The sequence below is a fragment of the Hypanus sabinus genome, chromosome 11, assembly GCF_030144855.1.
Source record: "Hypanus sabinus isolate sHypSab1 chromosome 11, sHypSab1.hap1, whole genome shotgun sequence".
Taxonomy (NCBI): Eukaryota; Metazoa; Chordata; class Chondrichthyes; order Myliobatiformes; family Dasyatidae; genus Hypanus; species Hypanus sabinus.
This window is the reverse complement of record NC_082716.1, coordinates 95,460,291-95,604,469: the sequence shown is the minus strand read 5'-3', so window position 1 is coordinate 95,604,469 and position 144,179 is coordinate 95,460,291. Positions and strand designations below refer to the sequence as shown.

Below are 144,179 nucleotides of genomic sequence, written 5' to 3'. Positions count from 1 at the left end.
ACCTTGCCCCGATGAAAGCTACAATTATTACTAAGCAATGCAGTGGTTCAATTATTGAAACACGTATGTTTCTTAAGTGTTTTATATGCATAGAAAGATAAAATATGTACTATATACTAAGAAAAACGTTTGACTAACTGACTCTAAATAATACCGGATGTACCTGTTCCAACTTCAAAATGGACTCAAGAACGGAACTCATTCATAACCCGGGGACTGCCTGTACTTTTAAGTCATTTCTAGATTACATAGCATTTACATTGTATTAGCTATTATAAGTAAATAGTTGTTATACTGTATTGTTTAGGGAATAACGACAAGAAAAAATAGACTGTACATGCTCAAGCAACAAGTGCTGGAGAGAGAACTTCCAGGTTTTCCTGATCCGCGGTTGGTTGAACCTGTGCCTATGGAATCCGCGGATAAGGAGGGCTGATTGTAAATCTTTGAGCTTGCTAAGATTTAATTTACTCCAACATCATAGGGTAATACAAAATGCTGGAGGAGCTCAACAGATCAGGCAGTATCTCTGGAGGGAAGTGGGGGCCTCTCCTCTCTACTCTCCTTCTCCTTTTGTCTTCCCTTATTTCACCAGCCCTGCACTTTGCCCTCCCCTGCCCTCTCACTTAGCCCAGGACTCATACATTCTTCCCTCCAGCTCTTCTCCTCCCCATTATTCTATGGTCCACTATTCTCTCCTACCAAATTCCATCTTCTTCAGTCTTTTGTTACTTTCACCTATCATCTCCCAGCTTCTTGTATCGTACCCACTCTCATTCTCCACCATGCACCAATCTTTCCACTCACCTGGATTTTATAAAACCCACCAGATCTTGCTCCACCACCTAACCCATCCTTTTATACTGGCAATCTATCCTCACTGGTACCTGGCAAGGCTCTGAAAACCTGTGCCAACTAACTAGCAGGAGAATTCAAGGTCATTTTCAACCTCTCACTGCTACAACCTCTCACTTGCTTCAAAAAGGCAACAATTATACCAGTGCCCAAGAAAAATAATGTGAGCTGCCTCAATGACTATAGCCCAGTAGCACTCACATCGACAGTGATTAAATGCTTTGAGGGGTTGATCATAACTAGTCTGAACTCCTGCCTCAGCAAGGACCTGGACCCTTTGCAATTTGCCTATTGCCACAACAATGGCTCTCCACACAGTTTTAGTCTATCTTTGGACGCTACCATTTTTAAAAAAAAAGATACAGTATTTGTTTTTGCACTTTTTAAAATCTATTCAATATATGTATACCGTAATGATTTACTTATTATTATTTTATTTATTGTTTCACTGCTAGATTATGTATTGCATTGAACTGCTGCTGCTAAGTTAACAAATTTCATGTGCACATGCCGGTGATAATAAGCCTGATTCTGATTCAGATTCATTCTTTTCATCTGAGTGCAATGGTACCCCTGAATTTCCTCCCAGAACTTGTATGACTAACAGTAATGAAACCCGAGAGGAAGTTACTGACATAATGAAGGAAGCCCTGAACAGTGCCAGAGATGGAGGACCTTCATTGCTGCCCTAAAAGCTAATGGCATAACAGGTAAACTGTAAGGAGTTTGTACATTCAATCCATAGAATGTGTGCGTTTCATCTAGGTGCTCCAGTTTCTTCCCACAGTCCAAAGATATACCGGTGGTAGGTTAACTGGTCATTGTAAATTGTCCTGTGACTAGGATAATGGCTGATTTATACTTGTGCGTCGCATCGACTCTGTAGGTATCGCATACCCTACGCCGTACCCTACATTGTTGGGTGACGTGCACCTCTCCAGAAAAGTTACTCATGCGTTGCGGCGACACAGACCGCAACAACTGTGATTGGTCCGCTTGGCAGCATCACATTTCCTCCTACGCATTTCTCCGCCATGTCTGTAGGCTGTGCGTACACCAATGCGAAATAGATGAATCAAATTGTCAAATCTACCTGCCGACATGTGAAAATGTTTGAAATGCATTTCCTCATCCATGTCTCTCACGAAGAAACTCAACACAGTAGCATAGAAATCCCACTGCCATCTAGCATTTTGGCGCACACTAACGCATGCTCGCTACAGCGTAGCCCGTATATGAAGAGCATTTGATGGCTCTGGGCCTGTATTCATTCGAATTCAAAAGAATGAGGGGGTGACCTAATCGAAACCTATCGAATGTTGAAAGACCTTGTTAGAATGGATGAAGAGAGGGTGTTTCCTATAGATCGGAGACTCTAGGACCAGAGGAAACAGCTTTAGAATAGAGGGGCATCCTTTTAGAACTGAGATGATGAGCTATTTCTTTAACCAGAGGGCGGCGAATGTGTAGAATTCTTTGCCACTTGTGGCTGTAGAGGTCAAGTCTTTACATATACCTAATGCAGTACTTAATAGATTCTTGATTGGTCAGGGCATGAAGGGATATGGGGAGAAGGCAGGTTATCAGGGCTGAGAAGGAAAATGGATCAGCCATGATGAAATGGCGGAGCAGACTCAATGGACTGAATGACCTAATTCTGCTCCTATGCATCTTATGTCTTATTTGAGACTAGCTAATATATTGTTCTAGTCGCAACTTCTGAAGATGGTGGTTCAAAATCAGGAGGGGAAAACCTTGAGCCCAATTCATCTTTAAGAACATTAAGAGCATATTACTGAGCTTACATGGAGGACAGCAACGATTCAAATGCAATTAACTATGCAGAAAAACCACAAAGGTGACAACATTGGGAAAAGATTTTTTTTAAGCCTGCGTGGAATCAATGTCTTTGATTTTGGGAATTCTATATTGGACATGTGGATGATATGGTTCACAGAACAGAGTTGCTGTGAATAATTGGTGATGGAGATATTGTCCTGGGGAAGTCTCTGATGTTGTTTTGGAAGATTTTGCTGACAGTACTGGTGGTACCCCTCAGTTCCTTTGAGGTGACCACTATTGGTTATGTCACTCAATAGACAGTGATGTAGCATTAAAGCTGCTGTCTCACAGCACCACCATAAAGAAGTCTGGCTGTATTATTGAGTAGTCTGTCTGTTCTCCAAAATACTTACTATTATTGGTGTAAAATTATATGGGTAGAAAGAAGCTAGTCTCTAACCCTGCAAATAAAGGTGTTGGCATTCTACTTGTGTATCAACCATTCTGAAATTCTAAAACTTGCTGGAGGGGAATTTTCCCCCCACAGATTTATAACCTCCATTCCCTTGTATAGGAAAGGTAGAATTTGTCAGAGAACCTCAGAGATACTGCAATCTCCACAGATGGAGATAAATCCAAAGGCAACCAGCCATGTGGAATTAATTAAAAAGCTCATCCTCAAAACTGTTCTTCCACTGGCCAAGCAGCATTGATCAGAATGCTGCCCCAGTCCAACAAGACATCATCTGGACCCACTGCAATCTGCCTATCGCCACAATAAGTCAATAGCAGGTACAATCTCAATGGCTCTTTGCATGGTCTTAGACCACCTGGACAATACAAACACCCAAATCAGGATGCTGTTCAACAACTATAGCTCAGAATTCAACATCATCATTCCCACAATCTTGATTAAGAAATTATAGAACCTGGGCCTCTGTACCTCCCTCTGCAATTGGATCCATGACTTCCTATATGGAGGACCACAATCTGTGCGGATTGGTGATAACATATCCTTCTCACTGACGTTCAACACTGGCGCATCTCAGGAGTGTGTCCTTAGCCCACTGCTCTACTCTCAATATACACATGACTGTGTGTCTAGGTATAGCTCAAATACCATCTATAAATGTGCTGACGATACAACAATTGTTCATAGAATCTCAGGTGGTGACGAGAGGGTGTACAGGAGTGAGGTATGCCAACTAGTGGAGTGGTTCACAGCAACAACCTGGCACTCAACACCAGTAAGACAAAAGAGCTAATTATGGACTTCAGGAAGGGCAAGACAAAGGAACACATTCCATCCTCATGGAGGAATCAGAGGTGGAGAAAAAGAGCAGTTTCAAGTTCCTGGGTGTCAAGATCTCTGAGGATCTAACCTGGTCCAAACATACCAATATAGTTATAAAGAAGGCAACACAGCAGCTATAATTTATTAGGAGTTTGAAGAGATTTGGCATGTCAACAAATACACTCAAAAACCTCTATAGTTGTACTGTGGAGAGCATTCTGACAGACTGCATCACAGTCTGGTATGAAGGGGTTGCTGCGCAGGACTGAAGGAAGCTGCAGAAGGTTGTAAATCTAGTCAGCTCCATCTTGGGTACTAGCCTACAAAGTACACAGGACATCTTCAAGTAGCAGTGTTTCAGAAAGGCAGCATCCATTATTAGGGACCTTCAGCACCCAGAACATGCCCTTTTCTCACTGTTACCATCAGGTAGGAGATACAGAAGTCTGAAGGCACACAGTCAGCAATTCAGGAACAGCATCTTCTCCTCTGCCATCTGATTCCTAATTGGACATTGATGGATGAGAATTTCCTTACACTTCTCAGCATTGAGGATTACATCAATTCTGATTTTGACCAGATCACCAACTCCATTTGCAGGAATGCAGCACCAAACCTTCAGGAAACTTCCTCTGTGCTTCACTGTTTGTTACATGGACGAATGTCTGCAGCCCTCTCCAGATGTTCTATGGACAAACTGCCTCCTATTTGAGCCAAAAAATTCAAATTTTGACTTGTCAATCCAGAACACTTGTTTCCATTGTTCAGCACCTCAGTCCTTGAATTTTTTTTTGAGCCTCTTGACTTTGTTTCCACTTCAGAGGAATGGGTTTTTGGTGGCAACTCTTCCATGAAGACCTCTTCTGACAAGACTGCTCCAAATTGTAGAAGGCTGTATTTCAGTCCAGTGGTTTCCATGAGTTCAGAGCTGATGGCAGTGCTGGACTTGTGATTTAGAAGGGACAGTTTGATGCAGCTTTCATCTGTACTCAAGCTTATATTTGAAAAGTAGTCTATTACCTAACATATTACTTTCTTTAAAGAAATACAAAAAAATCATCTGTAACATTTAATTTTTTGGGAAAATGAATGTTTGGAAATATATAAAGGGTTCCTTTCTACTGACACACTAATACAGAGGATAAAAATAAATATCTAGAATAACTTATATAAAAATCTAAGGTGCCTAACACTATTTCATAGTACTATGTATACTTTGATAATAAATGTATTCTGAATCTTTGAATCTTGATCATTTAGAGAAGCAAAGATACTTGGAGAGATTTTGGGAAAATTTGGGGAATTTATAGCTCTGTCCACTGAATGCTTGCTCAACAAAAATGAACAGTTAAAATCAGTCCAGTTATCAGTATAAATATCTGAGATTTTGGGGTGAAGATTTCAGAGAAAGGAATGAGGTGAGTACAATGAGAGATGAAGCAATTGAGGGGCTTGAACTAAAGTGTGAAAACTTCAACAAGAAAACACTGCTCAAATCAGGAACTAAAGTAATTTAGGCAAGCATAGAATGATGGAAGAGAGCCTCAAAACAGAAGAATGCTAACATACACACAAAAAATTCTGCAGATGCAAGAAATCTAAAACAACACACGAAAATGCTGGAGGAGCTCAGTGGGTCAGGCAGCATCTATGGAAATTAATAAACAGTTGATGTTCAGGGTCGAGACCTTTCTTCAGGACTGGAAAGGATGTGGGAAGATGCCAGAACATTGTATTTTCTTAAAAAAGTAACAGATAATAGACTACTTTTTAAATAATAAAAAGTGCAGAAGAGATACATCAATTAACCATTTCATTAAAAAGCTATAATATTAGATTCAAGTCCAAAACACAAGTTAATCATCAGAACATGTCTTTCACCACAGTTCATCTTCAAAATAAGGGGAGATTACTTCACATCAAAGAGTACTTTTCGACAGAGGAAGCTGAAAATCTAGAATCGTATCCAAAGGCTGTGCATGCTGCAGTTGGTAAGTTTGATTTTCCTTGGGTACAGATAATAAAGAATATAATATAATGAATAGAGATGCAAAGCCACCAGGATCTTAAAAATAGTGGATCAGAGTCAAGAGGGGAAAAAAACAGTTCCCTCACATACTGCAATATTCCTAATCTGAGAAGGTTTCTTACCTGCCAACTGGAACGTGAAGTCCCGGTATAGATCCTTGCTAATATTGTGTATTTCATCTTCACACCAAACTTTGCCATCAGGAGTCCGAACTTTGGTCTCTGTAGGATTGAAACCTGTAATGAAAGTAAAAGTTAAGATATACTGAATATGAGACATTATCATTCTACAACAATAAAACTCATTCACAAGCCAGGCTTGGAACATCATAAAAAGCAAAGGAATCTGCAGATGCTGAAAATAAGTTAAAAGTGAAAGCACTAAAAATAGTCAGGTGAGATGGCATCTGTGGAGAAAGGAATACTGATTAAATATATATCATAACCAAGAAAATAATTTAATTAAGATTAGACTGCAGATAAGGATATGCCTCTGATAAAATGCTGACCAAGTGAATCCAGGTGACAATGACTGACCACAGTGGTGTTGGATCACCACAATAGGTGACAATGGGTTACCATAAACCAGATGGGAGTTGCAAACAGATGGGCATGATTTACAAGAGGACAAAACAAAAACACTAGAACTCAGCCAGTCAAGCAGCATCTAGAGAAAATGAAACCAGTTCACATTTCTGCAGAATGCCCCTGACTGGCTTTAACTGGTTCCTCTTCCCATAGATATTATTTAAATGGATGTTATTGTTTCAGATTCCAGCTTCTGCAGTGTTATTTGTATATTGGAAAAAAACATTGAATGAACTGACAGATCTGGAACAGTTAATGGAAATATGAAATGCTGGGAATAGTTCAGGTGGAACCTGTGAGAGAAAATTGAGTTAATGTTACAGATTAATAACCAGCTACTACTAAAAAATGATTTATCTGATGAAAGGCACTTTTTACTAATTATATTCCCCATTATCATGGAATCATTACTCATTTGCAGTTGATCAATGCAAAGCTCTCGCTTACTCAGCCAGTATTACAACTACATTAACATACTTTAAAAATAATCCATATAATCATTATAACTTTTTCTTTTACTGACAATAAAGTAAGGACATCACATTTAGACTTCAAAATTAAAACACTACTACCACCCAGGTTAAGTCTATATGTCACAAAAGTCAGCTAAATGTTGCATCAGTTTTACAAAAATGGTCCCTCAGATGCTGGGGTAATTAGGGTAAACATTAATTTGCTATTACTTCAATAAACTTGTTTCCCTTTCCAGTTTTTGCTTACTAAAAGTTAGCATTTTCTTGAAACTCAAGTTTCAAACATCAGTGTGATTAAATCTCATTACTTTTTACAGTTACCCTAAATTAGTTACAGGTACAAAATCACATTTGTACTCCAATTTGGCAAATATACTATGATAGCAGAATGCAAATTGATACACATCATTGCCAATGCATGGCAAAGATTCTGCTGAGAGGAAGTTACAGAATTTACTGCTGACACCTGTGGCTTAGTGGCGCTCAAGTTAGAGAAAAGCAGGTTCCAATCCAAATTAAGAGAATTTCACATATTCGGCGATCATTTGGACAATCCAGTCCATGCTGGTTTTTAAAATGCATCCAAAATATCCATCTTCTTCAGATACCCACCTACACAAGGGACAAGTTAGTTATCGATTAACATACTAACTTGCACATCTACATATGTGGGAGAAAATTGAAGATTACTAAGGGAAACTCACAGTTACAGGGACAAAATGAAAACACATTGATAGCATTCTAGATGAAGACTGAATGCAGGTTGATAGAATGCTAAATACCACACCAAAATATTGGCTCTGCCATTATTCAACGAACTTCCACAGAAGTATAAAGGCACAAATTTCTCTCATGAAGGCATCATCTTATAAAGAAGAGGTTATCTGCTACTCTCTCAAGTGGTGCAAAATATTCCATTACTCTAAGAGTGAGTAGGTTCTCTTGTAACTTGGGCAATATTTATCCCTCAACAAAAATCCCTACTTTTGCCATTCAGAATCATAATACTGTTTGAGAGAGATCGCAACTTGGCTATCACAGTACAAAAATGATTACTTTGCAAATTCACATCAACAGGATCCAGGAGGCCAAAGCTGTCTTCTTCATATACGTACACAAGGTTTTCTTGTATCCTACCACAACCATGAAACAAAAAGAGATATGAATATAAACTGTGTAGGAATGTCAGTCATACCTTTGTATGATGGAGCAGGTGGTGCCAGAGCAACCTTTCTAACTTTGGTGGTAGGAACTGCAGTACCTACACTAGGCACAACAGGGAATTCATAGAGGTTTAGCTGCCGGTCCCTTTCAACTGGCTCCTCTGAATGTTCTCGTTGCTTTCTAATTCGCTCCTTCAGTTTCTCAAGTTTGTCATCATGTTGCTTCCTGCGCATGATCTCTAGTCTCTGCATCACCGAGTCAGAAGTGGAACTCGGGGAGGACAGCTGAGAATGCTCAGATGGCCGTTCACTCTTTGCATCCACATCATTACTCAGTGCCTTAGTGTGGAAGCCTTTGATGCCTTCACCCTTTTGTCCTAGTGTATCTCGGCTCAAAGTTTTATAAAGTGCAGAATTGTGCAGGGCATCAAGTGCTAATTGGTCATTGAGAAATTTCACCACAGTTTCATCCACTGCAGTTGATTGCGTGCTGTCATTATCCAAACTGTGGTAACTCCGGTTGTCTCGTTCATATATCATGTGATGACTTTCACTCTCTTTCCCTTGGGATTCATTCGAGGTCAAATTGGAAAGGAGGTGCTGAGCTTCCAGTTGGCTAGCAGTCAGACAGGGTTGAATAGTGCCATCTAATTCCCTGGTAACATGAAACAGATTAAAGTAATTGATCTTTTGCGGTACTTTTTACATAATGCAGAAAAGATTACGTAAATCGTTTTGGAGAAGCACTGATACTTAACAAGTAAAACAGTATTTGACCACTATCTTCATTGTTGGAAAGCACATGGATATTCAGAAAAGTGCAAAATATTTTTAGAGATACAACACAAGAACAGGCCCTTCTGACCCATAAGCCCACAGCACCCAATTGCACCTGTGACCAATTAACCTCCACAAGATTTAGAGTAACAAATTTATAGAGATCGCAGACTGTAGCAAAAAACATAAGATTGTGATAGTAGGTGACAGTAACTTTCCACATATTGACCGGGACACTCATCCTGTAAAAGAGCTGGACAGGGAAGTTTCTTTAATCAGTACATAGAAGTCCCAATGAGAAAGAGTGCAATACAAGTTCTTCTATTAGACAATGAGACAGGACAGCTGACAGAAGTTTGTGTAGAGGAACACTTTGCATTTAGTGATCACAGTGCCATTAGCTTCCAAGTAATTATGGGAAAGGATAGGTGTGGTTCTCAGGTTGAGATTCTAAATTGGACAAAGGCCAATTTTGATGGTATCAGAATGCATCTGGCAAGTGTAGATTGGGACAGGTTGCTTTCTGGCAAAGGTGTACTTGGTAGGTGGAAGGCCTTCAAAAGTGAAATTTTGAAAGAGTTTGTACGTTCCTGTCAGACTAAAAGGCAAAAGGTAACATGCTTAGGAAACCTTAGTTTTCAAGAGATATTAAGGCCCTGATTATGAAGAAGGATGTGCATAGCAGGTAGGAACAAATGAAATACTTATGGAGTACAAGAAATGAAAGAGAACACTTAAGAAAAATAAAAATCAGGAGGTCTAAAAGAAGGCATGAGATTGCTGCAGCAGACCAGGTGAAGGAGAATCCAAGGGCTTCTACAGATACATTAAGAGCAAAAGAATAGCAAGAGGCAAAATTGGTTCTCTGGAAGATCAGGATAGTAATCTATGCATGGAACTGAAAGAGATGGAGGAGATCTTAAATGGATTTTTTTGCATCTGTACTTACTTGGGAGACAGACAAAGGGTCTATAGAAGACAGAAAAAGCAGCAGCAAGGTCATGAACCCAATACAAATAATAAGAGGAAGTGTTGGTTGTCTTGAATCAATTTAGGATGGATAAATCCCTAGGGCCTGGCAAGGTGTTTCCTCAGACCCTGTAGAAAGTTAGTGCAGAAATCGCAAGGGCCCCAACAAAAATATTTAAAACCTCCTTGGCTATGAGTGAGGTGCCAGAGGATTGAAGGATAGCTGACATTGTTGAATTGTCCAAGAATAAACCAGGAATTATAGACCAGTGAGCCTGACATCAGTAGCAGGAAAGTTACTGGAAAGGTATATGTAGGGATAGATTAGGGATATTCAAAATGGCTTTGTGAGGGGTAGGTTGTGTCTAACTAATCTTAAGGAGTTTTTAGACGAAGTTGCCAGGAGAGTTGATGAAGGCAAGATAGTGGACGTTGTCCACATGGTCCTCAGCAAGCGTTTGACAATGTCCTGCAAAGGAGGTTGGTCAAGAAGGTTCAGTCACCTGGCATTCAAGATGACATAGTAAACTGGATTAGACATTGGCTTTGTGGGAGAAGACAAAGAGTGGGAGTAGATGATTACTTATCAGCCTGAAGGCCTGTGACTAGTGGTGTACCAGAGAGATTGGTGCAGGATCCATTGTTGTTTGTTATCTATATCAACGATCTTGATGATAATGTGGTAAGATGGATCAGCAAATTTGCCGATGACGCCAAGACTGGGGGTGTCGTGGACAGCAAGGAAGGCTATCAAAGCTTGCAGTGGGATCTGTAGCAGCTGTAAAGTGTGCTGAAAAATGACAGATGCAGTTTAATGCAGGCAAGTGTAACATGGTACACATTGGGAGGAACAACCAATGTAGGTCTTACACAGTGAGCGGTAGAGCACTGAGCAGTGTAATAGAACAGAGGGATCTGGGAATACAGATCCATAATTCCTAGAAAGTGACATTCACAGGTAGATAGGGTTATTAAGAATGCTTTTGATACACTGGCCCTCAAAGATCAATGCACTGAGTACAGGAGTTGAGATATTATGTTGAAGTTGTACAAAATGTTGGTGAGGCATAATTTAGAGTATTGTGTGCAGTTTTGGTCATCACCTATAGGAAAGATGTAAATAAGACTGAAAGAATGCAAAGAAAATTTACAAGGATGCTGCCTATAATTTATTCCCTTCAATTTTTAAAAGATTGAGCGGAGATTTGCTAACAGGCATACACTTGATTGAGGAATTTAATTGAGGGGAGATTTGATAGAAGATTATGGTCTGAATGCAGGCAGATTAATGGTTTAGCATAGACTAGATGGTCTAAAAGCCTGTTTCTGTGCTGCAGTGTTCTACTAACTTAAACTTCTTTGGAATGTGAGGCAAACCTGAAGCAGCCAGGGAAATGTACAGGGTCACAGGGAGACCCTTCTTACAGACAACAGTGGAAATGAAGCCAAGTTGGCGGTGCTATGATGTTATTATGCTGCTATGCTACCTTGCTAAATAAATTAATGAAATTAATGAAATGACAAAGACTTGATAGAAGAGGGAAAAATCCGTAGAAACAATAATCTTCCTATGCAAATTAATACTTTAGTCCGACATTGCAGCATTCAGGCAGACATTGTAAGTATGAAATTTCTGGAAAATGTATTACAGAGTTGTAAAATCAATTCACTTGACTCTGAAGGAAACTCTCATATGTCCGTTCCCCAACTTTTCTGTATCGCCTTTAATAATGTCTTTTTTCAAATAGTTATCTAATTGTTTTTCAAAGAGTGGTTAGAGATGCTGCTGCCATTGTTACAGGTACATACACCAGCCGGTCGCGTATGCGTTACATATGCTCATATCATTCTGAAGATGCGCAGTAGAACGCATCTTAACAAGCTAAGTCACTGCACGGTACAGAAAACACACTGCAGCCTACAGGAAGGCTCTACAACCTTTCTACCTGTTGCAGAAAGAAAATGTTCTTGCTTTATCACCTTTGCTTCTGTAGATGATTAATTCAGGTTAAATTTGTTCAACACTGAAGTCAAGCAGTGAAAATAGTCCTCCCCAACTGATGTCGTCAAAACCCTGTGTAGTTCTAAGCAACAAAGGCCTGAGGTTCAACAGTCTTTCCCCACAACCTTAGACCTATTTTGTTGGTATTATCTGAAGGATTATTCACACCAACCTCAAAAACCTCAACAATCTAGCATTCCCAAACTCACCGTTGGGAATTTGAACTGCAGATTCAAAGATATGTAAATGTTTTTGTAATTAATGCCAGAGCATGAAATGTTGATCCATCAAATATATTGAACCTCAGCATTACCATTTTATACAGCAACAATTTCCCAAAATTTGGAGAATGAGAGCCAAAGGTTAGATGTAAAAATAAAACAGGTTTAAGTGGCCTAGTATAACTAGTGGTACAATCATCTCTTTTTCATACTTGAATCATTTTGATGCCCATTCTTGGAATGAAATACAATATGCAAACTCATCATTGTGTATTCATCAACAGTAATGATGATATTGCATTGACTTCCCAATCTACTAAGGGACAAGTTCATAAAAACAGTTCCTATTGTCGTCAGTTAGTTTCTCATATCTATAAGGACATACCTATATGATGATAAAGCATCTCTCAATTCTACTTGACTGCTCTTCTTAATGTTGTTTTCCAGGGTAGTAGATCTCAAGGGGCTCCGGGAAATTTTGCCCTTTCGTGATTTGCTACAAATGTTGGACTTGCCAGCTGAAGCATTGCCCACAGTATCCTCCACATACCTTCCATCTGATAGGGATAAAACAAAGAGGCATTAAAAACTGCATACACCTTTACTCCTCTCAAGCCATTACTGGACAGACAGCATTTGTATTTTCACTTAACTGCAATTTTCATATGCAAGTAAGAATACACAAATCAAAGTTTTGGGGCATTTTGCTAAATTCAAATACAAACTACAGTCCATGAATCTCATACATTAAGGCAAAAACAGTTAAACCCCACCTGGGAGGTCATAGAAAAGCATTAGAGATGGCTAGGATCAAGGTCATGAAGGATTTTAAAACTGCGAAGTTGCAAGTACCCCAGGTTCCTAAGCATTATGGCGAAGGTTCATTTGGGCCCGTTTTAAGACCATTTCAATTTAAGTCAGTGGCAAAAGGATTTTGGAGGAAACAGAGTTACTTATGGAAAGCTATTGAATGGAGGATTTGACATCTTGGAAGATATTGAATGGAGGATTTGACATCTTGGAAGATGAATTTGCACACCTTCCATCAAAATTCTACATATAGCAAAACAGCAATGGCAAAATGATTAACAGATAATTCACACAAACATACTGACACAAACTATTTGCAGAAACATGTCCTATCAAAACAATTATCACATGAACCACAACAAGTCAGACTGTAATTATAACAAGTTAAAAGCTTTGCTAATATTTCATTTTAAACCAAACACCACATACATTTTCAGTTTACTGGAAGGGAAAAGGGCTTTAGAGATGCACTCTGCTATATACATGATGCAGTTCAGTGAATTTTACGTTCAAGAGTTGGGTCTATAACCGGAATTTGTATTATACAAGTTATACAAGTTGCTCCATGACTGGTTTCTGACACTTGGATCACCCCGTGGTAAGAAAAATGGGCTTGTGCTTCTTTCTACATTAAGCTTACTAAAGCCTTGCAAATATTAAATCATTTACCCATGGCAACCATGAATACAAAATGTAAAATACAAAACCACAAACTAGCAATCTTTCACCATATTTGATTCAGATCCAGCAAAAATGTTATTCAAAAAGCTTCAGAGTTTCAAAACAATTTTCAAGTTTACCTCAACCACTACAAGGGCAAGCATTTGGAAATATATCATAAAAAATACTTTGGAAATATATCAACTTAAATGATAATCCCAATTCTGAATTCGTGTACATTAGTTTATTATTGCTTGGTGTCTACAATTACTCTTACAGATAGGTCATTTAGGTGACCAATTTCATGTCTCATGCCAGTGATAATAAACCTGATTCTGAATGACCAGAAGGCTGATGCAGCCTGATGGAGAAGATCCTGAGAGGCAGGACTTATGAACATTTGAAAAAGTATAATATGATTAGGAATAGTCAGCACAGCTTTGTCAAGGGCAGGTCACCTTACGAGCCTGACTGAATTTTTTGAGGATGTGACTAAACACATTGATGAAGGTAGAGCAGTAGATGTAGTGTATATGGATATCAGCAAGGCATTTGATAAGATACCCCATGCACGACTTATTGAGAAAGTACGGAGGCACAGGATCCAAGGGGAAAATGCTTTGTGGATCAAGAACTGGCTTGCCCATAGAAGGCAAAGAATGGTTGTAGACAGGTCATATTCTGCACGGAGGTCGATCACCAGTGGAGTGCCTGAGGAATTTGTACTGGGACCCATGATTTTTATAAATGACCTGGATGAGGACGTGTAGGGATGGGATAGGAAGTTTGCTGATGACACTAAGGTTGCAGGTGTTGTGGATAGTGTGGAGGGCTGTCAGAGGTTACAGCGGGACATTGATAGGATGCAAAACTGGGCTGAGAAGTGGCAGATGGAGTTCAACCCAGATAAGTGATGGAATATTCCCCAGGCTGCTCCACGAGGCAAGGGAAGAGATTGCTGTGCCTCTGGCTAGGATCTCAATGTCCTCGTTGTCCACGGGAATGGTACTGGAGGGTTAGAGGGAGGCAAATATTGTCCCTTTGTTCAAAAAAGGTAGTAGGGATAGTCCAGGTAATTATAGACCAGTGACCCTTCCGTCTGTGGTGGGAAAGCTGTTGGAAAACATTCTTAGAGATAGAATCTATGGGCATTTAGAGAATCATGGTCTGATCAGGAACAGTCAGCATGGCTTTGTGAAAGGCAGATCGTGTCTAACAAGCCTGATAGAGTTCTTTGAGGAGGTGACCAGGCATATAGATGAGGGTAGTGCAGTGGATGTGATCTACATGGATTTTAGTAAGGCACTTGACAAGGTACCACACGGTTGGCTTATTCAGAAAGTCAGAAGGCATGGGATCCAGGGAAGTTTGGCCAGGTGGATTCAGAATTGGCTTGCATGCAGAAAGCAGAGGGTCGTGGTGGAGGGAGTAGAATCAGATTGGAGGGTTGTGACTACTGGTGTCTCACAAGGATCGGTTCTGGGACCTCTACTTTTTGAGATTTTTATTAACGACCTGGATGTGGCGGTAGAAGGGTGGGTTGGCAAGTTTGCAGACGACACAAAGGTTATGCTGTGGATAGTGTAGAGGATTGTCGAAGATTGCAGAGAAACACTTATAGGTTGCAGAAGTGGGCTGAGAAGTGGCAGATGGAGTTCAACCCAGAGAAGTGTGAGGTGGTATACTTTGAAAGGACAAACTCCAAGGCTGAGTACAAAGTAAATGGCAGGACACTTGGAAGTGTGGAGGAACAGAGGGATCTGGGGGTACATATCCACAGATCCCTGAAAGTTGCCTCACAGGTAGATAGGGTAGTTAAGAAAGCTTATGGAGTGTTAGCTTTCATAAATTGAGGGATAGAGTTTAAGATTTGCGGGGTAATGATGCAGCTTTATAAAACTCTGGTTAGGCCACACTTGGAGTACTGTGTCCAGTTCTGGTCGCCTCACGACACGAAGGATGTGGAAGCATTGGAAAGGGTACAGAGGAGTTTTACCAGGATGCTGCCTGGTTTAGAGAGTATGGATTATGATCAGAGATTAAGGGAGTTAGGGTTTTACTCTCTGGAGAGGATGAGAGGAGACATGATAGAGGTATACAAGATATTAAGAGGAATAGACAGAGTGGACAGCCAGTGCCTCTTCCCCAGGGCACCAATGCTCAATACAAGAGGGCATGGCTTTAAGGTAAGGGGTGGAAAGTTCAAGGGGTATATCAGAGGAAGGTTTTTTACTCAGAGAGTGGTCGGAGCGTGGAATGCACTGCCTGAGTCAGTGGTGGAGGCAGATATACGAGTGAAATTTAAGAGACTACTAGACAGGTATATGGAGGAATTTAAGGTTTGGGGGCTATATGGGAGGCAGGGTTTAAGGGTTGGCACAACATTGTGGGCTGAAGGGCCTGTACTGTGCTGTACTGTTCTATGTTCTAAGTGTGAAGTGGTTCATTTTGATAGGTCAAATATGATGGCAGAATATAGTATGAACGGTAAGACTCTTGGCAGTGTGAAGGATCAGAGGGATCTTGGGGTCTGAGTCCATAAGGCACTCAAAGTAGCTGCGCAGATCAAGTCAAGTCACTTTTACTGTCATTTCGACCATAACTGCTGGTACAGTACGCAGTAAAAACAAGACAATGTTTTTCAGGGCCATGGTGCTACATGAAACAGTATAAAAACTACACTGAACTACATAAAAACAACATTTGGAAAAAAAACACTAGACTACAAACCTACCCAGGACTGCATAAAGTGCACAAAACAGTGCAGGTATTACAATAGGCACAGTAGAGGGCAGTAAGTTGATGTCAGTCCAGGCTCTGGGTATTGAGGAGTCTGATGGCTTGGGGGTAAAAACTCCTCCATAGTGTAGTTGTAAGAGCCCGATTGCTTCGGTGCCTTTTCCCAGATGACAGGAGGGAGAAGAGTTTGTATGAGGGATGCATGGGGTCCTTCCTAATGCTGTTTGCTTTGCCAGTGCAGCTTGTAGTGTATATGCCTGTAAAGGCGGGAAGAAAGACCCCGATGATCATCTCAGCTGACCTCACTATCCGCTGCAGGGTTTTGCGATCCGAGACGGTGCAACTTCCAATCCAGGTAATGACGCAGCTGCTCAGGATGCTCTCAATACAACCTCTTGTAGAATGTGATGAGGATGGACTTTCCTCAGCCTCCACAGAAAGTAGAGACGCTGCTGGGCTTTCTTTGCTATGGAGCTGGTGTTGAGGGACCAGTAAGATTCTCCGCAAGGTGAACACCAAGAAATTTTGTGCTCTTAACGATCTCTACTGAGGGGCCGTCCTGAAGTCAACATCCATATCTGAATGTGAACAAACCAAAAGATATGGTTGTTGACTTCAGGACGGCACGAAGCAACCACTCTCCGCTGAACATCGACGGCCCCTCTGCATCAGTCCATTAGCCGCTGCACCTCCTCTCTGTATGCTGACTCTTCATTCTTGCTGAGACCTGGGGGCCCCCATGCTCAGTGTGATGGTGTTGGAGATGCTGCTCCCAATCCAGACTGACTGGGGTCTCCCAGTCAGGAAGTCTCATATCCAGTTGCAGAGGGAGGTGTTCAGGCCCAGTAGGCTCAGCTTTCCAATCAGTTTTTGAGGACTGTTGAATGCTGAACTGAAGTCTATGAACAGCATTCTAATGTACATCTTTTTTGTCCAGGTGGGTTAGGGCCAGGTGGAGGGTGATGGCAAAGGTGTCGTCTGTTCAACGGTTGGGACAGTACGCGAACGGTTGGGAGTCCAGTGAGGGGGGCAGCAGGGCCTTGAGGTGCCTCATGACAAGCCTCTTGAAACACTTCATGATGATGGATGTGAGTACAATGGGACGGTACTCATTGAGGCAGGACACTGAAGATTTCCTTGGCATGGGGATGACAGTGGTGGCCTTAAAGCACATTGGACTGCTCAGAGAGATGTTGAAAATGTCAGTGAGAACATCTGTTAGATGGTCTGCACATCCTCTAAGCACTCTGCCAGGAATATTATCAGGTCCAGCAGCCTTCCGTGGGATGACCCTGCACAGGGTTCTCCTCATATCAGCTACAATGAGACACAGCACCTGGTCCTTTGGAGGGTTAAGAAGGCTTACGGTGTATTGGCCTTCATAAATCGTGGAATTGAATTTAGGAGTCAAGAGGTAATGTTGCAGCTATATAGGACCCTGGTCAGACCCCACTTGGGAGTACTGTGCTCAGTTTTGGTTGCCTCACTACAGGAAGGATGTGGAAGCCATAGAAAGGGTGCAGAGGAGATTTACAAGGATGTTTCCTGGATTGGGGAGCATGTCTTATGAGGATAGGTTGAGTGAACTCTGCCTTTTCTCCTTAGAGCGAAGGAGGATGACAGGTGACCTGATAGAGGTGTACAAGATGATGAGAGGCAGTGATCGTGTGGATTGTCACAGGCTTTTTCCCAGGGCTGAAATTGTTGCCACAAGAGGACACAGGTTTAAGGTGCTGGGGAGTAGGTACAGAAAAGATGTCAGGGGTGTTTTTTTTACTCAGAGAGTGGTGAGTGCGTGGAATGGGCCGCTGGCAAAGGTGGTGGAGGCAGATATGATAGGATTTTTTAAGAGACTTTTGGATAGGTACATGGAGTTTAGAAAAATAGAGGGTTATAGGTGAGCCTAGTAATTTCCAGGGTAGGGACATGTTCGGCACAACCTTGTGGGCCGAAGGGCCTGTATTGTGCTGTAGGTTTCTATTCTAGTCCATGCAAAGAACATTGGCTCAAGGTGGATATGAAATTTATGGGGAGAATCACAGGTGGAGTGGAGTCAGGATCATAACTGAAGATTCAATAGCTTCAATATGTTTCTTAAATTATTCTGAAATATTACAAAATAATATTACGTATAGTTCCACTGATTCAGCGGAACTGCAATAATCTGGTTAACCACTAGGATTTCTGAATAGTCAGAGAGAGAATTATTGGACTTTTATTATAACTGTTAAAGATTACAAGTCTACAAGACTTTTTTTCTTTAACCTCATGATCAATTTTAGTGTTTTCACTGAAGCAAACAGTTGGCCACGCATGATAAAATGGTTACCACTACTCTATACAGGTGTCCCCCGTTTTTCGAACATTCGCTTTACGACAGCTTGCTGTTACAAAAGACCTACATTAGTATCTGTTTTCGCTAACCAAAGAGGATTTTCACTTTTATGAAAAAAAGACACCCACTTTATACGTGTTTACCCTGAGAAAGACTGTGAAGCCTTGTGCAGGCAGTTGTTTGCGCATGCGTGTATGTACGTACGTATGCGTGTATGTGCCATTTTTTCCCCCAAAATTGATTTTGGCTCGCTGTCTTCCTGAGTTTGATAAGTGAAACTACACTGTACAAACAATATTTGTACTTTACATAGGGTGTAAATTTATCATATCATTCCTGCTTTTACTATATGTTGGTGTTATTTTAGGGTTTATGTGTTATTTGGTTTGATTTAGTAGGTTATTTTTTGGTTCTGGGAACGCTCAAAAATTTTTCCAACATAAATTAATGGTAATTGCTTCGATTTACGACATTTTGGTTTACAAACAGTTTCACAGGAACGCTCTACCTTCGGATAGTGGGGGAAACCTGTATACTACTAATAATACTGTTATTTTTCTCTGTGCTTTCTTTCCACTTACCTTTCCTACTGACTTTCCTGGAAGCACTTCCCAGGGACTTCTTGTTGTCCATCACAGTGTCTAAGACAGCAGTACTAGTAGGAACAGCTTCCAGCCTGTTCTCTATGTGTCGCAACTTCAGAAAAAAGTGAGAAATCAAAAGAAATCAATTACGATTGAACAGTATCATCTCACAGCAAAAGATGCTCAAACTCTTCACAGGTCTCTTTTTATTTACTATTTCCATGTAATTGTATTTTTGATGACCGTCTACAATTCATCAAGCCACTGTCACTAGAGGTTAAGTAGTTTATCTTCAAGCTTGGGCCATTATCTAGAATTAACTTACAAGGAGCAGATAAAAAATATCAAGGAAATGAAGCATGGGGTTACAGGAAGGTTTTTTTTGAGGAAGGTCAAAATGGGTGTCAAAGGTCAGTGACACAGAGTAATGTTTAACAAGTATGTTTGTGACCGGAAAACTTATCATAAGGTTTATCAACAGGTCTCTCACTGGTTGCAGCACTCATTTATGATTTAAGCAAAAATGATGGATGGATGGATGGATGAACCTGAGCTAGATGACAAGGAGGAAGTCTTCAGACTGGGGTAAGATATCAATGAACAGATCTGGTAGGCAGGAAATGCTAAACAGAATCGAACTCAGCTAAATCTGACATAAAGCATGTAGAAAGTCAGTGGAAAGCCAAGAGGTGTAAAAGAATAAATGGACCTTAGGTAATATTTATTCACAGCTCCTTAAAGGTTGCAAGGTATGCCAATAAGATGTATAAAAGACATTTCATAAGCATTCCTTTATTATTAGAAACACAGAGTACAGGCAAGGAAGTTAATCCAGAACTATATACATCAATAGTTGGACCCAAGAGTTTGTGTTCTCCACATTTCCAATCAGAACAGATGTCACTGCACGAAAAACTATGCAGAGGAGATTGAAGACACAGGAGACTGCAAATGCTGGAAGCTGGAGCAACACAAAAAGCACTGGAGGAACTCGGCTCTTCAGGCAGATAGACATTGCCAGGGCTGGAAAATAGTGCTAAGAGGAAAAACTAGATGTAATAGGATTGATTTCTTAGAACAAAGGCAACTAAAGGGGTCAGCATCTGCCAGACGATGCTGAGGATGTTCTATGAGGCTGTGGTGGCCAGTGCTATCATGTTTGCTGATGTGTGCTGAGGCAGCAGGCTGAGGGTAGCAGACACCAACAGAATCAACAAACTCATTCGTAAGGCCAGTGATGTTGTGGGGGTGGAACTGGACTCTCTGACGGTGGTGTCTGAAAAGAGGATGCTGTCCAAGTTGCATGCCATCTTGGACAATGTCTCCCATTCACTCCATGATGTACTGGTTAGGCACAGGAGTACATTCAGCCAGAGACTCATTCCACCGATATGTAACACTGACCATCATTCCTGCCTGTGGCCATCAAACTTTACAACTCCTCCCTCAGAGTGTCAGACACCCTGAGCCAATAGGCTGGTCCTGGACTAACTTCCACTTGGCATTATTTAATTATTATTATTTAATTATTTATGGTTTTATATTGCTATATTTCTACACTATTCTTGGTTGGTGCGACTGTAACGAAACCCAATTTCCCTCGGGATCAATACAGTAAGTCTATCTGTCTGTTAAATGAAGTATATAAAAGTATACTTCAGCAGAGCAGAAGGAAAATCACATTTGGTAACAGAGAGGTTAAAAGACTATGTAATTAAAAGAAGGACTGGTAAATGAGGGAGCATAATATTGTGACTAACTAGGGATCATGCTAATTAAAAGACTTCTTGTTTGAAGATCAATTAAGTTAGATGTAAGAGTTTGATGCGTGCTGAATGAGTGTACACTGTCATAGGGAGGTCTGATACAGAACGAGATAGTAAGGTCATAGCATCCATATCTGCTGCACAAAAAATGGACTGTCAGTTAGCTGAGTTAGTTGTTATACATCTTCAACTTCACTAACACATTGCTCCAATGATTTTAAGGGCATTTATTCTGCTAATATGTTGTTGTTGCAGGAAATACTTGATGTCAAAGTCCCAGTTGTAAATTTAGAACTGATACAGGAATGATCAAGCTAACATTGCTATTAAACCAGCAAATTTTCACATACAACTAATAAGTGAAAGTACTGTAAGTGAAGTAGGTGGAAACTCAAAAGTGGAAGACTTGGGGTCACTAGAAGTCCTGGGAGCATGAAAGAAGCTAATGTTGGAGATATACTACTTCACTTAAGACAATGCAATAAAACAAAAAAGGAAGTGTGGCAACACTTGAAGAACCATCATGAAAAAGCAGTGGATTCTGGGTGCAGTCAAATGCACTTATGTCCATCCAGCACAACTGTACAAGATATTAATTAAAATCGGCATCCAGATTTTTCAAAGTACACATGATCTCAGTGCCCAGGGTAATAAAAGGGAATGATGGGAATAAAGAATTAAATCACGCCATATACAATGACTATCTTCAGATTCTTGAAGACGCAGTCCAATATGAGATTTGACTCTCAAAGTGATGGGCTCAATGACAAGAGTTTTAATTGAGTTTAATTAAAGACATTGCTGATGTAAAAGAGGCACTGAAGAAATAAGATATGTTATAGCAAATGGTAATCTCCTGATTAGGAAGACAAAGACCAGTTGCAGAGGGAGATAAAGGCACCCAGGTTTTTAAAGTTTGTTTTACGGTAATGAGAAATGACAATGTTGAACACCAAATTGTAATTGGTAAACAGTAGACTGACTTTTGTATTGCTGTGGTCCAGGTGCTCAAAAGCTGAGAGGAGAATCCATGAGACTGCATCCACTGCAAACATGTTGTGACTGTAGGCAAAACTCAGCAAGTCCACTTCCTTGTTCAGGCAGAAGTTAATTCTAGCCATGACCAACCTCTCAAAGTACTTCATCATAGTAGATGTAAATGCTACCTGGTAAAAGTCATTGAGGCAGCTCACCTGGTCCTTCTTGGGTGTCAGAATGATTGATGCCTTGTTGAAGTAGCTTGGATCCCATGCTGACCTACAAGAAAGAGGTCACAGGTCGCCAGACTCTTTGAAGATATGCACAGGTGTAGTGATCTTCGTTTAAAGAGGTTAAAGGATCACTGCCATCATGCTGTTAGGTTTTCTCTTAGAGAAAGTAATGGCATATAAACTCTGCCACAGATGTTCTACATCCAATTGCGTCTCTAACTTCACACAAAATTGACTTTTCACACTCTCATGATGGCTGTAGCAAGACTTTATATTTTATTTAGAGATACATCACAGTAACAGGCTGCATCTCTAATCAGTACCAATTGACTTAATAACCTGTACATCTTTGGAATATAGGAGGAAATCAGAGCACCCAGAGGAAACCCATGTGATTACAGGGAGAACTCCTCAAAGACAGCAGCAGAATTGATGTTCAGTTGCTAGCGCTGTAATAGTTACGCTAAATGCAACCTACTGACAACTTCTTGTAAGATTTCTAGATCGTCATTCTTGAATGCTACAGGTCTAGCTCTCAGCATACTAAATATTCTGGTTCATCCAGGACTTCTAATTTGAGTATGTTCAGCATGTTCCTGAAGGCAGACATTTATTCATACAGACCTTGATGAAGTTGGTGGTGACAGTGGCATAGTCATTCAAATTCAAAACAGTCCTATAAGCTCTTCTCTACTTCCCTTGACCATAATTGTGGTCTTTAACATTGGTGCTGCAGTCCTTAGTCTTTGCCTATTTGTCTGAAGTAGGAGTCCAGCTAGGTCGGGGGTCGGCAACCCGTGGCTCTTTTATGTCTGTGCTGCGGCTCCCTGTTGCTTTGGGAAGTAATTGGTTGTGGCGACCCTTTTCCTGGCACATCCGAACCGACTCACAATTAGATAGCCTACGGGGGTTTGCGAGCACAGAGCTTTGGAGCCTCTGCGCCATGGGGGGCAGGTTGAGGGAGGCTTAAAAGTGAGGCTGAAGATTTCGAATAAAGTTTTTTCCTTCGACTGCAGTTACCGACTCCGTGTTGTAATTTTAGCGCTGCGTGTAGCACACCGCTACATGGTCAGTATTTAATTAAAATGTATTTTATGTTAGTTTGTTAGTTTTTGAAATGTAAATCTAAATTTGAAGATTATGGTGATCTTGTACAATCTAAATAAGACGTTGTGGCGACCCATTTCCTGACACATCCGAACCGGCTCACAATTAGCCAGCGTTCAGGCTAAGGGAGATAGTCTACGGGGGTTTGTGAGTACGTGTCTTTTGCAGCATCCGCGCCCATAGGGGGCGGGTTGAGGGAGGCTTAAAAGCAAGGCTGTTTAGTTCGAATAAAGCTATCTTTGACTGCAGTTTACTGACTGCGTGTAGCAACCGCTACAACGTGTTTTTATCGCTGGCTGTCCAGAGGGGAGGTGCTGAAACGCTTTGTCGCGTGTCTGGAAGAAGTGAAAACTTTCCTGGGCAGCAAAGTGCTCACCTTTCCTGAGCTGGAACAGCCAGAGTGGCTGGAAAAGCTACACTTCATGGTAGACATGACAGCGCACCTGAACACGCTGAACACAGCTCTTCAACGGGGTAAGGACGTACAGCCCTGCACATGTTGGAGGATGTTTTGGCATTCGAGCGCAAGTTGACGTTGCTTGCCAGAGATTTACAGAAAGGCACATTGTCTCACTTCCCCAATTTGAGAGAGTTCAAACAATGTCACGACATGATAAATTCGGAGTATTTACATTCTGCAATCATCGCAATGCAAACATCGTTTGGGAAACGCTTCTGTGAGTTCAGAGAGGAAAAAAACACATTATCCTTCCCGGTCACTCCCCTAAGCATCAATCCATCCCTACTGAATACGACTGTATTGTCAGGTGAGAGTCAACCTGAACAAGTATGATAAATATTTTAATTGCCTATTATTTTACGTATATTCATATGTTTTCATTGTTCAGTGAAATAGTCCTTTTATTTTTCAGGTTGACAGCTGGCTGACGTTATTTTTGGTTTGCTGCTGGCGGCAAATTTAAGTTTGGCGTTTTTCATAAATACAAGAAGGACTCAAATAGACGTTGAGTATTTTACTTAAAAGTAACCTTCAACCCAACGTCTTTTTTTCGGAATTCAGAATGTTTTTGTTGCATGCAGAAATGTAATTTTGTTTTCTCTGCAGGAGTTCATCAATTTCATAAATGCAACACATTATAGTTTGTTTATACATAGCATAAAGGCAAAACAAAACGTTGTATGCAGTGTTATTTCATTTTAAATGTCAAACGGGTTTTGCGGCTCCCAGTGTTTTCTTTTCTGTGGGAAACGGGTCCAAGTGGCTCTTTCAGTGGTAAAGGTTGCTGACCCCTGAGCTAGGTGATCAGACTTGCCAAAGGACAGGTGTGAAATGACAAGCTAAATGCTCTTGATGGTGATGCAACAGTGATCGAATATCTTTATTGATTCCAGTTCCAAAGGCACTGTTGATAGTTTGTCAGAGACATCCATCAAGTTAGTCTGGTTGAAGTCCCTTGCAATGATCTGGAAATTATCAGAGTATGCTGACTGATGATTATTGATCAGGTGCTCAGCTCCTCCAGTCCCAGTCACATTTGCCAGTGATGGAACCACTGTAATCAGGATGAACTCCCTTGAAAGAATGAACAGACCGCCAAATGTGCCAAGTTTGGGAAGCAGGACTGAAACAGAACAGCCACATCCATGCATGACTGGGATGCCAAACCACTGGAATTTCCAAAGCGTCAGATAGCATATCAGAATTTTACTGTACAAAGTGTTATGAATGTACCACAGCTCTGAGGGGCCGAAGGGTGCGGGGTAGCCCCCTCCTTTGTGAGAATCGCAAGATCACTATTGATTTGGGTCAGGAGACCCAGGAAATGAGAGAGAGACGTGCGGAATGTCTTGTTCCCCCGGCGATATAAAGCTACGGAAAACGGCCATTGTCTCTTGGAGCCCAACTTGTGTATTACAATACTGTGCTACGTGGAAGCCCTCAGGCAAAGTGGGCTGGTTGAGGGAGGGATTGCATCACCCCCAACCTGATTGATATCTGAGACCCTGTGAGTCAGGATAAAAGAGGGTCTGTGGGAACAGCCCCTCAGGCGCACCAGAAGAAACGCTAGCGATCCCGTAATAGCGGATGCCAGTGGGAGGCCACGTGCATTCGGTTCCATTTGCCCCGGAACCAGTGGCTTTTACCACAGGAGACTGGCTTTTAGCTAACAACGGGGAAACCAACTCCCAAAAGACTCGAAGGATTGGCATCATAAAAGAACTGGGCAAGTTTAACCCATCTTTCTCTCAAACCCAAAACGCTGCAGCTTGAACGAACTAACAGTGACTTTTATATTTCCATCGGACAACACATTATCCAATAAACAACGATAGAGCTATTTCTTATTGATTATTATTATTATACCCGCGCTTTTAGATTTAGTATTGATGACGTATATTATCTGTATGTTTGCATTGATCTTATTTTTTGCACATTTATCAATAAATACTGTTAAAAATAGTACCATCAGACTTCCACGGACCTCTCTATCTTTGCTGGTAAGTGACCCAGTTACGGGGTACGTAACAAAAGACTGTTGCATAAAGACAACTTATAAAGAAATCTTTATGTACAATGCAGAATAAGAGGATATCTATATTGACCTAGAAAAGGTGGACATACCATCTTCCTCCTCCAGAATGCATGTCCATTTGAGAATATTTAATCACAATAAAATTGTTTGAGATGCTTACCGCAGCTTTTGTCTGGTTGACCGTATCCCATGCTGAGGCCACGTCTAAAACAAAACCAAATTACATTAGTTACTTCTTCAAAATATTTCCCAAGTCCTGGTTTTACAATATATACATTAACTTTAAATTTACTCCACTCTTGCCTATTTTAATTTACAGGACGGGCTGTATTTGTACATTGTAAAATTGCATTACTTGAGACTTTTACCTGGAGTTTCATTTATTGTGTTTAAATAGGATTCTGATGAATAGACCAAATGCAATAGCAGCACTTGCCCTAAGGAGATAGAGGTGTCATAGCACGTCAGGGTATCTACAGGGTACCTGATTGTGTTTGTTGCCACAGCTATCAAAATGATAAATAGCTCTGCATTTTATCAAGAGTTGAATATAACTGAAAATTCAGCAAAAAAATTTGTAGATAGTAGAAATCAAACAAGAAACAGAAAATGCTTTAAAACATGCAGCAGGATTGGCAATATCTGGAAAAAGTGAAAGAATTCACTTTTCAAGCAAGTTCTTTCATCAGATCCAGGAAAGCAGAAAAAATGTTTTAGTTTCAGAGACTTGGTGAGGAATGGATAAGACAAAGGGAATATTGCTGATAGAACAAGGCCAGGGTTGCCATATTGAAGCTACTTGGTAGATAAATTAATTCAAGGCAGTTTTAAAAGAAGAGAAAGCAAAGAAACATGGAAGATCTGTGAAATACAGACCTGTGTAAAAAAAAAATGAGAAGACAGTTTTCATGGAGAGAGAAATTGGATATTATAAAAGGATAGCCAACACCAGAAGAGGAAGATTTTAAAAACTTACTCCCACAGCAATCCTACCCTCACCCCGAGATACATGCCTGTCCTACCCATACCTTCCCCATCTCGTACTAAAAACAATCTTCCTCTCTTTCCAATTTGCTGCTTAACTGGCGAAGTGTTTTCACCATTTTGGTTCACTGCCCAATTCATTACCTGCCATCAAGGACATATATACAGAAAGGAGCCAGGAAAAAGCCAGTAACATCATGAAGAATCTCACCCACCCTGCTCATGGATTGCTTGTCCCACTCCCATCAAGGAAACTATGTAGCATCCACTGGATTGAAGAGAATGCACTGCCAGGACCAACAGACTCAAAAGCAATTACTTTCCCCAAGAAGTAAAGCTGATCAACACCTCCATCCACTAACTCCATCACTACTTTATTATTTTCTGCCAGTCACCTTATGTACATCCCAGTGTCATTTTATGAATCAAACTATGTATATAAGCTATCTCGTGTACTTTTCCACCACACTGCACACAGTTCTCTCTCACCTGGACAATAAAGACACTTATGCCAGAATCCTGTACATTTATTTCAGTTCAGCATTCAATACCATCATCCCACAGAAACTAGTGGAAAAACTGTCGCTGCTTGGCCTTAACACTGCCATGTGTCGCTGGATTCTGGATTTCTTGACAGAGATACCACAGTCAGTCTGTGTTGGCAGGAACATCTCTGACTCCATCACACTGAGCACTGGATCCCCACAAGGTTGTGTGCTCAGCTCACTGCTGTTTACACTGCTAACACATGACTGTGCAGCCAGATTCAAGGGGAACCTGATCATTAAATTTGCTGATGATACCACAGTGTTGGGGCTCATCAACAAAAATGATGAAACAATGTACAGGGAGGAGGTCAAACACCTAGAGAGCTGGTGCAGTGACAACTTGATGCTTAATGTCACCAAAACCAAGGATATGATCATCGATTTTAGACGGTCTCAGCCTGAGCACACACCCCTCAGCATCAGTGGCTCCACAGTGGAGAGAGTGGAAAACATCAAGTTCCTTGGGGTGCAGATCTCGGACAATCTCACCTGGTCCAGGAACACCACTGGGATTGTGAAGCTGCACTTTCTGAGGAAACTTAAACAAGCATCACAACCCACTAACATCTTAACTACAATCTACAGAGGCGTGGTTGAGAGGGTGCTGACCTTTTGCATCACAACCTGGTACTCCAGCTGCAGTGCTGCCGACAAAAAAGCCTTGCAGACGGTGGGTAGGGGAGCAGAGAAGGTTACAGGGGTCTCCTTACCTTCTCTCCAAGACCTCTTTCAGAGTCGATGCCTCCAGAAGACACGGTACATCATTAAAGACCCCTCACACCCTCTCCATAAACTGTTTGTTCTTCTGCCATCAGGCAAACGTTACAGGAGCATCAAAACAAAAACCACAAGGCTACTAAACAGCTTCCTCACACAGGCAGTCAGACTGCTAAATAGCTGCTCTACCTGACTCTGCTTTGGACACTTTTAACTTGCACTGGACACTTATAACTTGATTTTAATCGACATGTGGCTGTTGTGTTTTACTATTTATTGTTGTGTTTACTATTTGTTGCATTTGTTACGTTATGATTGCACTTGCCCCTGGGAAATGCTGTCTCATTCTGCCCTGTAGAGCTGATGTATGGTTGGAATGACAATAAAGTTTTTGAATCTTGAATCTTATTTTTTTATTATTGTTGTGTTCTTTATCTTTTGTGTTTTGTTTGTGCATCATCAGATCAAGAGTAACAATTATTTCATTCTCCTTTACACTTGTGTACTGGAAATGATGTTAAACAATCTTAAATTTACAATGCATCTTCACCATTCACTTAATATGCTTTTGAAAAAATCTTTGAAATGATTATTCACTGATTTAGTATTTCCATGGACGTGACAATAAAACTACGCTAAATCACAATGATTGTCGCTATTATATGGCCTCTGGACATTTCCATTTTCTTTTTCTTTTTTAATATCTTTTTATTAATTTTAAACAAACATAAGAAAAACATAGATACAGAGTTTGCAAATACATAATTAATAGGTTAAAGTATAAATACAAATAGATGATAATCCATATATAACCTCCCAAACTCATAGTGATTACGAAAAAATGAGTAAATAAGAAAAAAAAACCCTCCAAAAAAAAAACCTAACCAACATGGGCCATTGCATTATGTCAAATATACACAGCAGCGTCAATAACCCCGTACCTCCATCCAAATAGTTAAGGATAATAAAAGTAAGGTTTAGGAAAAGTCAGTTTAGCTCATATGAAAATGTTGAATAAATGGTCTCTAAGTTTCTTCAAATTTAACTGAAGGGTCAAAAACAACACTTCTAATTTTTTCTAAACTCAAATAAGAAATAGGTTGAGAAAACCACTGAAATATGGTTGGAGGATTAATTTCTTTCCAATTCAATAGGATAGATCTTCTAGCCATTAATGTAACAAATGCAATCATCCGCCGAGCTGAGGGGGATAAACAACTATTATCCACCACTGGTAAACCGAAAGTTGCAGTAATAGGATGCGGTTGCAATTTAATATTCAGAACTTTTGAAATAATACCGAAAATATCTTTCCAATAATTTTGCAAGCAGGGGCAAGACCAAAACATGTGGGTCAATGAAGCAACTTCAGAATGACATCTGTCACAGGTTGGATTAACACAAGAATAAAATCAAGCAAGTTTATCCTTAGACATATGAGCCCTATGTACAACCTTAAATTGTATTAAGGCATGTTTAGCACAAATAGAAGAAGAATTGACTAATTGTAAAATTTTCTCCCACTGCTCAGTGGGTATAAGACAATGAAGTTCTTTTTCCCATTCCTTCTTAATTTTTCCTGATACTTCTGCATGTATTTTCATGATCATTTTATAAATGATGGCTACTAAACCCTTCTGGCAAGGATTCAGAGCTAAAATTTTTTCCGTAATGTCCACTGCACTTAATTTCGGAAAAAACTGTAAAATGTTAATCAAGAAATTTCTAACTTGCAAGTATCTAAAAAAATGAGTTTTAGGCAAATTATATTTATTAGATAGCTCTTCAAAGGACATATAACTATTGTCTAAAAAAAATCACGAGAAAATGTTATACCTTTCGTTTTCCATAATACAAAGGCGTGATCCATAAAAGAGAGCAAAAAAAAAGTTAAATAGGGCTTGATAAGATAAACTTATTCAAGCCAAAGAATTTATGAAACTGAAACCATATTCATAATATATGTTTAACTATAGGATTGGTTATTTGTTTATTCAATTTAGATAAAGCAAAAGGAAGCAAAGATCCTAAAATAGAAAACAATGAGGAGTCTTGTACAGATTTACACTCCAAATTTACCCATTGTGGGCAAGATGCTATAATCGATTCTTGTATCCAAAATATTAAATATCGAATATTAACTGCCCAATAGTAAAATCTCAGGTTTAGCAAACCACCCTCCTTCTTAGGCTTCTGTAAATATTTTTTACTTAATCTAGGATTTTTATTCTGCTATACATACAAGGATATTTTGGAGACAATAATATCAAAAAAAAAGATTTAGGAATAAAAATTGGTAACTCTTGGAATAAATATAAAAATATGGGTAACACTATCATCTTAATAGCATTAATTTGACCAACCAATGACAAAGATAATGGGGACAACCTGGTAACAAGTTGCTTGATCTGGTCAATTAAAGGTAAAAAAAATTAACTTTAAATAAATCCTTATGTTTCTTGATAATTTTAATACCCAAATAAGTAAAATGATCTGTAACAAGTTTAAATGGTAAGTGTTTATAAATTGGAACTTGATGCAAATTTTATAAATTGCATAAATTGGAAATTGGAACTTTAATGGAAATAATTCACTCTTATTAAAATTCAGTTTGTAACCAGAAAAGCTACTAAACTGAGTAAGCAAGGATGAAATAGCAGGAATAGATCTCTCAGGGTCAGATATGTATAGTAACAAATCATCAGCATATAATGATAACTTATGTCCCTTCCCCACGAGTAATACCAAAAATATTAGGTGATTCATGAATGGCATTGGCTAAAGGTTCCAAAACAATGTCAAATAATAAAGGACTTAAAGGACAGCCTTGCCTCGTACCACGGGATAACTGAAAAAAAGGAGATCTCTGATTATTGGTAAGAACCGAAGCCAAAGGTTTATAATATATTAATTTAATTCATGATGTAAATTTTAAACTAAAATTAAAATTCTGCAACGTATTAAATAAATACGGCCATTCAACTCTATCGAACGCTTTTTCAGCATCTAAGGAAATAACACATTCTGGTATTTTAGATGAAGGAGTATAAATTATATTAATTAATTTTCTGATGTTAAAAGATGAATAACGGTTTTTAATAAATCCGGTCTGATCTTCAGAAATAATTTTAGGTAATGTATTTTCTAATCTAGTGAGTGGCCAAAATTTTGGTAAAAATCTTAAGAATCTGTATTCAGCAAGGACATAGGCCGATAGGATGCACATTCAGTGGGGTATTTATCTTTTTTAAGAATTAGAGAAATGGAGGCATCATAAAAAGATTGTGGTAATTTACCAACAGTTAACGCATCTTTAAAAATTTTACAAAGCCAAGGAGAGAGTATAGAAGAAAAGGATTTTAAAAATTCCACAGTATAACCATCCTGACCAGGGGCTTTACCTGAATTCATTGAAAAAATAGCCTCTTTTATTTTGGTTTCTGTAATAGGTGCGTCTAGAAATACACCGTCTTCTGTTGTTAATTTCGGGATATTCAATTTTCTTAAAAATTCAACCATTATGGAAGAATCCTCAACAAATTCTGATTGATATAAAGAATTATAAAAATCTTGAAAGGCTTTATCTATCTCTTTATGATCAATCGCCCAAGTGCCATCTCGTTTACCAATCTTGGTGATTTGTCGTTTAACAGAAGCAATTTTCAATTGATTAGCCAATAGTTTGCCAGATTTATCTCCATGTACATAAAAATGGGTTCTAGATTTAATTAACTGATTTTCAATCGAAGAGGATAATAAACTATGTTCCAAAACTCTTTTTTTTTAAAGAAGTTCTTTACTGGGGGTCACTGAATAAATCTTATCAATTTCTTTAATTTTATCAACCAATATTAGTATTTCAGAATTAGTTCGTTTCCTAACTCCAGCAGAGTATGAAATAATCTGTCCGCAAATAAGTGCTTTAAAAGTGTCCCATAATATTCCAGTAGAGATCTCTGCTGTAGAACTTGTTGAAAAAAAATCAATTTGTTTAATAAAGTTAAGCAAGTCTGAGTCCTGCAGTAAAATAGAGTTGAACCTCCAAGATTTAGCATTAGAAGATGAATCCATTGTCTTAATAGATAACTTCAAAGGTGCATGGTCAGAAATGGCAATGGAATCATATTTACAATCGATAACATCTGTGAGTAAACGATGATCAATAAAGAAGTAGTCAATTCTTGAGTAATTATGATAAACATGAGGAAAGTATGAAAATTCTTTATCGTTGGGGTGTAAAAATCGCCAAATTTCAGAAATTCCAGAATCAACCATAAAGGAATTAATAAGAGAGGCCGATTTATTCGGAAGAACCTGGATGGGCTTAGATCTATCCATTGAAGGATTTAAGCAACAGTTAAAATCCCCACCCATTATCAACATGGATTCATTTAAATTAGGAAAGGATGTAAATAGACATTTAAAAAATTCAGGACAGTCAGTATTTGGAGCATGAACATCAACTAAAACAACTTTTTGATTGAAAAGTGAACCAGTGACAAGCAAAAATCTACCTTGTGGGTCCGAAATTGTTTCATAGTGTATAAAAGAGGATGAAGAATCTATAAAAATAGAAACGCCTCTTACTTTGTCTTGGGAATTCGAGTGACACTGTTGGTCTTCCCAAAACCTAAAAAAACGTTGACTATCCACCTTCCTCACATGAGTCTCTTGTACAAAGATAATATTAGCATTCATTCTGTGGAATACTTCAAATATTTTTTTCCATTTGATCAGATGATTTAAAAAATTAGTATTCCAAGAAACAAAATTAATAACCTTATCCATATTGCCAATATTTATCGCAGTTAACAGATAAGGTTAAAAAAAAAGATGAACTCATGAATCCGAAACAGGGAAGTAAGTTCAAGGAGGAACCGGAAGTTATGACACTCCAACCATTTTTGTAGTTTCAAGTCAGCCCATGAAGTAGAACTAAGCAAAAAGCAAGCAAAAAAAAGAATCCCCCACCCTCGAAACCCCAGAAAAATAGCCAAAAAGAGGCAAGCAGGCAAACTAATACTAACTTTACCCTCATGTTTCAAGACGGCAACTCAAATGAAAAAGTTAAAAAAAAGACTGAAACCACCCATATTTTAAAAAGGGTTAGTATAAAAAAGATTAAACTATAAAATTATTTTATAAAATAAAAGAAAAAAAGGATTAAAAGAAAAAACTAAAATGTTAAAAACCAAGAATGGATAATATTGTATTAGTATTTTAAAAGAAAGTCCTTAATCTCGTTCAGACACATCCAAACAGATGTGATGTATCCAAGCACCAAGGTCTTTTGGGAAAAAGAAACAACATCTTAGGAAAAAGTTTTTTTAAAAAACCTTAATATTTAAACGTTAGGGATATAAAAAAGTGTATATAAACTTTAAAAAAATCTAATGAGTTATTTTTAAAACGAACAGAATAATATAAAAAGAACGAACTCAGAATAAACCAAAAAAAAACAGACCTTTACTTAAGTGTTTAAAAAATACACCATCAACCATCACGTAAGAATCATCAAATTATAAAAGGTCTGAATCTATAGACTAATTATTAGCATAAAGAAAAAAGTTAAAACAAATAGTAAAAATACAATACACTAGTCAACTCATAATGAAAAAAGTACTATTCTTCAAGGAATCTTTGAGCATCCGCTGGAGATTTGAACAACCGACATGTCACATCTTTGAGAGTAACTCTCAATTGTGCTGGAAATAGCAGCGCTTGTTTGTAGCCTTTCTGATGAATTTCCAACATAACCGATTTAAAAGCCATTCTTGCCCTCAAAACTTCGGGACTGTAGTCTTCCAGAATACAAAATTGGAAATTTTGAAAGCTGATCATACCCTTTTTCTGGGCAGCCCGAATCAGACATTCTTTAGTACGAGGATAAAGAATCCGGAGAATCACTGGTCGTGGTTTCGTACCTGGAGCTGGTTGAAAACAAGAAATGCGATGTGCACAGTCGATTATTGGAAGGGTATCCAGAACTTCTGAGCCGAATACGTCCATTAAAAATTTAGAGAAAAATACAGTCAGATCACCATTCTCAAAATTTTCCGGAATCCCAATTAGCCAAAGATTTTGTCTTCGAGACCAGTTTTCAAGATCAGTAATTTTAGATTTATAACGATCCAGCAGTTGAGAAGTCGAACATAAGAACATAAGAGATAGGAGCAGGAGTAGGCCAATCAGCCCCTCAAGCCTGCTCCGCCATTCAACAAGATCATGGCTGATCCAATCTTAACTCTAGTTTTCACCGAATCCCACAAGGCAACAGTGCCAACCAACAGGGCACCATGCTGCCCATTTTATTTTATTATTCATCCCGCCCAAACCCACGTGATCACCCGGGGGAAAAAAAAACGATTTGCCAATTGAGGAGAAAAAATCTGGAAAATTCCTCTCCGACCCATCCAGGCTATCGAAAACTGGTCCAGATCAGTTGTTGCTGTTGTTCCAAAGTTTCAATTTTGCGATCTCTCTGGCGAGCGGCATCTTCGAGAGCTGAAATTCTTGCTTCTTTTTGTTCAGAATCCATTGTAAGTGACTGAAATTTTACATTGACTGTCTTTAAAATTTCATCTAGCATAGAAAGTTTTGGGGTTAGTTTATTCTCTAGTTTTTCAAGTCTCTCGTCCATAAGTTTCACAATTGCTTCCAAAGTTAACGGTTCTTTCACCTGTTTCGATTCCTTAGGTTCTCGTTTAGACATTTTAACGAGTTGAAAAATAATTCAAACAGTTGAAAAAAATTTCATATCAACCCCTTCAGAATAGGTATAAACAGGTCAATTAGGGGGTGATTGTAGGTAGAAAAAAGTAAAAGGATTGGAGTGAAGCCTAAAAGTCTCACTCCATAAGCGCCATCTTGAGACTTGCTGGACATTTCTTGCATAGGCTCACACATGAAGAATATTCGTCTTAAGAGGTAATGACACTGAAGTAAACAGTGTCAACCATTTGCAACTGAGTTGAAGAGAACACACTGCCATCTGTTAAATTCTCACTCTAATTACAATGTTCTTTCAATTAAATTATTTGAAAGGGAATTTTAGAGTTCACTGTATCAAACATATGATCAACAGGATCTTTATTTTATCATAATGCATTAATGATCTGACTTCCAGATAAGTGAACAGTAGGCAGTGCATCAAATCAAATACATCTGTAAATTACCACTATACCTCGCCTTGTATCCCTGGTCTGCATTTCTTCTTGGTGTAGTGGAGATGCCTCATCAGATTTGGTGCTCCACATCATATTAGCTCACCTAAAACAAAAAATGAAGTGATATTTATTCAGTTATTGTTATGAGTTTTGGTCAAAATGACAAAATGTAAACATTTGAAATCTAGTCCTCCAATAAAGGTGCAATATCAAAGTCAGCCCTTTCCAAATCTACAAGCACTATCAAGAAACTAAGTAATACAAGAGCTTAGCTTTTGAAGGCAAACTGACAGGTCTTAGGAAATTATGGCTTTTCAGGGCCACAGTTTGACTATTTTCTTGAACTTGGGCTCAACTTCACTTGATGACAATATTTGGTTTACTGGTTGCAACAATCAACATCCTCAGGCCTCAGATTACAAATTGTAGCAGACTCAATGGGCCATATTTTTTGGTCTCCAAATTTTAAAAAAATCTGTCATGTGGTGTTTGAGATGAGGGGCACTTCACCAGAGCAGAGTAGGGAAAAGGTGTTCTGCTCTGTGTGCAACTCATACAATACACCTGAGCAAGTTTTTAAGAGCAGCAGCATCAACATCACTGAATAGCTCAGGACTTCAAAAGATGCCCAGAGTACATACATATTGTAGGGGCATTTAGTAAGCAATTCACAGATCTTCAGTACATAACCATGAAAAGTGGCCACACATTGACCAATATCTGGTAGCTGAAGCAAGTTTATTTTTAATCCCTCTGGATGGAGCTGACTACATTACTTCTAACATTTTTTAAAGTTCTATTATATTTCTCTTCCCCCCCCGCCCCGCCCCACAGAATACACGTGGACAAAAGTAGTAATACAGGTATAAATGAGTGCTCAATCACCTCCCAGGAAGATTTGATTACATATTCCCCTCTCAATTTCAAAACAAATAAAATATTTTACAAAGCTGTCAATTCAATATTTAAGTACTGTCCAATTTATCCCACTCACAATTGTCATTTCATTTTTCAATCTTTTTATTTCTTTTCAAATAAAGAATATAAAAATCAGAGGAGGTGTTTAGTAAACAGATAATATAAAAGACATATAAACAGCAATAATAAAAACAGAAAGTATATAATGTCAAAATCAAATAGGTAAAATACTACGCTGTTATACATACACAATGGTAAAAAAAAACTACAACTCCTCATAGCAATCATAAAAAAAATTGGAAATTTTATTTGATAAAGGGAAAAAAAACCCACTAACTAAACTGAAACAAAAAAGAGAAAGAGAAAGGAAAGAAAAAGAAAGATTGGGCACTCCAACTGAGGATAAAAAATTTTTTAAAGAGAAAAAAAAACATCTTTCCAGTCATCTCCGAACATTCACAGGTAAGGATTTTCCCTAAAGAGAATATAGAAAAAATAATTAATTAATTAACTCATATGAAATCATTGAATAAAGGGTCGCCAGACTTGTTCAAAATTAAAGGATGTATTAAATCTCCGGCTTCTAATTTCCTCCAAGCTTAGAAATGACATAATGGAGGAGAGCCAATAAAAAAAAACAGTAGGTGGATTAGATTCTTTCCAGTGTAGCAAAATAGCTCTCCTAGCCAGTAAAGTTGAAAAAGCTATCACATGTTGAGCAGAAGCAGACACTTTGCTTGCTTCCTCTGGAATAATCCCAAAAATTGCTATAAGTGAATTGGGTTGAACATCCACATCTATAACTTTAGATGATATTCCAAACACATCCCTCCAAAGATTGTTTAAACTTACACATGACCAAAACATATGAGTTAGAGTAGCCACATCTGTGTTACATCTGTCACAAATAGGGCTTATATTAGGAAAAATATGCGTCAATTTATCTTTGGACAGATGAATCCTGTGTACTATCTTAAACTGAATTAAGATATGGCGTGTGAGAATAGATGAATTATTGACTAAATAATCAATTTTACTCCATTGATTGTCTGAAAGTGAATGTTGAAGTTCTACTTCCCAGATATGTTGAACCCTATCATTAGGTGACATGCGAGCATTCATTAACTGTTTATAAATGATAGTTATTAATCGTTTTTGAAAAGGTTTAAACTGAAAAATAGCATAAGCCAAATTTAAAGAGCAGGCCGGGGGGTAATTCGGTAAAAACTCATGTAAAAAATTCCTAACCTGTAAATATCTGAAAAAATGTGTATTAGAGATATCATATTTATCCATCAACTGTGAAAAGGACATTAAACAGTCTTATAAAAACAAATCTAAAAAAGTTTTTATTCCCTTAATTTTACATGTTAAAAAAGCCTTATCCACAGTTGATGGTTTAAAAAAGAAATTAGAATAAATATTACTAGAAAGTAGAAAATCATTTCATTCAAAAAATCTACGAAACTGAAACCAGATTTTTAAAGCATGTTTAACAATAGGGTTGAGAGCTTGTCTATCTATTCTGGAGAGCAAAAATGGAAGGGGAGCTCCTAATAAAGAAGCTAACTAAAACCCCATTACTGAATTTTCCTCCAACTGTAACCATGAAGGGCGATCTTGGTTGTCTATATCATAAATCCAAAAAGTAATATAATGAATATTAATTGCCCAATAATAAAATCTAAAGTTTGGTAAAGCCAGTCCTCCATCTTTTTTTGATTTTTACAATAAAAGTTTATTCACTCTAGAGCTTTTATTATTCCAAACATAAGACAAAATCAGAGAATTTATTTTATCAAAAAATGTTTTTGGAACAAAAGGAACTGCTTGAAATATATATAAAAATTTCGGTAGAATAACCATTTTTATAGCATTTATTCGACCTATCAATGACATCGACATGGGTGACCATTTAGAAAGCGCCTGTTGAGTATATTCAACGAAAGGAGAGAAATTATACCTATATAGATCTTTTAAATTTTTTGCCATTTTGATACCAAGGTAGGTAAAATGGTTTTTGGCAATATTAAAAGATATTTGATCATAATAATCAGAATAATTATTTATAGGAAATAATTCACTTTTATGTAAATTAAGGTTATATCCAGAAAAAATACTAAATTCCATAAACATAGATAACATTAGAGGAATAGATTTCCTAGGATTTGAAATGTAAACTAATAAATCATCCACGTATAACGAAACCTAATGTAATTTATCCCCTCTCTTAATACCCTGCACAGAATTAGAATCCCTAAGAGCAAGTGGTTCTAAAGCCAAATTAAATAATAAAGGACTGAGGGGACAACCTCTATATAATCTAAGGAGACTTTTGATTATTAGTTAGAACCACAGCTACTGGGGCATGATAAATCAATTTAATCCAGGAAATAAATCCTGGACCAAAATTAAACCTTTTCAAAACCTGAAATAGATAAGGCCACTCCACCCTATCAAAGGCTTTCTCTGCATCCAAAGATACAATACATTCAGATTCTTTGGCTGAGGGGGAATAAATGATATTTAACAATCTTCGAATATTAAAATGTGAGTACCTATTTGTTTATAAATCCTGTTTGATCGTTTGAGATAACATTAGGTAAGATATTCTCAAGCCTATTTGCTAGAATCTTAGAGAGGATTTTAAAATCTACATTCAGTAAAGAAATAGGTCTATAGGATACACATTCCAGTGGTTCTTTTCCTTTTTTTGGAACCAATGAAATTAGTGCCTCATAAAAAGTTTTAGGAAGGTTTCCAGAGGATGTAGAATCAGTAAACGTTTGATGAAGATGTGGTACAAGCATTTCATGAAAAGTCTTATAAAATTTTACCGTATAACTATCAGGTCCTGGAGCTTTACCTACCTGCATAGAGGATATAGCCTTGGCTACCTCCTCTTGTTTAATAGGTGCATCTAACATATCAACATCTTGAATCGAAATTTGAGGTATGTTTAACCTTTGCAAAAACCTATTCATAATAATACTGCTATCAGAGAATTCAGATTTATAAAGGTTAGAATAGAAGTCCATAAATATCTTATTAATTTCATAAGGATCTAAAGTTTCTGTTCTATCTGGTCAACGAATTTTTAAAATGTCTTCTGACCATCCCAGCCTTTAACTGACCCACTAAAAGCTCACAATTCTATATCTTATTATATTCCAGAGGTAACCCCATGGCCTCATTTTTCTTTATTTCCTCATCAAATCCTAAGAACTTTCTACAGGGGCACAATTGAGAGCATTTTGACTGGCTGTATCGCTGTCTGGTATGGGAACTGTACCTCTCTTAATCACAGGACTCTGCAGAGAGTGGTGCCGACAGCCCAGCACATCTGTAGTTGTGAACTTGCCATGATTCAGGATATTTACAAGGACAGGTGTGTAAAAAGGGGATGTAGGATCATTGGGGACCCAAACCACAATCTATTCTGGCTGCTAGGACAAACAGGCTCCAGACAGCTTCACGAGGAAATCTGCAGATGCTGGAAATTCAAACAACAACACACACAAAATGCTGGTGGAACACAGCAGGCCAGGCAGCATCCATAAGGAGAAGGACTGTCAACGTTTTGGGCCGAGACCCTTCGTCAGGACTAACCGAAAGGAAAGATAGCAAGAGATTTGAAAGTAGTTGGGGGGGAGGGGGGATTTCCGTTAATGTCCCTCCTCCCCTTCTTACCCCATCCCTGACATATTTAGTTGTTTGCCTGTTCTCCATCTCCCTCTGGTGCTCCCCTCCCCCTTTCTTTCTCCTGAGGCCTCCCGTCCCATTATCCTTTCCCTTCTCCAGATTGGTATCACTTTCACCAATCACCTTTCCAGCTCTTCGCTTCATCCCACCCCCTCCAGTCTTCTCCTATCATTTCGCATTCTCCCCCCCCCCCGACTACTTTCAAATCTCTATCTTTCCTGATTTGAGTGTACTCTATATTACATTGACAATATAAATTATAATAAATTACTATGATTGCACATTGCACATTTAGATGGAGATGTAATGTAAAGATTTTTACTCCTAATGTATGTGAAGGATGCAAGAAATAAAGTCAATTCAGATTGTATTCAAACTTTTACCTGCGTAGTAATACATACTCTACAAGACAAGTTACACATAGTACATTAGTGATATACTCTAAACTCACAACTTATCACTAATGTCCAAATGACTTGATGCAAAGTTGTGTGACATCACAATGATACAATGATATACAGGTAGTCCCTGAGTTATGAACGTCGGACTTACGGACAACTCGTACTTGCAAACCGAGGAAGGAGAATGCCATCCGCCATTTTAAGTCGCTGCCTTTGACACTGTGTTGAGTGTTTAATTTTGTATTTGGCTTAAATTTTTCTTTGTAAGATTCACCCTGACCCCCCCCCCCCCCCACCCCGTTCCGGTTGGATGGTAGCGCAGTGAGATCATTGCGGGGTTCAAGAATGGAGGAGGTTCGATCCAGTGACAGTCTGCTCCCGTGCTGGGTTGATGTCGATCCAGTGACTCCCTTACCATCCATGCCGAGTTGATGTTGAGCTCACATCTCGACCTCATTAAAAAAAAACCCCGGCCACCTCCAGTTTAAATACCCATGCGGAATATTGTGGAGGATCAAATGCCTAAACCCAGCACAGCCCCCACTTGTCCCATTTAGCATGACCAGTGCGGTGGTCCTTAGGACCCAGCAGACCTAGGGAGCTGGTACAGCTCGGGACCTTCCACCCGCGGTGTTTCTGTTCCATTGATGGGATGCGATCGCGATTGAAAATAAAGTGGAAATAATAAAGCATTTGGAAAGAGGTGAAATGCCATCCGTCATTGGAAAAGCGTTAGGTTACAGTCAGTCAATGACTGGAACAATTTTAAAGGATAACAGATAAAGTGAGAATAATGAAGCATGTGAAATACCCTGCCCCGATGAAAGCTACAATTATTACTAAGCAACACAGTGGTTTAATTATTGGAATACATACGTTTTATATGCATGGAAAGGTAAAATATATACTATATATTAAAACAAACGTTTGACGAACTGACACTGAATAATACCAGATGTATTTGCTCCAACTTACGTACAAATCCGACTTAAAGACGGACTCAGGAACGGAACTTGTACGTAACCCAGGGACTGCCTGTACAACATCAAGCTGTGATTAAGATCAAAACAAAATGTTAACTGTGTCACTACAAATACTGACACAATTGGATGTTTGTGTTTTTTTTAAATTTCAGATTCTTTTTCAAATGCCCAAAATACACAAAAGGTATGATGTCGGCTTTAACAAATACACAGACTAAGATGTAGGCCAATGTTTCTTAGCAAGTACTTGCTTACTCCTGCTGCATTTCTAAATACACAAATTAAACATGCTTGCATTTGTTGTTTTGAAAATAAAGTTTCACATTTTCTCAAAAAACTACTTCAACATTATGTTACTTCCAAAAATTCCAGTAAAAGAGGAGACCCTATACAGCCTAATCATCTTGCGACTGAGACTAACTTTTGGGTTAATACATTACCACACTTCATGAAAGTAGGTTTTTTATGTTCTAGATTAGATGTTTATAGATATGATTGTAGCATTCCAAAGCCAAAATCATGACAGAGAAATCAAAGTGGTAAATGCATATGCCGGCATTATACTCTTCGATCTGAACTATATTAGGTGACAACATCTCCAAGTACATTAGTTGTAATGTGCTGTTAATCAGATTGTGTATGAAATCCAATTTATGAAATGCATAAAACTTCACTTGAAGTTTTGAAATGAAACAGAAAATGAGGATCAATGTCCTGAAAGTTTGTCAGTCTGCAAGCACTATTTGACCTGTTGAGTATTTCCAACACTTCCTTAAAAGCAACTTATTATCTTCTTTACAAAACCACTAACTAAAATAAAGCCAGCATCAATGTTACATATTCGGTTAATTTTCACTGAATACTTCTTTGATCAACATCATGACTACATATCCCACTCACAGCTATACTGTTAAAAGTTTCTCCCCAGCCACAAGTTGTGGTCTAGTCGCTACTCAAACTTGAATCAAGCCACCACAATCAAACGAGACCAGGAAAGGTTAAATATTCACTGATTAGAAGAAATATAATCCAGAGACAGTTTTCTCGCCTGACATTTACAAATGTGATGAAAGATAAATACTGGTAATACAATAATAGTAAAACCAAAAAGTTTATGATTTTCAGAATGATCAAACTGCAAACGCTGGTAAGGAAAAAGTTGGCGTCGTGTGCTTTTTAGTCAATTCTTGTTGGTGAATGGACGTTGGAGGTATGTTGATTCTTGTTCGAATGACTAACGATTAAGTGTGGACTAGTGGTCACCAACCCGTCGAGTGCGATCAACTGGTTGATCTTTGAGACTTTCTCAGTAGATCCCGAAAAAAAAAGAAAAATACTGTTCAGAGATTGCTTCTGGGATGCGGGGTTTTAGTTCCGTTCTTTCTGCCCAGCGCGCATGTGTGTTGCTCCCCTGCACTACACAGTGTAATTCAGTGGTCCCCAACCACCGGGCCATGAGGAAACAATACGAGTCAGCTGCACCTTTCCTCATTCCCTGTCATGCCACCATTGAACTTCAACACACGTGAGGTTATCAGTCGCCTAAACGCAGTGACACCCTCGCACCAGGGATCACTGGTTGGCCTCATGCAGCTGGCGGGAAGTGCCATTGCTACCAGCCTGGAGCGTGGACAGATCGGTGCCACCTTTAAACCTGTTTACCACACCGAATGTTCGTGGGGAACCCAGTGCTAAAATATTCGCAGACGACGTAATTCGGGCTCAGGGTTTCCTAAGTATCAAAGCAGCTAGCGCGCTGCGATCTACTGAAATAAACTTTTGTCAGCCGATAGATCTTACGGGGGGGGGGGGGGGGGGGGCGGGAGCGCGCCCTGTCACACTCCTCGCTTTGTCACTCGCTCGCTCTGGACTGCGAGCGCTGCGGCCCTGGCACAGGGACTTTAGGCCCACCCATGACCAGCCGCACCTGGCCAAGGAGGCTGTCTAATGAGGCAATGAAGCCCTCAAAACTGCTTCGGTACCTTGAGTCCAAGCACCTTGCACTTAAAGACAAACGCGGTGAGATTCTTCCAGCGGAAAAAAACATAAGCAAGCAGGACAGAAGCTAAGTGCCGAGAGCTGCGAAAACTAAGTTGCGGAATAGACTGGACATAAGGAAGCTGCTTCAAGTATGGCTGTATTCCGGTCGTGTTTAACACCCCCCACCGTCGGCCGGTCCACAAGAATACTGTCAATATTAAACTGGTCCGTGGTGCGAAAAAGGGTGGGTACCCCTGGTGTTTATACATTACTTCTACTTCTGGGCAGCGGGGTTTTACTTCTGGTCTTTCCTGCCCTGGTGTGCATGCATGTAGCTAATTGATCTGGGGTCAATCTCACCTTTCACTAAGGCCGAGGTAGGGGATCTTGGGCTTAACAAGGTTGGTGACCACTAGTATAGACCATTCTATTTGCCTTGGGAGTTTTCATCCTTGATCCTGACCACAGTTTATGTAACACTAGCAGATAAGTATAAGCAAGCACTCGTGAAACTGCACAATGTTGCTTGAAAGCAAGAAACAGCTCACCCCAATGCATTTCAAATTATAGTTGGCAACTTTAAGTAGCCCTGTTTGGAAAAAAACCTGCCCAATCATCACCAGCACATAATCTATTACACCAGAGACCCCAACACACTAGACTACGGCCACACTACAATAAGAAACACCTATCGTTTTTCCCTAGACTGCATTTTGGCAAGTTGGATCATTTGGCTGTACTCCTACTACCTGCAGACAGAGGATTTTCAGCCTGGCATAACGGATTCTGGATTTAAATTTTGGATTTCCTAGGGTATTTTCCATCTAGGAGATTTGTTTAATGAAGGAACGATGATGTCTTTTTGTCAAATAGTACAGTAGTTTAACATACCCAACAAGGATCTTTTTTGTTTCTTTCAAAGAGACTATATACAGGAAAAAAAAATCATTGTTAACTGATTCTATAGTTCTGACATAGAAAAGAGGGTGCTTTGTTCTAAAGGTGAAGTCTCCAAGGGTGAAGGGAGTCTCTAAGGGTGAAGTACTTTTTACAACACCCTGAGCGAATGTTCTTGTGGAGAGGCTGAGCAGTTGGGAAGGGTCTGGGAGGAAGAGCTGGGAGTAGAAATTACAGCTGAAACATGGGAAGACATCTGTGATAATGTAAGGAAAATTTCAGTTTGTAATAGAACTAAAGCATTGCAACTGAAAATTCTGCATAGAGCCCATCTGACTCCAGATCGTCTCTCAAAATTGTGAAGATGGAGCTTGAAGTGGACCCAGTGTCTTTTCTCTTAGCGGTCAGTATTACTAATGCACATCAGAAAAAACCATTTAACATCCTGACTTCTTGTGCGAGGAAGAATATTTTACCTTGTTGGATATCCGATAAGGCCCCTGGACTTTATGGTTGGCATAAATTAATCATGGAATACATTCCTTTGGACTTTTTGACATGTATGGTACTCAAAAACAAATAACTTTAATAAAACATGGCAACCTTTTCTGCAGTATGTAGATGTAAACCTGTCTACTATACTAATAAGGGCTTTTGTATAGGATGTTGTGATGTCTATATTTTGATGGAAGTGTTCTGATAGCCGATATCTGTGAGGGGAAGAAATGTAAATATATCTGGAAATTGAAAGTTTTGTTATGCTGAGCAAAAAAAAAAATTTAAAAAAAGCAAAGGCTCCATAGATCAAGAAGCAGGAAGCAGAGGAACTGTTACAGAACTGCCTCAAGTCAGTAGACTGGGCTGTGTTCAAGAACTCATCTGAAGTCCTGAATGAATATACCAGGGTCATTGCAGATTTTATTAAAACAGCAGTGGATGAGTGTGTCCCCACAAAATCGTTCAGGGTTTTCCCCAATCTGAAGCCCTGGATGAAGAATGAAATCTGGAGTCTGTTGAGAGCCAGATCACAGGTACTGAAGTCTGGAGATCAAGAATGCTACGAGGTGCAGGTATGATCTCCAGAAAGCCATTCTCGGCAAAGTGGAGGTTCTGGACTCGACAAGGGATGATCAACAGTTTTGGCAGGATTTGAATGTCATAACCTCTTGCAAAGTTAAATCTTGCAACATAGGGGACAGCAGAGCCTTGCTTCCGGATGGGCTCAATTCCTTCTCTGCTCACTTTGATCGCCAGAACAGTGAGGAACCACAGCACACCCTCTTGTCTCCCGATGATCCTTTGGTCTCAGTATCTGAAGGTGACATGTGTGCTGCCTTCAAGAGAGTGAATTCAAGGAAAGCATCCTGTCCAGGTAAAGTACCTGGCCAAGAACTGATGACCCGTGCTGACCAAAAGGCTGCTATATTCATGATGAAGTGATGAAGTGTTTTGAGAGGCTGGTGTTGAAGCATTTCAGTTCCTATCTGAGTGGCGAATTGGATCTGCTCCAATTCGCCTACCAAAGCAACGGGTCTGCAGCAGATACTCTTGCATTGGCTCTTCACACAACCATAGAACATCTGAACAGCAAAGACAGATACATCAGGATTTCCTTTATTGATTACTGTTCAGCACATTGCCCACCTCAAAACTGATCAGTAAACTCCAAGCCTTGGGCCTTAATATGCCCTTGTGCAATTGGATCCTGGATTTCCTCACTTGTAGACCCTAGTCAGTTTGGATTGGCAAAAACATCTCTTCCACAATCTCCATTGGCACAGGAGCACCACAGGAATGTGTACTTAGCCCCCTGCTCTACTCATTTTACACCTATGACTACATAGCTAAGTACAGCTTCAACACAATATACAAATTTGTTGATAACACCACTGTTGTGGGCTGTATCAAAGGTGATGAATCAGCATACGGGAGGGAAATTGAAAATTTGGCTGAGTGGTGTAATAACAACCACCTTTCACTCAATGTCAATAAGACCAAGGAACTGATTGTTGGCTTCAGAAAAGGAAAACCAGAGATCCATGAACTAGCAAATCATCAGATCAGAGATGGACAGGGTCAGTAACTTTAAATTCCTGGGTGTCACTATCTCAGAGGGCCTGCCCTGGACTCAAAAATATAATGGCGAAGAATGACAGTGCCTCTACTTCCTCAGGAGTCTACTGAAATTCGGCATGTCATCAAAAACCTCGACAAACTTCTATAGATGTGTGGTTGAAAGTATGCTGACTGGCTGCATTATGGCCTGGTATGGGAATACCAATGTCTTCAAGTGGAAAATCCCACTGAAAACAGTGGATTTGGCCCAGTACTAAACAGGTGAAACCCTTCCAACCACTGAGCACATCTACATGAATTGTATTGTAGAAAAGAGCATCAAAGACACTCACCACCCAGCCCATGCTCTTTTCTCATTGCTGCCATCAGGTAGAAGGTAAAAATACCTCAGGACTCACCACCAGGTTCAAGAAGAGTTATTACTCATAAGACCATAGGAGCAGAATTAGGCCATCTGGCCCATTGATTCTGCTCTGTCATTCAATCGCGACTGATCCTTTTTTTTCTATCTCCTCCTCAACCCATGTTCCTGGCCTTCTCCCTGCACCCCTTCACCATCAGGCTTTTGTACACTAATTTAAGGACTCATACCTTGTTATTTATTGCTATTTATTTCTATTTGCATTTGCATCATTTGTTGTCCATTGATCCTGCTTACAGTTACTGTTCTATAGATTTACTAAGTGTGCCCACGGAAAACATTTCAGGGTTTATGTGGTGGCATGCATGTACTCTTTTGAACTTTAATACTCAAGTGATCACACAGACTGCAAGGAAAATAACGAAGGCAACATTGCAAAGACAGGTTTCCCCCACAATCTGAAGGTAGAGCGTTCCTATGAAACCGATTGTAATCCCAAATGTCGTAAAGCGATGAAGCAATTACCATTAATTTATAATCGGAAAAATTTTTGAGTGTTCCCAGACCCAAAAAATAACCTACTAAATCAAACCAAATAACACATAAAACCTAAAAATAACACTAACATATAGTAAAAGCAGGAATGATATGATAAATTTACACCCTATATAAAGTAGAAATATTGTAGGTACAGTGTAGTTTCATTCAGGAAGGCAGCCAGCCAAAATTGAATCGGAGAAAAAAAAAATCAGCATGTACACACATACGCACATGCACGCATGCGCAAACAACTGCCCGCACAAGACTTCACGGTCATTGTAGTTTTTCTCGGGGTAAACACACGTATAAAGCGGGCATCTTTTTTTCGTAAAAGCAAAAATACTGCTTGGTTAGCGAAAACAGGTACTAATGTAGGTCTTTCATAACAGCGAGTTGTCATAAAGCGAACTTTTGAAAAGCGGGGGCCACCTGTAAACAAACTTTTGAGAGAGAAAAGGAGAAAGAAAAACCAAAGGAATATTCTGTGATTGGGTGCAAATCAAGGAGAAATTAAAGAATATGTAAAAACATTGGGAAAGGAACAATCTGGATGAGATGCAAATATGGAATAAGTATCCAAAATTACAATACAAGTGAATGCCGAAATCTGAAGACAGTCAAAGGTCTGCTCCAGTAGTAGCTACCTAATTAGCAGGTTCTAGTCCTATTGCAGGGACTTCAAAGTGCAAATAAATGTATTATCAAAGTACATAAGTGTCACTATATACAACCCCGAGATTTGTTTTCTTGCAGGCATACACAGTAAACCCAAGAAACATAATAGAAACAATGAAATAACAGATGCAACAGGACAAACAAGCAATGTACAAAACACAAACTGCAAATATAAAAAGAAAAAATAATAATAAACAATAAATCTCAAGAACATGAGGGAGAGTCATTGAAAGTAAGTCTGTCTATTGTGGGAACACTTCAATAATAAGGCAAGTAAAGGTGAGTGAGGTTATCCCCTCTGGTTCAAATGTCTGATGGTTGAGTGGCAATAACTGTCCCTAAACCTGATGGTGCAAGTCCTGAGGCTCTGCTACCTTCTTCCTGATGCAGCAGCGAGAAGAATGCCTGGCCTGGGTGATGGGATTCCCTGATGATGGATGCTGCTTTCTTGCAACAGTACTCCATGTAGATGTGCTCAATGATGGGGAGTGCTTCACCCATGATGGGTTGGGCAGTATCCATCATATCCACTACTTTTTGTAGGCTTTTCTGTTCAAAGGCATTGGTGTTTCCATACCAGGTAGTCATGTAACCAGTCAATATACTCTCCACCACACCTTTAGAGAGGCTTGTCAAAGTTTTAGATATCATGCCAAATCTTCGTAAACTTCTAAGGAATTAAAGGTACTGTCGTGCTTTCTTCATAATTGCACATCTCTGAGATTATGACCCCGAGGGACAATGACCAAAGGCAGGATGAAGATACAATGGAGTATTAATGCTAGACGAATGCAGAATTTGCCAACAATTGTAAAGGTGAAAATGGTTACAGAATTGAAGCTATCCACATGGGTAATTTAAGAGAAATTTGAACACAAGTGAAAAAACCCAAAATTTGAAGCACTGCTGAGCAATGATCAGTCCACATGGGTGCAAGGTGAAAAGATACTTGAGAATATTCTGCCAGTCAACGTTGGTGGAAAATGACCAGTCAAGAGAACATTAACATAGCTGAATCTGATGGCAGTCAACATCTGACCACAAGACCACATGATCTTAAGACACAGAAGCAGAATTAGGCCTTTCAGCCCATCAAGTCTGCTCCACCATCATGGCTGATCCTGGATCCCACTCAACCCCATACACCTGCTTTCTCACCACATCCTTTGATGCCCTGACCGATCATGAAACTATCAATCTCTGCCATAAATATACCCATGGACTTGGCCTCCACCGCAGTCTGGCAGAGCATTCCACAGATTCACTACTCTCTGGGTAAAAAAAATCCTCCTTACCTCCATTCTAAAGGGTTGCCCCTCAATTTTGAGGCCCAAAGCCGCCAAACACTCCTCATATGGAGGAAGCTCTGAGCAGTCCAGGTGCAATGTTATAAAGATAATAAGATATCCCCTATGACAGCAAAAGCCTGAAATAAGCAAAACACCTGGATATATTAAGTTAGCATAAAAGTAGACATAGTTAGGAAAAAAGGCAAAATACATAGGAAAATTTTGCTTATTTAGTAAAATAACCAGCTCAGCATCTCATTTCATTTCTCTGGGAACAACTCGTACCTTTTGTATTCTCTGGTTTAATGAAAGGTAGCTTTTAAAGTGAATTTTAGTATGATTGTGTCAATAAAACTGGGCAAATAATTAATAAAATCCATCTTAAAAGGGAACCCAAATGCTTTGGCCAGTTAGGAAAGTAATTGACACTCAAGTGGTTAGGAGTGGAGTTTCATAACTGACCTATCTTTTTGGTACTATGAAATACAACACAAATTTAGCTACAAGATATTTAGACAGTTTAGTCGTAACTTCCCTGAGCATTATTACAGAGTACAGGTAGTCCCCGAGTTACGAACATCCAACTTACTTACTTAGCAACTCGTACTTACGAACCGAGGAAGGAGAACGCCGGCCGCCAATTTAAGTCAGATTTCGACACCGTCCGCCATTTTAAGTCATTGCCAATGGCAGTGTGGTTTGTATTTGGCTTAAATTTTTCTTAGCAAGATTCAACCTGACCACACCCCCCTTCCCAGTCAGCTGGTGGCGCAGGCTCGAGAACGGAGGTTCCCGAGTTCGATCCTGTGACAGACCACCCCTGTGCAAGGTTGATGTCGATCCAGTAACTCCTGTACCATCCGTGCCAGGTTGATGTCAAGCTCGCAACTCGACCTCGTAAAAAACACTGCCGTCTCCAGTTTAAATTCTCATGCAGAATATTGAGGAGGATCAAATACCCAAACCCAGCACAGCCCCCACTTGTCCCATTTAACCTGTCTCTGTGGTGGACTTTAGGACCCGGGGAATTCAGTGCGGAGGTCCTTAGGACCCAGCGGACCTTGGGAGCCGGCGGAGCTCGGGACCCACCACCCGCAGTGTTTCTGTTCCATTGATGGGAAGCGATCACGATTGAAAATAAAAATAAAGTGGAAATAATAAAGCATTTGGAAAGAGGTGAAACATCATCGGTCATTGGAAAAGCGTTAGGCTACAGTTGGTCAACCATCAGAACAACTTTAAAGGATAAAGGGAGAATAATGGAGCATGTGAAAGGCCCTGCCCCGATGAAAGCTACAATTATTACTAAGCAACGCAGTGGTTTAATTATTGGAATAGATACATTTCTTAAGTGTTTTATATGCATAGAAAGATAAAATATATACTATATACTAAGACAAGCATTTGACTAACTGACGCTAAATAATACCGGATGTACTTGTTCTAACTTACGTAAATCTGACTTAAAGACGGACGCAGGAATGGAACTCGTACGTAACCCGGGGACTGCTTGTACTTCACACTTCATTAAAAAAAAGTATGCAGAAAAAAGCAAATTCACTCTGCTTGGATTGGATACAACAGAACTACACTATCAAGAATTTGCAGAGATTCTTCATCACCCTGGGCTTCTTCAAATCTATTGGGAATCAATACAAATGTTTATCATGACTTTGCAAGTAATTTTTAGGAGAGTGCAAGCTGAGCTCTCTCTGTGAAGGAGACATAATTTCCTAACAATATTAGTGCCATTAACGGCTGAAATAGGTTTACAGGGAATTGGTGGAATGGCGTCACTCAAATTCTGCAAATACTTGTCTCAACAGCTGCAAAATAAATGTATCAACAAGCACTGCAGCAGAGCTCAATTTTAGGAGTAGATGGGTTTCATCAACTGCAACATTTGTCCTTGCTCTGCTCTTCAGTATTTTTCATGGTCACATACACACCAGCTAGAGACTGGAGCAAGGAACTGCAAAACAATTTCTTAAATTTAGTTCTACACTACAACATCAATGTCTTTTTTAACTCAAAGCTGATAGAACTAAAATATTACTACATTCACTACATCTACTCTAGAGCATGCCCCAGGGAAATCATTTAATAATTTGCACAAACATACCTCTGCATATCAGCTTTCCAAATTGGTAGCAACTTAGCCAAGTTCAAACCCTATTTCAAAGATGAGACACATAATCCAGACAAGATTTCACTGATGAATGTTAAGATAACACTATTAAGTTGAGGTTCAATCTACTTTTCGTAATGGGTGCAGTCAAATGTTAAAGATCATCTATGATCATTTGAACATTAGGGTGTTCCCTGTGTTCTGGCTGACATTTCTACTTCAACCTACTACATAATCAAATTGTAGATCGCACTATAGAGGTGAGATTTTCCAAGGCTGCTCTTTGCATTTAAAAAGCGACATTTATGTGAGAGGTAAAGCATTTCAAAATTCATACATCTTGTGTACTCACTTAGCTAAGATTGGCAAAACAATTATTTCAACTGATCATTCTGTGGTATGGCTTGAATAGCTATGCATCCCAAAGAAAAGCTAAAATGTGTTCTATCCCTTTCCACTTACCATATCTGATACATTCTGCAGCATGATTCTTCTCCTAAATTGCACAAACTTCATTTTCAACCCAAGTAACTCATCATTTGTAAAATGACTGCTGTTAACATGACAATGGTTTGTTGCTTTTATGATCTCTTGAGATCTTTAAAATAACTTTCTAATCTTGGAAATAAAATTCAAATTCTCCAAAACAACAACTTTCAAGTTTGAAAGCTCTACTGTGTAACTTCAAAGCTACAGTTTGGACCTTGCCTTGCACACCACTTTTGTACAGCACTGTCATCTCATTTTTCATCGTCCAGGTAATCAAGATTCAGCAGTATGGCCACAATTAACAAATCATGGTGTCAAATAATTAGCAGAGAGTAAAAACACATAAATAGTTGAAGTGTGTTCTTTGTAATTTTAACAATTTTATGCAACTTGTATATAGCTGTATGAACTATTGGAACAACAAATATGACCAAATGATCATTGATACAACTAAGAGTGTTACTTGAGAACAATTTCTAAAAATATCAAGCTATTCTCAGTTATCTGCTTAACTTCCCTGCTGACTGATCTGAGCAAGACACTGGACAGTTTTCTCTCTTAAGTCCACTATTTCTTAAACTATCATTCTTCTTAAACTATCCCCATTCAATAATTTAGCAGCAGAGACACTAATAATCAAGTTTGGGTCTAGTCTAAGAAAAGTTCTCCCATTCTTAAAAGTGTATGCGCACTACCCTGAGTCAGTGAGAAAAAGAATGTGCAATCTTTTCATATCTTAAAAAACACTAGTTGACCTGTTGAGTATTTCCACTTCTTTTTGCTCTAATAATACTGTCTGTCTAATAATACAGCTGTCTTAAGTGAACAGAGCTGATATTTTTCACATTCTAGCTTGTTTAGATTTGCTGCACTTCAAAAGGTTTGTAAATCCATAGTTCTTAAAACAAAAAAAGTAATTTTATTTTGATATTAAACACAAATGAATTTGTAGATGTATATTGTATATATTTCTGACAATAAATGTACCTATTAACCTATTGAATAAAATATTGCCAAATAATTACTGGGAAAAATGATAAACAAACACTGAAAACTAAAGTAGGTATATCCCTTCTTCAATTTGCCTTAAATTAGTTTACCAGGTTCATCATACAAGCAGCGTTATGAACTATCTGAGAATTAATTTAGTTCCATTTTGTACTATCCTGTCTGAAGATGAAAGTGTAAAATAAGGATGATCATGTTGTATTTAGAGAAGTTGAAACAAATCTGTCAGGATTCCAATTAGGCAGTCTACTGGCCATTTTAAATGCTTTTGCTTTTAAAATAGGCACATTTAAGGCATTTCTGCAACACATTCAAAACTTTATACTTGAGAATATAATAGCTGAACATTTCTCAAAAGTTCAAGGTATTGAACTCAACAAATCTCTTAATAGTTCAGTATACTCAAAGTTGAAATGTCAAAGGTTAGCAAAATGTAGGTGACACAGGATTGGCAATGATCTTATAAGTCTGATCAAACTCAAGAGGAAGATGCTACCCCTGCTTGTGATATTCTTGCATTTACTGTTCTGGGACTCCTGCTCTTTATGATTTGTATAAATGACCTGGATGAGGAAGTGGAAGCAGAGGAAAATTTGCAGACAACATAAAAGTCAGTTCTGTGGATAGTATAGTTGTAGTTGCAGCAGGACATTAACTGGACGAAGAGCTGTGCTGAGAAATGGCAGATGGAGTTCAACCCAGAGAGCGTGAGGTGAATCACCTTGAAATGAAAAATTTGAAGGCAGAATACAGGGTTAATAGCTGCATGGAGTCCACATCCATAGATCCCTTAAAGCTGTTGCACATGTTGATAGGGTTGTTAAGAAGATGTGTTTGTTTTTATTAGTTAGGGCAGGGGTCAGCAACCTTTACCACTGAAAGAGCCACTTGGACCCGTTTCCCACAGAAAAGAAAACACTGGGAGCCACAAAACCCGTTTGACATTTAAAATGAAATAACACTGCATACAACGGTTTTTTTTGCCTTTATGCTATGTATAAACAAACTATAATGTGTTGCATTTATGAAATTGATGAACTCCTGCAGAGAAAACAAAATTACATTTCTGCATGCAACAAAAACATTTTGAACTCTGAAAAAAAGACGTTGGGTTGAAGGTTACTTTTAAGTAAAATACTCAATGTCTATTTGAGTCCTTCTTGTATTTATGAAAAACGCCAAACTTAAATTTTCCGCCAGCAGCAAACCAAAAATAACGTCAGCCAGCCGTCAACCTGAAAAATAAAAGGACTATTACACTGAACAATGAAAAAATATGAATATACGTAAAATAATAGGCAATTAAAATATTTATCATACTTGGTTAATGGGATTTCTGCTCCTGGACCTCAGCGCACAGCATCTGCACATCAGGGCTGTATGACATCACCTTCATCTTTACACAGGATCGCAAGCTGTCATCTGTGAGGCGTGCACGATGTTTGTTTCTAATAAAGTTCATGTTGGAGAACACCTGCTCACATACAAAGATCGACAGGACTCCAAGCACATACTTTTTAATGTTTACATAAATATCGGGGATAGCATTCCATGTTTCGAACACAAGTTTGTCCGGTATTGGGAGGTTTTCAATATCACTCCATTTGTGATTCTGAGCAAGAACGGCCTTCTGACGGGCAACATCTTCAAGGTCTGCTGTCAAGCATCTAAACTTGGACACCCATATGTCTTTGTCGGGTATGTTGGCCAGTTCCATCTCAAGACCAGGTTTACTCACACCTGCCAATGCAGTCGTATTCAGTAGGGAAGGATCGATGCTTAGGGGAGTGACCGGGAAGGATAATGTGTTTTTTTCCTCTCTGAACTCACAGAAGCGTTTCCCAAACGATGTTTGCATTGCGATGATTGCAGAATGTAAATACTCCGAATTTATCATGTCGTGACATTGTTTGAACTCTCTCAAATTGGGGAAGTGAGACAATGTGCCTTTCTGTAAATCTCTGGCAAGCAACGTCAACTTGCGCTCGAATGCCAAAACATCCTCCAACATGTGTAAGGCTGTATGTCCTTTCCCCTGAAGAGCTGTGTTCAGCGTGTTCAGGTGCGCTGTCATGTCTACCATGAAGTGTAGCTTTTCCAGCCACTCTGGCCGTTCCAGCTCAGGAAAGGTGAGCACTTTGCTGCCCAGGAAAGTTTTCACTTCTTCCAGGCACGCGACAAAGCGTTTCAGCACCTCCCCTCTGGACAGGCACCGGACTTTGTTGTGCAGCAGGAGATCAGAATATGCGCTTTCCAGCTCGTCCAGTAACAAACGGAATTGACGGTGATTTAAACTTTTTGCCATTATTTTATTGACAATCTGAATGACAACATCCATTACTTCTGTGCATTCCGGAGGAAATGTTTGAGCGCACAGTGCCTCTTGGTGCAAGATGCAGTGAAAAGTCAGCAGCTTTCTGCCCAGCGACTTCTGCAGTAAAGCCACAAATCCCTTGTGCATTCCCGTCATATTCGGTGCCCCATCAGTAGCTACTGACACCAGGTGGGTGGTCTTTATTCTTTTGGCTCTTAAACAATTCAAGACAGCCTCACAGATGTCCTCCCCCCCCCGTGTTTGGTCTTTTAGAGGTATCAACTCAATCAGTTCTTCCTGTGGCCCGGCAGAGTTTACATACCGGCAGAACAGCGCTATTTGTTCAATATCACCTTTGTCTTTAGACTCGTCACAGGCAATAGAGTAGGCCACAGCTGAATTGATGTCTTTAATTTGCTGTCTTGTGATGTCTTCTGCCATTTTTATGGTTCTGTCTTTGACAGTCTTTGCAGAGAGGGGCATATCCCTGATTTTCTGCACAATTTCACTCTTGTTTTTAAAGTCCGTGAATAGATGTTCTGAAATCTTAATGAAAGATTCTTTCATATATTCACCATCTGTAAACTGCTTCCCGTGCCTGACTATTTCCTGAGCAGCAATATAACTAGCGTATGTCATTGGTTTTCCAGACTTCATCCATTTCTTGAAATGATTTTTGCTCAGATCAACCTTCCGCATCAGTTCCGAAACGGCTTTTTTTCTCTCATCTCCATCCGGATATTTTTGAGCAAAGGCTGCGTGTTTATTCTGGAAATGCCTTGCGACATTTGACTTTTTGTTGTTTGCTAGTTTCTCATTGCATATTAAGCATAACGGTAAACCAGTCTTGTCAACAGTGAAAGCAAATGAATCTGTCCACGTATCATTAAACGTTCTGTTTTCTTCAGTCACTTTTCTTTTTTTAGAATTCTCCATAGTTGGCCTACCTTGGATCGAAAAATTAAAGAAATCGCGCACTGGCGGGTGTCAGGTATTGGCAGTGGTGACGTATATTAATAGCAATAAAAACACGTTGTAGCGGTGTGCTCACACAGTCAGTAAACTGCAGTCGAATAACTTTATTCGAACTAAACAGCCTTGCTTTTAAGCCTCCCTCAACCTGGCCCCCATGGGCGCGGATGCTGCAAAAGACACGTACTCACAAACCCCCGTAGGCTATCTCCCTTAGCCTGAACGCTGGCTAATTGTGAGCCGGTTCCAATGTGCCAGGAAATGGGTTGCCACAACGTCTTATTTAGATTGTACAAGATCACCATAATCTTCAAATTTAGAATTACATTTCAAAAACTAATAAACTAACATAAAATACATTTTAATGAAATACTGACTAATTATTTCCCAAAGCCACAGGGAGCCGCAGCACAGAGGTGAAAGAGCCGCGGGTTGCCGACCCCCGAGTTAGGGGATTGAATTCCAGAGCGTGTTGCAGCCCATGGTTAGATCACACTCGGAATATCGTGTTCAGTTCTGGTCGACTCATCGTGGAAATGATGTGGAAGTTTGAGAGAGGCTGCAGAGGGAGAGTTACCAGGATGTTGCCTGGACTAGAGACATGTCTTATGAAGACATGTTTAATAAGTTAGGGCTTTTCTCTTAGAAGTGAAGGAGCATAAGACTTGTACACGATAAGAGGCATAGCCAGGGATTTGATTTTTTTTTGATTTTTTTTTACACACAGTAAAAATAGCTAATACAAGGGGATGCAATTTTAAGGTGATTGGAGGAAACTACAAGGGTGATATCAGATGCAAATTCTTCACTTACAGTGGTGGGTGCATGAAACACCCAGCCAGGGGTGATAATAGAGGTAGATACATTAAGGACATTTAAGAATCTCTTAGACACATGGATGGGCTAAATGGAGGGCTATGCAGGCAGGAAGGGTTAGATTAATTTTAGAGGAGGTTAAAAGGTCAGCACAACATCACGGGCCAAAGGGCTTGGACCTTACTGTTACTTTCCATGTTCTACGTATTCCATTTTTGAAAAGTGGCCTTTGGAGTTAGATGTATCACTGGAAGCATCAGCATTTACTGTAGGTCCTCAGGTGATTTAGCATTACAGTACACCTTGAATGTGTTAATACAGGTTGAGTACTCCTTATCTAAAATTCAAAAATTAGACAACCTCCTAAATATGAAAATTTTTTGAACACTGACGTGACTTCACAAGTGGAAAATTCCACAAGGTGCTAGGAAGGTTTCCAGGCAATGCACAGGACTCTACGCATCAGACAGTTCTGAGAAGTGACCTCACACATGCAATGAACAGAAGCTAATGAAAAACAGAAAAGCACTACATAAAGTGAAAAATGAAGATCACAATTGTGCATTGAAAGAGTGGATTTATCAGCAGAGTGAACATCGGCCATTTAGCATTATGCTGATCATGAAATAAGCTAAGATCTATCACAACAAAATGAAAGTTGAAGGTAATTGTGAATATTCAGCAGGCTGGTTACAGAAATTTAAGAAAATGCACAGCATTAAATTTCTAAAGATTTAAAAATATTAAAAGTAAAACATCTGTTGAACACAAATCAGCAGAGAAATTCATTGATGAGTTTGCGAAGATCGTAGCTGATGAAAATCTGACACCAGAATAAGTCCACAATGCTGATTGTTTTTATACCTTACATAAAACCCTAAAACAAATAAACTGTACTGTAACTTTTTAATCAAAACACATCATAGGTGGAGACTGTAAGCCTGCCATTGCTTGTTGCTGTTCAATAACTGATTCAAGTATTTTCCCGATGCTGCTGTGTTGTTTTTGCCCACATTTTAGTTTCATTATATTAATGGTATGTAATAACTTATACAGTACTGTTAAGTATGTATGTATGACGAACAAATGTAAGCTTACTGGCAGCAAAAAATTCAGAGTCAGATATGACGGTAATCCCACACTAACCATTATATACTCCAAAATCCAAAAGAATCTGAAATCCGAAACACTTCCAGTCCCAAGACTGTGAACATATTTACTGGATGTGACCCATGGATGTTATCACAATTCTATTTTTTTTGACCACATGTAGGCTTTTTTAATAGCTCTCTTTCTCACATAACCTGCTCAACTAAACCAGAGTACTATCCAATCCTATTCATTATTTCATTTGTCAATGCACCAAAACCTCGCTGGCATCTCTAACATGCCAGTTATGAAATTATTATTCTTGCCTTCAGAGCTTCTCTCCTTTGAAACTGCCACCAGCTCCATGTACTCCTCTTCCGTACACTATAAACCTCCAAATATTCTGCAGCAGTGCACATTGTTACTGCTACCACCCATATTGCAACTCTTTGTTAAGTGGTTTTATCCCACCTTTAACCTTTCCCTTCAAGGTTTAATATAGTGGCTTTACAGGTAGTCCCCGAGTTAGGAACATCCCACTCGAGACCCACTGAATTAAGAGGAAATAATAAAGCATTAGGAAAGAGGTGAAACGTCATTGGAAAACTACAGTCAGTCAACGATCAGAACAATTTTAAAGGATAAAGTGAGAAAGGCCCTGCCCCGATGAAAGCTACAATTATTACTAAGCAATGCAGTGGCTTAATTATTGGAATGAATATGTTTCTTAAGTGTTTTATATGCATAGAAAGATAAAATATATACTATATTCTAAGACGAATGTTTAACTAACTGACACTAAATAATACCGGATGTACTTGTTCCGACTACAGACGGATTCAGGAACGGAACTCGTGCGTAACCCGGGGACTGCCTGAATAAACGCAAACAGCTGACCTGCTGATTAGAATGTACTTTGGGATAATAATATTGTTACTGATGTAAGAAGCCAGCAAGGTTTTAGGGGTGGGTGGGGATGAGTGAAATTGTAAAGTTGAAATTCCCTTCAATCAAAGAGTGTGAACAATAGGAAAATTGAGGGCTTTTTAATGGGTCACAGTTATGATCAACATCAGATGAAAAGAATTAAAACAGAAAATTTGTAAATCCTCTACAAACCAGGCAGCAAACAGTGCCTTGAAAAAGTACTCAACCCCCACAAACATTTTCACATTTTACTGTCCCACTTTCTAAATTTAAACTGTATTGAAGTAGGATTTTTGAGTTAATCCACAAAACATTGTGCATCATGTCAAACCAAAAAAAATATTCCAAAACCTGTCACAATTTACTCAAAATTAAAAAACATAATTGAGAAGCTGAAAAAGTATTCATCCCTCTGTAATTACTAGGGTAACTTTCTTCAGGTGAAATACTGCCTATTACCTTACCAACTAACCCAAATTGTTGATGTAGAAAATTTAAGGGTTACCTGAATAAATACCCCTTCCCTCCGTAATCTCCAACTGTATGGTAAATTTTCAGCAGACCAAACCAAACAGAAGACAAAAGGGTATTCAAGGACAAATCAGGGAAATGATAATAGAGCAGCACAAATCTAGGAAAGGGTACAAAACTATCTCAAAGGCACAAAACATATCTCGGAGCTCAGTATAGTCTGTCGTGAAAAAGCGGAAAAAACATGAAACCACTGCCACAGTGCCTAGGTCAGGCTGCCTTCTAAACTTAGTCATTGGAGAAAAATGGCACTTGTAAGAAAGGCTACTATGACGCCAACAGTCACTGAGAAAGCTGCAGAAGTCAGTGCAGCAACTGGGGATGAAGTTCATGGCTCCACAATCTCTAAGGCCTTGCCCAAAAAGGGTATTTATGGAAGAGTGGCAAGGAAGAAGCCCTCACTAAAAAAATTGCATATTCTTGCCTGTGAAGACTCTGCAAAACATTACTTAGACAATAAAAATGTTGGATGAGGTCTTGTGGTTGGATGAGGCTAAAGTGGAACATTTTGACCTCAACACTAAGTGGTATATGTGGTGTAAATCTAATATTGCTCATCAGCCAGGCAATCATCCCTATGGTAAAGTATGGTGGAAGTAACATCATGCTACGAGAATGCTTTTCAGAAGCAGTGACTAGGAATCTGGTCAGGATTGATGGCAAGAGGAATACTGCTAAACATGGAGATCCTGGATAAAAGCCTACTACCCTCTGCCAGAAAGCTTAAACTAGGAGGAAGTTTGTCTTTCAGCAGACCAATCACCCAAAGCACACTACCAGAGCAACTATGGGATGGCTTCCAAATGAAGAAAATTGATGTCCTTGAATGGCCCAGTCAAAATCCTGACCTCAACCCAATGAAACATCTCTGGGAAGACCTCTGTCCACTGCCACCCAACTAACCCAGCACAGCTTGAGCAACTTTACAAGCAGGAATGGAGAAATCTTGTTCCATCTCATCATGCACGTGATTCACAAATTTAAAAAAATCTGTTAAATTGATCGAAATCCCTGGTTGTAATACTCATTTATGTGAGCAAAGAGTTGGGGGCTGAATACTTTTGTAAGGCACTATATATAGCAAGAGAAACAGCAAATACTTCAGTCGCAACAGAAAGCCCAGCAAAAAGAACGATAATTCCTCAAGGCAATAATTCCTGAAAACATAGCAGCGAATTAAGCAGTACGAAATAGGTGACCATCAAGCTTGGGAAAGGAGACAGGTAGGTAATCAGGGACTCAATCCATTCCAAAATTGCTTGTTTGTTGGAAAATAACATGAGTGAATGTTGAATCCAACTAGAGCCAAGATCACAACATCTGTGTGGCTCAGCTCCACAGGGGGAAAGAGGAGGAGCACGAGTCCAAGATATATAGTGTCAAGAGAAATGATAACGAAGGAGACAGGCATTTTTGCATCAGGGATGGTGTCTTGACTCACTGGTGCCAAGGTCCAGGATGTTGCAAACTGGTTACAAGGTAACCTAAAGAGGAAGTACTAAAACAATAGGTAAAAAGAGATTAAATCCTGTAATATAACTCTAGGCAACAGTGTAAAGAGCAGGCCTCATATTAAGATCTTTAGATTACTTCCAATGCCACTCGCAAACAAGAGTATAGGAATTAGAGCAAAGAACAAACTGTTGGACACAGCAGGTCAGGTAAAGGGAAATGGGCAGTCAAACCCTTGCAACTGATCTGAGTGTGTATAGGGCAGGCATGGGCAAACTACGGCCCGGGGGCCATATGCGGCCCGTTAAGCTTTTTAATCCAGCCCGCAGAACTTTATGAAATTATATTAATAAACCTTGTTAACGTTTTTTCCCCGCAATTCTGGCGTTATCCCAATAGATGACGCACTCTATATACATTTGTGGCGACCCATTTCCTGGCACATCCGAACCGGCTCACAATTAGCCAGCGTTCCGGCTAAGGGAGATAGCCTGCGGGGATTTGCGAGCACAGAACTTTGGAGCCTCTGCGCCACGGGGGGCCGGTTGAGGGAGGCTTAAAAGTGAGGCTGGGGATTTCGAATAAAGTTTTTTTCTTTGACTGCAGTTACCGACTCCGTGTCGTAATTTTAGCGCTGCATGTAGCACACCGCTACACATTGACCTTTGTTGAGGTGCAGCGTATTACTCCACATTTGCGCTTTACTTTGTTCGGCTCGACCTATTTGTGTGAACAGGCGTTCAGCGTCATGAACATCAACAAAGCCAGCCACAAATGCAAGTTAACTGACCAACACCTCAGATCCATCCTGAGAATCGCCACAACAAAACTAAATCCAGACTTTGATGTGCTGGCTAAAAAGGGAGACCAACAACACTGTTACCACTGAAATTAAAAATAAGTTTCTTCATTGTGTTATGTAAAAAATGCATTTGAAAATATTTTTTTCAATAAGCCTTACATGTTACATGTCATTTCTGTTAAGTGATGGACATGAGTAGTGCGCAGGTGCACGTACGTTCTCAAAATAAAAAATGCGCTCCAGATCAAATAACGCGCTCCACATACTGGCGCGCTGTCACTGTTCTGTCCTTGTGCTGGTCGTTGTTGAGTTTTGGCACAGGGGACAATTGAATAAGAAGGAGCAGGACAAGTAGACCTGCATCTCCTACCGTTTTTGAAATAAAGACAGTCAGGAGGAGAGTGATGATGATAATATCTTGAAGGATAACAGAATTTTCAGTGCTTTAAAATAATAACTGTTACTATTAAAAAAAGCTGTATTTTATTCATTTAATTTTCAGTGTTTTAAAAGTCATTTCAATAAATAGCTAAATACCATGGGACTTCAAAGACAGATATTTTGTTGTAATGCATTTGTTCATTTTCAATTGAAATTAAAGCACATGTTTTCTACATATCCCATGATATTTTATTTTCTCTTATGAGGTGTATTACCAAAACACTCCGTCCATCTGCTCCTGGTCCGGCCCCTCTGTCAAATTTTAGAACCCTTTGTGGCCCACAAGTCAAAAAGTTTGCCCACCCCTGGTATAGGGAGATAAGCCGCACAAAGAGATGAGAGGAAAGAGTGGGGCAAGAGCAAGCAAGGAATACACGATCCATGTGAGGAAGATAGTTCAGAAGAATGTGTGGCTAAAAAGATGGCAGAAAGGCAAGAGGACAAGGTTTCTATTTTCTTGATTACTGGAGTAGACGCTGGGAAAGCTAGACAAATTGCACCTTAAATTCTCCACAATGCTTGCAGGAAGGTTTGCAACTTCATTTGGCAGAGTTTAAAATACATTCACAGAGGAATGGGTCACAGAATAAATGTACAGCTTGGGAGCTGCAAAATCACCATTACCTGAAATTACACTGGAATATAACACATGGTTGACAGAAAGGAAGGACAAGGTGACTTATCATTCCAGGATGCAGAATACCCAAGCATGATAGGGAGTGATTTACAGCCAATTAACCTAGCAACACGTCTTTGGGACAAAAAGGGAAACTGAGGCACCAGAGGAAACTCATGCAGGCGCAATGCAAGTTCCATACAGACAGCACAGGAAGCCAAATTACTGAACTGGGACATTACAGTGGACCTAAAGCCTCAACAGCTGTAATGACCATTTTATTTCAGACTTTCAGCAACTACAGCTTACTCTTGCTTTTCAGCAACATGAAGTTACTGTCCACATCTTATTCAACTGAATGATAGGAAAGGTTGAGTATGCCACAGCCAACTCTTTTCACTGTGTCCCATCAAACTAGTTGGATCTTCTAAACTGTTAGCTTTTTTTGGTATTAAGCTGCTTCAGCCAAAATTCACACAAGCTCCACCAAGAAACAAGAAACATTTAATATAATTTAGTCACAGTCTGTGCCAATCAAAAAAAGAAACTGAAGGTTAAATGCTAATAAAATACCAAGAAAGAAAATCTTGTCACTGCATAGCAAGTATTTGGATAGTGGCATAAACCAATAATATGATTTAAATTCATATGTCAGTCACAAAAATTCAACCAAATAAACTTAGCCCAATTCTTTAGTGCTTCCAGGAACCTATGACAATGCACAGGAATTGAAACACTCTTGGCATATAACCAAGTTTCTCTTTAAAATGCATAGTAGGATAGAGCTGGATGCAAAGTATTTGCAACTTTCAGAATTCACAGATGATACTCACAAGCTAATACATTGTAGTCAATGTGGAACATTCTCTTCCTGAACATCAAATCAGGCTTTTCCTCAATTATTTCATAACCAGCAGCACTAAATTGCTATTTCCTGCTACAGATCCTCAAAATGAAAAATATGCAAGATGGAACATGTAGTGCAGAGTAACAAAGGTAAGAAAAACAAGTGGAGAAATTCAGAGTGCCACTACTGAGTGACAGTGACAAACTTTAGTTCAGAGCCTGCTAAAAATACATAGCGGATGAAAGAGGAGCTCAATTTGACTTGAGTAATATTATAATTTTAGGAAATATAGATTTGATTGCATAAGCAGTGACAAACCACATATCCAGGAAGTGATGTCAAGAGTTGTTTTACCAAAAGTGAAAGAGGTAGTGAAATCCAGAATACCAATGGATGAAGAACAACCAGGATTAAGGCCAAGAAATGAAGGCAAGTTGGAGTGACATGAGAAATGAAACCTTCCAAGATTTAAACAAGATTACTTCATTGCCCAAAATGACAAAAATCTAGATGCAATGATTATACCACTGCACTACAAGAGGTAGTACACAATGTTAAAGATTGATAGATAAATGACAAATAAAGCCGCTGATTTTTACAAGTATGTCATTCATATGAAGAATCAGCATGTGAAGTATGTCAGTATCCCTAGGCACAGGCAACTGATGACAACCATGGGAACTATTAACCGTAGTAAACTACAGACATACTCAGCACCAAATAATACAAGACTCTCTGGTGCAACAATATGATAGTCATATCTTCTAAAATGCAAAGAAAAAAAGCATAGCAGCACTAAAGATTTTTAAGGTAGTAGTAAGAGTCTGGCAAAAAAAAACCAAGAAACAATTCTGAGGTGGAAGGCTGGTATTTTAGTCAGAAGCCCATGGCCAGTGATGTTCTGCAAGGATCAGTGCTAGAACCTGTGCTACAGATCAATGATTTGGATAAAAATAGAGACGAGTGGATTAACAAGTTTGTCTATTAATGACACCAAGATTGGTACTATCATGAAGAACAAAAATTGCAGTGGGATATAGATCAGTTACTGATGGGCTTAGAAATAGAAGACAGGGTTTCATCCAGACAAGTGCAAGGTGTTGCACTTTGGGAGGTCAAATGAAAGAAGAAAGTACAGAGTTAATGGTTGGCCTCTACATAGCATTGAGAACAGAGGAATCTTGAGATCAAGATCCTTTGTCACTGAAAGTAGCTATGCAGGTGGAAAATGCATGGAATGCTTGCTTTCCCTACCAGAGGTGTTGAGTATTAGAGTAAGGAAGTCACACTGCAGCTACTGTACTGGGCAAAAATGAGACAGAGCAACAGAGATGCAAAGTACTGAGTAATTTTATTTATTGTGCTGTACCGCCTGTGCAAAGACTATCACGTATGTGGGTGATGATAAACTTGATTTCTTATATGGGCATCTATTGCGGACTGAGAGTGGGAAGAGGGCAGGGAGAGGGAAAAAGAGGAAGGGAGAGCAGGAAGCACCAAAGAGACATTCTGCAATGATCAATAAACATATTGTTTAGAATCAATTGACCTTGCCTGGTGTCTCAGGGCTTGATGTGTGTGTCTACACTTCTACCAACCCTCGCCACAGGCACTCCTTCTCTGCTACTTGTCCCAAAACCCTCATACAGCGCTCAAACTTTGCCATTCCCAAAATTCTTTGCTCCCGCCAGATTTACAGGATTGCTCTTCACTCCGTGTTGACAAATACAGTACAGTGCAAAGGTTTTAGGTATGCTCCTGCCAGATTTACAGGATTGCTCTCCACTCCACGTTGACAGATACAGTACAGTGCAAAGGTTTTAGATACCCTAACTATACACCTATATATATCTGTCAGACTTGTGCATAGTATTGTATCCAAAACTAGTCAGACCACAGTTTGAGTATTGTGCGCAGTTCTGGGTCACCCTATTAAAAGAAGGATGTAGAAATTGAGGAAAAGCTGCAGAGGTTTATCAGGATGGTGCCTAAATTAGAGTGTATAAGCTATCAGGGCAGATCGGAAAAACTTGGGTTATTTTCCTTGGAGCATCAAAAGCTGTGGGGGGACCAAATAGAGGTTTTTAAAATTGAAAGGCATAGATAGAGTAGACAGTCAGAATCAGTTCCCCAGTATAGAAATATCAATAATCAGAGCACTTACTTTTAAGATTGGGGAAATTAAAGGTGGTGGGAAAGGCAAGGTTTTTTTTAAATATGCAGAGAATGATCATTGCCTGGATGGGATTCTGGGGCAGTACTGGAATCAGGCAATTTGGTTGAGTTTAAGAGGCTTTTAGATAGACACATGAATAATGTGCCATACTATTCTGTGTACAAAGATAAGAATAAAACATCATTGTAAAGAAGAGGAGAAATGGGCCATATGGCTTATCTGTTTCACTATTCAACAAAATCATGACTAATCTTCGGCCTCAACACTATCTACTATTGATTCCTCCAATATCCAAAAATCCAATCACTCAGATTTAAATGTAATCAATGATCGAGTCCCCACAGTCAAATTAAAGAGATTTCAAATATTCCCCCATTCTGAATAAGAAATGCCTCAGTCACACATTTGAGGCATTTAGTTTAAGTTTCCTCATCCAGGATAAACATTCTCCCCATATCTACCTTGTCAAGCCCTAAGAGCCTTATATTTCAATGATGTAAAAATCAGGTGAAGAATAATCAACCAATGTTTCTGCTTCCATCACACGTTGGACATCACAAGGATTTACACCACCGTCATGATAATTCATACACATGCATGTAAAATCACGAAGGGTGACGAAGGGTCTCGGCCAGAAACGTCGACAGCGCTTCTCCCTATAGATGCTGCCTAGCCTGCTGTGTTCTACCAGCATTTGTTGTTGTTGTTGTTGTTTGAATTTCCAGCATCTGCAGATTTCCTCGTGTTTGCACCTACATCCGTACCCGTTCTCGTTAACCGAAGTAAATGCGAAGAGGATTTTTGCTTTTACGAAGAAAGGCGAAAGGCGAAACCGAAAATAGCGTGCAGCGTTGCAGCGAGCCGTCATAGAGATATCAAATTTAAAATCCGTTCTTTATTCCTCACCATTTCTGTACGGGTTTTTTTTCAACCAAACATTGCTCATCCAGAGCACACTGCTGGCTCATCATGGCAGATATCTTTCAGATACCCAAATATGTACATAAGGTTAGTATAAATTACAAATAGGCAGTGCAAAAAAAAGGAAAAGCCTAACCTTTGGATGAAAGAAAAAGATTAACTTTCAGATGGATTCGATCAAAATAAACCAAGAGTCCCCTAATAATAATCGCTCAAGCAATATAATAAAAACTGCTTATATAGAGGACAACGTTCATCTAGTTTTCCTATTATTGCAGTAACAAAATTGACTGTTTACACATTCAATTCCTGCTAATTCATCAAAATTAAAAATCAAGACACAACGACAAAGCTTCGGCGCAAGAAAGCTTTGAGAAGCTTGGGTCCAAAAATCATTTCCCAGCAACTAAAGTACCTACTCGGATTGGACACTGATCTTATTACAGGCACAGAGACCCAGTTATCAGCCAATTAGCGCAATGCTGCTGTAGATTAAATTAGAGCTTAAACTCTCATGTTTCTCCCACCTTACCCCAATAACTCTTAAAAACGGCTCCGCCGCCCGTTAAGAGAATGCGAAGGGAGCTCCAGAAAAGCTTCCTTCTCCACTTGGTCTAAACGACCGGCAAGGCCGGTCTCCGGTGTAAATAGAAACACAAGGGCTTTGGCACCGGACAGCTGCCCGCGCCCCTAGAACAGGAGCTGAGCCTGGCCCGGCCACTCCCCTACCAACAGCGGTTCCCGACTGCACCGCAGCTCAACTTCCTGGACCTTGGCCCGCCCGGCCGCAACTCTCCTGTTCAATGTTCGGCCTCCCAAAGGCCACGTCGAAGCCCGGAGCTCAGTTTGTCGAAGGCTAGCTACTCACCGGTCGGCTGTGGACACACATGACGCACACCGGTGCCTCTGCCGGGAGCTAGGCGCCCGTGCGCCTCCCTCCGACTGACCGTTAGCAGCGCTTGCCCCCGACGCTGACTGACGCCGCCATTAGCCGCTCCTACGCGCCTGCGGTCGTCAAACTCTCGCAAGAACAGCTCTTCTCCCTCCCGCTGCGGCGACCGGGCTTATTCCAATGACGTCACTATCAAATTGGTGCAGGAGTTGGAGATCGAAAAAAACGTCAGCAAGCCCGAATTTCCCACCGCAAACACCGGCGTAATATTGACACCGAGTTGTCTGTTTGCTTATAGAAAACATTAATACAAATACAAAGCAATGATAAAATAAATAACGCAAACACGAGGAAATCTGCAGATGCTGGAAAATTCAAGCAATACATACAAAATGCTGGTGGTGGCCAGGCAGCATCTATAGGAAGTACAGTCGACGTTTCGAGTCAGGACTAATTGAAAGAAGAGATACTAAGAGCTCTAGTAGGGCATTTGACAAGGTTCCACACGGTAGGCTGATTCAGAAAGTCAGAAGGCATGGGATCCAGGGAAGTTTGGCCAGGTGGATTCAGAATTGGCTTGCCTGCAGAAAGCAGAGGGTCGTGGTGGAGGGAGTACATTCGGATTGGAGGGTTGTGACTAATGGTGTCCCACAAGGATCAGTTCTAGGACCTCTACTTTTTGTGATTTTTATTAATGACCTGGATGTGGGGTAGAAGGGTGGGTTGGCAAGTTTGCAGACGACACAAAGGTTGGTGGATAGTGTTGATGATTGTCAAAGATTGCAGACAGACATTGATAGGATGCAGAAGTGGGCTGAGAAGTGGCAGATAGAGTTCAACCCGGAGAAGTGTGAGGTGGTACACTTTGGAAGGGCAAACTCCAAGGCAGAGCACAAAGTAAATGGCAGGTTACTTGGGAGTATGGAGGAGCAGAGGGATCTGGGGGTACATGTCCACAGATCCCTGAAAGTTGCCTCACAGGTAGATAGGGTAATTAAGAAAGCTTATGGGATGTTAACTTTCATAAGTCAAGGGACATAGTTTAAGATGCGAGGTAATGATGCAGCTCTATAAAACTCTGGTTAGGCCACACTTGGAGCACTGTGTCCAGTTCTGGTCACCTCACTACAGGAAGGATATTGAAGCATTAGAAAGGGTACAGAGGAGATTTACTGGTTTAGAGAATATGCATAATGATCAGAGATTAAGGGAGCTAGGGCTTTACTCTTTGGAGAGAAGGAGGATGAGAGGACAGCCAGCGCCTCTTCCCCAGGGCACCACTGCTCAATACAAGAGGATAAGGGGTAGGAAGTTCAAGGGGGATATTAGAGGAAGGTTTTTTACTCAGAGAGTGGTTGGTGCGTGGAATGAGTCAGTGGTGGAGGCAGATACACTGATGAAATTTAAGAGACTACTAGACTACTAGGTATATGGAGGAATTTAAGGTGGGGGGGTATATGGGAGGCAGGGTTTAAGGGTCAACACAACATTGTGGGCCAAAGGGCCTGTTCTGTGCTGGACTATTATATGTTCTATGTAGCATATTTTAATGTTTCATTTTTCAGCACCAACATCTATCTGTACCCAAAGATGTCCTAACCACAAAAGGATAATTCAATCTGCCTAAAGTTACTACCTTGTCAGTCTACTCCCAATGATTGCAAATTGTAATGGAAAAATACTGTCAACAGTGGTATTTAAACATTATTTGGTGATACCTAAGCAGTTTCCCATTTTATCAGATTGATAACAGTATCAGAGCTGACAAAAAGAGATGAAAGAAACAGATTCAATAACAACTTTCAAAGAAGAATGAGACAAAATCTTAAAGACAGGGTTATGAATTTGGATTTCCAACAAGTTTCTGCCTGTCAAATGCTGTATTCTCTGTTGATTCAATATTTGATCAAATCAACCTTAAAATTATGACAAAACCATTCAGAGGTTAAACCAGGAACTATCTTACATGCACAGCATCAAAGATCAAAGGTAAAGTATACTATTGAAGTACAGTAATCTTTGTATGAAACTTTGAGCCAAAGATTGTGTGAATGGCTGTCATATAGAAAGCAAACAGTTGGAATAAGTGAGTCATTTTCAGACTCAAGGGATTGGAATGTCACTATTGGAATGCCCCAGAGATTGTTTCCTGGACTTCAACCGTTTACCTGTATTAATTAGCTGTAGGAGAGAACAAATTGCAAGATTTCAATGATTGCTGATGATACAAAAGCAGGTGCAATGCCATATTGAGATGAGGACCTTGTGATTCGGCAACAGGCTGATTGAGTGAAGACCTGGTAATTAGAATTAAAAATGGGGGAGTGTGAGGTTATGCACTTTGGTAAGAGGAATCAAAGGCAAAATTATTAACTAAATGGAGAGTTATTACAAATGAGTGAAGTTCAAATGTACCTTGGTGTTCCGGTGTATGAATCACAAAAAAAATGGTTTGCAGGCAGATCCAACAAATGATCAAGAAAGGAAACAGCATGGTATGGAAATGTACATGACAGAAACAGGCTCTTTTGACTGTCCTCGTCCATGGCGGCCATTGATACCTATCTATGCTAACTCCATTTGCCCAAATTAGGCTCTTATTCCTATAGCCTTTCTTATCTAATAACCAAAGCCTTTTAAAGGTGTAATTATGTCTACCTCTATCTCCTTTTCTGGGAGCTCCAGTTATTCACCATCTCTGTGTGTAATACTTAACCCTTAGATCTCCCTCGAATTTTGTCCCTCTCCTTAAAGCTGCGTCCCTAATTCTAGATTCCCATTTCCTATTTCTGCCTCTCACAATTTTATAAACAACTACAAAGTCATCCTTATTCTCCTATGTTCGACTGAGACTAACCATTGCCTATCTAAACTTTATCACTACAGTCCTGTATTTCAGGAACATCTTCCGCACCCTCTCTATTGCTTCCACTATGCATAATACTTGATGTGCAATCTATCCAATGTTTTATACAACTGCAACATAACATCCCAGCTCTTATACTCAGTGCCTTGGCCTACTGCATGAACAGGAAATGCCTTTTTCACTCATTATCCACCTGTGTGTCACATGGGAGTATTAGACTGGCACCACACTCCTAAAGTTCCTCCCATTACTCACTCAGGTGTAATACCCTAACTGTCCCAGCGCAACATCTGTTAAATGGTTTTTCCTGCACTTCTTGTTCTGTTCATACTTTCACTTCTATTTAAGTTTGATTATCAGCATTTCTGCCTGTGACCGCTAATAATTGTCTGCTAATGTGTCTGCTAATTATTGATAGCTGTTTACACTATTGCCTTGTAAACTGATGGTTGCTATTGTGTTGTCTGTTATGGTGTTGTCCTGTGTTTTATGCTTGGCACCGAACCACAATCAATTCTGGTATGTTTCACGTACTGGCAAAAAAGTAGATTCTGATTCCGATTTACTACCAGAATTTGACCTCCCAAATTGTATTACATCACATTTATCTGGACTAATTTACCTGCCACCCAACTTTTCAGCTAGTCCATATCCTGCCGATCATTAGACATCCTTCTTCTCTTTAGTAACAAACCATGTGGTAGAGAAACTGTGAGGTTAGCAGAATTTGTGGGAAGGAAGAGGATAACTGCTATTTGGTGTTGAAATCCTGCTGAGTGCCTCAGCAGATTGTTGTTGTCCCAGATACTAGAATCTGCAGTCTCAAGTATCTCCTTCTTCACTAAATATGCCATCAATTTTTGTGTGTTCTGCAAACTTAATTATCATACCCCCTTCATTCTCATCCATGTCATTTCTGTATATTACGAACAACAAAAATTCCAGCATTCAATCCTCTGGTACACCATGTGTTATATATTTTCAGTCAGAAAAGTACTCAGCTACTACTGCCCTCTGCATCCTATCACCCATACATTTTTGGATCCACTTTACCAGTGCAACTCAGATCCCTTGTTGGCCTCTATGTGAAGGAGTTGCAGCTTTAGAATAGTGAGGTTCTGTTATAGTGAGGTCACCTGGAATACTGTGCATGGTTTTGGTCCTAAAAATGGAATTTAGTAGCATTGGAGGCAGTCTAAAGGAGATTGGAAAGGCTAATTCCTGAGATGAGAGAGCTGTCTTATCAAGAGAGGCTTCAAAATTTGCGACCTGATCCAGGGTTTTGACCTTTCCTCCCACAGATTTTGCTCGACCCGCTGAGTTCCTTCAGATATAGTATGTTGGGTCTGTTTATCTTTGAGTTTAGAAGAATCAGGAGTGACATTATTTAAATATATAAGATCCTAAGAGGGCTTAGAACATAAGACATAGGAGCAGAATTAGGCCATTCAGCCCATCAAGTCTGCTCCACCATTTCATCAAGGCTGATCCCGGATCCCACTCAACCCCATACACCTGTTTTTCACCATAACCTTTGATGCCCTGACCAGGAAACTATCAATTTTTGCTTTAAATGTACCCGTGATCTTGGCCTCCATAGCTGTCAATGACAGAGCATTCCACAGATTCATTACTCTCTGGTTAAAATATCTTCCTCCTTACCTATGTTCTGAAGGGTTGCCCCTCAGTTTTGAGGCTGTACCCGCTAATTCTGGACACCTCCACCATAAGGAACATCCTCTCTATATCCACCTTATTGAGTCATTTCAACATTTGGTAGTTTTCAATGATATCCCTATCCCCCAGCATTCTTCTAAGTTCCAGTGAGTACAGGCCAAAGCTGCCAAACACTCCTCATATGTTAACTCCTTCATTCCAGGAACCATCCTCATAAAACTCCCCTGGACTCTCTCGAATGACAACACATCTTTTCTGAGATATGGGGCCCAAAACTGTTAACAATATTGCAAGTGCAGCTGACTAGTGTCTTATAAAGCCTCAGCATTACCTCCTTGTTTTTATATTCTCTTCCTTGAAATGAATGACAACCTTCCATTTTTCTACTTTACCACAGGTTTAACTTGTAAAGTAACCTTTTGGGAGTCTTGCACAAAGACTCTTAAGTCCCTTTGCACCTCCAATGCTTGAATTTTCTCCCCATTTAAATAATTGTCTGCGCTATTGTTCCTTTTACCAAGATGCATTATCATATGTCTGCCAACACTATATTCCATCTGCCACTTTTTTGCTCATTCTTCCAATTTATCTAAGTCCTGCTGCAATCGCATCGCTTCTTCAGTACTACTTACCCCTCCACTTATCTTCATATTATTTGCAAACTTTGCCACAAAGCCATCAATTCCATTATCTAAATTACTGACAACGTGAAAAGTAGCAGTCCTGATAATGAACCCTGAAGAACATTACCAGTTAGCAGCCAAGCAGAGAAGGCCCCCTTTATTCCCATTCGCTGCCTCCTGCCTGCCAGTCATTCCTCTGAACATATTAGTATGTTTCCTGTAATATTATGGGATTTTATCTTGTTAAGCAGCCTCATGTGTAACACCTCATCAAATGCCTTCTGAAAATCCAAGTAAATAACATCCACTCCCTCTCCTTTGTCCACCCTGCTTGTTACTTCCTCAAAGAACTGATTAGTCAGGCAAGATTTCCTTTTACAGAAACCATACTGACTTTGTCTTATTTTATTGTTAGTTTCCAAGTAGCCCAAAACCTCATCATTAATAATGGACTCCAACACTTTCCTAACCACTGAAGTTAGGCTAACTGGCCTATAATTTCCTTTCTTTTACCTTCCTTCCTTCTTAAAGAGTGGAGTGATATATGCAAATTTCCAGTCCTCCAGGGCTTGACAGGGTAAATGTTGGGATGTTTTCACTAGAAAAGTTACAAACAAGTGGACATAATTACAAAATAAGTGGGCTAGTCAGTTAAAACTGAGGTGCATAGAAATTTCTCTGAGAGTGGTACATTCCTGGAACTCTCTTCCCAAGGTTGGTGGATGCCATGTAATTAGGTGGAGATAGTTAAATATTTGAAAGTTCAAGGGATTGAGGAATATAGGGAACTGGCACGGAAGAGGTGTTGAGGCAGCATAGGTGAGGTAAGGTCACATTGAATTGTAGGTTAAGCTTAAAAAGCCTGCTGGCCTACTCCTGCTCCTGATGTAGTAATCTCAATTGCTCGATGGCTTAACTTTCCTGTTCCTGCCCCTTGAAAACAAAGAAAGAAAGATTAGCTTTATTTGTCACACGTGCATTGAAATATACAGTGAAATGCTTTGCGTCAAACCAAATCAATGAGGTTTGTTCTGGGCAGCCCACAAGTGTCCCTATGCATCCAGTGCCAACTTAGTATGCCCACAACTCACCTACCCTAATCAACTGCCTTTGGAATGTGGGAAAAAACTGGAATTGAAACCCTGATCAATGTTCACTAGCACTGTAAAATGATGTGCTAACTTCTATGCTATCCAACAGAACCTCATGCAACTAAGTAGTTAAAAGCTCAATGCTCCATAAATCCTCTCAGACATTGCCGAAGGTAACTTAATCTGGCATCTAAAGTTTGAATCACTAAATATAAAACATTCTATCTTGTTCAGCTATGCACATGTTCCATGTTGAGTCAGCTGCTACCAGTTGCTGCATGGCCCTTCTTTCTTCCTCCTCCCTAGATTCCACAGAAGCATTTCACAATTGTAGATCAGCCAAATGTAATCTATTCAACGGGAATGCTTACTTTTGTATGATAGAATTATATATTAGATGGGCTAAACCAGATTTAAATCCAAGCTGTTAAACAAAGGGTTTAAATTTGGCTTTAAAATTTACTCACCAACTTCAACTTTAAAAAAAAATCCTACTGAGCACTATAAACCCTACAGCTTTAACTCAAAGCAGAATAGTTTTGTACAACTTCTGAGTTTCAGAGTTTGTTGAGAAAACTAACCTCTGACATTGTGGAATTTATGTTCACCAAATCATCTCCATCTAAATGCCATCAAGTTACGGAAATGAAAAATATAGTTCCAGTAATATATTCAGCTTCACAGGTTTGAAAAACAGTAACCACGTTTTATTCCCCCAAGACCATGCTAAAGAGAGGCAACACTAAAACTCTATTTTTTATGCACATTCAGATCTATGAGTTCTTGCAACCTCAGGCTCCACATGTGTTTGGACTGCTTTGCCCACTGATGTTACTCTCAACTTCTTAGTCTTAGGATCTTTCCAGCCTATTGTTGCTACTGATTACTGTAGACCTCACAACTTGCTACATACTGTTGCACTAGAGTGATCATTTAAGTTCTACATTTGAGATTCCTTCAGTCCACAGGAGCAGACTGACCAATAAGGGGACTTGCTTATATGCAAACATAAGGAAACCTGCAGATGCTGGAAATTCAAGCAACACACACAATATGCTGGTGGAACGCAGCAGCCCTGACGAAGGGTATCAGCCTAAAATGTCGCTTCTTCCTATAGATGCTGCCTGACTTGCTTATATTATAGGTTTCCCCAAACCACGGGTTTTCATGGATGGCATTCATCTGCTCACAAAGGTCTTCCTGATAACCTCCTGCCAGGAGCACCTGGTCAAAAATCTGAAAGTCTCTGTGAAAAATAAAAATACGCTTCCTACAGGCACTGTTCTTGAACAGCCCATTCACGTACTTCTAATCCAATGAGATCATTCTCCCATCTCCACCCCTTGATGAAACATCCTTTATTCAAAAACTAACCTTGAGCTCCTGCTTTTTCAGCTTCCTACCTAGCTCACTATATCATCTCTTCAGGACTTCATACTTTTTCCTTACTATGCCATTGGTACTAATATGCACCATGACTAATGACTACTCATTCTCCCCCAGAGAATGCCGTGGATCTGATCTGAGACGTCCCTGACCCTGGCACCTGGGAGGCAATATACCATCTGGGGTCTTTTCAAGTCTACATAATCTCTTGTCTACTCCTCTAACTATTGAATCCCCTATCACCATCACAGCCTTCTTCTCCTCTCTTCCCTTCTGAGCCACAGAGCCAGTGTGTGCTAAGGCAAGGAAAGGGTAGGGATATGCAGAATAACAGGGAAGGAAATTGGAAGATTTATGCCTTGGGCATTGTAAGGATTTGAATGAAAGTTATACTTTCTCAGCCTGAAACATCTACTGTGCTCTTGTCTATCGATGTTGCCTGGCTTGCTGAGTTCCTCCAGCAATTTGTGTGTGTTGTTTGGATTGCCAGCATCTGTAGATTTTCTCTTGTTTGGAAGTCGGAATTTTCGGAGAGGGGGAGGGTTTACGAGTTTCTGCATTCACTGTAACAATGTAAACTCATAATTCATTCTCAGATGCAAACTATCATGCAATCTTTTGTGATTTCAGTGATTAAAATGGTACGAACATTAATACTACCTCATCTGCCTCATTAAAAAAATAGAAACGTTTAACAAATTTCACTGGAACATTTTACACTTTGCTTAGGAGTCTCCAATGTTAACAACATAAGACTGCAAAATCGGGGTTCATTTACTACTTTGGAAATATCTGAAGGTTAGTTGGGGGCGATGTGTTTTCTGGAAGGTTAATAAATGATGTGAATGAAGAAAGACTGTTGGGAGGCAAGATGCATCAGGCAAGGGTAGAGCAGAGTCGTTGCCCAGCAGTCGTCTGTACCACCAGTGAGCTTCCCGCCATCTCGCCCTAGAAGACGATCGCTGAGCTGCATCTGCGGAAGACCCTGCTTAGCCATGGCCCCACCTCCCTCCGTACGCCGTCGATCCTTTGCCATCTTGTTTAACATGGGCATCAAAAGAAGGCGACAAACCTGCCAGTCCATCCTAGACAGCTGCTGAGCATGCGCCGGACGCCACAGGGGCCACCGGGAGCTGTAGTTTCACCGCGGATGAAGGCAGTAGGAAGATCGAGTTGTTGGACTACGAATCCCGGCGGCCCCAGCGGCAGGCCCAAATGTTCGTCCTCCACTACCAGCCGCCCCCCTCCTTATCTTCTCTCACCGAGGCATCTGCAACGATGAGAGAGTGAAGGCAGGAAATAAGGAGCGGAGCTCGAGCAGGAAGGAAAGAAAGGAAAGGCAGGGAGCTTACACGGTTGGGTAAGTCCAAATAGGCAGCTCTTCCCTAGGCGGAGCGGATTGGTGAGAGGAGGCCGGGAAACTGGCAGGGTGTGGGTACAGGTGCCAGTTGTGCTACTTATATTGTCACACTTGTCGGGAACATTTTCAGCACCTTCAGCCACCCCAGAAACACCGTGTTCCCTGCACATACTAATAATGTGGTACGGACTGAGTGGGCGAGATGTTACAGAACCTGGACAAAACTTTACAACTTGTCAAACAAAATTCATTCTGTTGTTCACTTGCTTAAAGACAGGCCCAGTTGAATTTTCCTCGAATTTGCCCTAACCACTTGTGTCCTTGTGTGCATAACATAACTAAGTACAATATACTTGAACTTTGGTACAGATTTCCTTCAAGTGATGAGACATTTTATTAACTGTACTTCACCTGTGCCATTCCGTTTACCCTTGTGGTGTCTAATGATTTATTCTGGCTCAGTAGATTATTTTAAGCCAAAATATATAGTGGATTCTGGTTAATTGAGACCAGTACATTTTGGCCCAAATAGTTGACATATTGTATAAATAGATAACATAGTTAAAAAGACAAACTGAGTAACAAATTATGTATTTAAATGAAATACATTAATAAATAAATTAATTAGACCACTACAATACTATGTGTTAGTTACTAATAATTATCAATGGAGGAATTCATCCAGTGTACACAATGAACAAACTCAGTGCAGATTTCTAGTGCAGATAGTGGACTGGCTTCATACAATGCTATCCATTATTGCATTTTCCTATTTTTATTTTTCATTTTAACATTCAAAATGTTTTTCAGTACCTTCAAATTCTTCGCAGATCCTAACTTACTGAGATAGTGAAATCATTTAATTTTCACTCCTGGCTTGAGTGCTTGAAACCACTGTGAGCAAAGGTTTGGAATTGCCTTATACTTTTTTCTCACCAACTATCAATGACAAAAATCACTTTTTTGAACACAAGCACATGCAACTGATGCTATTTAGAAACTTTTCACTCTACACACATTGTAGCATCTACAAGTGCGCATGACTGATGCTAGCGCGAAACTGCTTGGCAACAATTTCCTGCTCCAATTAAGCGGCATAATGACCCAAATAAACTAAGGGAATCCCAGCAAGTTTCTCAATTAGTGTGTGTAAAGCATCTATCATATAAATGTCTCTTGGAATCCTGTATTCTAAAATTCAGAGAGAATATGTGCAACATATTCAGTAGCTTCTTTTTGATTTGAGGATTTAGTCTTGTGAATCTATCATTTTTATCATTCTGAGGCACAAGATTTTTCCTGCAGTGGAAGGCCAAAGTTCTGAACAGGTTTAATCTTGCCAGAGCTCTGCGCAGTTAAAGAGTCATAGAGACATACAGCACAGAAACAGGGCCTTTGGCCCAAAGAGTCCACATACACATTTACACTAATCTTATATTGGAATTGGTTTATTACTGTCACATGTACCAAAGTACAGTGAAAAGCTTGTCTTGCATACTGTTTGTACATATCAAAACAAAACAATAACAGAATGCAGAATGAAGTGCAACAGCTACAGAGAAAGTGCAGTTCAGGTAAACGGTACAGTGCAAGATTATAATGAGGTAGATTGTGAGGTCAGGAGTCCATTTCATCATACTAGGGAATAATAGTCTTGTATCAGTGGGGTGGAAAGTGTCGGTGAGCCTGGTGCTAATGCTTTCAGATTTTTGTGTCCTCTGTCCAATGGGATGGGGGAGAATTCTAATTTATTCTCTCCCCCCCCACCGTTTGTTAGTTTTCCCCAGAGTCTACTGTTCACTACATGAGGCAATTTACAGTCACCTGCCAACCTACTAATTATTGTAGCAAGACTCTTGTGTTTCATGTCCCTTGTATTAAAAGCTAATGGTTCACTTATATAAAATGTGAACGTTGAAGGTTGTAGTACTGATCTCTGCAGCTACATGAAAATGATCTGTATATTCCTTCTTCTGGTTTTCTTTCCATATGCCATATTCCATGTTAGTACGTTGCTACCAAGCTATTGAGTTCTTGTTTTATGTAATTATTTTTGCTCGTTTTAAAAAAAAGGAATTGAAAAGCTATGGGGGAGATGGTAGAGAAATATACTTTCCAGAGAACCAGTGTTACCTTGAGGCTTTACCCAGATCTCATAAGACTATCAGAAACAAGAGAAAATCTGCAGATCCTGGAAATCCGAGCAATACACACAAAATGCTGGAGGAGCTCAGCAGGCTGGCACCATCTACGGAGAAAGTACAGTCAATGTTTCGGGCTGAAATCCAGTCCTGCCAAAGGGTTTTGGGTCGAAACATCGATTGTACTTTTTTTCCAAAGGTGCTGCCTGGCCTGTTGAGTTCCTCCAGCATTTTGTGTGTGTTGCTGTCATAAGACAATGCTTTGTAATACAAGTCTTCTATGTGGAAGAGAATTTAAAACTTTGTTGGAATTGCTGTGTTTGTGACCCAGCCCATTGACACTGATACGAACTTATGAAGCAGTGCACTGTAATATAGAATGAATGTTTAGGAATTTATACCGCTTAACTGATGTGTCATTTAGTACTAACCACAGAGCTGTAGTGATATCTTTATTGGGAGCTATTCACCATGGAAAATTGTTAACTGGTTTATTTACTGAGTCGTACATATGTATTTACAAAGGAAAAAGTAGAGATGCTGGAATGATTTACAAAAATGAGGTATTTAAAATATTTTCCTGCCCAATCGTTGCAACTTGCTTTTCATCCACATTGAGTAATTTGTGGTTGGGCTTAAAATGATTTGCCATTGTTGTGGGCCACCAGCCATAGATACAAGAGGGACTGCAGATGCTGGAGGTCTTGAGTAACACACAGTCTGAAATGTTAATTGTTTATTTCCCTCCAGAGATGTTGCCTGACCTGTTGAATTTTCCCAGAATTTTGTGTGGGCGCCTACCAGTGCTTATTTTCACTCTATCTCCATCCAGTGCTGAGAATGAGAACTACAGCAGCATTGTAATCAGGATTTCTTCTCAATACAGTGGATTCTGGTATTTAGGACAACTCTTAAAAAAACAAAAACTAATTGAGCAAATAGCCGAGATTTTCTTCATTTATTTGGGACACTATTTTGCTTAACTGAGACAAGAGACTATTGCTGAACAGTTTGAAAGGTTCAAAGTAAGTTTTATTAACTGTTATGTACCCTGTAACTGGGTGTCAGACCAGCAGAGAAAGAAGAATCCGTTGGAGTCTAGTGGTACCAAAAATAAAGGTGTTTAATAGTAAACTACACAATACAGTATCAAAAATGCAAATATACATATAAAACAAGTTAGCAATAATAAACCTAAAAGTGTAGGAATAATAATAAGCAATAATAAACAAGCTCTATCGATGTCTAGGGGTAAATGAATTGTCATAGAAAAGTATAAAGCTCAGTCCAGTTCATACATGTTGAGGTAGTTATGGTTGTTGTGTTGTAATCGTTGGAGAGAGAGAGAGCGAGAGATTAGGCAGCTGCAGCAGGCAAACCTTCTGTGGCTTTCTTAACCCGTTGTGTCGTTGTGGCCATTCAGTTATGACCCCCTCCGTCCTTCAGCTAGACCGTTCTTCTGTGGTGGACTCATCACTCTGGCATGAGTGGACACACACGCAAATCCCCACAGTCCTTGCTGTCACACTATGAGCTTTATTGGCCGATCTCCTAATTCGGTCTCCGAAACCCCCACCTTTCTGTGGGTTCACAACACTCAGTCAGTGTCCATTGGTGTGTCTGAAGGGTGTCTCTCCAGACCTGACTTTTATCCCTACTAACGGGGTCTCAGCAATCCATCAACTCTGAATGACTGTGTCCATCAAATCAGGCCACTCCTGCTGTCTCCTGAGGAATGTTAATGAGCAAAGTAAAGTCCTTGTAGTGGAAGGTAAATAATCCAGGAAGAGTCAAAATACAATAGATCAACAGTCTAATTCTCCCTCTTATCTGCAGCAGATGTTCTTGCCTGGGCTTTATCTCTCTCTCTCAGTAACAGCATAGCAACAGCAATAGTTCATAGTTCTCGGGGGGGGGGGTGGGAAATGGTTAACTCTGCACCCCATTTCCATCAGGTCTGTTCATTACTCATAACACCCCCATTCTTCCAGGAATTTTCACCAGGGTGAAAATTAACTAATAAAGCATATTACTGAATTACAGAGTTTAACAAAATACAGAAGTGGTCTTAACTACAAGAATAATACAGATACTCCTTCAAATTAACATCTGGATAAACAATCAGCAATTACATTATCACTCCCCTTTACATGTTGTATTTTAATATTGAATTCCTGTAACAACAGACTCCAACTTAATAACCTCCTATTTTTATTTTTCATGTTAGCCAAGAATACCAAGGGATTGTGATCTTAGCTTAGATGTATTGTTACGTATTCAGGCAACAATAAATATATGAGTTCAGCAAGGGTTTTTTATAACAAACAACACGTTTATTAAACACAGAAAACAAACCCCCCCCCAAAAGTAAACAAACACTAACGTAACCGGAAACAGCTGCTGTGCGGCAGCCCAAACAGTTCTTAAAGCGATATTGCAAAAACAGCTCTTTAAAGTGGTATTGCCAAAAGTTCGATATGCTCACAGTCCATTTAAAAGGAGAGACTTTATAAGACGATTTATTTTCTCTTTCACGTCGCTTGGCTTTGATACCCGGCGTTGAACTTCCCACGAAGAATTTACGAAACGAAACGGCTTAAAGGCACTGACCTTTCCTTCCTCACTATCCTCAATCCTTTCTGGTAAAACCAGGGATTAACGCGAAGATAGTCAACGAAATCCTTCCAAATAAGGATCAAACAAAGGTCGAAACCCGTTTCACCATAGAAAGCGATTCTCCTCGATCTTTAACTCCCGAACTTCGATCTTCACTCTCTACTGATTTCTTGAACTAGCAGAATCGTAAAGAACCTGCTGGCAATGACCTTTTAAACTTTAGGCATTAGATAAACTTCATCTTTCAACTAAACTGCGTCATCACATTAAATCACGTAGAGGCATGAAGTCAACTGGGCAAATCCAGCCACGAACTGCCCCCTCACAGGGTGGGGTCTTCCTTTTATAACCTGAAAAAAAAACCTGTCACATGATCTCTACTAACGTGAAAATGACGTCACTTCACCATCACAAGACCATTACCTCAAGTCCAGTATAGCTTCAACCCCAGTCACGTGACAAGGGTACCACTGTCATGTGTCACGAGTACGTAACACCACCCTCCAAAAAAAACATTTTTGGTCTGACAAGAACAAAAATTTTTAACAATTGCTTACAAGAAAAACAAAGGTATAAATTTTATAACATACACAATATACAATACCATCATATAACAGCTTATAACTCACAATACAGTAGGAGTGTTACAATTGAAAAAAAACACTCCATAAAAAAATTGCATTGTACATTCAACATCGAGATAGACAATCAGCAACCACATTATCTTTACCTTTAATATGAGTGATCACAATGTTGTACTCTTGTAACATCAAACTCGAATTTAATAATCTTCTGTTTTTGTTTTTCATTTTACTCAGAAAAGCTAACGGATTATGATCAGTGTAAACAATGTGGTTTTTGAGTTGTACCAACATATACCTCAAAATATTCCAAAGCTAAAACAAGAGATAACAATTCTTTCTCTATTGTCGAATAGTTTCTTTGATGCTTAATAAATTTCTTAGAAAAGTAAGCTACTGGATGATCAACTTCATCACCCTCATTCCTTTGCATTAATACTGTTCCTGCAGCCTCATCACTAGCATCCACAGCCAATGAAAAAGGTTTTTCAAAGTCAGGTGCACAGGTTGTTGACATATCATTGTTCTCAATTTTTCAAATGCTTCTTGACAAGGCACTGTCCAGACAAACTTGTCATTCTTCTGGCAACATTAGCAAAATTCTTACAAAATTTCCAATAATATCCTACCATTCCCAAAAATCTTCTGTGAGTTTTTTTCCCCGTTGGAGTGGGAATCTCTAAAATTGCCTGAACAGGAGTTACCTTACCTTGACCCACAACATAACCAAGGTAAGTCACAGTGGCATGTCCAAATTCACTCTTAGCTAAATTAATAGTTAAGTTAGCTTTTGAAAGCCTTTCAAACAATTTCTCCACCGCAATAATGTGTGCTTCCCAAGTATCATTTCCTGTCACTAAATCATCAATATAAGCATCAGTATCTTTCAATCCCTGAATCACAGAGTTAATCATCCTCTGGAAAGTACCTGGGGCATTCTTCATCCCAAATGGAAGAACATTATACTCATATAACCCAGATGGAGTTACAAATGCAGAAATTTCTCTACCTCTGTCCGTTAATGGAACACACCAATACCCTTTCAATAAATCAATCTTCGTAAGGAACTTTGCTTTTCCAACTTTATCTACACAATCATCTACTCTCGGAATTGGATATACATCTGTTTTCGTTACAGCATTCACCTTCCTATAATCCGTACAAAACCTAATACTACCATCTGGTTTTGGCACCATAACACATGGCGAACTCCAATTCGAGTTAGAATGTCTAATGATATTATTCTCTAACATATATTCAATTTCTTTCTCAGCAAGTTCACATTTTTCTATGTTGATCCTATATGGATGTTGTTTAATAGGTTTGGCATCTCCAACATCTACATCATGTGAAGCTATAGTAGTCCTTCTCGGAACATCTGGAAACAACTCCTTATATTTAAAAATTAACTCCTTCATCTGTTGTTTCTGCTCTAACTGTAAATGTGCTAATTTCTCATCAATATTTTCCAGAATGGTTGAATTTGGTAACCTAACAGAAAGAATGTTGGATTTAGAATGAAAGTCAGATGAATCATCTATCATGTTCCTAGTTAAATCAAACTCATTCTCACTAACCACAACAGTCACAGTATCAGATTGTTTCTCAAAATATGGTTTTATTATATTTATATGGCAAAGTTGTGTTGACCTACGATCTGGAGTATTTATCACGTAATCCACGTCATTGATTTTAAACACAATTTCATAAGGACCATGAAATCTAGCTTGTAAAGGATTTGTCTGCACTGGGAAAAGAACCAACACCTTATCTCCAGGCTTAAACATCCTCATCCTAGCTTCTTTATCATACCAAGTCTTCATTTTCTCCTGAGCCAACTTTAAATTTTCGTTAGCTAAGCTACAAGCTTTATGTAACCTGTCCTTAAATTTCAAAACATAGTCCAACAAATTAGTGTGTACTTCCTTACTAATGCACTGTTCTTTCAATAAAGCTAAAGGTCCTCTAACTCTATGCCCAAACACAAGTTCAAATGGACTAAAACCTAAAGATTCCTGTACCGATTCCCTTACTGCAAATAAAAGTAAGTTTATACCCTCATTCCAGTCACTTTCATTTTCCAGACAAAATGTCCTAATCATATTCTTGAGGGTAGAATGAAATCTCTCCAAGGCACCTTGCGATTCTGGATGGTATGCAGATGAAGTGATTTGCTTAGATCCCAATTTATAAATTATCTGTTGAAACAATCCAGACATAAAATTACTGCCTTGATCAGTTTGTATCTCCTTAGGTAATCCAAAATATGTAAAAAAAATTTATAAGGGCCTGTCACAGTTTTAGCTTTTATATTCTTAAGTGGTACTGCCTCTGGAAACATAGACGAAGTACACATGCTAGTCAACAAATACTGATAACCAGTTTTTGTCTTTGGTAATGGACCAACACAATCTACAATAACTTTAGAAAATGGTTCACCAAATGCTGGGATAGATTGTAATGGAGCTACTGGTGTAACCTGATTTGGTTTACCCACAATTTGACAAGTATGGCACTTTTTACGAAACATTGCCTCATCTTTTCTTAGACCAGGCCAGTAAAAATGTTTTAAAATCTTGTCCACAGTTTTCCTTACCCCTTGATGTCCACCTAAACGCACACTATGAGCTAAAGTCAAATCTCATTTCGATAAACTTTCGGGACAACTACCTGGTAAACAACATTCCAATCGTCACTTGCAGGAATTGTAGGTGATCTCCACTTCCTCATCAACACTCCTTTTTCCAAGTAATATCCTACTGGCACCTTCTTAATTTCACTATCTAGTAAAGCCTGCTCTCTTAATTTTATAATCTCAGGGTCTCTATTCTGCTCTGCTATCATCTCCTTCCGAGACAGAGATAAATCTTTATAGACTTACCCCAAGAATCTTGTTCAAACAACGAAGATAAGAAAGTCTCTGACACATCCTCAAAACTCGAATCCTGAGTTGAACAGTCCTGAGTAACAACCTCATTCTGCGCATCAATCTTTTTAGCCATAGCTCTAGTCACAACACAGGAAGAATCTGTGTTAGAATTCAACTCTGGTTCCTCTGACTCCATTGTCAAATGCACTTCAGGAAAAACTTGTCCACCTGCCAAGTCATTACCTAACAATAAAGAAATACCCTTCACAGGTAAGCTATGCTGTAATCCTACTTTAACTACTCCTGTAACTAACCCTGACTTTAAATTTACTTTATGTAAATGTACAGGCATAAAATCACTCCAAACACCTCTTATGTAATTTACCTCACCAGTATCAGACTCTTCATTAAACTTCAACACACTGTCTAACATCAATGATTGAGAAGCACCAGTATCCCTAAGGATTTTTATTGGCACCAGAGTAGATCCTTCTTTCAAGGATACAAACCCTTCAGTTATAAAATGATCATATCCCTTTCTAACTTGGTCAGACTCTAACAAAGCCTCATTTGTGTTTATCAAACCCTGTAACTTTACAGGTGCTTCAGTATGTTGCACAAAAGTATCTGGAACTGCTTCCTTCTCTTTCTTTTTCAATCTGAAACAGTTAGCTATTACATGGCCAGGCTTCTTACAATAGTTACAAATAATACCAAACTGTCTTTCCTTCACAGGCTTTCCTTCCTCCTTACCTTTCTCATTAACCTCTGATTTAATTTCTGATTTACCTTGAGTATCCATGTTATTTTTCCTCCTAAAATTTCTGCCCTGAGTAAATTTATTCTTATGGATTAAAACATACTCATCAGCTAATCTAGCACAGTCCTGCAATTTATCAGTATTCCTCTCATTTAAGTAGGTCCTTACTTCAACAGGAATGCTTCTTTTAGATTCCTCCATTAAAATCAGCTCTCTCAATGTATCATAGTCCCCATTTACATTTTTAGAAGAAACCCATCTCTCAAAACACATAGCTTTATCATAGGCAAATTCCACATAAGTTTTTTCCACAGACTTTTTCAAACTTCTGAATCTTTCCCTATAAGCTTCTGGGACTAATTCGTATGCGTTTAGGATATGCATCTTCACAATATCATAATCAAGTGCTTGCGCAGCAGTTAAAGCTGTGTAAACTTGTTGTGCTTTACCTTTAATTACATTCTGTAACAACATTTATCTTTCGGCCATTCTTGACATCTGAGCAATAGTTTCAAAATGTTGGAAATATCTTTCCATTTCTGTTTCACTAAATGGAGGGACCAATTTAATTTCTTGACTAGCAACAAACAGTTTTCTTGAACCAGAAGACTGATTCCCAGACCTTAATTCCTCCATTGTATAGTCAAAATCCCTCTTCTTTTGATCCGCCTCCAATTTACAACGCTCCAAATCAGCTTTACTTTGCTCCAACCTCATTTGTTCGATTTGCAACTGCATTTCCAGATTACTTATTGGAAACGACTCTAAAACCGAATCATCAAAAACACCCGAATCCACATGGTGTGACGCGATTTTTCTCTGTATCACAGTCTTTGATGTAGTCGTCAAAATACCTTTAAGTTGCAATCTACGAGCTATCTCAAGCAACTCAGTTTTTTTCGCCTTCGCTAACAACTCCGCATCTGGCGAAGCCAAAAACTCATCAATATTCATTGCTGCCGAATACCACTCACAAGCCAATCAAACAAAAGAATCGAGTATTCCCCTTTTCCAAAACACCAAATTAAAAGCTAGCAAGCATTTAAACTCAAACGATCCAATCCGGACACAGCCCTCATATTTATGTTATGTATTCTGGCAACAATAAATATATGAGTTCAGCAAGGGTTTTTTTTATAACAAACAACACGTTTATTAAACACAGAAAACAAACCCCCCCAAAAGTAAACAAACACTAACGTAACCGGAAACAGCTGCTGTGCGGCAGCCCAAACAGTTCTTAAAGCGATATTGCAAAAACAGTTCTTTAAAGTGGTATTGCCAAAAGTTCGATATGCTCACAGTCCATTTAAAAGGAGAGAATTTATAAGACGATTTAAATTCTCTTTCACGTCGCTTGGCTTCGATCCCCGGCATCGAACTTCCCACGAAGAATTTACGAAACGAAACGGCTTAAAGGCACTGACCTTTCCTTCCTCACTATCCTCAATCCTTTCTGGTAAACCCAGGGATTAACGCGAAGATAGTCAACAAAATACTTCCAAATAAGGATCAAACAAAGGTCGAAACCCGTTTCACCGTAGAAAGTGATTCTCCTCGATCTGTAACTCCCGAACTTCGATCTTCACTCTCCACTGATTTCTCGAACTAGCAGAATCGTAAAGAACCTGCTGGCAATGACCTTTTAAACTTTAGGCATTAGATAAACTTCATCTTTCAACTAAACTGCGTCATCACATTAAATCATGCAGTGGCATGAAGTCAACTTGGCAAATCCAGCCACGAACTGCCCCTCCTCACAGGGTGTGGTCTTCCTTTTATAACCTGAAAAAAAAACTGTCACGTGATCTCTACTGGCGTGAAAATGACGTCACTCCATCACAAGACCATTACCTCAAGTCCAATATAGCTTCAACCCCAGTCACGTGACAAGGGTACCACTGTCATGTGTCACGAGTACGTAACAGTATATTACAAAGTGTGAACTAATACATGTGTGATTACCACATAACACATTACAGAAGTTTGCGCAAATACTAATCTCTATTTTACTTTTAAACTTAACATTCAATCTTCCATGATGTTGTCTTTATTATTCACATTCTTTGTTTAAAAAAAATCAAATTCCTGCAAAACCAGATCCTGTTATTCAAAGTGGCATTTGGTCAACCTTTGCCTCTTTTTCACTTAACCCTCACGTGGTTAGCTTGCTCACCAGTGTGGAATAGGCCTTCACAGACTCCTTTCACAGCAGCTATGTTATCACCAATGTTTTCCAACCTAAGCCCATTTGCTGAACTTCCACACCACTCATTAATTTTAAGCAGGTTATTAATTTCATCTTCAGGATTTTTAATTCTGTTAGTTTCCAGTTTGACATCTGCAGGTGATCCCTCTTAATCAAAACAACACTTCAAGTTCTGTCTCTCCAAATCACATACTTGAACAACATCAAGTTGTTTATCCTTAAATTCCAAAAGAAACTGTAATTGACTCACAGGCACCTTGTTAACAAACCATTGTTCCTTCAGCATGGTCAATGCTTCTAAAATCAATCCAGACTTTAATTTTTTTTATTCAAAAGTCTAGTAACACTACTTTATCCTTTTCCTTCAGTAATATCCATCTCACCAGCTTTCATCTCCTCACTAACTTTTAACACAAGTGACTGAGAATTTTCACTTTCTCCTGGTGCCAAGGTTAACCCTTTCTCCACTGAATGAAGTCTATCTGACCCAAAAGGATTACATTCCTTTTTACCCAAATCAGACACTTCAAACCTTTCCTCAGCTTCCACACAAGGTTCAGTACCCTGTGACTCCACAGGTACTTCAACAACCTGAACACAAGCCAACGGGACATTTGCCTCTTCTAGGCTTTCAATACCAGTCCTCTTTTCAAATTCTAAGTTCCCCTGATCCTCCCAGTTACTCTCTGGGCAACTCCCATCTGGAGTAAACTCAACCTTGCGGGTTAAGACAACTTTGTCTGCTAACCCAGCAGACTCCCTAAAGGTAGCGGCATCCTTTTCACCTAGGACTACCCTTATACCATCGGGAACACACTTAACTTCCTCAACTGAAAACAGCTCTGTCAAACCAGACAGATCATCCGTGTCCAACCCCTGGACCTTCTAACTGCCCCATCTGTTTCTCATCTTTACTCTGTGCCTCCATAACCTCCTTCCTCACTCCTAAGTGTCCACCTAGGGAACCAGGTTCAAAAATCTCGTTCCGATAAACCTTCGGAACCACCACCTGGTGTACCACTGCCCAGTCCTCATCGACTGGCACCATGGTCGGCCTCCATTTCCTCATTAACACTCCCTCTTTCAGGTAGTAGCCCTCTGGTTCCTTATCAATTTCTACATCAGAAAGAGCTGACTCTCTAAATGCCACAAGCTCCTACATCACGTTTCTGCTCCTTTGTAAACCCGTTCTCTTTAGTTTTCCATGCTCATTATCACTTAACTGAGTTTCCTGTAAATATACTACATGGGCTTGTTCTTTTTTTATTTTGGATAGAATTCTACTATGTTTGATTGGATAGAACAGCTCATTGACATGAAAAGAAATCAATGTTACTTTGTCCTTAGCCATCTGTATTTATCTGTCAATATATCATTGAAATCAGTAGAATAAAGCTTAATCGATCTACTCGCTGAACAATTAAGACAGGGATTCCCAGTCTGGGGTGCGACAAAGAGTGGCTTGTGTCCTTGAGTGACGAGTCACAAGTCATCACTCAGCCAGCTGCCAGTTTGCGTTGATAAGTGGTAGTAACGTTTGTCCTAAGCACACTCCAGTCTCCTGCTGCCCGAGTCAGCATTGAGGATTCTCATCAGTGTTACCTGGGAGTTGCAACTCAGAGTTGAGGAGTCTCATCAATGTTGGCTAGAAAGTTACATCTCAGAGTTAAAAATCATCTCATAATGCCAAAATCTTTATACATCCCAAATCAACCATCGAGTAACGACTTCGCTTTAAAACCAAACCCGCAGACAGTAGGTAAATTATTCAATTATAAGATTTTAAAAAGCCGCATTTTGATAAAAAGTAGCTGAAGTTATTTGTTCGTATTTGTCTCAATGCATTAAAGAAGTTTTTGAATTTCAAAGGTTTTTTTTTCTCTTAAAAGGTATTTTTCTTGAATCGTTGATGATTTTGTATTGTGTTAGTTGAGGAGGTATCATGGTTAGCACCGAGGACTTTGAATCATGTGATGGGAGTTCATATCTCTGGTAATCATCAGAAGTAGGTGTGTAAATTCAGTAGAGAGTAGCCTAATAAGTCGCGTCATGTCCCCGTAGTATTTCCACCTGACGATTTATCTTGGCGTAACTGCAGATAATATCGTAATATAATATTCAAAAGCGTATTTCTTGCGATACTTTGCTATAGGCGTATCTGTTTGAGTAAAGCAGTCATCCCTGACTTAGTCAGATAGTTTTTCTCATATTAGCTCATATTTTTCTCTTTACCCTTAACCCTTCATCGTGTCAAAAAGAAGGAAATGGAATGATGACTATGTGTGCTTTGGTTTCACTTGCACAACAGGAAATGATGGCTTGCAAAATCCCCAGTGCATTCTTTGTAGCATTGTGTTTTCCAACTCAAATCTGAAGCCATCCAAGCTTCATGAGCACTTCAAGAACAAGCACGACAGAGCTGATGTTGCAGGACATAATTGCTCATTGAAAATCAAAAGAACTCGTTTTGATTCGCAAGGAACTCATCCAAAATTAAGTTTTGTTTCTGTTGAAAACCCACTACTACTTGCTTCATACCAAGTGGCATATAAAGTGGCCAAATCCAAGAAGCCCCATAACATTGCTGAAGATCTCATCAAGCCATGTGCACTGGAATGACAACAATTATCCTGGGCAAAGAAGCAAGAAAATAATTTTTTTTTAACCATTCAAAAATAATTTCTATTTATTTATTTGTAACAAATACTTCATGGCACTTAATCAAAGAGACCAAAGCCCATGTCATCATCAGACTCCTCAGATTCTTCCTGTTTCTTCTCTTCCTTTTTCTCTTCCGCAGCAGTAGCAGCTGCGGCAGTGGGAGCAGCAGCACCTCCACCACCACCAGCACCAACACTACAGATCAGACTATTAATGTCAATGTTTGCCAAAGCCTTAGCAAACAGACCGGGCCAGAAAGGCTCCACATTAACTCCAGCTGTCTTGATGAGGGCATTAAGCTTGTCTTCAGTCACGGTGGCTTCATCGTCGTGCAGGATGAGAGCACTGTAGATGCAGGCCAGCTCGGATGTAGATGCCATGGTGGGTTGGATGGTGCTAGTCGCCGGCTGGGGTTCGGTCTTAGCTTTGATCGAAGGACAGAGCACCTCGGAGCAGAGTCAAGGTAGGAAGAGCGTAAGAAAATAATTTGAACAGGTGCCCGTATCAAATAATGTCATTCACCACTGAATCAGTGTTTTGAGTGAAGGTATTTTGGACCAAGTCATCTCTGATGTCAGAGCTAGTCCTCTTAAAGTCTCTATTCAATTGGATGAGTCAACTGATGTCTGCAGTTGTAGTCAACTCATCACATTAGTGAGGTATGTCAATGATGGTGCTGTGAAGTAAGATTTCCTGTTTTGTAAATATCTGAAAACAAACACAACTGCAAAGGATGTGATGTAGCTGGTGAAAGTCTTCTTTGCCAAACATGATTTAGATATCAAAGTCATTGGTTCTGTGTGCACTGATGGGGCACCTGCAATGCTTGGAAATAAATCTGGCTTTTCTGCATTGATGAAAAAGGAGATTCCAGACTTGCAAGTTACCCATTGTTTTCTTCATTGGCATGCTTTGACATCAAAATCATTGCCTCCAAATTTGAAGAAAGTCCTTGATACTTGTGTGAAGATCATCCACTGGATCGGGGGGGTGTTTTGAACCCGTTTCTTTGAACTGTGGGGAAAAAAATCAAAGTTGTTCTGGAGGAGTGTGAATGTGATCTGGTTGGGGCAATGGAATCACAGGAATTCGCCCAAGTGCTGGCTTACTTAGCTGACATTTTCACTCGTATGAATGACCTCAGTGTTTCTCTTCAAGGAAAAGGGATAAACATATTGAAGGCTTGTGAAAAGTTGAATGCCTTCAAAGAAAATTCACGCCTTTGGCGTCAAAGGTGGAAAGAAGCAGCCTCTCAAATTTTCCTGCACTAGAAGACATGGTTGACAGTGCTAGATCCATAACTCCTACTATGTGTGAAGAAATTGTGGCTCATTTGGAAATGCCGTCAGAACCGTTTGAAGGATATTTTGCTGCTGGAGACCTGAAGATTTCAGAAGAATGGATCATGAATCCATATTCCTATAATTTGGAGAAAATGTCAGATGATGAAGAGCTGAAGGAAGATCTTACTGATCTACGGACAAATTGAGCTCTTGAAATGCAATTTGAAAGCAAGACTTTGGAGGAGTTTTGGTGTGCAGCACTGGATATGTTCCCAAGATTTGGTGGAAAAGCACTCTGTGTCCTCATTCCATTTGCAACAACATACTTGTGTGAATCTGGATTCAATTCTCTTTTGTCAATCAGGACAAAATCTGGGAATCGCCTGAATCTACAGGCAGACCTGCAGATCGCAGTCAGCAAGGAAGTTCCACGGTTTGACAGAATCATGAATGAGAAGCAGAAGCAAAGAAGTCATTGTGTTCACAATTGGGGCATAGAAAAGGTTGGGAACCACTGAATTAAGAACCAAGAAACACAAATAATAAAAAAAAGACAACGAAGGTGTGATTCCAAGGCTGAGGTCTCTAGTAGATGACCCTGGGTTGAGCTGGAGGAAATGCCTAGCTGTGGGGGATAGCCCCTCCTACCTGTGAGTTAAGGGCCCCCAGTGCAGTACCCATAAAAGTAAGTGAACAAATCTATATCCATTACACCAGAGAAAATTTCCCTGTATAAAAAAACATTTTTAGTGAAGATAGTCCTCAGTGTGGATACGGTATTTGTTGAGGTGGTTGACTTCATTGTTATAACCTGACCACAGCAATCAGGAACATGGAGTCCATGAATGGCCCAGCAAAGTCAATATGTACTCTTTGGTGAAGATGGCCACTCCCAAAGATATCAGAGCAGAATTAGGCCATTTGGCCCATCGAGTCTTCTCTGCCATTCAATCATGGTTAATCCTTTTTTCCTCCTCCTTAACACCATTTCCCAGCCTTCTCCCGGTAACCTCTGATGCCATGTCCAATGAAGAACCTATCAAAGTCTGCCTTAAATACACCCAACAACCTGGCCTCCACAGCTGCACGTGGCAACAAATTCCACAAATTCACCACCCTCTTGCTAAAGAAATTCCTCCGTATCTCTGTTTTGAATGGATGCTCTTCTATCCTGAGGCTGTGCCCTTTTCACCATGTGAAACATCCTTTCCACATCTACTCTGTCTAGTCCTTTCCACATTTGAAAAATTTCAATGAGATCCCTGCCCCCTCCCCCACATCCTTCTAAGTTCCAGCGAGTACAGACCCAGAACCATCAAACATTCCTCATATGATAAACCTTTCATTTCTGGAATCATCTGTAGCAGTGCCTGGGGTGTACATTTTGAACTTTTTGACATACCGAACAACCTTTGGGCAAGTCCTCGATCTGTTTATCTATTCCCTTCACAAACATCCTCTCATTAGCATTTAGCGTCTGAGATAGCTTCTGATCAATGCTACCATTTAGGCAAAAGTTGCCTGTTGATGTCGCACTGAGTGCTTTGATTGTGTGCCAATCTAGGCGGATTTTTCTTCACTGATCACATACGAAAACTGTTGGCCCTCCACTTTTCTTTTCTTTCTTTTCTTTTAAAATCTTTTTATTAATTTTTAAGCAAACATAAATGAAACATGAATACAGAGAGTTTGAGAGTACATAGTTAATAGTTTAAGTAGACATTTAAATATATGATCATCAATATATAATAACCTCCCAAACTCATAGTATTTATGAACAAAAGAAATTTTTAAAAAAACAACCCAAAAAAGAGGGGGGAAACATGGGCCATTGCATAATGTCGAATAAATACAGTAGTGCCAATAACTCCGAACCTCCATCCAAATAAGTAAGGATAGTAAAAGTGAGGTTTAGGAAAAGGCGATTTAATTCATATGAAAATGTTAAATAAATGGTCTACAGGTTTCTGCAAATTTAACTGAAGGATCAAAGACAACACTTCTAATTTTTTCTAAACTCAAACAAGAGATAGTTTGAGAAAACCACTGAAATATAGTTGGAGGATTAATTTCTTTCCAATTCATTAAAATAGATCTTCTAGCCATTAATGTAACAAATGCAATCATTCATCGAGATTAGGGGGATAAACGACTATTATCCACCATTGGTAAACCGAAAATTGCAGTAATAGGATACGGTTGGAAATTGATATTCAGAACTATTGAAATAATACTGAAAATATCTTTCCAGTAATTTTGCAAACAAGGGCAAGACCAAAACATATGGGTCAATGAAGCAACATCAGAATGACATCTGTCACAGGTTGGATTAACATAAGAATAAAATCGAGCAAGTTTATCCTTGGACATATAAGCTCTATGTACAACCTTAAATTGTATTAGGGCATGTTTAGCACAAGTAGAAGATGAATTGACTAATAGTAAAATTTTCTCCCATTGCTCAGTGGGTATAAGACAGTGAAGTTCTTTTTCCCATTCCTTCTTAATTTTTTCTGATACCTCTGGCTGTATTTTCATGATCATATTATAAATGACAGCTACTAAACCCTTTTGACAAGGATTCAGAGCTAAAATTCTTTCCGTAATGTTCGATGGACATAGTTCCGGAAAAGACTGTAACTCATTGTTCAAAAAATTTGACTTGTAAATATCTAAAAAAAAAATGAGTTTTAGGTAAATTATATTTATTAGATAGCTGTTCAAAGGACATAAAGCTATCATCCAAAAATAGATCACGAAAACATGTAATACCTTTTGTTTTCCATAAAACAAAAGCTTGATCCATAAAAGAGGGCCGAAAAAAAAAGTTAGATGTTATAGGGCTTGATAAGATGAACTTATTCAAACCAAAAAAAATTACGAAATTGAAACCAAATTCGCAATGTATGTTTGACTATAGGATTAGTTATTTGTTTATTCAATTTAGATAAAGAAAAAGGAAGTGAAAATCCTAAAATCGAAAACAATGAAAAGTCTTGTACAGATTTACATTCCAAATTTACCCATTGTGGGCAAGCAGCTGTAGTCGATTCTTGTGTCCAAAATATTAAATATCGTATATTAACTGCCCAATAGTAAAATCTCAAGTTTGGCAAAGCCAAACCGCCCTCCTTCTTAGGCTTCTGTAAATATTTTTTGCTTAGTCTAGGATTTTTATTCTGCCACAGATAGGAAGATATTTTGGAGTCAATAATATCAAAAAAAGATTTAGGAATAAAAATTGGTAATGCTTGAAGTAAATATAAGAATTTGGGTAATACCATCATCTTAATAGCATTAATTCGACCAACCAATGACAAAGATAATGGAGATCACCTGGTCGCAAGTTGCTTGATTTGGTCAATTAAAGGTAAGAAATTAACTTTAAATAAATCTTTATGTTTTTTGGTAATTTTAATACCCAAATAAGTAAAATAATCTGTGACAACTTTAATGGTAAATGTTTATAAAATGGAACTTGCATGTTTAATGGAAATAATTCGCTCTTATTAAAATTCAATTTATAACCAGAAAAGTTACTAAACTGAGCAAGCAAGGACGAAATAGCAGGAATAGATCTCTCGGGGTCGGATATGTATAGTAACAAATCATCAGCATATAATGATAACTTATAAGTCCCTTCCCCATGAGTAATACCCAAAATATTAGGTGATTCACGAATGGCTATAGCCAAAGGTTCCAAAACAATGTCAAATAGTAAAGGACTTAAAGGACAGGTTTGCCTTGTACCATGGAATAAATGAAAAAAATGGAGATCTTTGACTATTGGTAAAGACCGACCACTTTTTCAATACATAAAGCTCTAACTGCTTTGTTTGGCCTTCATACATCACTTTTACCTTCCATTCACCTTTCGGAGATATTTATTCACCTGTATACGTGTTTAGCATCACTGAGGTCTTCTCTAATGGTATCTTAGAAAATAGGCTGTTGTGGTCAGCCTCTGAAATTATAGACAAAGCTGACCCTGTCTCCAGCTCCATTTACAGTTTTACACCAAGCACATCTGTTGTGATCCATATGATTCTGTGATCTGCTTCAATTATACTCTGCAGTTCTAGGCATGACAGTTTACATTTGTCAGATTCAATGTTGTCTGATTCTGTTTTACATTTGCTAACTTTATATATTTGCTTAGTTTTGTGTTTGGGAGTTATAAACTTGGTTGTCTGCCTTGCACATTCTCGCTATATGACTTTTTCTTTGTACCAACAGTCATCTGCACCTGGGAGGATTTCCCACATCAATACTTGGCTTTTTGCACCATTCAGGAATATTTTGTGCATTTCACATTCTAACCTCCTTTCCTGTAGTGCTGCATACTTTGCTGCCATCTCCAACGATATTGCAATGGTCAGTGACTATTCTAAGGTTACGTTTCTTATTTTCAGTATCCTCTTTTCAGTGCTTTGACTAGGTGTGCCAGGGACAAGCCTGTTCCTTAACGCAGCAGAAAGCCAATCTCTAAAGTCACAGTACTGGGAAAGTTTGCACAGTTCCGCAATGAATTCGGAAATGCTTTCATCTTTTGACTGGTCCCTTTTGTAAAAAGCCAAATCTCTCCGCTATTACCAGCGGTTTAGGGCTCACGTGATTTTGTAAAATTGTAACAATTTCAACGAACGTCTTGCTTGCTGGTTATTCCATCAAATCCTGGGAACTTATTTCGCTTAATGTTCTTTAAGTGACCTAATGTTACCTCCTTTATATCAAAATCCCCATCAAATTCTCCTTGGTAAGTACTGATGCAAGTCAAGTCAAGTCAAGTCACTTTTTACTGTCAATTCGACCAAAACTGCTGGTACAGTACATAGTAAAAATGAGACAACATTTTTCAGGACCATGGTGTTACATGACACAGTACAAAAACTACACTGAACTACGTAAAAAAAAAACACAGAAAAAAACTACACTAGACTACAGACCTACCGAGGACTGCGTAAAGTTCACAAAACAGTGCAGGCATTACAATAAATAATAAACAAGACAATAGGGCAGTAAAGTGTCAGTCCAGGCCCTGGGTATTGAGGAGTCTGATAGCTTGGAAGAAACTGTTACATAGTCTGGTCATGAGAGCCCGAGTGCTTCGGTGCCTTTTCCCAGACGGCAGGAGGGAGAAGAGTTTGTATGAGGGGTGTGTGGGGTCCTTCATAATGCAGTTTGCTTTGCGGATGCAGCGTGTAGTGTAAATGTCCGTAATAGTGGGAAAAGAGACCCCGATGATCTTCTCACCTGTCCTCAGTATCCACTGCAGAGTCTTGCCATCTGAGATGGTGCAATTTCTGAACCAGGCAGTGATGCAGCTGCTCAGGATGCTCTCAATACAACCCCTGTAAAATGTGATGAGGATGGGGGGTGGCAGATAGACTTTCCTCAGCCTTTGCAGAAAGTAGAGATGCTGTTAGGCTTTCTTTGCTATGGAGCTGGTGTTGAGGGACCAGGTGAGATTCTCTGCCAGGTGAATACCAAGAAATTTGGTGCTCTTAACGATCTCTACTGAGGAGCCGTCGATCTTCAGCAGGGAGTGGTTGCTCCGTGCCCTCCTGAAGTCAACAACGATCTCTTTTGTTCGCATTCAGAGACAGGTTGTTGGCTTTGCACCAGTGCATTAGCCACTGCACCTCCTCTCTGTAAGCTTGTTCTTGCTGATGAGACCCACCATGGTCGTGTCAGTGGCAAATTTGTTGATGTGGTTCGAGCTGTGTGTTGCAGCACAGTCATGGGTCAGCAGAGTGAACAGCAGTGGATTGAGCACAGAGCCCTGGGAGGCCCCCATGCTCAGTGTGATGGTGTTGGAGACGCTGCTCCCGATCCAGACTGACTGAGGTCTCCCAGTCAGGAAGTCTAGGATCCAGTTGCAGAGGGGGGTGTTCAGACCCAGTAGGCTCAGTTTTCCAGTCGGTGTCTGAGGGATGATTGTGTTGAATGCTGAACTTAAGTCTATGAACAGCATTCGAATGTACGTGTCTTTTTTGTCCAGATGGGTTAGGGCCAGGTGGAGGGTGATGTTAATGGTGTCATTTGACGAGCGGTTGGAACAGTACGCAAACTGCAGGGTGAGGGGGGCAGCAGGGTCTTGATATGCCTCATGACGAGCCTTTTTAAACACTTCATGGTGATGGATGTGAGTGTAATGGGACGGTAGTCATTTAGGCAGGACACTGAAGACCTCTTCGGCACGGGGATGATGGTGGTGGCCTTGAAGCATGTTGGAATGGTGGCGCTGCTCAGGGAGATGTTGAAGATGTCAGTGAGAACACCTGCTAGCTGGTTTGCACATCTTCTGAGCACTCTACCAGGAATGTTGTCTGGTCCAGCAGCCTTCCATGGGTTGACCCTGCACAGGGTTCTTCTCACATCGGCCACGGTGAGACACAGACCTGGTCATTTGTAGGAGGGGTGGACTTCCTCGCTGCCACATCATTTTCCACCTCAAAACGGGCGTAAATATTATTCAGTGCATCTGGGAGGGAGTCATCACCTACACAGTCAGGGGATGTTGTCCTGTAATTGGTGACATCCTGGATGCCCTTCCACATGCACTGCGTGTCACCACTGTCCTGGAAGTTGCTGTGGATTCGTGGGCGTGCGCACGCTTTGCCCCTCTGATGGCCCGGCACAGTTTGGTCCTTGCTGTTGTTAAGGCGGAGTCGCGGGTCCTCAGCAGCGCACACACCTCCGCAGTCATCCATGGCTTCTGGTTAGCGTGTATAGTGATGGTCTTGGACAAAGTAACATCATCAGTGCACTTGCTGATGTAGCTGGTCACTGATGCTGTGTACTCCTCGAAGTTGGTAGAGTCACCATCGGTTGTAGCCTCCCTGAACATGTGCCAGTCAGTGTGCTCAAAGCAGTCTTGAAGAGCAGAGATGGCTCCTGCTGGCCAGGTTTTCATCTGCTTCTGAACTGGTCTGGAACGCCTGATGAGCGCTCTGTATGCTGGGATTAGCATAACAGAGATGTGGTCTGAGTAATTGAGGTGGGGGCAGGGCTCTGCCCGATAGGTGTTGGGGATGTTTGTGTAAACCAGGTCCAGCATATTCTCCCCCCTCATTGCAAAGTCCACATACTGATGGAATTTGGGGAGCACTGACTTAAGGTTCGCGTGGTTAAAACCACCGGCGACAATAAACAGTCCATCAGGGTGTGCATTCTCCAGTTCGCTAATGGCCCTGTACAGTTCACAGAGCGCCTCCTTAGCATTAGCACTGGGGGGAATGTAGACACCAACTATGAGGACAGAGGTGAATTCTCATGGCAATAAAATGGTCTGCACCTAACAGCCACAAACTCCACTAGCAATGAGCAGTATCTGGAAACCAGCATAGAGTTCTTACTACACCATTCCGTATTGATGTAAACACACGAGCCACCACCGCGAGTCTTACCAGAGAGAGCTGCATCCCTGTCCGCTTGAAACAAGGCAAGCCCATCCAGTTGAAAGGTGGTGACCGAAATTCCATCATGTTTCTGTAAAAACATACACACAGCAGACTCTGTACTCCTGCTGAGTATTTCGTTGGAGTTGGATGTGGTCCAATTTATTGTCCAGGGAGCAGACATTAGAGAGCAGAATGGATGGGAGAGTCAGCTGGCTAGGCTTTACTTTTTGCCTGGCACGGACCCCTGCCCGCTTGCCTCGCTTCCACTTCCTCGCACATCGCTTACAACGTCTCCATCTCCAGCCACCAGCATCAGGCTACTCTGAGGATTGTTGGCCTGATGCAAAATACTAATTTAAGACCTCACCCACCATCCTTTGCCTCCAAGCACACGCTCCCTCTTTGCTCTTGACATAAGTATATAATGTCTTGGGATTCCTTTTAATCCCACTTGCCAAGGACTTTTCATGGCCCCTTCTGGATCTTCTAGGTCTCTTCTTGAGTTCTTTTCTTGCTTCATGGGGTCTGTTTGAATTTAGCTTCCTAAACTGTACATATACTTCCTTGTTCTTCTCGACTAAATTCACCACCTCTCTTGACATCCGATATTGTTTTTCTCTGCCATCCTTGTCCTTCCTCCTTCCTGGAACATACCTGTCTTATATTCTGTGCAGTTTTAAAGTATACACCTGAAACCCCTTTTTACCAGGCATTCCTAGAGTCATATCTTGTTAGCCTCTCGTTGACAGCCACTGAACTCACAAAGTGAGAAAACCACCTCTCACAAACTCCATATGTGGGTCTCACCAAAACTGGAAAGTTAGGATGTCTCAGCCACCCAAACCCTGATCTGTGTGAATACTGAGTAAATACTGCCCCCATGCAATTAGCCTTTGGCAAGAAATAACATTGTATACTGCAATTGTAAAGAACATATATGTTTACAAATTTCAGCTTTATTGAACAGTTAGTAGGAAAAAGAAAAAAGTAAAAAGAGCCCATTACAGTTAAATCAGTCCAAATATGCATATAAGATGGAGCTCATTTTGATGTTCTCTTTAACTCAGTTGCTTGACCTTTCATGTCTGCGTGAAAGCACACAACGCCTTCAGAAAGTCGCATGAAATCCATCTCGAACAGACTGACTCCCTCACAGGTGTATTGGTTCTTCCTCCTTGAGGCCATTTAGCTGCATAAAGCACCTTGTGCAACAAGAACAGCATCCTCAGTCATCTCCCTCTGGTCTTCTCCCAGTTCCTGCCAAAAAGGCCTCACCACACAGCAGAGTCCATCACAAAAACCTCTCCACCCAGTGTTCTCTGGAACCTTCTCCCAATTCCACCATCCTGATTGGTTGACACAACATTCCCAAGTTGAACAACATAGCCCCTTATCTTTAGCTCAAACCCAAACAGACTGCTCTTACAGAACTTCTAAAATGAAATACCTACAGCATTGGAGTAAAAATCTTAACCATGTCAGATATAAACTTGCCCAAAAGAGTAGTGGTTTCTCGTGCCCCACAAACGACCAGGAGATGCAGAAGATTCTTCAAGTATTAAACTTTAATTTGCAAATCAAAGCTGAGACAGTCATTGAGCTAGTCGCTGATTACCTACCGATCCTTGTACACAGCATTTTTTATAGCAATCTCCTGGTTTAGTTGTATTAGCATATCCAATCGGTCTATAGCTGCGTATCACAAATACATCCACCACTGTTGTTTCTACCTATTGACTTAATCATGTTCTAATCTACATCTCTTAGCTACCTCTCATTAACACACCATTGTCTTCTACATTCTTAAGATTTCATTCTCCTACTGAATTGGATACATGCATAGCAAATAGCAAACTCAGACTACATAGTTTTGGTTACACAGCAAACAATGCAACTTTTATACTCCAATATATCCCCCCTTTGAGACCCATAGGGTCTCACACAGAGAAAGAAGACTAAGAGTCCACTCACAGAAGCCCCATAAACTCGAGCACTTATTCCCAAATCTCGGGTTAAACTATAATTTTCTGCGCCAAGACCTCAAAGTATTCTCTCCCTGTTACCCTGGGCCGCTGAGCCAAAAACCTGTCCCTCTGTACCTGAGTCAGGGAAAAAGACTCAGAAGCCCTTACAATCTACTCCCACACTGTCGTTTTGCTCTTGTTCATCCTGCAGGTGTTGTAGGCTGTAACGATATATTTTCGGTGTTTCTTTCTCCACTAAGCTTGCTTCAGTAATTGCCACGAGCATCGGAAATTGTTTGGTTGCAGCACGCATTACAAGAGATTTGAGACAAGGAAGAAAACAGCACAGCACAAGCGCACAGCTCAACAATACAATACTGACAGTTATTGCCATTTTAGTCAGCCATGCTCCCCATCCTCTGAGTCACTTTCTAACCAGTTAAAGAACTGATGTCCAAATCCTGCATTCTGTTTGACCTCTGTCCGCAGATTCTTTAATTTATTCATTGCTCTGGTGAAAGACCCGTCTGGGCTAGTATTGTTTGGTATGAAAGTGCAGCATTGATCTCCAAACATTACACACACACCCCCTTTTTCTGCCAAAAGCCAATCCAGTACCTGTCTGTTTTGCCACGCCATCCTGCTAGTTGCATCCAGCTGTTGTCCTAAGGCCTCCAGTGCATCATTGGTGTAGTTGATGAATTTCTGTTGATTGTAGTATATATAGTTTATCCATTCAACATTTTTGCTTACCCCTATCACAGGTATGATAGCTTCCCAGCCTGCAGCAATCTCATTCCGTGCCTTGAATTCGTTAGGTATACCTCTCGGCTGTCTTATACTGTCAATCCGGATTGTTGGGTCAGGGTAATATTTTCTCTGCTGCCGTAGCAGAGTCCGCTGCTCAGGGAAGTTAGCGTTGGACTGTACTTCAGGGGACATTATAACTTCCTGAAGCAGCATGACATGCGTACATGTTACTGCCCAATTGAGGGGGAGCGTAGATCTCAGACCTCCTTCCTGTCCACACAGCCAACAAGTGTCTGCTAATGGGATAGTCTGAGAGACCATTGCACCCTCAGGAGGAGGGGAACTCATCAAGTGTCTTTTACCTGGGGTTACATCCCACGTCTGAGTGCAGTTGGAAGTGGCCAACCAGTTGAGTGCCCACCCACATGAAACATTCGTAACTCAGATGGTCCTGCATTATAAGCTGTTGCAGTGTAGGTGTCTGGCTTCTTTTATTTATAGCCCATGGTCTGCTGTAATTGCATTCAGAGGCAAGCTTGCTTTGATCAAACTGCAAGGAAGCCTGATATAGCATACACCAATAGGGGCACATTGGTGCATTGTTCATACAGTTTTGATAGCAGGGATCTGCTTTAACGCAAATCCTCATGACACAAGCCCTAACCGGACCTGGACACTGTCGTTCGCATTGTTTCCTGTGCTCTCTTCGCCACCATGTGCAAGTGGAGAAGTTATAAGGCATGGGAACTACATGCTGAGTGGGGCTTTCCCTTGAGCACAGGTAACAATTCTGTCTCTTCATCATTCCTGCTGTGTAAGTTGCCCATTGATACCACTGATTAGTACGTGTCTGTAACCATGGTGAGGAGGTAAGTGTTGTGCTCCTCTTACTTCTTTTCTATAGGTTCTGTGGGAACTTACCAGTCCCATTTCATATCTGCCATACTAATGGTTCCCAAGTCTGCACTGGAGTATATGGGTGCTTTGTCCCCAGGGGCACGACTGGTCGTTCCCAGCTCATCCCCATTATCTGAAGAAGCCCTGCTATCCACCACCACATCCTGAGGGTTTTCAGGCCAGTCCTCAGAATCAAAAGTTTCCCTTACCAATTGATCAAACTCCTGAGGTGCAGCGTCAGCTTCTTGTTCCTCCTGTCTGTCTCCCGCTAACTGCTCTTCCGCATCACTTACCTCGCACACCTCAGCTGATTGCCCTTGCGGGACTGCCCTCGTGCAGTGGTTCAGATGGTACCAGGTGGAGCGTCCTTCTACCTGAACTGTGGTAGGTGATGCCTTGGTCACCGTAAAGGGTCCTTCCCTTCTTGGCTCGTTCCACTTTCTCCAAAAAACTCGCACGTAAACCTGGTCTCCTGGTTTGATAGGTCCTTCCCCTTGTATGGTCTCCGGGTCTTTTTGTTTTTCCTGTGCATAAATAGACCTATGTATCATAGTTAGCTGCTGCATGTATTGTTTCAATTCTATTTCCAATTGTTCCAAACTAGGTCCTTTATACGGCCCTTCTCCACTGGGGCACTGGCATGGGCCTCCCAGTGAGCATCTCATGCGGTGTCAAGCATGTCATTCGATTAGTTTGCATGCGGTAACACATGCAACGGTAAAGCATTGACCCAATTAAGTTTAGTGTCTGCACAAATTTTGTTCAGTTTGGCTTTCAGGGTTCCATTAATTCTCTCTACCATGCCCTGCGACTGAGGGTGGTATACACATCCAAATCTTTGCTTTATCCTCAGCGCCTGTAGTACCAATTTGACCACTTTCTGGATAAAAACTGAACCATTGTCGGAGCTAACTTCTGTAGGTATTCCAAACCTTGGGATCACTTCATTTGTCAGAAATTTTACCACTCCCTTTGCCCCTTGATCTCTTGAAGGTACCGCCACCACCCATCTACTAAATCGATCAATTACTACCAGCATGTATCTTTTCCCTCTCACTGTCTTTATCATGTCTACGTAATCGATCACTAGATGTTTAAATGGTCCTTCAGGTACAGGAATGTGACCTATTGGGGTTGTAATTCCCTTCCGAACATTATTCTGTGCACATACCTCGCACTGTGACAAGACAAAGTCCACTGAAGCCTGTAAATAAGGTGACCAAAAACCATCCTTCTTTATTTTCTTTATCACTTCCCCCCTTGCACAGTGGTCAATCCCATGCGCTTCTGAAATCAGAATCATCAGTAGAGGGGTGGGCGCTACCAACAAACCGTCTTCCATGCTCCACAAGCCTTCAGAGTTCTGCTTGGCCCCCCTTCGTCTCCACATTGTCTGTTCTGCCAAAGTTGCCTTACCTTGTATTTCAATTAAGTCCTCTACCTCAGGTTCTGGAGTTAGGCTTACCTGGGGGGCAATGACAGCTGGTGTACATCCAGATGCTTTTCTGGCTGCCTCATCCGCAGCTTGATTTCCCTTTGTTATTAGGGTAACATAGGGTAACAGAGGAAATGAAACAGGTTGACATTAGGAAGGAAATGGTGATGAGAAGACTGATGGGACTGAAGGCTGACAAATCCCCAGGTCCAGATGGTCTGCATCCTGGGATACTAAAGGAGGTGGCCCTGGAAATTGCGGATGCATTGGTAATCATTTTCCAATGTTCCTTAGATTCAGGATCAGTTCCTGAGGATTGGAGAATGGCTAATGTTATCACACTTTTTAAGAAAGGAGTGAGGGAGATAACAGAGAACTATCGACCTGTCAGCCTGACATCGGTGGTGGGGAAGATGCTAGAGTCCATTATTAAAGATGAAATAGTGGCATATTTAGATAGCAGTGATAGGATTGGGCCGAGCCAGCATGGATTTACCAAGGATAAATCATGCTTGACTAATCTGTTGGAGTTTTTCGAGGATGTAACCAGGAAGTTAGACGGGAGATCTAGTGGATGTAGTGTACCTCGATTTTCAGAAGGTATTTCATAAGGTCCCACATAGGAGATTGGTGGGTAAAATCAAAGCTCATGGCATCGGGGGGAAGACATTGACATGGATGGAAAACTGGTTGGCAGATGGAAAGCAAAGGGTAGCAGTGAATGGGTGTTTCTCGGAATGGCAGGTGGTGACCAGTGGGGTGCCACAGGGCTTGGTATTGGGACCACAGCTGTTTACAATTTACGTCAACGATTTGGATGAAGGCATTGAAAATAACATCAGCAAATTTGCTGATGATGCTAAGCTGGGTGGCAGTGTGACATGTGATGAGGATGTTAGGAGAATTCAGGGTGACTTGGATAGGCTGGGTGAGTGGGCAGATACTTGGCAGATGACGTTTAATGTGAATAAGTGTGAGGTTATCCACTTTGGGAGTAAGAACAGGAAGGCAGATTATTATCTGAACAGTGTAGAGTTAGGTAAGGGAGAAATACAAAGAGATCTAGGAGTCCTTGTTCATCAGTCACTGAAGGTGAATGAGCAAGTGCAGCAGGCAGTGAAGAAGGCTAATGGAATGTTGGCCTTTATTACAAAGGGAATTGAGTACAAGAGCAAGGAAATCCTCTTGCATTTGTACAGAGCCCTGGTGAGACCACACCTGGAGTATTGTGTACAGTTTTGGTCTCCAGGGTTAAGGAAGGACATCCTGGCTGTAGAGGAAATGCAGCGTAGATTCATGAGGTTAATTCCTGGGATGTCTGGACTGTCTTACGCAGAGAAGTTAGAGAGACTGGGCTTGTACACGCTGGAATTAAGGAGATTGAGAGGGGATCTGATTGAAACATATAAGATTATTAAAGGATTGGACAAGATAGAGGCAGGAAATATGTTTTAGATGCTGGGAGAGTCCAGTACCAGAGGGTGTGGTTTGAGAATAAGAGGTAGGTCATTTAGGACAGAGTTAAGGAATAACTTTTTCTCCCAGAAAGTTGTGGGGGTCTGGAATGCACTGCCTTGGAAGGTAGTGGAGGCCAATTCTCTGGATGCTTTCAAGAAGGAGCTAGATAGGTATCTTATGGATAGGGGAATCAAGGGATATGGGGACAAGGCAGTAACTGGGTATTGATAGTAGTTGATCAGCCATGATCTCAAAATGGTGGTGCAGGCTCGAGGGGCTGAATGGTCTACTTCTGCACCTATTGTTTATTTCCCTTTTTATGTGCCTGGCATTTTACTATAGCCAATGCTTTAGGTTTCATTATGGCTTTTCTTAAGTCTAGAATTCACTGACAATGTTGTATGGGATCTCCACTACTTTTTTAAAAACCTCTCTGTTTCCACACTGCCCCGAACAAATGGCATACTCCATGAGCATATGCCGAATCAGTATGGATGTCTTCTTTCTCACCTTCCATCATTTCACATGCAGCTGTCAGGGCTTTGATTTCTGCTAGTTGGGCGGAACACGGTTGGAGACAGGACTCCATCCTAATAATCTTATAGCTTGACTGATCCTGCTGCACTACTGAGAACCCTGCATGATTTCCATCATAATCCCTATAGCAAGAGCCATCTATGAACAGAACCTTTTTATCTGCATCCTCTAGTGGTTCTGACCGTAAATCTGCTCTCAATTTGGCAAATGCCATCGTCTTCCCTATACAATCATGGGGTTCTCCTTCATAGCCCAAAGGGACAAAATCGGCTATATTACTGGTAGTGCATCTCTGTATAGTTATGTCTGGAAATGTCAATAGCATCTGATACGCAGCTATCCTGGCTGGCGTCAGCACAAATTTCCCTCTTTCCAGCAATTCTGCTACTTTGTGGTTTGTGTACAGAGTCACAGGATAGCCCGGGGTTACAAATGATGCCTTTTCATATGCACTTCCATTTCTCGTTCTCTTTTTTGCCCTCTTAGATTTATCTTTTGGTTTGTAATTTTTAATTAGTGCCTCCATGTCTTCGCACAAGCTTACATCAAACGTTGCTTCTCTTGGCCATTTTGTGACCAGGTTTTTGGTTCTCTTTTCCCATTTTTCTGAAGTTTTTGTGATCTCATATTTATTTACGAGGATTTTTTTGCTCAGAATCTCTCCTGCAGTTCCTTTACCTGTCATGTTCTCTCTTTTTAAGGTATTTCAGAGATTCACAGTTCGTTTACTGGATAATATTATTTACTCTAATTCTATGCTTAGTCTATTGTCTATCTACCAGCGCTTTAAACTATATATTGGACTGTCCTTGTTTCCTATTCTGTTCTGCCAGTATAGACCTCTATTCAGAGCGGTATCCACAGAACTTTCTCTTTGCACCTCGTCTATTCAGACCTTTATCTCTTAAGGCGGTATCCACGAGAATTTTCTCTATTTTCCTTTCCCTGCCCGTTCAGACCTTCGTTTCATACGAAGCGGTATCCACAGGGATTTTTTTCTATGTACCTCGTCTATTCAGACCCTTATTTCTTAAGGCAGTATCCACGAGGATTTTCTCTATTTTCCTTTCCCTGCCCGTTCAGACCTTCGTTTCATACAGGGATTTACCAACACCACGTGGAATTTTTCTCAACTTCTTATTAGCTTATTTGTACTTACCCTCACTGCAGTGTTCTTGATCAATCCTCTGAGCCTCCTGTTAACCCTCAATTTTGCCAGATTCTTTGGACCGGAGAGACCCTTCGGCAGTGGTTCCACACTTCTGAGACTCCAAGACCTCCCCAAAACCAAAAGAATTCTTAGTCCAAATTGTCGCAAAAAGCGCTTACCTTTTGTTTGGGTGCACCCTTAATTCTGTTAGCCTTGAGGGGGTCCCTAGAGGACTGGAAAGCGTTCCCAATCTGCCGTTTCCTTTCCACGGGTCTCTTTCCGGTCCTGCCGCAGTCGCCGATTTTGTCGTGGTTTGTCGTGCCCCACAAACGACTAGGAGACGCAGAAGATTCTTCAAGAAGTATTAAATTTTAATTTGCAAATCAAAGCTGAGACAGTCATTGAGCTAGTCGCTGATTGCCCACCGATCCTTGTACACAGCATTTTTTATAACAATCTCCTGGTTTAGGTGCATTAACATATCCAATCGGTCTATAGTTGCGTATCACAAGTACATCCGCCACTATTGTTTCTACCTATTGACTTAATTATGTTCTAATCTACATCTCTTAGCTGCCTCTCATTAACACACCATTGTCTTCTACATTCTTAAGATTTCATTCTCCTACTGAATTGGATACATGCATAGCAAATAGCAAACTCAGACTACATAGTTTTGGTTACACAGCAAACAATGCAACTTTTATACTCCAATAAAAGCAGCTGTTCTCAGTGAAATCTTCCTAGTTCCTGCCTAATGCTCTTATAATTTGCTCTGCTCCAATAAATGCACTCCTCCAAGTTCCATCCTTACTCTTATGTATAGCACTCTTAAAATTTAAGAAGTTGTGAATAACTGTTCCTTAATGGTTCTCATGCTGAAAAGTTAGTCACTTGACTAGGCTTATTACCCAACACCAGATCCAGTATGACCTGGACTATCTGCATATAGTAATTAAAGGAACTTTCCTGGATGCACCTGACAAATTCTACCCCATCTAAGGTCCGAGTTGTTTTTATATCTTTCCCTAATTTGCCTGTATGTCTGTTCTTCAATGTCCTTGTACATATTGGGGGGGGGGGGGGGTGGCGTGTAGTATTGTCCCATCAGAGTGATTTAAACTTTATTTTTGAATTCTCCCCATATAGACTTAGCGAATGAGCCTTCTATTATGTCTGCTCTGTGTGCAGCTGTGATATTGTCCCTGATTCACAACACACCTTTGTCTCGGCACCACTCCTTTTACCTCCTTCTCTATCTTTACAAAAACATTAAAACCCTGGAACTTTAAGCATACATTGTTGTTAATCTCTTTGTTATGGCCACACCATCATAGTTTTATATACTGATCCATGTAAGTTTATCACCCTTACCTATAATACATCTATCATTACAATACACACACTTCAACCTATACATTATCTTGCCTCTGCCTGTTCATACTGGTCATAACATCGACCTTTCTCTTAATCCCTTTCTACTGCTCTAGTTCCCATTCCCGCCAGCCTTGTTTAAATCTTCCTGAATAGCAATATAGAACAAACCCAGGGGTGACTTAGAGGGATGTAGGATTTATATATAGAACAACACTAACCCAGGAATGAGTTTGTGGGGTGTGGGATTTATACAGAGAATAACACTAACCCAGGAGAGTGGGTGGCGATGTCAGAGTTGTATTAAGAATTAGACAAGCAGGATATAGAATTTAAAGAGATGTGGAATTTGTATGCTGAATAACACTAACTCCAGAATGAATTTGTGCTTTTGGGGTTTGATGTAGAACAATTCTGATATAGAAATGCGATGGAAGATGAAATCAAATTGAGGAAGTTGCAGAACCTTTGTGCATGAAACAACACAACCAAGAACTACATTAACAAGGGACTGAGTTCAAGGGTTTTGTGAGGTTTACAAATTTGGAACAACATAATTCAGGACTATGTTTGAAAGATCGGTTGTGTTATATAAAGAAAAACATGAAACCAGAAGTGAACACAAGGAAATCTGCAGATGCTGGAAATTCAAACCAGGAGTGAGTTCGCATTGAGGTTTTCAGCATGAAATATAGTTGAGGGATTCTGGGGTTTATATATAGAACAAGTGTCATTGAGGTCTGAGTTCAAGAGATTGATTGATTATATAACATATACACCAATTCTGGAGTGTTAGGGCGATAGGTGAGGCTCTATATGCAGAATAATTAAGGCTAGCAGTAGTGAGAGCTGGTTGTTGTTTGGTTGAAACTCCTTGGTTTCTGTGGCCCAGTCTGGGTACTTATGAAACAAGATGTGAAAACTTGATAAAGGGTCTCCGCTGGAAATGCCAACTGTTTACTTCCCTCAGTAAATGCTACCTGACTTGCTGACTTTCTCTAGCATTTTGTGTGTGTTGCTCAAAATTTTCAGCATCTGCCGAATCACTTGCATTTGTGAAGACTGATGTCTGCTTCTTTCTCTCTTCCCTTTGAAGGCTGTTCTAACCCTTTGAACTCAAACATGGCACAGACACTGCAGCTGGAGATTCCCAACTTTGGAAACACGTTGTTGGAGTGCCTGAATGAACAGCGATTACAGGGGCTCTACTGCGACATCTCCATCGTGGTGAAGGGACAGACGTTCAAGGCCCACCGGGCTGTTCTGGCTGCCAACAGCTCCTATTTCCGGGACCTCTTTACGGGAACTACCCGGGCAGCCTTCGAACTGCCAGCAGCCGTGCAGCCCCAGAGCTTCCAGAACATTCTGAACTTCTGTTACACTGGGCGGTTGTCCATGAAGGCAGGCGAGCAGTTCATGCTGATGTACACAGCAGGGTTCCTGCAGATCCAACGCATTGTGGAGAGGGGTACTGAGCTTCTGTCCAAGGTCAGCTCACCCAGGTGTGACTCTCAGGGGCTGAGCGCTGAAGAACCTGGCTGGGAGCCTCAGAGCTCAGCCCCATCCCTGCCCCTGGCACTTCCTCTCCCACTCCCATCCCGAGTCAAAGTGGAGCAGAGTGATGTGGGCTGTGGCCGGGGCAGACGAGCTGCCGAGGGGTGCACAGCAAGCAGCTCCAAGTCTGCCCGCCTGACACATGAGGGAGGAAGTGGGCAAGGCTGCACTGCTAATGCACCATGGGACAACGCCAGCCCAGGAGGCAGCAGCCTTCACCCTAGTGACAGTCCCTTCTCCTGTCAGAATGATGAAGAGGAGGAGGGCGAAGAGGAGGGGCTGGAAGACATGACAGAGGAGCAGTATGTCCAGATGTGCAGCATGTACAATGTCATGAGTGTCCCACATGGAGGTAAGCTGACACCAGTCAAAGGGAAGAAGTGGTGCTCTCATACTGAGGGAGTACTTCCACCCCATTATGACATAGCTCTGCACTATGTGGAGACTCTGTATCAGAGCACTATTCTGAAGAAGTGCTGTTCTATTTATTGTAGAGGCAATGTTGCATTATCAGGAGGTGCTTTTTTTTTTGGAGTGCTTCCCTTTCGCTAGGCTTGTCTGCGAGACTGATGTTGGGTTATTTTAAGTGAGTTCTGCACTACCAGAGGGGCCAGATTTCAGATCTGACACATTTGGTTAATAGGCATGGTCATTCCTTTTCAATGTATGGGAAAGATCAGGTGGCACTTTCGAGAAGGATTATGGGCGTGTTCTTTTGTGCATGGTCAAGGTTTGTGCGCCAAATACTAAGGGAAAAATGACTAAACAGTGTTCATAATAGAAAGATCTAAATATAAAATCTGAGAGGGAAAGGTCTGTGTTACAAGGCAAGGTTTTCAAATTGTTAAATATAGTGGATAGGAGCTTTGAGTTGTTAAGAGATTATTATGTTAGTAATTGGTAAAAACTGCTAAATAAACAAATATAGCAACAGGAGTGTGTCATTTTGTCCTTGAGCCCATTCTACTATTCACTGTCATTATAACACACTTTGATTTAACAACTTACCTTCCCTCGCCATATTACCCTTGAAATCTTTTATCAACAAGATTCAGAATGGATAACAAAGTGAGTGTTTATAACTCTCATTTTGTAAGGAGAGATATGAACTTTTACCACTGGAACAACAAGCCCTAATGTTTAGACTATGTACCAGCCCCGACTCTCAAGTCAACAGAAACAGTTTCTCTTTCTTTACCCAATCTTTTCCTTTAATGTGTTGAAAATTTCAATTAAATGATTTTCTAAATTTCAAGGAGTATGAAGTTAGATGCTGTGATCTTTGGCTATAACTAGTCCCTTGGAGTACAGTATTCATTCTGGTAAATTTGCCTTGCATCACCAAAGTCCATAATGTTACCGATGTGGTCCAGGTTCATGGGTATCAGTAGCATACTTTATTTCCTTTTGTGTTCTGTTCCCTCAAGATATAAAACCACCAGTCTCATAGTCTTCTTGACTACCTTCTGTATCATTTGTGACATTTTACTAATCAGGTCTGTGAGCTCTACCAATTTTGGAATGCAGGTACTGCATTCTATCCTTTTCAGGTACAAAATGAACAATCTCATGTTTATATGCACTGGATTAATTTACCACACTTTCTGTACATATAAGCATATAAATGATTGTTTTCTTGCCTATCTTTGTGATGTTGACAAAATCAAGTAACTAGTTTTTCATCATCATTGTTAACTAGTTCACACTGCAAAGCAATGATTTAGAAATAGAAGATATTGGAAAAGAACATAGATGATAATGGTGAACACGTACATGAACTGAGATTACTTAAGAGGCTAAAAGAAGCAAATCTATACCCAAATTGTGTAGAAAAAAATAGCTCACACTGATAATGTAAATGGCCCCATGAGAGATGGTACATCTTTTAATAAGATGACCTGTGATTATGAAATGCATTGTGTGTTTCTCAGATGTGTTTTGTTTTGTACCCTTTCAGCAACCCCAGAGCGGGTGGAAGCTCTGCCTGATCACATTGATGGGCGTTCCAGGATGAGGATCCGGCATGACCTGGCAGTTTTGCCTGCTGACCTCATCAATCAGATTGGACATCGCTGCCACCCCAAGCTGTATGTGGAGGGAGACCCTTCAGAGAAACTCGAGCTTGTTACAGGTGAGCAGCAGAGTCTAAGACCGTATTGTGTTATATTCTTGATCCTCAGACCAAGGCGGTGGGGGGCAAATCAAAAAACTGGAGAGTAAATCTTCATCAACTATGCTGGGGAACGGTGACCTCAGGGCCAACAATGCTCAGCCTAAATAAACCGAGTTGAAGCATTCTCTTCCAGTAACTGACAAGTGGATTGGTTTCACCCTGCATAGATCAGGTCCATGTATTTAAAGCCCCAGAACATAAGAAGTATCCAGCCCATCAAGCCTGCCCCATCATTCAATAAGATCATGGCTGATCTGACCGTAAACTCAGCTCCATCTACCTGCCCTTTCCCCATAACCCTTAATTCCCTTACTATGTAAAAACCTATCTAATTGTATCTTAAATTTATTTAGTGAAGAAGCCTCAACTGCTTCCCTGGGCAGAGAATTCCACAGATTCACCACTCCCTGGGAAAAACAGTTTCTCCTCATCTCAGTCCTAAATCTTCTCCCCTGAATCTTGAGGCAATGTCCCCTAGTTCTAGTTTCACCTACCAATGGAAACAACTTTCCTACTTCTATCTTATCTATCCCTTTCAAAATTTTGTATGTTTCTATAAGCTCCCCTCTCATTCTTCTGAATTCCAGAGAGCACAGTCCCAGGTGACTCAATCTCTCCTCATAGGTTAACCCCTTCATCCCTGGAATCAACCTGGTGAACCTCCTCTACAGTATATCCTTAAGTATGGAGACCAGAACTGCACACAATACTCCAGGTCCGGCCTTACCAGTATCCTATATAATAGCAGCATGACCTCCCTGCTTTTTAATTCAATCCCTCTAGCAATGAAGGTCAACATTCCGTTTGCTGCCTTAATAACCTGTTGTACCTGCAAGCCAACTTTTTGTGATTCATGAACAAGCACTCCCAAGTCCCTCTGCACAACAGCATGCTGCAATCTTTCACCATTTAAATAATAATCTGCTCTTCTATTATTCCTTCCAAAGTGGATGATCTCACATTTACCAACGTTGTACAGTCGGCCCTCCATAATCGCAGGTTCCGCATCCGCAGATTCAACCAACCGTGGATCGAAAATATTCGGGGAAAAAAAAATTCCAGCAAGTTCCTAAAAGCAAAACTTCAATTTGCCGCATGCCGAGCACTACGCTTAATCCACGCGAATGAAATGATATGTAGGCATACCCTGCTGTAGACTCCTGCCTTTCACAGAGCCTCAGTCACCCTCCAGCACTCGTCGTTTGAGCATTGTTTGCCTCGCGTCTCGTTCGTTCGCTACTTGTGTTGTTTAAGGCTAGTAAGGGATGGCTGGCTAGCTGTGTAAAGTGCTACAGCCTCAAGAACTTAAAGATCATGGGAGAAACAGCATCGGCTGATGCTGAGGCAGCATTAGCATTCCCAGAAGAGCTGCGATGGTTGCATCTGGACTGAACATGTACAGAATTTTTTTCTTGTCATTATTCCCTAAACAATAGAGTATAACAACTATTTACTTAGCATTTACATTGTGTTAGGTATTGTAAGTAATCTAGAGATGATTTAAAGTATATGGGAAGATGTGCGTAGGTTATATGGAAATACTATGCCGTTTTATATAAGGACTTGGGCATCCACGGATTTTGGTATCCACGGGGGGTCCTGGAGCCAATCCCCCGCGGATACTGAGGGACGACTGTATTCCATTTGCTGGACCTTGGCCCACTCACTTAACCTATCTATACCCTTCTGCAGACTCTCCATATCCTCTGTACAATTTGCTTTTCCACTCAGTTTAGCGTTATCAGCAAATTTTGCTACAACTACACTCAGTCCCCTCTTCCAAATCATCAATGTAAATGGTAAACAACTGCAGGCCCAGCACCAATCCCTGCGGCACCCCACTCACTGCCAACTGCCAACTGGAGAAACACCCATTTATACCAACTCTTTGCCTTCTTCCAATCCACTGTCCATGCCAATACACTTCCTCCAACTCCATGCATCTGTATCTTATTTATAAGTCTCTTGTGCAGCACCTTATCGAACGCCTTCTGGAAATCCAAGTATAAAACATCCACCTGTTCCCCTCTATCCACTGCACACATTATGTTCTCAAATAACTCCCCTAAGCTTGACAACCGGACCTGCCCTTTCTGAATCCATATTGCGTCTGTCCAATGAAACCACTCCTTTCTAAATGTTTTGCTGTTTCTTCCTTAATGATAGCTTCAAGCAGGTGCTGTCCTGACGAAGGGTCTCGGCCCGAAACGTCGACAGTGCTGCCTGTAGATGCTGCCTGGCCTTCTGTGTTCCACCTGCATTTTGTGTGTGTTGTGGCCTATAGTTGCTTGTCTTTTGCCTACATCCTTTTTTAAAAAAGTGGCGTGACATTTGCTGTCTTCCAGTCTGCTGGGACCTACCCAGAGTCTAGTGAGTTTTGATAAATGATTACCAACATGTCTTCTGTAACCTCCACCAATTCCTTCAGCACTCTGGGATGCATCCCATCAGGACCAGGGGATTTATCTACTTTCAGGCCCTCTAGTTTGCTCATCACTATCTCTTCAGTTACAGTGATTTTTAATCCTCACCTCCCATTTTATCCATAACATCCTTCTTTGGCATATTAGATGTGTCCTCCACTGTGAAGACTGACACAAAACAGCTGTTCAATGCCTAAGCCATTTCTTTATCACGCAATATCAATTTCCCCTTATCATCCTCCAACGGATCTACATTGACTTTAGCCGCCCTCTTCCACTTTATATATTTATAAAAACTTGCTATCTGTTTTTATATTTTGTACTAATTTACTTTCATACTCTGTCTTCTCATTCTTTATTTCTTGTTTAGTTGTTCTCTGTTTCTTTTTAAAGTTTTCACAATCCTCCAGTTTCCCACTACTCTTTGCAAATTTGTACACATGAGCTTTTAATTTGATACTATCTTTTATTTCCTTAGTTATCCAAGGCTGGCCCTCCCCACACTTACTGTCCTTACTTTTGACTGGAATATACTTTTGTTGAACACTGTGAAAAAATCTCTTTGAAAGTATTCCACTGTTCCTCATCTGTCCTTCCAAATAACCTGTGCTCCCAATCCACATTAGCCAACTCCTCCCTCATCCTGTTGTAAACTCCCTTGTTCAAGCATAGTTTTAGATCTAACTATTTCATCCTCCATCTGAATGCGGAATTCAATCATACTATGATCACTCTTTCCAAGAGGATCCCTGACAATAAGATTGTTAATCTTACCTGTCTCATTATACAGGACTAGATCTAAGATAGTATTTTCCCTTTAGGTTCACTAACATGCTGCTCAAGAAAGTTATCACGGATACATTCTATGAAGTCCTCCTCAAGACTTCCTTGACTAACCTGATTCACCCAATCTCCGTGGAAGTTAAAATCCCCCATGACAACTGTTGTTCCATTTTTACAAGCCTCAGTTATTTCTTGGTTAATTGCCTCTGCCATTGCAATATTTTTATTAGGTGACCTATAGACAACACCCACCAGTGATTTTTTCCCCTTTACTTTTCCTAATCTCTACCCAGATAGACTCAATATTCTACTCTGTAGATCTTATATCGTCTCTCACGATTGCCCTGATCTTATCCCTAATCAAGAGTGCCACCCCACCTTCTCTGCCTTCCTGCCTGTTTTTCCGTATTACAGTGAAGGGATCTTTGGGATACGGGAGAGCTATGTAATCTTATGTGGAGGGGTACAAGTGAATGTGTAGAGGACAGAGTATGTAAAATCCATCGCTGTTTACTTGCCATGGCATGTACATACCCCATCCACTGTACACTTACTCGGACTGTACCTAAAGCACAGTGGAGAGGCACAGATCAACTGCAGTTTTTTCTCCTGATTTCATCCATTGACTCCTCAAGTAAAAGTGAAATCTTGCATTTTGGATAAGAACAAGGTAACTCCTTCCTGTTGTTGAAAAGCCCGATATTTCAGCATTCTAGTTCCCTTTGATTACAACAGGAGTGTGAGGTGTTATGTATGACATTTCCATTTTGTGTCATTGAATCTACAGGTGCCAGTGTGTACATAACACGGGCTCAGCTGATGAACTGCCACATCTGTGCAGGGACAAGGCACAAAGTATTGCTTCGCAGGTTGTTGGCTGCATTTTTTGACCGGTAAGTTGCAGCTCGAAGACATCATCCGGTCTGTGGGGAGTCCCAAACTCACTTATTAAAAAACCATTGAATTCTTTGCAGGCCCATTGGACAATGCTTGACAGTCAAAGAAACTCTTCCAAATGCCTCTGTCACTTTTTTTCTATAATCTTTGGTTACAGCAGTATTGTGACCACAAGAAACTGTAGAGACTTGTGAACACAGCTCAGCAAATCACAGAAACCAGCCTTTCCTCAATGGACTCTGTCTATTTTTCTCGCTGTCTCCGTAAAAGCAGTCAGTATAATCAAAGAACCCCATCCCCACCCCGTCCAGGACATTCTTCCTTCTCCTCACTTCTGTTGGAAGGTTCCTTGATCACTGAGGCCTCTTCTGGGGAGGTCTGACCTGTACAAAAAGGGCAGGTTACACCTGAACCCCAATATCCTAGCAGACAGGTTTAATAGAGCAGTTAGGGAGGGTTTAAACTAATTTGTCAGGAGGATGGGAACCGGAGAGATAGGGCTGAGGAAGGGGAAGACAGAAATAAATCAAAAATAGAATGTAACAGAGATGATAGAAAGAACAGGCAGGAGATCAGGCATAATCACATCCAGTGGGAAAATTTACAACAGAAAGCAACAAATACTGGACTGAAAGTGTTATCTTTGAATGTACACAGTATAAGAAACAAAGTGGACAACCCTGAAATTCAGCTACAGATTGGCAAGTATGACGTTGTGGCCATCTCTGAAACTTGGCTAAAGGATGGCTGCCATTGGGAGCTGAACATCCAAGGGTATACGGTGTATTGGAAGGATATGTTAGTAGGCAGAGGGGTGGTGTGGCCCTGTATATAAGAAATAATATTAAATCATTAGAAAAGGATGACATGGAATCGGAAGTTGTGCAGTGTCTATGGGTTGGTTAAGAAATGGTAAGGACCCTAATGGCAGTTGTATATAGGCCTCCAAACAGCAGCTGGGATGTGGATTACAAATTACAGCAGGAGATAGAAAAGGCATGTCAGAAAGGCAATGTAATGATAATCGTTAGGGATTTTAATATGAAAGTGGATTGGGAAAACCAGGCCAGTACTGGACCACAAGAGAGAGAGAATTTGCAGAATGTCTAAGGGATGGCTTTTTAGAACAGTTTGATGTTGGAGCCAACTCGGGGATCAGTTGTGCTGGATTGGGTGTTGAGCAATGATCCAGAGGTGATAAGAGAGCTTAAGGCTAAGGAACCCTTAGGGAACAGTGATCACAGTATGATTGAGTTCATGTTGAAATTTGAGAAGGAGAAACGAAATTCCAATGTGTCAGTATTTCAGTGGAATAAAGGAAATTACAATGGCATGAGAGGCGTACTGGCCAAAATTGACTGGAAAAGGACACTAACAGGAAGGACAGCAGAGCAGCAATGGCTGGAGTTTCTGCAAAAAATGAGGGACGTGTAAGATAGATATAATGCTGATAAATGTGAGGTGCTACATTTTGTTAGGAATAATCCAAATAGGACATATAAATGGTAGGGCATTGAAGAATGCAGTAGAACAGAGTGATCTAGGAATAATAGTGCATAGTTCCCTGAAGGTGGAATCTCATGTGAATAGGGTGGTGAAGAAAGCTTTTGGTATGCTGGCCTTTATAAATCAAAGCATTGAGTATAGGAGTTGGGATGTAATGTTAAAATTGTACAAGGCATTGGTAAGGCCGAATTTGGAGTATTGTGTATAGTTCTGGTCACCGAATTATAGGAAAGATGTCAACAAAATAAAGAGAGTACAGAGAAGATTTACTAGAATGTTACCCGGGTTTCAGCACCTAAGTTACAGAGAAAGGCTGAACAAGTTAGGTCTTTATTCTTTGGAGCATAGAAGGTCGAGGGGGGAATTGATAGAGGTATTCAAAGTAATGAGGGGGATAGATAGAGTTGACGTGGATAGGCTCTTTCCATTGAGAGTAGGGGAGATTCAAACAAGAGGACATGAGTTGAGAGTTAGGGGGCAAAAGTTAAAGGGTAACACAAGGGGGAGCTTCTTTAGTCAGAGAGTTGTAGCTATGTGAAACGAGCTTCCAGTAGAAGTGGTAGAGGCAGGTTCAATATTGTCATTTAAAGTAAAATTGGATAGGAAAGGAATAAAGGGTTCTGGGCTGAGTGCAGGCCAGTGGGACTAGGTGAGTGTAAGCGTCGGCATGGACTAGAAGGGCCGAGATGGCCTGTTTCCATGCTGTAGTTGTTATATGGTTATATATTCCAAATAAGAAATTTTCAGATGGAAGAAGGACACTACCGTGGCTGATGAGTAAAATCAGAGCCAAAGTAAAAGCAAAAGAGAGGGCAATCAAAGAAGCCAAAGCTAGTGGGAAGACAGAGGATTAGGAAGCTTTTAAAAACTTGTGGAAGGAAACTAAGAAGGTCATTAGGAAGGAAAAGATGAATTATGAAAGAAAGCTGGTGACTAATATCAAAGAAGGTACTAAAAGCTTTTTTAAGTATATAAGGGGTAAAAGAGAGTTGAGAGTAGATAGGATGCTGGAGATACTGTAATGAGAGACACATTTGGCAGAGGAACTGAATGTGTATTTTGCATCAGTCTGCACAATGGAAGACATCTGCAGGATACTGGACATTCAGGACTGTCAGGGAAGTGAAGTATGTACAGTGAAAATTATGATGGAGAAGGTGCTCAGGAACTTAATGGTCTGAGGGTGGATACATCTCCTGGGCCTAATGGAATGCCCCCTCAGGAAGTAGCTAGAGAGATTTTGGAGGCATTAACGAAGATTTTTCAAGAATCAATAGATTCTGACTTTGTGCCAGGTGACTGGAAAATTGCAAATGTTACTCTGCTTTTTAAGAAGGGTGGGAGACAGCAGAAAGGAAACTATAGACCTGTTAGTCTGACATCAGTGGTTGGGATGTTGTTGGAATCGATTGTTAGGGATGAGATTATGGAGTACCTGATGGCACATGATAAGATATTCCAAAGCCAGCATGGTTTCCTGAAAATCCTGTCTATCTAACGTACTGCAATTTTTTGAGGAAATTACAAGCATGGTAGAAAAAAGGAGATGCGGTACATGTGGTGAACTTGGATTTTCAGAAGGCCTTTGACGAAGTGTGGCACATGAGGCTGCTTAGCAAGATAAGAGCCCATGGAATTACATTGAAGTTATTATTATGGTGGAGCATTGACAGATCGACAGAAAACAAGAGAGTGGGAATAAAGGGATCCTATCTGGCTGGCTTCTGGTTACCAGTAGAGTTCCACAGGGATTGGTGTTGATACCGCTGCTTTTTACGATATATGTCAGTGATTTGGACTATGGGATTAATGGATTTGTGGCTAAATTTGCTGATGATATAGGAATGAAAGGGTTATCATAAGAGGAACGTTTGGTAGCTATATCCCCTGGAGTTCAGGAAAATGAGGGGGGATCTTATAGAAACATTCTGAATGTTAAAAGGCCTGAACAGATTAGATATGGCAAAGTTATTTCCCATAGTAGGGGAGTCGAGGACAAGAGGGCATGACTTCAGGACTGAAGGATGTCCATTTAAAACAGAGATGCAGAGAAATTACTTTAGTCAGAGGGTGGTAAATCTGTGAAATTTGTTACCATGAGTGGCTCTGAAGGCCAAGTCATTGGGTGCATTTAAGGCAGAGATAGATAGGTTCTTGATTGGCCAGGGCATCAAAGGATTTGGGGAGAGGGCAGGGCAGTGGGGATAACTGGAAGAATTGGATCAGCCTCTGATTGAATGGCAGACCAGATGCAGTGGGCCAAATAGCCTACTTCTGCTCCTATATCTTAAGGTCTTAAAATACAAAAGCCTGAAAAGATGTACCACCGGGCTCAAAGACTGCTCCCACTACATTATTATAAGAGTACTAGACAACCGGGTGATCCATTGGGGCACCCTTGAGAGAGAGGTAGTGCAGGCTGATGTGACCAGAATGAACATTATATTTTCCTGAATGCTATTGGTATTGCTTTGCTTTGGAAATTGAAGAAGGAAAACCAGTTTATTAAAGAAGAAAGACACGTAGCAAGGCAAATATATCTCATCCTTGTTTAACGAAAGACACTTCTGATGGCAACATTTCTGGTTGATCTGCTACCCTTGTGTCTCTTGTTGTCATTCTGGAGATGTGCAGTCCTTTCATGCACCATCTCTTCATCTCTCCAACTGTTCTTTGTCTCTGATCTTGGAGACATGCATTTCTCAGCTCCTTTGTCTCTTCCACTCTCCTCCTTCTGTGCCTGTTGTTGTCATTCTGGAGACATGAATGCCTCTCCTCCTCTGTCTCTTCTTCACTCATCTTTTTTGTCCTGACTCTTTGATCCTGGAGTCGTGTGGCACTGGACTCATCCAATTCTTGTTCTCTCCCTCTCCTTGCCACTTCCCAACGACGTTTGGCATCGTCTCTTGACCTTCTCTTTCCACATGGCATATTTAGGCTGACCATTTTTTTATTACCTTAATGCTGGATAGAAGATACAAAGCAGTAATACCAAAGGAAGCTGATTATTCTTGATGATGTGGTTGGTGCTCTCCTAAATGGATGTGATATAGTCACTGCTGTCCTTTGACTGCAGCAAAGGGTTTTATGGGTGTCTCGAAGTGCATCATTACGGGTTACAGGATGTTATGTCATGCTTAAATTTAGAGAAGATCTGATGTTCAGTTTTTGAATCTAGTCAAGACTTTTATACATTGTGGGGACCATTTTTGAGTTATTTTCAAAAACTTTGACTTGTTTGTAAATGTACAGATGGTGGCTAATAACATTTTATTACATCATAAGGTTTTTTTCCCCTTTTTTCTTGCTTTTCCTAACAGCTCTGACTTTGGTAGTGGGTTCACATTTTTTCTGTATAACAAAATTATTATATTTCAATATTACACTTTAATTTTTATGAATACAGGGTTTTGTGATTGTAACTGTATTTTTAATACAATGTATTTGGTACTTTTTTTGGACTTACAATATATATCTTGTACTCTGTATTCCTTTAAGCAGAATCTAATAAAAATATTGAAAGAGGTTATTATGTCATTACAATAAGATTAAATCTATAGGCTACTAAAACTCTCATGTTCTGTTTGTCTGTTTGTGACCTCTGATTAGTGCAAGCGGTGCATCACAGTGGCACTATTTTTGTCTAAATCAACGTAAAAATGCGCTAATTTACAATGCAGGCAAAGTTCAGGGTTATATATTCGTATAAAATTGTTCACTTGCCAAAATCAACTGCCCCGTTTTCACCCGAGACCTGATCTGCCATCATGGAAATCGGGATGCAGCACCAAGACTCGTGCGCACGACCAGCCTCGCAGCGACACCAACCGGAGCAAAAGGGCAGGGCAGCTCTATTTCGAGCGTCCACATACTGCTGATCACCATCAGCATGTGTAGGATTAGGACAGATCCAACTGCCACCCATCAATAAGAGATCATTAAAGCTTATTGCAATGACGTACTTCTCTTTCAATATTTTTATTAGATTCTGCATAAAGGAATACGGAGTGCAAGAAGATATATATTATGTCAAAAAAAGTACCAAATACATTGTACTAAAAATACAGTTACAAGCACAAAACCCTGTATTCATAAAAATTAAAGTGTAATATTGAAATAAAATATTTTTTGTTATACAGAAAATAAAATTTAAGCCCACTACCAAAGTCAGAGCTATTAGAAAAAGCAAGAAAAAAGGAAAAAAAACCCTTATCATTTAACAAAATATATTATTAGCCACCATGTGTACATTTACAACAAATCAAAAGTTTTGAAAATAACTCAAAAATGGTCCCCACAATGTGTAAAAGTCTTGATTAGATTTAAAAACTGAACATCAGATCTTCTCTAAATTTAACCATGACATAACAATCCGTAACCCATAATGACGTACTTCGAGACACCCATAAAACCCTTTGCTGCAGTCAAAGGATAGTGGTGACTATATCACGTCCATTTAGGAGAGCACCAATCACGTCATCAAGAATAATCAGCTTCTTTTGGTATTACTGCTTCGTATCTTCTATCCAACATTAGGGTAAAAAAAATTGTCAGCCTAATTATGCCACATGGGAAGAGAAGGGGGACATTATGGTCAAGAGCTGATGCCAAACGTCGTCGGGAAGTGGCAAGGAGAGGGAGAGAACAAGAATTGGATGAGTCCAGTGCCACATGACTCCAGGATCAAAGAGTCAGGACAAAAAAGATGAGAGAAGAAGAGACAGAGGAGGAGAGGCATTCATGTCTCCAGAATGACAACAACAGGCATGGAAGGAGGAGAGTGGGAGAGACAAAGGAGCTGAGAAATGCATGTCTCCAAGATCAGATACAAAGAACAAACAGCAGAAGAGATGAAGAGACAGCGCATGAAAGGATGCACGTCTCCAGAATGACAAGAGGCACAAAGGTGGCAGATCAACCAGAAATGTTCCCATCAGAAGTGTCCTTCGTTAAATGAGGAGGAGCTATATTTGCCTTACTACACGTCTTTCTTCTTCAATAAGCTGGTTTTTCTTCTTCAATTTCCAAAGTAAAGCAATACTAATAGCAGTCAGGAAAATCTAATGTTCATTCTGGTTACATAAGCCTGCAGTACCTTTCTCTCAAAGGGTGCCCCATTGTATAGTGATCTCTTATTGATGGGTGGCAATTAGATCTGTTCCAACCTGCACATGCTGATGGTGATATGTGACCACTCGAAATAGAGCTGCCCTGCCCTTTTGCTCCAGTTGGCGTTGCTGCTGAGGCTGGCAGTGTGCATACATTGTGGTTTCATGTCCTAATTTCCATGATGGCGGATCGGCTTTTGAGTGAAAGTGAGCCTGTTCATTTTGGCGCATGAGCAATGTTGTATAAATATATAACCCTGAACTTTGCCTGCATTCTGTAAATTAGCGCATGTTAAGTCAATTTAGCCAAAAAAAGTACTGCTGTAATGCACCGTTTGCATTAACTGGAGGTCACACACAGACAGAACATTAGACTTTTAGTAGTATATAGATAGATTAAATGGTTCCCTAGTGCAATAAGTTGGATTCTTGACTCACAATTTACTTTGTTATGATCTTGCACTTTATTGTTTACCAGCACTGCACTTTCTCTGAAACTGTTATACTTTATTCTTTATTGTTATTTTTTACTTTGTTCTACCTCAATGTGCTGTGTAATGAATAGATCTGAATGAACAGTATGCAAAACAAGTTTTTCATTGTATCTCAATTCCAATTCCATTACCAAGTTAATGTTCCATATATAGAGACTGAACCAGTCCTGGGCTGGGAACTTTACAGTGCCAATTATAAATGTGAAAAGGTAATGACGCTCTGAAATCAACTATAAATGTCTAGAGTTTGTAACCTGAGGAGATGAAACTTAAATATCAGCTGGTGATTAAGATAACTCAGAATGAATGCTTTTAAGCAATGGTATTGACAACAGATTTCCAGATGGTGATCATGTGTCCAGGAATGAGGTTTTATAGTTGTAAGTTACATTAGCAAATGTGATTAAGTGGAGATTTGACAGCTGTACAAAACTGTGGTCAAGGACATAGATTTAAAGGAACAAGGTGGATGTAAGGAAAAATATTTTTTTGTTCAAAGAATGATTTTGATGTGATCTTGCTACCTGTAAGGGATTTCAGAAGAATATTAATTAGACACTTGAGGGAAAATAAGTCTAGGTTCATGGGGAAAGATCAGACAAATGGCAATGACTTAATTGTTTGAACTTGAAGGGCCAAATAACATCCTTTGGTTCACAATAATTCTATGAGAGTAATAAAGGTCTTCAGATTAGTGCTTGAGGAAAATATTCTCAGTTGCATTTAGTAGCACAAACCATCAAGCACCGTGATATAAACTGTCTACAATTTCCGTCACTCAGTTTGATTGTTTATTAATCTGATCTCAATAGAAATACTCTGGCTAACAGCTGTGGCACCGGAATCCGTTCCTCCCTCTGCGATCCTAGTCGGAAGCCACTGGATAGCCGGATCCTCAATGCTATTAAAGGTAAGCCTGTGTAAGGAAGTGACAGTGGTATTCTGGGAAGTTGGCCACATAATTTTTGATGTTAGTAAATAAACAAGCAGGGAATACATTTAAAAGTGTGAGTTGAGAGTTGCTTAAGAAGTATGGAGGATGTGGGTTTGGCACAGCCAAAGACTCAGCCAGTGATTATCCAAAAAGGAATTTGGTTTTGGTAGATGGAGGATTTGAGGAGATGACAGACTCTGGACTAACTGGATGTGAGGATGACGGGTTTATATTGAGGGAGAGAGTAGTGTAGAGACAATGTGTGATGGAGGCATGATGGCAGCAGTAGCTTGCCCCAAGAAGCAGAAATAACTAAACCAGCCTGCTGTGGTTAGTAAGTTGTTGAAGTCAATTTTTAAGGATATATTTTTGGGTAATTGGAGGAACATGATAAAATAGATCAAAGTCAGCACAGTTTCCTTAGGGGAAAATCTTGCCTGACAAGTCTGTTAGAATTATTTGAGGAAATAACAAGCAGGATAGACAAAGGAAAATCGGTGGATGTTGTGAACTTGGATTTTCAGAAGGCTTTTGACAAAGTTTCACACATGGGACTGCTTAGTAAGAAGTGCTTGTAGTGTTACAGGAAAGACATGACCATGAATAGAGCATTGGCTGATTGGCAGGAGGCAAAGGGTGGGAATAAAGTGAGGCTTCACACAAAAGCCTTCAGCAGGCTAGGCAGCATCTATGGAAAAAAGTACAGTTGACTCCAGCATTTTGTGTGTGCTGCTTGGATTTCTAGCATCTGCAGATTTTCTCTTGCTTGTGATAAGGGAGCCTTTTCTGATTGGCTACTGGTGAACTAGTGGTGTTCAGCAGGGGTCAGTGTTGGGACTGTTTCTCTTTATGTTGTATGTCAATGATTTAGATGATGGAATTGATGGCTTTGTAGCCAAGTTTGTGAATGATACGAAGAGAAATGGAGGGGTAGGTAGTGTTGAAAGAGCAGGGAGGTTACAGAAGGATTTAGACAGATTAAGAAGAATGGCAAAGAAGTGGCAAATGGAATGTAGTGTTGGGAAGTATATGGTCATGTGCTTTGGTAGAAGGAATGAAAGCATAGACTATTTAAAGAGGGATAAAAGTCAAAACTGAGGTGCAAAGAGACTTGGGAGTTCTCATGCAGGATTCCCTACAGGTTAATTTGCAGGTTGAGTTGGTAGTGAGGAAGGTAAATTTCGAGAGATCTAAAATATGAAAACAAGGATGTAATGGTGAGACTTTATAAGGTAAGGACTCACTTGGAGTTTTGTGAGCAGTTTTGGGCTACTTATTTAAGAAAGGATGTGCTGACATTGGAGAAGGTTCAGTTGTGGTTCATGAGAATGATGCTGCATATGAAAGGCTTATTGTATGAGGAACAATTGATGGCTCTGGTCCTTTACTTGCTGGAATTTAGAAGATGGGGGATCTCATTAAAACCTATCAAATGTTGAATGTTACGTGGAGGTTATTTCCTGTGGTGGGGGCCTCTAGGACCAGAAGACACTGCCTCTGGATAGAGGGATGTCCATTTAGAATGGAGATGAAGAGGAATTTCTTTAGCCAGAGGGCGGTGAATCTTTGGAACAGATTGCCACAGGCGTCTACAGAGGCCAGATCTTAGCGTGTATTTAAGGTGGAAGTTGGTAGGTTCTTGATAAGTCAGGGCATGAAAGATTACGGGGAGAAGGCAGGAGAATGGGTTTGAGAAGGAAATGGATCAGCCCTGATGAGATGGTGGAGCAGACTCGATGGGCCAAATGGCCTAATTCTTCTCCTATGAGTTATGGCTTTATGGATATTGCACAGTGGATCCTGAAAAGGGAACTTCATATAAAATTAGACCATTTCTCCGTCTCTCCCTATTCTAAGGACTATCAGTCACTCTTTATTCCAGAAATAAACCATGTTAATCAAATTTGCATATATCAAATACATTCATGCATCTCTACTCACAATATAAGGCAGATCTGTCCCCATTCTTCCAAGGTTCAGGTTCTAACAGCATAACATAAATTGTTCTTTTACATACATTTCACAGTCAACCAGTCGGAGAATGTTTTTGTATGATGTACTTGATGTACAATGGCAGGAAGCACTAGACAGTGATTCTTTCTCCATACAGCTTCTGTGGCGGTTTCCCCAAGCTTTAGTGTGTCTCCAAGTATGTGGTCCTAGGCCTTTGATCGCATTAATCTGCATCATTCAGCCATGGATAACTCCTTGCATTAAAAGACCTAAGAGGTTTCAGCCATCCTTCACCGAGTTGCTCATCACCAAGTGTTGCTGTGTGGTGTGGTAACTTGCATGGCTACAAGCAAATATGGTTATGCTTGACTTAGTCAAGGCAATCCTAGTTGCAGCATTTCACAAGATGCTTTCATTGGTGTGCATGTTGGTCAACGCTGTCTTTAAAGCCATTTTTTTTTTTGCTGGTTAAAATAGGATACGATGTTGCTTCAAACAGTTTTACTGTCCCAGCATGAACAGCACCACTTGCCCTGGATGAATTATAAGTCCTCCACTCCCAAATATGTTGGGTAGCTCTGTTAAACGCAGTAGTTGATAGTGGAACAAACATGAGGAAATCTGCAGATGCTGGAAATTCAAACACACACAAAATGCTGGTGGAACACAGCAGGCCAGGCAGTATCTATAAGGAGAAGCACTGTCGACGTTTCGGGCTGAGACCCTTCGTCAGGACTAACTGAAGAGAAAGATACTAAGAGATTTGAAAGTAGTGGGGGGAGGGGGAAATGCGAAATGATAGGAGAAGACCAGAAGGGATGGGATGAAGCTAAGAGCTGGAAAGGTGATTGGCGAAAGTGATACAGAGCTAGAGAAGGGTAAGGATCATGGGACAGGAGGCCTCAGGAGAAAGAAAGTGGGGAGGGGAGCACCAGAGGGAGATGGAGAACAGGCAGAGTGATGGGCAGAGAGAGAGAGAAAAAAAAATCACTAAATATGTCAGGGATGGGGTAAGAAGGGGAGGAGGGGCATTAACGGAAGTTAGAGAAGTCAATGTTCATGCCATCAGGTTGGAAGCCACCCAGCCGATATATAAGGTGTTGTTCCTCCAACCTGAGTGTGGCTTCATCTTGACAGTAGAGGAGGCCATGGATAGACATATCAGAATGGGAATGGGACGTGGAATTAAAATGTGTGGCTACTGGGAGATCCTGCTTTCTCTGGCGGACCGAGCGTAGGTGTTCAGCAAAAGGGTCTCCCAGTCTGCGTCAGGTCTTGCCAATATATAAAAGACCACACTGGGAGCACCGGACGCAGTATACCACACCAGCCAATTCACAGGTGAAGTGTCGCCTCACCTGGAAGGACTGTCTGGTGCCCTGAATGGTGGTGAAGGAGGAAGTGTAAGGGCAGGTGTAGCGCTTGTTCCGCTTACAAGGATAAGTGCTAGGAGGGAGATCAGTGGGAAGGGATGGGGGGGGGGGGGATGAGTGAAAAGAAAAAGAAGAGAAAGCAGGATCTCCCAGTGGCCACACATTTTAATTCCACGTCCCATTCCCATTCTGATATGTCTATCCACTTTGGTGTGATGGTAGTCATCATGAGCTTGTTGCATCCCTTCTTGATTGCATGCTTTTTATCTTCCTTCTTGACATGGTGGAAGCTGTGTCCCTTGGAGGTTCTATGACTACTGCTATTTTCTGCCATGTATCCACTTGTCCTGCTGTCTATGTATGTCTACACTACTAACTTAACAAAAAGGAGGACCAAGCTTCCTAACAAGGTTGTACCATTTAACCTGATGGTCACATCTGATGGTCCTCCTTCCTATGGTCAGCAGAACATGAGTGGAAGTCATTTCAACCCAGGTTTATAGCACACTCTAGACTGGTTGTAGCATATGACAGATAGGTGGATGATGTTTCTATCATTACCTGCCCATAGCTTCTCCTTGGTACTTTAGCTGGTCTAGACATCATATGTGTCTTGAATGTTTATGCTGGCTTTTGCTTTGTTGTCAGTGAGTACAGGCCCAGAGCCATCGAATGTTAATACATACATTAACGTTCTCATACATTAATCCTTTGACTCCTGGAATTATTCTCATGAATCTCCTTTGAACCCTCTCTAATACTAGCACATCCTCTCTTAAAAAGGGGCCCAAAATTGCTCACAATATTCCAAGTGCAGTCTAACCAATGCCTTAGAAAGCCTCAGCATCACATCCTTGCCCTTGTATTCCAGTCCTCCCAAAATGAATGCTAACATTGACTCAACCTGCAAGTTAACCTTTAGAGTCCTGCAGGAAGATTCCCAACTCCCTTTACACCTATGCTTTCTGAATTTTCTCTTCATTTAGAAAATAGTCTGTTGTGGCGGCTCATTTCCTAGCGTATGCGAACCGACTCACAATTAGATAGCCTACGGGGGTTTGCGAGCACAGAGCTTTGGAGCCTCTTCGCCATGGGGGGCCGGTTGACAGAGGCTTAAAAGTGAGGCTGAAGTTTTCGAATAAAGTTTTTCCTTCGACTGCAGTTACCGACTCCGTGTCGTAATTTTAGCGCTGTTTGTAGCACACCGCTACAATTGGTGACCCCGACGGTCCAAACGATTTTTGGACCAGAAATGACCGACGCCGCCTCTGTTCATGCGGTTTCGTTGACACTGCCGGGTTTCTGGACACAGCGCCCGGACCTATGGTTCCAGCAAGCCGAAGCCCAATTCCACGTTCGCCGGATCACCTCAGAAGACACCCGCTACTACTACGTGGTGGGCTCCCTCGACCAGGACACAGCTGCCCAGGTCGCGGAGTTCGTACAGTCGCCCCCGGCAGACGGCAAGTACACGGAATTCAAAGCCCTGCTCCTCAGGATTTTCGGACTCTCACGGCGCGAGCGGGCTGCCCGTTTACTGCACCTGGATGGCTTGGGCGACAGACCTCCATCGGCTTTAATGAACGAGATGTTGTCTCTGGCCGAGGGACACACAGGCCTCATGTTTGAGCAGGCATTCCTGGAGCAGCTGCCCGAGGACATACGCCTGCTGCTGTCCGACGCGGATTTCAGTGACCCCCGGAAGGTGGCAGCCCGGGCGGACTTGCTGTGGAACGCCAAAAAGGAACGCACAGATCTCCCAGCCACGCTCCCGGCAGCAAACCAGTCCAGGCCCGGCCGCAGAGCCCACTAACCCCCGGCCCAATGACCACTGGTACTTCTACCACCAGCGGTGGGGCGCAGAAGCCCGCCGTTGCCGCCCGCCCTGCAAGTTCCCGGGAAACGCCAGGGCCAGCCGCCGCTGATGGCTACGGCGGCTGGCCATCGGGATAGCCTCCTGTATGTGTGGGATAGCAGGTCGGGACGCCGCTTTTTGGTCGATACTGGGGCTGAGGTCAGCGTTTTACCTCCGACAAGTTACGACACTCGCAGCAGGGCACCGGGGCCCCCCCTGAGGGCCGTGAATGGCAGCACAGTAAGGACCTATGGCACCCGTCAGGTGCAGCTACTGTTCGGCCCCAGCCAGTTCACGTGGGACTTCACACTGGCCGCCGTAGCCCAACCGCTTCTGGGTGCGGATTTTTTGCGAGCTCACAGCCTGCTGGTTGACCTGCCCAGGAAGAGACTGGTACACGCCGAGACCTTTCAGACGTTCTCCCTGGGCGCGGCCCAGTTGCCAGCCCCTCACCTCGGCTCCATCACGCTGTCCGACAACGACTTCACCAGGGTCCTGGCAGAGTTCCCATCGGTTCTGGCACCGCAGTTCACAGCAGCCATGCCCAGGCACGGCGTACAGCACCACATCCCGACACAGGGACCACCCCTCCATGCCCGTGCTCGGCGGCTTCCCCCGGACAAGCTCCGACTGGCGAAGGAGGAGTTCCAGAGAATGGAGGAATTGGGGATCATCCGGCGGTCCGACAGCCCCTGGGCTTCCCCCCTGCACATGGTGCCCAAAGCGACGGGGGGCTGGAGACCGTGCGGCGACTACCGCAGGCTGAACGAGGCTACCACACCGGACCGCTACCCTGTGCCGCACATTCAGGACTTTGCGGCAAACCTGCACGGCGCCCGGATCTTCTCCAAGGTCGACCTTGTCCGAGGGTACCATCAAATCCCGATGCATCCTGACGACGTCCCCAAGACGGCTCTCATCACCCCGTTTGGCCTCTTCGAGTTCCTCCGCATGCCGTTCGGCCTGAAGAATGCCGCACAGACGTTCCAGCGGTTAATGGACGCGGTGGGACGGGACCTGGACTTCGCGTTCATCTATTTGGATGACATCCTCATAGCCAGCGGCAGTCGTCAGGAGCATCTGTCCCACCTCCGTCAACTCTGCGCCCGACTGAGTGAGTACGGTCTTACAATCAACCCTGCCAAATGCCAGTTCGGACTTGATACCATTGACTTCCTGGGCCACAGGATTACTAAAGACGGGGCAACCCCTCTGCCCGCTAAGGTAGATGCGGTCCGCCACTTCCCCCGACCCACCACGGTCAAAGGCCTTCAGGAATTCGTAGGTATGGTCAATTTCTACCGCCGCTTCCTCCCTTCAGCTGCCCGGATCATGCGCCCCCTGTTCGCCCTGATGTCGGGTCCGAGCAAGGACATTACCTGGGACGAGGAGTCCGCCGCCGCTTTCGTTCAAACGAAGGAAGCTTTGGCTGACGCCGCAATGCTAGTACATCCCAGAATGGACACCCCTACCGCCCTCACAGTGGACGCATCAAACACGGCAGTCGGTGGGGTGCTGGAGCAGCTCATCGCAGGTCGCTGGCAACCCCTGGCGTTTTTCAGCAAACACCTGCGGCCACCCGAGCTCAAGTACAGTGCTTTTGACCGGGAACTGTTGGCGCTCTACCTGGCAATCCGGCATTTCAGGTACTTCCTAGAAGGTCGGCCCTTCACCGCGTTCACGGACCACAAACCGCTTACCTTTGCGTTTACGAAAGCATCCGACCCCTGGTCATCCCGCCAGCAACGCCACCTGTCCTACATCTCTGAATACACAACGGATGTCCGGCACGTCTCGGGTAAGGACAATGTCGTGGCGGATGCGCTCTCTCGCCCTACCGTTCATGCCCTTTCCCAAGGGGTAGACTTTGAGGCACTGGCAGAGGCACAGCAGGTAGATGAGGAGATTCCGAGTTACAGGACTGCAGTCTCTGGTTTGCAGCTCCAGGACCTCCCCGTGGGCCCAGGTGAGAGGACCCTACTCTGTGACGTCGCCACCAACCAGCCCCGTCCGGTCGTCCCCGCAGCCTGGCGGCGACGTGTTTTCGACTCCATTCATAACTTGGCGCATCCCTCCATCCGGACAACTGTCCGGATGGTTTCCAGCAGGTTCGTTTGGCACGGACTCCGCAAACAGGTCAGTGAATGGGCCAGGACGTGCATGCACTGCCAGACGGCCAAGGTTCAGCGGCACACCAAAGCCCCACCGCAGCAGTTCCATCCCGCCCACCGGCGTTTCGACCACATTCATGTGGATATCGTGGGCCCCCTGCCAGTGTCGCGCGGAGCGCGTTACCTCCTGACTATCGTGGACCGGTTCACAAGATGGCCAGAGGCGGTCCCGCTCACCGACACCACCTCCGAATCTTGCGCCCGAGCCCTGATCGCCACCTGGATATCCCGCTTTGGTGTACCAGCCCACATTACCTCCGACAGAGGCGCCCAGTTCACCTCCAGCCTGTGGTCAGCTATGGCCAGCCTTTTGGGGACTCAGCTGCACCACACCACTGCCTACCACCCACAGTCGAACGGGCTAGTGGAGCGTTTCCACCGTCACCTGAAGTCGGCCCTCATGGCCCGCCTGCGAGGAGCCAACTGGGCAGACGAGCTTCCCTGGGTCCTTCTCGGCATCCGCACAGCGCCCAAGGACGACCTGCACGCCTCGTCGGCCGAGTTGGTATACGGCGCGCCCCTGGCCGTCCCCGGGGAGTTCCTACCAGCCCCGAGGGGGCAAGAGGAAGAACCCGCTGCAGTCCTGGGCAGACTTCGCGAGAAGCTCGGTAACCTGGCCCCCATACCCACTTCACAGCATGGGCGGCACCCGACCTGCGTACCCAAAGACCTACGGAACTGTAAGTTTGTGTTTGTACGAAGGGGCGGGCATCGGCCACCGCTGCAGCGGCCATACGAGGGGCCGTTTACGGTGCTCCGGAACAACGGGTCCACGTTCGTGCTGGACGTTGGGGGGAAGGAGGAGGTTTTCACGGTGGACCGCCTCAAGCCGGCCCATGTGGACCTGGCGCAACCGGCCGAGTTTCCGGCGCCTCGGCGCAGAGGCCGACCTCCCAAGCAGGTTCTGGCCCAGGCTGTGGACATTGGGGGGTGTATCGCCGGTTCTGGGGGGGGGTTATGTGGCGGCTCATTTCCTAGCGTATGCGAACCGACTCACAATTAGATAGCCTACGGGGGTTTGCGAGCACAGAGCTTTGGAGCCTCTTCGCCATGGGGGGCCGGTTGACAGAGGCTTAAAAGTGAGGCTGAAGTTTTCGAATAAAGTTTTTCCTTCGACTGCAGTTACCGACTCCGTGTCGTAATTTTAGCGCTGTTTGTAGCACACCGCTACACTGTGACTTTATTCCTTTACAAAAGTGCACGATCATGTATTTTCCTACACTATATTCCATCTGGCTATTCTCCAAATCTGGCTATTCTGCCAAATCTGTCTGCAGCCTCCCAGCTTCCTCGACACTACTTATCTTTGTATCATCCACAAACCTGGACATAAATCCATCAATTCCTTGATATGTTTTAGTTTTGCTATTTAGTGTCTTTATACGTATTTATAAAGAATTGAAAGGAATTGTTATGTCAGAAAAAGCAGTGAAAATGTATTTAATATATATCTGTGCTGGATAAAGTGAGTTGGCCATCCTGTGAACGTGGAATTGTAGATAATTTTTTTTTACCACTGACAGTGTCTTTTCGCATAAATCCATAGATCATCGAAAACTACAGCACAGAAGCAGGCCCTTTGGGCCATCTCGTTTATGCCAAACTATTTAAACTGCCTAGTCCCATCAACCTTCACCTGGACCATAGCCCTCCCATCAGTGTACCTATCTAAATGATTCTTAAATGTTGAAATCAAAATCGCATCCACCATGTGCTCTGGCAGTTTGTTCCACACTCTCACCACCCTCTGAAGAAGTTTCCCCCTCATGTTCCCCTTAAACATTTTACCTTTCACCCTTAACCTATGACCTTTAGTCTCACAGAACCTTGGTAGAAAAAGCCTGCTTGCATTACCCTACCTATACCCTTCATAATATTGTATACCTCTATCAAATCTCCCCTCAGTCTTCTGCGTTCTAGGGAATAAAGCTCTAACCTACTTATTCTTTCTCTATAACTCAGGTCCTTCAGTACCGGCAACATCAGAGAGTGGTGAAATCATGGAATGCACTGCCAGTGAAGGTGGTAAAGGCAGATACAATAGGATCTTATAAGAGGCTCTTAGATAGGTACATGGAGCTTAGGAAAAATAGAGGGCCATGCGGTATGGAAATTCTAGGCAGCTTCTAGAGTAGGTTACATGGTCAACACAATATTGTGGGCTGAAGGGCCTGTAATGTGTTGTAGATTTTCTATGTTCTGTATTCTAACATTCTTGTAAATTTTCTCTGTACTCTTTCAATCTTATTTGTATCTTTCCTATGGGTAGGTGACCAAAACTGCACACAATACTACAAATCATGCCTCACCAATGTCTTATACATCTTCAACCTAACATTTAACTCCTGTACTCAATACTTTGATCTATGAAGGCTAATTACCCAAAGCTTTCTTTACAACCCTATGTACCTGCCACTTTCAGTGAATTATGGTCCTGTATTTCCATAACCCTTTGTTCTACCACACTTCTCAGTGCCCTACTGCTCACTGTGAAAGACCTACCTGGGTTGGTTCTCCCAAAGTGCATACTTAAATTCCATCTACCATTTTTCAGCTGGTCCAAGTCATGCTACAAGCTTTGATATTTTTCCTCGCTTTCCACTACACCCCCTTATCTTAATGTCAAACTCAAATTTGCTGATCCAGTTAACCACACTATCATCTAGATCGTTGATATGAAGATTCCCTTGAGGCTTATCATTCACAGTATGTACCTTATTAGACCTACCAAAGTGGATAACATTGGTTTATTGGAATTAAATTTCATTTGCCACTCTGCCCAACTTACTAGCTGACTGCTATTTTATAATCTAAGACAATCCTATTCTACCCATTGCTACTCTCCCTTGTGTTCTGATATTTCAATGTGGAGCAATATTTCTACTCTGTGTATCAGAACAATTCCTTGAATGGCATTACATATGTTAGAACTCCAGAAAGCAGTCATTATTAGCACAGTGGAATTGAAGGTGAGTGGCTGAACTTCTTAGATCAGTTATGTGTTGGAAGGCAGTGAATAAGAATACTAAGTATGGGATTTAGAAGAATTAGAAGGGAAGACCTTGAGGCTAACAAGTGCCGTGGTTTTTCATGCCCCACAAGTGACCAGGAGATGCAGAAGATTCTTCAAGAAGGGTTAAACTTTAATTTGTAAATCAAAGCTGAGACAGTCATTGAGCTAGTTGCTGATTGCCCACCGATCCTTGGACATAGCATGTTTTATAGCAATCTCCTGGTTTAGTTGTATTAGCATATGCAATCAGTCTATATTTGCGTACCACACGTACATCCGCCACTATTGTTTCTACCCATTGACTTAATCATGTTCTAATCTACATCTCTTAGCTGCCTCTCATTAACACACCATTGTCTTCTACATTCTTAAGATTTCATTCTCCTACTAAATTGGGTACATGCATAGCAAAACTACATAGTTTTGGTTACACAGCAAACAATCCCAACTTTTATACTCTAATACATGGTGCTGAGTAGAATTATCAGGGTAAATATTTAAGTTCTAATTCTTGATCTATAGGGATTGTCCCTGTATAAATAGTTTGGACTGAGATGAGGGGAACATTCTTTACCTGGAGAATTGTGTATCTTTGGAATTCTCTACTCTGGTGAGCTCTGGTTAGCTAATTAGAATATAGAGCTATAAAGTACAGGAACAGGGCTTTCAGGCCAACTAAACTTATCACTTCTGCTTACACCATATCCATATCCTTCCATATTCCTCATATTCATGTGTCTAAAAGTCACTAAAAATTTCTGCCTCTACCACCACCCCAGGCAGCATCTAAGGAAAAGAGTAAACAGTTGATATTTCAAGCTGAGACCCAAGAGTTCCTCCGGCATTTGTGTGTTGTTCCAGCTAGAATAGGGACCACTACCCCCTGTACTCTATGGGCAAGCCAGTTCTGAATCCAAACAGCCAATTCGCCATAGATCCCATACGTCTTAATCTTCTGGATGAACCTTCCAGGAAGGACCCTGTCAAACACCTTACTAAAATCTATGTAAACAACATCCACAGCTCTATCTTCTTCCTTATGATCTCATCAAAAAAACTCTATCAAGTTAGTAAGGGTCTTGGCCCAAAATGTCAACTTTCCTTAGATCTTGCCTGGCCCGCTGAGCTCCTTCAGCATGTTGTATGTGTTACTTGGATTTACAGCAACTGCAGATTTTCTCTTTTTTTCAGGTTAGTAAGACATAATTTTCCCCACATGCTATTGTTTTCAAATGCTCATAAATCTTATCCCTAGGAATTATCTCAGTAACTTTCTTTCTACTATCGAATAATGGAACATCAGCTTTCGCCAGTCCTCTGGGACCTTGTCTGTGGCTAGAGAGAACACAAAGATATTGGTCATGGCTCCAGCAGTCTCTTCTTTTGCTTCTCTTAATAACCTGGGATATATTCCATCAGGCCTTGGGGACATATCCACCTTGATGCTCTTTAAGAGAACCAATGCTAACTCCTCCTTTACATTGAAATTCTGTATCATATCAATATGCTCAGCACTGATCTCCCTATTCATGTCCTTCTTGGTAAATACTTGGTAAATGATGTAAAGTACTCATTAAGGGCCTCATTCACATCTTCTGTATCCAAGCAAATGGTCTTCCCTTTATCCTTGAGTGGTCTTACCTTCTCCCTAGTTATCCTCTTACTCTTGATATATGTATCAAATGTCTGGAGATTTTCTTTAATCCCAATTGTCAAGGACTTTTCACGGTCCCTTCTGGCTTTCTGAATTCCCTTAAGTTCTTTTCTGGTCTCTTTATAATCCTAGCATCCTAAGCTTTACTTACTCTTCCTTTCTCTTTTTAACTAAATTCATCAGCTCTGTCAGCATTCTAGGTTCTCTTACCTCGCTATCCTTGTCCTTCCTTCTTACTGGAACAGATCTGTTGTGTACTCTGTGCAGTTGGTCTTTAAACACCATCTACATGTCAAATGGCAACTTGCCTCAAAACAACTGTTCCCGATGTTCCCAACTGTTTTCCATAGCTACTGCCTAATGCTCTTGTAATTTGCCCTGCTTCAATTTAATACTCTCCCATAAGTCCATACTTATCCTTTCCTATAGCTTTCTTAAAACTTAAGGAGTTGGAGTCACTGTTCCCTGTTTACCCACTGAAAGGTCGGTCACTTAGCTAGGCTCATTACCCAACACCACGTCTAATAAAGGACTGTCTACGTAATTGATGTAAGAAACCATCCTGAATGCACCTAACAAATTCTGCCCCATCTAAGCCACTTGCTCTCAGAAGCTTCCAGTTTATATTCGAGAAGTTGAATTCCCCCTTGACAACAGCCCTATTGTCTGCCTGCATATTTGTTCCTCATTGTCCCAGTGACTATTGGGGGGCCTGCAGTACAATTCCATCAGAGTGATTACGCCCTTTCTATTTTTAAGTTCTACCCATACATACTCAGTGGACGAGCCCTCCATTACGTCCACTCTGAATGCGGCTGTCCCTGATTAGTAATGCAACTCCCATCTCTTTTACCACCCTCACTATCTTTTCTAAATCATCAAAACCCTGGGTTATTAAGCACCAATTCTTGTTCCTCTCTGAACCAAGTCTCTGTAATGGCCACAATATCATAGTACAGTGTACTGATCCATGCTCTTAAGTTCATTACTTTTACCCAAAATACCTAATATTAAAATACACATATTTCAAACTGTCTTATCACTTTGTTCCTGCCTGTTTTGACTGGCCCTGGAATCTACCTCCCTCCACTTTCTGACCCGGTGCTCTAGTTCCCATTCCCCTGCCAAACTAGTTCCCCCACCCTAAGTAGCACGGCTAAGATATTAGTTCCCCTCCAGTTTAGGTGCAACCCATCCCTCTTGTACAGGTCACCACTGCCCCAGAAAAGTTTCTAATTATCCAAGCACCTGAAACTCTGCCCCATGCATCAGTTCCTCAGCCATTCATTCATCTCTACTATCATCCTATTCCTGCCCTGACTAGCACATGGTTCTGGGAGTAATCCAGAGATTATTATCTCTTCAACCTCTTCCCTAACTCCCTATACTCACGGTGTTGGACTTCTTCCCCTTTTTTACCTATGTCATTGGTACCAATATATACTATAACTCTGGCTGCTCACCCTCCCTCTTGAGAATCTTCTGCAGCAGCTCTGAAACATCCTGACACTGAAACACCCTAACACTTGGGAGGTAATATACAATCTTGGTGTTTCTTTCTCGGCCACAGATCCTCATGTCTGTCCCCGTAACTATTGAGTTTCCTATCTCTATCGCTCAGCCTACTTTCACCCTTCCCCGCTGAGCCTCAGAGTTGGCCATCCCTGGCAAGTCATTCCAGACACTCACAACCCTCTGTGTAAAAAAAAAAATCACCTCTGATGTCTCCCTTAAACTTCCCTCCCTTACTCTTGTACATATGCCCTCTAGTGTTTGCTGTTGGTGCCCTGGGAAACAGGTACTGACTATCCACCCTATCTATGCCCCTCATAATCTTGTAGACCTCTATCAAGTCCCGTCTCATTCTTCTACGCTCCAAAGAAAAAAGTCCCAGCTCTGTTAACCTTGCTTCATATAACTTGTTCTCCAATCCAGGCAACATCCTGGTAAATCTCCTCTGCACCCTCTCCATAGCTTCCGCATCCTTCCTATAATGAGGTGACTAGAATTGAACACAATACTTTAAGTGCGGTCTCACCAGAGATTTGTAGAGTTGCAACATGACCTCTCTACCCTTGAACTCAATCCCCCTGTTAATGAAGCCCAGCATCCCATAGGCCTTCTTAACTACCCTATCAACCTGTGCAGTGACCTTGAGGGACGTATGGATTTGAAACCCAAGGTCCTTTTGTTCATCCACACTATTAAGTAACTGACCATTAATCCTGTACTCAGTCTTTTGGTTTGTCCTTCCAAAATGCATCACCTCACGCTTATCTGGCTTGAACTCCATTTGCCATTTTTCTGCCCAACTTTGCAGCCTGTCTATATCCTCTTACAAGGGGATATAGACCTTTGACAACCTGCAGCTCCATCCACAACTCCTCCAATTTTCGTGTCATCTGCAAACTTACTCACCCATCCTTTCGCCTCTACATCCAGGTCATTTATAAAAATCACAAATAGCAGGGGTCCCAGGATGGATCCCTGCGGTGCTCCACTGGTCGGTCACCAACCTCCAGGCAGAATACTTTCCTTCCACAACTACCCTCTGCTTTCTGCCTTTAAGCCAATTTTTTATCCAAACAGCCAAGGTTCTACTTATCCCATGCCTCATGACTTCCTGGAGAGTCTCTCATGAGGGACCTTGTCAGATGCTTTGCTAAAGTCCATGTAGACCACATCCACTGCCCTACTCTCATCAATTTCTTTTGTTACCTCTTCAAAAAACGCAATCAGGTTCATGAGGCATAATCTTCTCTTCACAAAGCCATGTTGACTATCCATGAGTAGACTGTACTTCTCCAAATGCTCGTAGATCCTATCCTTAAGAATCCTTTCCAGTTGTTTGCAGACCACCGATGTAAGACACACCGGTCTATAGTTCCCAGGTTTCTCCCTATTACCTTTTTAAAACAAGGGAACCACATTTGCCATTCTCCAGTCCTCTGGCACTTTCCCTGTAGCCAAAGAGGATTCAAAGATCATAGCTAATGCTCCTGCAATCTCTTCTCTCAATTCCCACAACAGCCTGGGGTGTATCATATCCGGCCCTGGGGATTTATCAATCTTAATGTTTTTTAGAAGATCCAGCACTACTTCTTCCTTAATCTCCACATTGTCCAGCACACTGGCCTGCTCTATTTCGACCTCACCCTGATCAAGATCCTTTTCACTTGTGAATATTGAAGCATTCATTTAGGACCTCCTCCACCTCCAGGCACATGTTGCCCTCTTTATCCTTCAGCGGTCCCACTTTCGTTCTCGTCATCCTCCTGTTCTTCGCATACGCATAGAATGCCTTGGGGTTCTCCTTAATCCTACTTGCTAAGGCCTTCTCATGCCCCCTTCGAGCTCTCCTGTCCTTTCTTTAGCTCCTTCCTGGCTACCTTATATTTCTCATGAGCCCCTCCTATCCCCCTTGCACTCAGGTGGTGCCAGTCAATATGAGGGAAGTTGAAATCACCCATAACTACAACCCTGTATTTTGTGCACCATTCTAAAATCTCCCTACTTATCTGCTCCTTGGTGTCCCAAGGGTATTTGGGGGCCTACAGACTACTCCCAGCACAGTGATTGATCCCTTCCTGTTTCTGACTTCCACCCAGACCGACTCAGTGGACACTCCTTCTGCAGCGTCCTCCCTTTCTATAGTCGTGATACTATCCCTGACCAGCAATGCCACTCCCCCCCCACCCCCTTTTCTACCTCCCATCCCATTCCTTTTAAAACACCTGAACCCCAGGACCTGCATCATCCAATCCTACCCTTCCTCCAACCAAGTTTCAATAATGGCCACAACATTGTAGTTCCACATACTAATCCATACTAAGTTCATTCTCCTTGTTCCTAATACTCCTAGCATTGAAATAGACCATTTCAACCCCTTTAACTGGCTACAATTATGTTTCTTCCCCTGCCTGTCCTTCCTCATCAACTCAGAACTCTTAGCATCATGCCCTTGTCCTTCTACCTTAATCCCTGCACTCACATTCTGATTCCCACCCCCCTGTCAAACTAGTTTAAACCCTCCCCAACAGCTCTATCAAACCCGCCTGCCAGGATATTGGTCCCCCAGGGATTCAAGTGCAACCCGTCCTTTTTGTACAGGTCACACCCACCCCAAAAGAGGTCCCAATGAACCAGAAATCTGAATCCCTGCCCCCGCTCCATTCTCTCAGCCACACATTTATCCTCCACCTCATTCTATTCCTATTCTCACTGTCGCATGGCACAGGCAGTAAACAAGAGATTACCACCTTTGCAGTCCTTCTTTTCAACTGCCTTCCTAACTCCCTATATTCTCCTTTCAGGACCTCTTCCCTTTTCCTACCTATGTCATTGGTACCAATATGTATCACGACCTCTGGCTGTTCTCCCTCCCACCACAGGACATCTTGGACGCGATCAGAAACATCCTGGCCCCTGGCACCTGGGAGGCAAACTACCATCCGAGTTTCTTTCCTGCATCCACAGAATCGCCTGTCTGAACCCCTGACTATAGAGTCCCATATCACTACTGCCTTCATCTTCCTTTCCCTATCCTTCTGAGCCACAGGGCCAGACTCTGCCAGAGGCACGGCCACTGTCTCTTCCCCCAGGTAGGCTGTCCCCCCCAATAGTACTCAAACAGGAGTACTTACTGTCAAGCTGTACAGCCACAGGGGTACTCTCTAGTACCTGACTCTTCCCCTTCCCTCTCCTGACTGTGACCCATTCCTCTGTCCCCCGTGGTTCCAGAGTGACCACCTGCCTGTAACTCCTCTCCATCACCTCCTCACTCTCCCTGATCAGACGAAGGTCATCGAGCTGTATCTCCAGTTCCCTAACATGGTCCCTTAGGAGTTGCATCTTGATGCACCGAGTGGCCGTCCGGGATGCCGGGAGACTCCATGACCTCCCACATCTGACACCAACCATAGAAAACTGGCCTCACACACATACTGCTTCCTTTTGCAATTAACAACTGCCTCGCCTCGTCCCGTTACCGCCGAAGCCCGTTGAGCCAGAGCCCTGTCACTCTGCTGCCTCTCACTCCACTGCCCACTGGATATGGCTGCCTTCTTTTTAAACTGTTCGCGCTCAACTGGCTGACTTCACGCGCCTGCGTAATCTGGCCTCCCTCAGCATATTTGTTGCTGAGGGGAATTGCCACAGGGAAACCATGCACTAAATGCTTACTCCCCTTACTTCTCCTGATGGTCACACATCTACTACCTAAAGCCTGCACTCTGGGTGTGACCACCTCAGAAACATAGAAAAATAGGTGCAGGAGTAGGCCATTCGGCCCTTCGAGCCTGCACCACCATTCAGTATGATCATGGCTGATCATCCAACTCAAAACCCCTGTACATGCTTTCTCTCCATATCCTCTGATCCCTTTAGCCACAAGGGCCATATCTAACTTCATCTTAAATATAGCCAATGATCTGTTTCCTGTGACAGAGAATTCCACAGATTCACCACTCTCAGTAAAAGTTTCATCTATGAGGTGAAGTTTTCAGCCTCCCAGATGGTCCTGAGTACATCCAACTCCAGTTCCTTGAACTTGTCTGTCAGGATCTGAAGTTGGATACCCTTCCTGCAGACATTGTCATTAGAGAAACCATTAGTTACCCTGCAATTCCACATCTTACAGGAGCAGCATTCCACTACTGCAACTACCAGCTGTCTCTCGTCATTTTTTACTTCCGTGGTGTGTTGGAAGTCTAGGACAAAGAGACAGAACTTTAAAACTAGACGATCAATTATTTGAATAACAAAATTGTTCTGACGGGTTGTCTGGTCTAGGTCAGCCCTTTATTCTTCAGTGGAATACTAGTGGGCTGAGAACTCTCTTGATGATGGGTTGATACATACGATATGGAATCAATCTTTATAAAAAGGAAAACGAGAAACATCAGTATTATTCCACACTGTGACCTAGATGGTCCTAATGGTAGAAAGTTAATATGGAGACAGTTGCGGATAGAATTAAAATTATAATACAACTTAGAACTTATTGTCTCTCAAGAGATTGTTTTACTGAGTAGTACCACACTGTCAGAGATGTCATCTTTCAGACACTGTGTTCTACTGAGCTCTGCGTACCCTCTTAAAATGGCAAAGTGAGTAGTTAAAGAAGTGGATGTAATCCTGAGAAAAATTTACTTATTTCCCAGTTTTATTTAAAAAAAAACAATCATCTGGTCCTTATAACATTGCTGCCTGTGAAATGGTACATTACAGCTTCTACCTCCTTAAGAGAAACATTTCACTGATGGTCTGTTATGAAAGGTATGAGAAATAAATGTTTTTGTTTCCCTTCTCTCTTGCAGTTTACTGTCAGAATTTTGCTCCAAACTTCAAGGAGAGTGAGATGAATGCCATTGCTGCAGATATGTGTACCAATGCCCGAAGGGTGGTCCGCAAGCACTGGATCCCCAAGCTGAAGCTGATGCTGGCAGAGGGAGATGGAGTCTATCGTTCAGTCATCACTGACGTGGCTGGTGGAGGCTTGCCAGATGGAGCATCTGGGAGCCAAGAAATGGAGCTGTCAGGCACTGGGCACAGGCATGAAGCTGGTGGATTGAGAGCCAATGGCTCTGGCCACAGATATGAGACGGGTTTTCCGGATGGTTTAGATGACTCTGGGAGTGGGATTGTAGAGGCTCCAAACTAAAATATTCCAATTGTCATTCTCCTTCCCCCAAGAGAAACCCATGGTGTAGGACATATGGAGTCTCATGTTGTAGGGTTCTGTGTCTGGTCTCTTTATTTGATGCGTGTCAGTGGTGATGGACTGAGAACTGGAGATTCAGTCTGTGCAGTGTCAGTGAAGGAGACCATCACACCATTAACCCATTCACTGCTGGACATTCATGTACTGGTTTGGATATAACTGCCTAGAAATTGGGTATCACCTTTTTATGGTGTGATTTTTAAAAAAAAAACCAGTGTTGTGTTTCCCTGCAAAGCACCATGAGAGTATTCAGCATTGTTTGTAGCCATCTAGAGTGATTCACACCAGTAGACAGGGCTAAAACAGGACCTGTGTTGTTTGCAAATGGACTAAGCTCTGTGAGTTTCTGAAAATTTAATGATTATGAATCGGAGAAGAGCAGCAGCTCTTAAAAGCATGGTCCCCTTGGCAGCTGGACACTGGCTGCTGTGAAGACAGAGGCTACAGGGGAGGCCACCCTACAGTTTGTGGAAGAGAGCTGGATGTTGTCATCAGCGCTGGGTGGGGTGGAGCAAGGAATCCTCAGCCAAGACCACCAGAGGCAGGAGGTGGCTCCCACTGTCCTGGCTGTGAGAACTCCCATTCAGTTGGAAAAAAACACAAATAAGGTTCACGACCTCATGAGAACCCCCAGAGTGACCTGCCCACCTTTTGTAGCACCGTCATTCATTGATGTTAGTTATCAATGCAGGTGCTCTGGAGGAGAGGCAGATGAGGGTTTATTGTGTCATCTGAGCTGCCCCGGCCAATGACTGGTGAACTGTGTCGGTGTTAAGGATTGGAGTGTCTGCATTTTATCCAAAGTGGGGTCTGATTCTGTAGGCTCATCTTGAAAGCCTCTTTTCTTTATTGCCCATGTATTCACTGTCCCACAGTGTTGTCTACCGGGGGCTAAGGGTGGCAGTGTTCCACAAGGTCTTTCCCTGGTATCCTTTCTTGTCCTGGCTGTTCCTGTGCCT

The 144,179-nt window shown here is 41.2% G+C and overlaps 3 protein-coding genes across 7 annotated transcripts in view; 1 reads left to right on the top strand and 2 right to left on the bottom strand.

The window, feature by feature from the left end:
- Positions 1-67,658, bottom strand: part of cep350 (centrosomal protein 350) — a 274,904-nt gene extending 207,246 nt beyond the window's left edge. For 4 of the 5 annotated variants that reach the window (XM_059984922.1, XM_059984923.1, XM_059984924.1 and 1 more), the window contains exons 1-7: positions 67,494-67,658; positions 35,292-35,377; positions 26,020-26,063; positions 19,278-19,392; positions 12,538-12,709; positions 8,216-8,838; positions 6,083-6,196 (exon numbers count right to left, since the gene is read on the bottom strand). In XM_059984922.1, coding sequence (XP_059840905.1) covers positions 6,083-6,196; positions 8,216-8,838; positions 12,538-12,709; positions 19,278-19,392; positions 26,020-26,063; positions 35,292-35,367 — 1,144 coding nt within the window. In that variant the 5' untranslated portion in view covers positions 35,368-35,377; positions 67,494-67,658. The remainder of the gene's footprint in view (positions 1-6,082; positions 6,197-8,215; positions 8,839-12,537; positions 12,710-19,277; positions 19,393-26,019; positions 26,064-35,291; positions 35,378-67,493) is intronic. The other variant, XM_059984927.1, reaches the window with a different exon arrangement.
- Positions 67,659-75,976: 8,318 nt separating this feature from the next.
- On the top strand, positions 75,977-143,161 carry LOC132402202 (nucleus accumbens-associated protein 1-like). The gene is made up of 6 exons (XM_059984921.1): positions 75,977-76,520; positions 109,705-110,514; positions 112,120-112,293; positions 116,329-116,434; positions 124,359-124,456; positions 142,817-143,161. Exons 2-6 carry the CDS (start codon positions 109,731-109,733, stop codon positions 143,158-143,160), a joined length of 1,506 nt encoding a protein of 501 aa, XP_059840904.1. The 5' UTR covers positions 75,977-76,520; positions 109,705-109,730; the 3' UTR covers position 143,161.
- Positions 90,373-90,781, bottom strand: LOC132401631 (large ribosomal subunit protein P1-like). Its single transcript, XM_059983649.1, has one exon. It carries the CDS (start codon positions 90,735-90,737, stop codon positions 90,414-90,416), a length of 324 nt encoding a protein of 107 aa, XP_059839632.1. The 5' UTR covers positions 90,738-90,781; the 3' UTR covers positions 90,373-90,413.
- Positions 143,162-144,179: the final 1,018 nt, after the last annotated feature.

What these genes read in the sequence shown, in the direction of transcription:
- LOC132401631 (XM_059983649.1), bottom strand. Translation starts at nt 90,737, where the DNA reads ATGGCATCTACATCCGAGCTGGCCTGCATCTACAGTGCTCTCATCCTG.
- LOC132402202 (XM_059984921.1), top strand. Translation starts at nt 109,731, where the DNA reads ATGGCACAGACACTGCAGCTGGAGATTCCCAACTTTGGAAACACGTTG. An exon ending in TTGGCTGCATTTTTTGACCG is followed by an intron (nt 116,435 to 124,358) that starts GTAAGTTGCAGC and finishes TGATCTCAATAG; the next exon opens with AAATACTCTGGCTAACAGCT. An exon ending in GATCCTCAATGCTATTAAAG is followed by an intron (nt 124,457 to 142,816) that starts GTAAGCCTGTGT and finishes TCTCTCTTGCAG; the next exon opens with TTTACTGTCAGAATTTTGCT.